This window comes from Pseudonaja textilis, unplaced genomic scaffold, assembly GCF_049901715.1.
Source record: "Pseudonaja textilis isolate UNSWEBS1 unplaced genomic scaffold, rPseTex1.2 PTEXSCF34, whole genome shotgun sequence".
NCBI lineage: Eukaryota > Metazoa > Chordata > Lepidosauria > Squamata > Elapidae > Pseudonaja > Pseudonaja textilis.
Window position 1 is genome coordinate 36,880 of NW_028262892.1, and position 140,223 is coordinate 177,102.

At 45.0% G+C, this 140,223-nt stretch overlaps 8 protein-coding genes across 11 annotated transcripts in view; 4 read left to right on the plus strand and 4 right to left on the minus strand.

The window, feature by feature from the left end:
- LOC148123630 (uncharacterized) overlaps positions 1-10,321 on the plus strand; it is a 36,922-nt gene extending 26,601 nt beyond the window's left edge. The window contains 5 exon segments of the mRNA XM_087919169.1: positions 2,216-2,330; positions 2,447-2,514; positions 4,420-4,549; positions 6,707-8,846; positions 8,848-10,321. Coding sequence (XP_087775295.1) covers positions 2,216-2,330; positions 2,447-2,514; positions 4,420-4,549; positions 6,707-8,846; positions 8,848-8,878 — 2,484 coding nt within the window. The 3' untranslated portion in view covers positions 8,879-10,321.
- Positions 10,322-11,922: 1,601 nt separating this feature from the next.
- On the plus strand, positions 11,923-50,255 carry LOC113450357 (uncharacterized). Its single transcript, XM_087919166.1, is given in 18 exon segments — positions 11,923-13,817; positions 17,685-17,820; positions 17,968-18,020; positions 18,675-18,801; positions 19,788-21,560; positions 21,563-21,906; positions 35,393-35,521; positions 36,182-36,321; positions 40,500-40,937; positions 41,272-41,881; positions 42,133-42,247; positions 42,361-42,482; positions 43,339-43,468; positions 47,621-48,478; positions 48,481-48,498; positions 48,501-48,644; positions 48,647-48,919; positions 48,922-50,255. Coding segments are annotated over 18 exon segments (7,488 nt in total). The 5' UTR covers positions 11,923-12,338; the 3' UTR covers positions 49,521-50,255.
- On the minus strand, positions 26,730-36,326 carry LOC113452277 (uncharacterized). Of its 2 annotated transcripts, XM_087919173.1 has the most exons (6): positions 36,224-36,326; positions 35,267-35,881; positions 34,900-35,014; positions 34,720-34,787; positions 30,865-30,994; positions 26,730-28,811 (listed from the first exon to the last, which is right to left on the minus strand). In XM_087919173.1, exons 2-6 carry the CDS (start codon positions 35,690-35,692, stop codon positions 27,076-27,078), a joined length of 2,475 nt encoding a protein of 824 aa, XP_087775299.1. In that variant the 5' UTR covers positions 35,693-35,881; positions 36,224-36,326; the 3' UTR covers positions 26,730-27,075. The 2 variants fall into 2 exon arrangements, with proteins under 2 accessions (XP_087775299.1, XP_087775300.1); XM_087919174.1 differs by lacking the exons at positions 34,720-34,787; positions 35,267-35,881; positions 36,224-36,326 and having other exon boundaries at positions 34,900-34,972.
- A 7,255-nt stretch (positions 50,256-57,510) lies between the features above and the next one.
- Positions 57,511-60,420, minus strand: LOC148123632 (DLA class II histocompatibility antigen, DR-1 beta chain-like). Its single transcript, XM_087919167.1, has 2 exons — positions 59,641-60,420; positions 57,511-57,715 (listed from the first exon to the last, which is right to left on the minus strand). Exons 1-2 carry the CDS (start codon positions 59,727-59,729, stop codon positions 57,511-57,513), a joined length of 294 nt encoding a protein of 97 aa, XP_087775293.1. The 5' UTR covers positions 59,730-60,420.
- A 462-nt stretch (positions 60,421-60,882) lies between these two features.
- Positions 60,883-87,197, minus strand: LOC113453610 (uncharacterized). Its single transcript, XM_087919168.1, has 10 exons — positions 86,161-87,197; positions 83,691-83,812; positions 81,835-82,046; positions 81,259-81,673; positions 80,310-80,924; positions 79,940-80,054; positions 79,756-79,823; positions 77,990-78,119; positions 76,414-77,483; positions 60,883-63,157 (listed from the first exon to the last, which is right to left on the minus strand). Exons 1-10 carry the CDS (start codon positions 87,122-87,124, stop codon positions 62,165-62,167), a joined length of 4,704 nt encoding a protein of 1,567 aa, XP_087775294.1. The 5' UTR covers positions 87,125-87,197; the 3' UTR covers positions 60,883-62,164.
- Positions 87,198-93,427: 6,230 nt separating this feature from the next.
- LOC148123633 (uncharacterized) lies at positions 93,428-103,648 on the plus strand. The gene is made up of 8 exons (XM_087919176.1): positions 93,428-93,503; positions 93,856-94,455; positions 94,714-94,828; positions 94,939-95,006; positions 95,939-96,068; positions 98,013-99,456; positions 101,280-101,471; positions 103,434-103,648. Exons 2-8 carry the CDS (start codon positions 94,042-94,044, stop codon positions 103,537-103,539), a joined length of 2,469 nt encoding a protein of 822 aa, XP_087775302.1. The 5' UTR covers positions 93,428-93,503; positions 93,856-94,041; the 3' UTR covers positions 103,540-103,648.
- A 3,000-nt stretch (positions 103,649-106,648) lies between these two features.
- LOC113450360 (uncharacterized) lies at positions 106,649-119,713 on the minus strand. 3 transcript variants are annotated; one of them, XM_087919171.1, is made up of 6 exons: positions 118,702-119,713; positions 118,329-118,443; positions 118,151-118,218; positions 115,870-115,999; positions 108,794-110,636; positions 108,504-108,709 (listed from the first exon to the last, which is right to left on the minus strand). In XM_087919171.1, the coding sequence occupies exons 1-6, from the start codon at positions 119,092-119,094 to the stop codon at positions 108,649-108,651; spliced, it is 2,610 nt and encodes an 869-aa protein (XP_087775297.1). In that variant the 5' UTR covers positions 119,095-119,713; the 3' UTR covers positions 108,504-108,648. The 3 variants fall into 3 exon arrangements, with proteins under 3 accessions (XP_087775296.1, XP_087775298.1, XP_087775297.1); XM_087919170.1 differs by having other exon boundaries at positions 106,649-110,636; positions 118,702-119,709; XM_087919172.1 differs by lacking the exon at positions 115,870-115,999 and having other exon boundaries at positions 106,649-110,636; positions 118,702-119,410.
- Positions 119,714-132,373: 12,660 nt separating this feature from the next.
- LOC113450386 (uncharacterized) overlaps positions 132,374-140,223 on the plus strand; it is an 8,492-nt gene continuing 642 nt past the window's right edge. The window contains exons 1-6 of the mRNA XM_087919175.1: positions 132,374-132,470; positions 132,812-133,383; positions 133,853-133,967; positions 134,067-134,134; positions 136,287-136,416; positions 137,873-140,223. The exon at positions 137,873-140,223 is cut by the window's right edge and continues 642 nt beyond it. Coding sequence (XP_087775301.1) covers positions 132,994-133,383; positions 133,853-133,967; positions 134,067-134,134; positions 136,287-136,416; positions 137,873-139,461 — 2,292 coding nt within the window. The 5' untranslated portion in view covers positions 132,374-132,470; positions 132,812-132,993 and the 3' untranslated portion in view covers positions 139,462-140,223. The remainder of the gene's footprint in view (positions 132,471-132,811; positions 133,384-133,852; positions 133,968-134,066; positions 134,135-136,286; positions 136,417-137,872) is intronic.

Consider the following 140,223-nt stretch of genomic DNA (forward strand, 5'->3'; position numbering starts at 1 on the left):
ACTAAAAAGAAGAAAACATCTTTTTTCTCCTCTTGTACCTCACTTTCTTTTCCTCTCTTTCTCCTTCCTTTAATTTCCTATTTTTCTTTGTGTTTTGTATAATAAATAAATAAGTATAGAAGATCTTCAGACTCTAGAAAAAGTGCAGAGAAGAGCAACCAAGATGGAGGCTAAAAGATATTTTAAAAAACGGTGTGTCTGGTCTGAGGAAAAGAAGGACGAGGGGAGACATGGTGGCATCTTCCAATATCTCAGGGGCTGCAAGAAAGAAAATTTCTCTCTCTTCTCTCCTCTAAATAAATATAGAAGGGGACCTAATGAAAGAGGCGGAGGTGGAGTTGCACTTTCTAGATAAGAAATAACCAAACTGCTCTAGAAAAGCCACAGAAGAAAGACGAAAACCTCCTTCGAGGAATTTGGGTTCATATAAAAGGGGGAAAGAAGCACAGACTCGAAGCCTTTGACAGGGAACCATGCCTTTCCCGCTACTCCCAAGCCCATCATCCCGGCACTCTCCCTTCCCCCTCCCGTCCGCTCCTCTTTCTACCACCCTGGCTCTTTCCCGAAATCCACCAGGTGGCGCCCTCCGCCAAGGGAAGGGAACTCCAGGCTACTGGAGGGCGAACGTCATGGCTGCCTTTGGAGAGGCAGCGGCGAAGGAAGTGATATCACTGAGCCTTGCCTCTCTAGGACTCCGTACTCGTTTTCTTCAACACCTGGGGCTCCGCAGGCGACGGTGAGGATGCGGGAGAGTCCGGGGGGGGACGGGGACATTCAGATGTGACCCGGGAGAGGGAGGGGGCTCTTCCCGCGTTCCATGCTCCCCAGCCGATCTCTGCATGCGAATGGGGGGGAGCCTGGCGGAGGCCCAGCAGGAGAGGAGAGAGGGTCATGGGGGGAGGAGGAGGAGGAGGAGTTAGGATTCGCATTAGGATCCCCAAGGGCCCGATCCTGTCTCCGGAAGGGGAGAGAAGCGGATGGGGGGCTCTACATCTGCCTCCTTCCTAGCCCTGCTGTGGGATGGGATGGGCCTTGTGCTGGGAGGAGCCACTTGGAGCTCGGGGCAGGTTGGGGGAAGTGGGTCCAGGGGCTGAATCCCCTTTTCTGATACTGGGCTTTGGTTTTTCTCTCCCTCCCAGATCCAGAACCTCGGAGCCCTCGGCAGCCTTTGCAAGCCAGGATTTCCTCTGTGAGGGAAAGAAGGAAGGAAGACAGAGGAAGAACTGGCAGGGATCCATCCTGCGGCCCCAGATATGGTCCTGTAAATGAAGAGGCCCTTGGAGACCCCCCCCCCAGAGTCCCTGGAGCCCTTTGGAGCTGCTCCGCCAGAGAGAGAAAGGATGGAGATACCCCCTTTGGCCAAAGAGGGGAGTGGAAAAGGCCCCATAGTTCTTCAGCCTGGGAACTGTGGGGAGAGCTGGACCAGAACCGGGCAGAAGGTTCTGCAGGAGGGAATCATCCTCCCTTCAGAAGTTCCGCCCTGGACCTCCATCCAATACCGGGAGTCTGAGGGTCCCCGAGAGCTTTGCAGCCAACTCCATGATTTGTGCAGGCGATGGCTGAGACCAGGAAAGCACAGCAAAGCCCAGATGCTGGATCTGGTGGTTCTGGAGCATCTCCTGTTCCTTCTGCCTCCAGAGATAGAGGACTGGGTGCGGGAGTGTGGAGCAGAGACCAGCTCCCAGGCGGTGGCCCTGGCGGAAGGCTTCCTGCTGAGCCAGGCCGAGGAGCAGAAGGAGCCTCTTCAGTGGCAGGTGAGAGATTTTAGGGAGCTTGGAAGGGAATAAATAGTGTTTGAATGCTTCACACCTCCTTCCCAAACTTCTCCCAGGCTTATAATATGTGTCAATTCACCTGTTCTTGTAGGAGCCTCTGTGGCGCAGTGGTTAGAGTGCAGTACTACAAGCTACCTCTGCAGCCAGCTGCCTACAGTTTGGCAGTTCAAATCCAGCTAGGCTCAAGGTTGACTCAACCTTCCATCCTTCTGAAATGGGTAAAATGAGAACCCAAATTGTTGGGGACAATATGCTGAGTCTGTAAGCCGCTTAGAGAAGACTGTAAAGCAGTATAAGTCTTATTGCTATTGTTCCATTGTTTTCTCATTCAGCCACACGGATGGATATTGGGGGCCTTGAGGTTGTGTTCTGAATACAAGAATCTGCTTTGTGTCATGTGATGTACATTATTTCTGCTTCTTTCTTCCTCCTATTTGAAGTGCTGCACTGTGGAGATCAGAAATCCTGAGGGAAAGAAGAATCCATCAAATCCCCCTCAGGAGCTATTTTTCGGGAGGATCCCTTGGGAAGATCCAAATCACGACACGTCAGGAGGTAATGGAAGATCCTCCAATTACCTATCTGTCTTCCCTTCCCTCTCTCTTCTCTCCTATAGAATGGCTCCTCCTATTTTGTAAATTATACATTTTGAAATTATTTATTCCTTACAGAGAAACAAAGAATGAAGCTTTCTGGTTCTTATGACGGTGATCAAACAGCGGTTGAACCTCCAAATCAAGTAAGAAAGGGAAAAGATATTTCTATTCTCCCCTCAGGAAGTGAAACTGGTGTGCAGAGGGCTCGATCCTTCTGTTTCCCCCCCTTCTTTGTCCTGGGTTATTTTCGTATTCTTCCACAACATGGAGACTACTATAGCAGGTTCAAGTTTCTGTCGGCCAGCCTACCTTCCTCTGGTTATCTTGTTCTGCTAGGTACTCCTCCAACTTGGAATTTACAAGAAGTAATATTTTGAAAAGTCTTTCAAGAAGTAGGAATAAACCTATCACAGTTGCAGGAACTGCTAAAGATCCCCCCCCCCTTTTTTTCTTTGACTCAGAATTTTGAAAGGCTAATAAAAATAAATACACTGCCACATTACCATTTTTTAAAAGCCTTATTTATAACCTGATAAAACTTCCCCAGATATTTCTTCAGTGAAAGCAATTTTCAGATTTGCCCATTTTCTCACCTAAAATTAGGACTTGTGTGACGCACAGCCATTTAACTTAATGTATATTTCTGATTTGGGAACAATGGAACAGAATAACAGAGTTGATAGGTATCTTGAGGTCTAGTCCAGGGGTCTCCAACCTTTTGGATTTCAAACACATAATTTTAAATCCCGTGGACCACTAATATGAATTTTGACTGACAGTGTCTTGCTGACATTGGTAGGAAAGTCAGTCCCATATTCCAGAGCTGCAATAGTCACAGGAGTGGCCCTTTGGTCATCCCGAAGCAACTGCTCCTTGACCCGGGTGCACCAGCCTGCCATGGACTGGAGGAGCTGCTCTGGGATGAACAAAGGGCCAGTCCTATGACTACTGCAGTTCTGGAACATGGGACCGTCTTTCCCACCAATGTCAGCAAGCCACCCTGGAGTGGATTTCCCTCCTTTTCCCCCACCCCGCATTGGTCTTACCTTCCAGTTCCGGCTTGCGTGGTCTACTCAAGGTTTGTGGTCAGTCGAAGGGTGGGGGCCAGCGGGTGCTTTGAAGGGTACATTGCGGACCACCAAAATTTTCTCACGGACCACCAGTGGTCCCCAGCCCACTGGTTGGCGACCACTGTCCTAGTCCAATTCCCTGTTCAGACAAGAAACCCTATAATGTTTCAGATAAATGACTGTCCAGTTTCTTCATAAAAACCTCCAGTATTGGAGCATCCACAATTTCTGGAGCCAAGTCATTCCCCTGATTAATTGTTCTCACTGTCAGGAAATTTCTCTTTAGTTGTAAGGTTGGTTCTCTCTGAATAGTTTCCATCCATTGCTTCTTGGAACACTGCTATCATGTCACGCCTTAGGCCTTCTTTTCATGAAACTAGACATACCCAGTTCCAGCAACTGTTCTTTATATGTTTTAGCCTCCAGACCACTAATAGGTTTTATTGCTCTTCTCTGTCCTCTTTCTAAAGAGTCTAAAGATCTTTTTTTACATCTGGCAAACAAAACTGGATGCAATATTCCAAGTGTGGTCTTACCAAGGCATTATAAAGTGGTACTAACACTTCATGTCATCTTGATTCTATCCCTCTTAAAGTAGCCTATGATTCTGTTGAGGGTTTTTTGGGGCAACTGAAGCATAGTGCTGACTCACATTTAACTGGTTGTCCACTAGGACTCCAAAATCCCTGTTGCACTTACTACTGTTGAGCCAGGTATCACCTATTCTATGCCAGTGCATTTGGTTTTTCTTTCCTAAATGTAGAACCTTACATTTCTCACTGTTGATTTTGTTTTGTTAGATGGGGCCCAATCTGTCAATCCTTCTGTATCTCTGAGCTTATCTTCTGGAATGTTGGTATTCCTGTCAATCTGGTCTGCAAATTTGAAGAGTTCCCCTTCTATCCTCTTGTCTAAATCAATGATGAAGATGAACAGATTTTGCGAATCCTCCTGTTCTGTTCTTTTTTCCATGTCCAGGAGGGTCTTGTGTCCTTCGAGGAGGTGGCTGTGTATTTCTCTGAAGAGGAATGGTCTCAGCTGGATCCTGACCAGAAAGCACTGCATTGGGAAGTCATGCTTGAAAACCATAGGAACGTGGTCTCTCTGGGTAAGAGTTTTCTGGTCCCCAATCAAGAAGAAAGATTATGGTTTTTTTTATTTAAAAACCACTGATCAGATATTGTCTCCTGGGAGGGAGAAGGAAAGGATCTGGCCTTGTCATGCTCCAATGTCTCTTTGCTTAGATGCTTTCTATGCCATTTCTTATTGTATTGTCCTATTTCTATTTGAACTTCTCTGTGGAGGCTGAAAAGAAAGAGGTGGGCTTTTATGTGTCTTCTGGAGGTCGTATGAGACGAGTATGTTGTCATTTGTCTTCTGAAATCTCCCCAAATTGTGTGAGAACAGAACTTTCACCCCTAGGCCATGGAAGAGCATTCTCCCAATCCACTGGAAGCCGGAAACAAGAAGTTCCAGGAGGCCACGCCCACCGTGGCCATGCCTACCCAGCAACCGGGCAACGAACCGGTTGCTGGGATTTTTGAATCCCACCCGATTGTAGAGTACAGGCAACCTCCAAGTTACAACAGTTCACTTAGCGACCATTCTAAGTTACGACCAGCCCTCCCCCAAGTACTGGAGACCCAGTCCTGAAATTATGAGTGTTGCAGCACCACGGCCATCGTTTACACTTATGAATGACAGCAGAGTTGCTGCAACGTTCACCCTACCTATTCTCCCACCCTATCCCGCCATGACTTACCATATTTTTCAGACTATAAGACACTTTTCCCCCCAAAAAATTGGGTGGAAATGTCTGTGCGTCTTATAGAGCGAATACGTGCCTCTTTTTGGGCTCTCAAACCCTCCATGTGCTCCGTTTTTGCCCCCAGCCATCCAGAAGCACTCTGCAGGCCAGAAATGGGTCCACACAAAGGGTTTGGGAGGCCAAAAATGGGCCCGTGTTTTGGCATGTAGAATGCACCTGGATGCCGGGGAGGGCAAAAATGGGACGCGCCAAGGCCCAAACCTATTTTTTTCTTGTTTTCCTTCTCTAAACCTAGGTGTGTCTTATAGTTTGAAAAATATGGTACCTTGCAACAATGTGGCAAGCCATCGACTTCAGTGCATTTGTAGAAAAAAGAGGCCTAAAGTAGTGAGAGACACATAAGATCAGTAGTGGGAAATTTAGCACTACTGATCTCACGTGATCTTGTACTATAGTGCTTTAGGCCTCTTGTTCTCTGCTAACCAAGGCCTGCATGAGATCCAGGGCAAAATGCTTTTCAAAGAGAGGGAAGGCCTCTTCATTTTAAAAGACTTTTGCTCTGGATCTCGTGCAGTCCTCAGTCCTTAAGAGAACAGAAGCCTAAAGTATTGCAGCGCTCCAATAAATCTTAAGTTTTCTCCAAATTCCTTTATAGATGTTTCCCTGATTATTATGATTCAAGACAAAAGAAGTGTTAGTACCACTTTATAAGGCCTTGATAAGACCACACTTGGAATATTGCATCCAGTTTTGGTTGCCAGATGTAAAAAAGATCTTGAGACTCTAGAAAGAGGGCAAAGAAGAGCAACAATGATGATTAGCAGACTGGAGACTAAAACAGAAAGATTACTGGAATTGAGTATGTCTAGTTTAATGAAAAGAAAGACTAGGGGAGACATGATAGCAATGTTCCGATATCTAGGGCTGCCACAAAGAAGAGGGAGTCAAGCTATTCTCCAAAGCACATGAAGATAGGACAAGAAGCAATGGGTGGAAACTAATCAAGGAGAGAAGCAACTTAGGACTAAGGAGAAATTTCCTGACAGTTAGAACAATCAATGGAACAACTTGCCTCCATAAGGTGAATGCTCCAACACTGGAAGATTTTAAGATGTTGGATAACGATTTGTCTGAAGTGGCGTAGGTTTCCTGCCTAAGGAGGGGTTTGGACTAGAAGACCTTCAACCTCCCTTCCAACTCTGTTATTCTATTCTATTCCTTAACTCAAAACTGATTCTGAGTGAGATTTGCATATATATATATATATATATATATATATAGAAAATTGTAAAGAAAGATATGTTTTCTAGATATTTTCAAAGCTTTCATGACTCATGAATATAGAAACGATCATGTTTACATCACACCACTGCAGACATGTAAACATATAACCTAATAGAATTTTGGAGAAATTCAGAAGGAAATTCACTTGACTTTCTACACTTTGATCTTTTTCTCTAACCTCACTGTCATTTTCATTTCCCTTTTGCTTTTAAGGTAATAATGGGCAGGAGAGTCAAGATTCCTCTGAACTGTCCCAAGTGATCAATGCTAAAGATGGAACAGAGAACTTTGGAATTCGAATGGAATTCGAAAGCCATGAGAGAAACCAGTCAAAGAATTGGAATCAGGAGAGCTCATCTTACACTGATGCTCCAATACAAGACTTTCTTGCCCAAGAAGAGAAAATAAGGAAAAAATATACTGGAAAAAGTGTGAAGCTATTCAAAGGTAAAGTACAAGTAAATGAACACTATTTAACCCAAAACAAAGGAGAAGATGCTATAAGAAGATACAACGGACAAAATTACAATGGGACATTCATTCTCTCTCTTGGGAATAACTTCCTTACAGCTCAGAAAGTGATTGACACAAAAGAGAAGCCTTATAAATGTTCAGAATGTGGAAAATGTTTTAGAACAAGCACGCAACTTACTATCCATAAAAGGATCCATTCAGGAGAGAAACCATATAAATGTATAGAGTGTGGAAAGATGTTTGCTCATAGCAGTAATCTTGTTTCCCATAAAAGGATCCACTCGGGAGCGAAACCATATAAATGCATAGAGTGTGGAAAGACCTTTGCTCATAGAAGTACACTTACTTCCCATGAAAGAATTCACACAGGGAAAAAACCATATAAATGCATGGAGTGTGGAAAGACCTTTGGTGAAAAACGTAATCTTATTTCCCATAAGATGATCCACAAAGGAGAGAAGTCGTATAGATGTATGGAGTGTGGAAAGACCTTCAGTGAAAAACGTAATCTTATTTCCCATAAGATCATCCACACAGAGGAGAAGCCATATAAATGCATGGAGTGTGGAAAGACCTTTGCTTATAGTAGAAGACTTACCATCCACAAAAAGCTCCACACAGGAGAGAAACCATTTAAATGCGTAGAGTGTGGAAAGACCTTTGCTCTGAGCAGTAGACTTATTATCCACAAAAAGATCCACACAGGAGAGAAACCATTTAAATGTATGGAATGTGGAAAGACCTTTGTTTTAAGAGGTAATCTTATTTCCCATCTGATGATCCACACAGGAGAGAAGCCGTATAAATGTATGGAGTGTGGAAAGACATTTACTCATGGCAGTGGACTTAAAAGACACAAAATGATCCACTCAGGAGAAAAACCATACAAATGCATGGATTGTGGAAAGACCTTTGCTCTGAGAAGTAGACTTACTATCCACAAAAAGATCCACACAGGAGAGAAACCATTTAAATGCATAGAGTGTGGAAAGACCTTTGCTCTGAGCAGTAGACTTACTATTCACAAAAAAATCCACACAGGAGAGAAACCATTTAAATGCATGGAATGTGGAAAGACCTTTGCTCTGAGCAGTAGACTTACTATCCACAAAAAGATCCACACAGGAGAGAAGCCGTATAAATGCATGGAGTGTGGAAAGACGTTTACTGACCGCAGTGGACTTACAAGCCACAAAAAGATCCACTCAGGAGAGAAACCATATAAATGCATGGAGTGTGGGAAGAACTTTGCTCGGAGCAGTGACCTTAGAAGCCACAAAATGCTCCACACAGGAGAGAAACCATTTAAATGCATGGAGTGTGGGAAGAACTTTGCCCGGAGCAGTGGTCTTAGAAGCCACAAAACACTCCACACTGGAGAGAAACCATTTAAATGCATGGAGTGTGGAAAGACTTTTGCTGAAAGAGGTAATCTTATTTCCCATAAGATGATCCATACAGGAGAGAAGCCGTATAAATGCATGGAGTGCGGAAAGACGTTTAGTCATGGCAGTGGACTTAGACGACACAAAATGATCCACTCAGGAGAGAAACCGTATAAATGTATGGAGTGTGGAAAGACTTTTGCTCGAAGATTTAGTCTTATTTCCCATAAAATGATCCACACAGGGGAGAAGCCGTATAAATGCATGGAGTGTGGAAAGATGTTTACTCATGGCAGTGGTCTTAGAAGACACAAAAAGATCCACTCAGGAGAGAAGCCATTTAAATGCATGGAATGTGGAAAGACCTTTGCTGAAAGAGGTAATCTTATTTCCCATAAAAGAACCCACACAGGGGAGAAGCCATATAAATGCATGGAGTGTGGAAAGACCTTTGCTCAAAAACGTAATCTTATTTCTCATAAGATGATCCACACGGAAGAAGCCATATAAATGCATGGAATGTTGAAAGAGTTTTGCTCTGAGTGGTCATTTTCTCATAAAAGGATCCATGCTTGGGAGAAACTATAGCAACAGCCAATTCCACTTAAACTTATATACCATTCCACAATGCTTTACCACACTTCCTGAGCATTATGGTTGCCGACAATCTGGGTCCTCATTTTAGCAACCTCAAAAGGTGAATCAACCATGAATCGGTCAGGATCGAACTCTCAGCTGTGGACAATTAGCCTGTAGTACTGCATTCTAACCGCCTACCTATCATGTCTCTATAATTTTGTACGTGTATGTATATTGTGTCTCTCTGATCCAAATAAGAGAAGGTTGAATCCAACAAAATGAAACTTAATGTGGAGAAAAGTAAATTTTACACCTGGGCAAGAAAAACATTACAGGAAACCTGGCTCAAAAACAGTAACTGTGAGAGGGACCTTGGTAGTCCGAATGGATGATCAGTTAAACATCAGTTACCTATATGTGTGGCAGCAGCCAAAATAATAAGCTAATATAATCCTTGATTATATAAACAGATGTATTGAATCAAAATCACGTGAAGTATTAGTACTGTTTTATAAAGCCTCAGTAAGGCCACACCTGGAATACTGCATCCAGATTTGATCATCACATTACAAAAGAGATGTTTAGATTTTGGAGAAAGTGCAAAGAAGAACAGCTAAGACGATTAACAGCCTGAAGACTATAACACATGAACATTTTCAGGATTTGGGTGTGGCTAGTCTGCAGAAAAGAAGGATTAAGAGTGACATGATAGCAGTATTCCAGTACTTGAGAGGCTGCCACAAAGAGGTGGGGGGCAATTTATTTTCCAAAACACCAGAGGGCAGGACAAGAAATAATGCATGTAAAATAATCAAGGAGAGAAGCAACCTCGAATTAATGAGAATCTTCCTTAAAGTGAAGACAATTAACCATTGGAACAGCTTTTCTTCAGACATTGCAGTTGCTTCATCAATGGACGTTTTAAAAAAGAGACTTTGATAAGTCACTTGTCTGAAAGTGATCCTATAGGAATATCAATAGATCCTGAAATAGTATAGGATCTCCTGCTTGAGCCCAATATGCGGGTAAGGGTGCCATCCCCCAAGAACTTGCATTGGGCTTAGGACTTCAGGCACCAGGGCTCCGTCAATTCCTAGATAGACAAAAGGAGAAAGCTATGTCTGGGGAGGGTGGGGGGTGTCTTTAAAAAGAAAAGAAAAATCTTGCAATTCAATAGTGGATCCAGAAGTGAATTAAAATCTCTCTCCAGCAACTCCCATCTCATCAAATTGGAAGCCCAAAATGTTATCAGTAGATTTTTGTCTAAAATTAGGTGAATTTTGTGTTGGGCCCTAAAAATGATTCATGCCATCTGCTAGTTTGTTTACCTACTAAAAAAATCTATATGAGTTAAAGATGTTTTTAATAAAATGCCAAATTGAAACTTCAATTTTTTACTGATTTAAAAATGCTCTATCAGTTTTGTTGCTGAAATATTTTTTCTCTTCCAGAATTTGCATTTCTTGTTCAAACAAATAGTCACGATTTTCACTTTGTAAAGCCACTGCCTTTTTTTAGCTATTCCACAAAGATCTTTAATGTTCCCAGATGCAAACGGGCTTATTATGAAAAAACAAGCCACACCTGAAATGTTCTTTGTCAGGGTGGCAACCAGATTAAATCCCTGCTTTAAGTTAGAAATAAAAAATTGAATGTTCTTCAGCATTATAGAATTAACAGTTATTAAAAACAATCCTTCAAGAGAAACATTGTTAGCAAAGTATTCTGAGCTGGAGCAGACCTTTTAAAGACCCTCTTTAAAATTAATGGGGGGGTCACCCAGACATCGCCCATTAATCTATCCTAGAATTGTGCCAGTTGGAGCATTTGCTGAAGTGAGGATCAAGAGGAATCCTCCAAGGCTCTGCTGTGATCTTGGGATCTGCCTGATCTCCTCAGTCCTAATTGCCACCCCCTAGTCTTTCCCCAAGGGCCCTGCTCTGAATCCCCGACCCCCTCATTCTGGGCTTGAAAGTGAGAGGGAGATAGGAAGTTTTAGAAGCTAATTCAAAGGGAAATCTCAGAGGAATCCACCAAATTGGAAGGAAAAAGGGGAACTCAGACACAAAATAGGAGATGTAGAAACCAGTCAGTCAAAAAGGGAATCAGATGCCTTTGCATGGATGCTCAAAGCATGAGAAAGAAACAAGGTAAAGGTGGAACCCAAAGGCTGGTGTGACATTATTGGGATCATTGAAATTTTGTGGAAGGAAACACTCAACTGGAAGGTGCAACTGAAGAGATTTAATGTGGAGGAATTGCATAGCAACTGTCCAAAGGAAGTGGGAGACACCTGACAGAAACTTGTAGTTTTATATAAATAAATGTATTATCTACATTCACAGCAGGGAAGACAGGAATATACTGAGGTAAATCAAAAATAGTGCAGAAGAAAAAGGTGGGGAAAAGGGAAACGCCCCTTTTTCCACTTGCAGCAACCAATCAGAGCACAGATCCCCTCTGGAGGGAGCCCCGCCCTCACTCAGCCACAACTGGATGTTTGGGACCTTTGTCCCCTTCTCCAGCTATTAAATTGGATGTTTTCACATTTATTCAAAAGAAAAAGGCCGAAAATGAGGCCATCCTTGTCAAATAACGAGATAAAAGCTAATTTGATTCCTGGCTTCGAGCTTAACTTGGCTGTTACCTATCTACCTCTTTGGCCTGCTTCAAGCTGATACCTCATTTTATCAACTTCAAAGTTACCTCATATGTTGCATATGTACAGTAATGCCATATCTGATCTCTATAAGGTTACCTGCTTTTTGTTTTTACCTCAGGTTACCTCAGCATAGAATAGGGAGACATTACCTCAGACGGTGATTTGAGAAGAGGAGGCAGAATAATACTGAATTCTATCCTGAGGTAAAATTGGCCCGAAAATTGACCTAGGCGCCCAGAAGCGCAAAAGAAGAAACAGGCGGGAAAGGGACGGATGGCCCGTGAGGAGAATCGCCCAAACAGAATCGGGATGAGGAACGAACCACCGGGGGGGAAAAGGCCTTTTATTTCAGATTTTAGTCGGTTTCTCAGGCTGGACAGATGAAAGCAGGCCGTGTGCGTCGCCAATTCGACTTTTTTGATCACCGAGTGGTGGTGTAGAAGGTCCCTGCGTAGCCTTCATTATGGGAAAGGCGGCGCCGGGAAGCAGCACCGCGGGAGGCCTTTTATTCGCGTGTCGGCGTGTTCAGAAGACTCGGGAGGCGGGGCGACGGGGGAATTCCGGGAGTTGAAGTCTCAGAAATTGCCTGTTGAAGGGGCGGGGCGGAAGCCAGAAGGCAGGGCGCGGGACCGGCGGAGGGGCGGGGCAACCGCTTCCGTCGCTAAGCAGGGTCGCCGTGCGCGCTCCTGCGGCCGGAGCGGTGTCGGCGTGAGGTGTGGGGGACCGCGCAGCAGCAGCGGCGGCGATGGCGGCTCCGGGGGTCGCGGCGGCGGAGGTTTCCCCGGAGCGGCTGGCCGAGGTGGAGGCTCTGCTGGCGGAGCGGGTGTCGGAGCCGGTGCGGGCGCGTTGGCGCTGGGAGGTCAACCTGGGACAGCCGAACCTGCAGCGGTTCCGGGCGCAGCTGAGCGAGGCCCGCCGAGGCAGGGACACCCTGCTGGCCCGGGACGCGGCGCTCTCGGAGGCGGAGCAGCAGCGGCTCCAGGGTTTCCTGAGGCTGGAGATGGCGCTGCTCCGCTGGTTCCAGGCGCGCAACGAGCGCGAGGCGGCGCGGCGGGCCCGACGGAGAAAGCCCGTCGGCGGTACGAGTGGAGTGGCCGCGTCTGCCGCGGGCGGCGAGAGGTCTGCTGCGGCACCGCCGGCCCTGGCCAAGGAGGAGGAGGCGGACAAAGAGCAGCCGGTGCCGGCCCAGCCAGCAGCCGCAGCCGCGCCCACCACTTCAGTGGAGAAGGTGACGGCTCTGCGGGAGGCGCTCCTGGGCGTGACGGTGGAGTTGGAGGCGGCCGAGGGCCGGGGGCGGCCGGTGCGCGCCGCGCGGAAGCTGGAAGGGGCCCTGGCGGCGTTCCTGGACGACCGGCTGTGGGAGAGCCTGCGGGAGTTGGGCCGGGCGGTGCGGAAGGAAGGACGCATCCGGGCCCGGCAACTGCTGGCCCTGCGGGAGGCCCTGGAGGAAGAAGGCTGGGCCGAGAATGCCGATGCGTTGCGGAGGGAGCTGGAGGGGCTGCGCACCGGCCTGCAGGAGGCGTCGCTGGAAGGGCTGCAGCCGATGCTGGAAAAGGCCGAGGCGCTGCTGCGGAAGACGGACTGCTGGGAGGTAGCCTGCCTGGAGAAGGGCTTGTGGGCAGGCCCTCTGGAGGAGGCTGAGATGGCCCGGAGAGAAGCCGAAGCCTTTCGCCGGACCCTCCAGCAGGTGCCCCTGGGGCAGGGGGAGGCAGCCCTGCGAAGAGCTGCCCGGGAGGCGCCTGTGAAGGAGGCGCATGTCCTGTGGGAGAAAGCGGCGGCCCTGGAGACGCAGGTGCTGGCCTTCTGGTCAGACACGCTGATGCAGGCGGAGGTGCTGCTGGCCCAGGTGGACTCCCTGAGGAGCGCCCTGCAGAACTCCTCCCTAAAGGAAGCCCTCTGGGAGAAGGTGGAGGAGCTGCAGGATGCCTTGCGGGAAACCACCAGGGAGAAGGTTGGCCTCTTGCCCTTGGACATTTGGGGCAAGAGCCCACGGGAGATGTGCAGCCGCCTGTATCAACTCTGCCAGGATTGGCTGCAGCCAGAGAAGAAGACCAAGGCACAGATGCTGGATCTGGTGATCCTGGAGCAGCTGCTGGCCGTGCTTCCTGCAGAGATGGCCAGCTGGGTGCGGGAGTGTGGAGCGGAGACCAGCGCCCAGGCAGTGGCCCTGGCTGAAGGCTTCCTGTTGAGCCAGGCAGAGAAGCAGCAGCCGGAAGAGCTGCAGGTGAGAGAACACCCTCTCTGAAGCTCTGCATTAATCGAGAGTATCTTTGAATTGAGCATTTTCTCCATTTTTCCCCAGAATATATATTTGGGCCACTTGCTCCATTGTTCCATCTTGTTATGATATGTACAGAATAACCCTTGATTAACAAGGATATGCACATGAAAACATTTATTAGAGTAGTTATGAATAATTATTCAGCCACACACAGGTACACTAAATTGAGTTAAAGTTTACTTTAAGAAATAGCACAGGCCAATAAACGTTTTACAGTCCAAAGAATATCCAATTACAAAGTCTTCTTACCTGTTGCCTTTGTCATTTCCAGTAAACAAAAATATCAAAGTATAAGCACAACAGACCATCTTAGATAGCAACAGAATGTCAGAGAGACAGAATGTCAGAGAGAGCAAGCCATGATCTCTAGCTCCCTCTTATGGCAATTTACAATACAATCAACCAATTGGAATCAATACAGTGATTTTGTCTTAAAGCTACAAACATACATTGTTGGTTTATATATTGCCAACCCAACTAATTCATGGATAGTTTCCTAACATTCCCCCCTTTGGATAGGTCAATATATAATACATTACATCTTTAAACCATAATTCTCACAACACTATGCTTAATTGCACCTTGAGCTTTTGGAAATGATCTGCAATATTATGTTCAGTCATGCAGTATTCTAACTGATTTAATTTATTTTGAACACACTGTCTGATGTTCAAATATCTCAAATCGGTATGTTTAGACCCTGTTTTAACAGCTAAATTAGTAGCCATATTGCAGATTGATTGTCTTCATAAATAATAAACGGATCACGTACAGTAACATTATCACTATACCTGATGTTGACTTACGAGTCATTATATCAGTAGCAAAACTTGCATCAGCATATGCAGTTAACACTAATTCATTACTTGGTTCTAAATATAATGAATAATTCATTGTGTGTTTTAAATATTTAATTATTCGCTTAGCTGTTTGCCAATGCCTTTCATTTGGTTCAGCTTTATACCTAACCAATTGGTTTACACTGTAAGATATATCTGGTCTAGACCAATTACCCAAATATGATAGACTATTGATTAAGGATTGATATATTTCCTTATTAAACATAGGACTTTTGATATCACTATGTGTAAATTCCTTACTCATTGCTGTCTTAGATTTACAATGCTCCATGTTATAGCATTTTAATAATTGGCTAATCTTGGCTTGCCAAATTTTAAAACCTTTATTTGTTTTCACTATATCAAGAACCAAATAATGCTTAATCTCCCCTAAATTTCTAATCCTGAACTTTTTCTGTAATCTATCAACAATATCATTTGCTTCTTGTTCAGTTTTAGTTATAATTGCTATGTCATCCGTAAATAACAGTAATAGAGAAGTTAAACGATATTTTTCTCTTCAGAACAAACAAGGATCGTCTATGCCAGCTTCAAAACCTATTGAAACTAATTCCTTTACAATACATTTATTCCATTCATAACCGGATTGCTTTCAACCATAAAGAGTTTTCTTTAATTTCCAATAATCAGTTTTTCCATCATCCTTTAAATCTAATGGCTTTTTCATATAGATGGTATGTTGTAAAGGTGCTTGTAGATATGCAGTTTCAATATCTACATGGTTTATTTTACATTTATTCTTAGCTGCCCAAACTAATGCTGCTCTCAATGTATTTGCTCTCAGACTAGGCACAAACACTTCAACATAGTCTTTATCTGACTGAGCAAATCCTTGAGCAACTAATCTTGCTTTATGGGTAATAGTCCCATCCACACCAGCCTTTATTTTATACACCCATTTGCAACCTATTGCACACTCACCTGGTGGTAACTTTACATCCTCTTACACCTCTAAATTCTTCAATGATTTTTAACTCCCTATTCATAGCTTCCTGCCAAGCTACCTGATCCTTTGTAGGATACAGTTTTATTTCATTGAAGTTAGAAGGTTCTGTATTAACCTGACATACAATGCTTGCTTGAAATCTGTCAGGTGGACATCTCTCCGTAGTTGACCTCCTAGGCAACTCAGTACATGTTGTTGGCATGCCCTCTTCCTGTACCTCCCCTATCAAATCCTCATCTTCTACAGTCATAGAGGGTTCTTCTATTTATAATTCCTCCATTGAGGATTCCTCCACTATCCTATCATCAATATTATCATTTATCTCCCTGAAAAGTTACAACAATTCCTGCTTTTACCATTGCTTACAGATAGCAAGTTAAATATCACTCTAGGTACATATAACATCGGTAAATGTTCATTAATACATGAGCAATATGTAGTACCTTCTCCAGATGCTCTCAATTTCCATCCATTAGTTAATGATACATGCTGTTTACTCTTTTTCATGTTCACAAACCTCTCTTTACTTTTAGTTACACACTGTGATGCTCCACTGCCAACTACCCATATATCATGGTTTACAGTTGTAGTTGTACTTGATATGGCTAAACTAACATCTTTATAAGCTCTCTGTATATTAATAGCATTATGTTTCTTATCCTTTTTACAGTATCTAGCTATATGACCTTTAGCCCCACAAGAAAAACCTTTCTAACAATATAGGCAATTGAAGACAGTTTTTCTTCCTGTGGTTGTCTTTCTCTCAGTTGATTTCTATCTTGCCTTCTTCTTGACTCTTCTAACAGTCTTCCAGTTATGCCAGTCAATGTAAGTTCATCACTGTTTAAAACTTCCAGTGAAGACACATAATCATCATAAGTTTCATCCAAAGAAGAAAGAATGATGTAAACTTGATGCAACTCTGAGAAAATCAGCTCTTTTTCTCGTAGCTCTTGTAAAGTCCTTTTCATAAACTCCAAATGAGCTAACATATTGCCACCTTTTATAAGACTGGCTCTAAACAGTTTATGTGTAAGGTGTATGTGTGCACCCACACTATCTTGAACATAAATCCTCTTCAAAATGTCCCAACACCTAGCAGCAGATTCTTCACCATGAATATGGACTAGCTGCTGATCACTCAGTGTCAGTCCAATTATACTAAGAGCCTTTTCATTATCCCGGTTAAAGTCAGCTATTTTCTTTTTATCTTCCATCATTCAGTGGGTCCCAAGCTGTTACATCCGGTGCACTATTAACTACAGTCCATAATCCGTCTTTAGGCAGAAGTAGGCTGCACTTCATAAACTAGGAAACATAGTTTGTTCCATCCAACTGGGTTATCTGGGATGTATTGGTTGACTGTTCTTGTGCCATTTGTACTTTAACAATAAAGTGCAATCAGCTGGCTGAATATGAAACTATATTCACACTGATTCTCAATATCTCTCTGGGCCCATAACCAATGTTATGATATGTACAGAATAACCCTTGAGTAACAAGGATATGCACATGGAAACGTTTATGAGAGTAATTATGAATAATTATTCAGCCACACACAGATACACTAAACTGAGTTAAAGTTAACTTGAAGAAATAGCACAGGCCAATAAACGGTCCAGGTCATACACGTTTTACAGTCCAAAGAATATCCAATAACAAAGTCTTCTTACCAGTTGCCTTTGTCATTTCCAGTAGACAAAAATATAAAAGTATAAGCACAACAGAGAACCTTAGATAGCAACAGAATGTTAGAGATACAGAATGTCAGAGAGAGCAAGTCATGATCTCTAGCTCCCTCTTATGGCAATTCGCAATACAATCAACCAATTGGAATCAATACAGTGATTTTGTCTTAAAGCTACAAACATACATTGTTGGTTTATATATTGCCAACCCAACTAATTCGTGGATAGATTCCTAACACATCTGCATCAAGGGGTTGCAGAGTCTGCAAAGTTGAGAAATTTTATCTGAACCTTCATTTCTCTTTTCCATCTCCAGGTACGTCAGATGCAGCAGCCCTTTCTGGAAGCCATCCTGAGGCATCCTAAAGGGAGCAAGGATCTGTCAGATGCCTCTCAAGAGCTGCCTTTCAGGGAGATCCCCCAAGAAGATCCAGGTTGGGACATCTCAGGAGGTAAAGGGAGTCTTTCAAAGGAACCTGACATTCTCAAGAAATATCTCAATGCTATGGTCTTTAGTTCTTCACGTAATATTTGAAATTCTGCTTTAGCTCAGTGAAAGTCCCATGCAGGAAATCAAATTATGCCGTTGCTGTTTCTAGGATCGTCACCTTTTCCTGGTGGAACTGAAAGAATGGCTGAACCTCCAGTTCAGGTAGGAGAGGAACATTTAGGGGATCACTTGGGGTCCCCTTTCCCCCTGGGACTCAACAGCATCACTGCTCTTTAAGCAGCCTGAAATGGAACGTGGCAGAATTAATTAGGAGATCCCTTTCAAGTCATGCTTACTCTTATCAACTGGCACAGGGATCCCAGAGTGGTATCCAACCCTGGGGGTGGTTGGTGGCTGAAGGATGTTCCCTCCCTCTTTTTAACTCTTTGATCTTGTCTTTTATGTATGGATTGCATAGTTTCTTATCTGTAAACTGCCCAGTCACTTTTATAGTAAATATTTATAATTTGGGTTAATAAATCATACCAGACAAACAATCAGAAAACAATACTGTAATTCAGGAGCTGTCAAGAGGAAACCATCCCCCTCCACCATCCAACACTGGCCAGGCAAGCTACTGTATAAAAACAGAGAGAAAACCTCACTCACTTGTGTTGATAATGTTGTCTAGCCAGGTAATGAAATGACCGCTAGCAAACAGCTCGGCTCAGCACTGAGCTACATATATATTTTTTTTCTTAGACTACTATCCATACCCAATCTTTGCTTAGGGAATTTGTTAAAGAAAGGGTATGAGATGCAAAACCTTCCTGGATTAATAATGGAGAAAAGTTTTTTTTCCCCTTCCTTTTCCAGGGTCTTGTATCCTTTGAGGAGGTGGCTGTGTGTTTCTCCAAGGAAGAGTGGACTCAGCTGAATCCCCACCAAAAAGCCCTCCATGGGGAAGTCATGAGGGAGAACCTGAGGAATGTGGCCTCCCTGGGTAAGGGCACAGGCAGGTAGAAAAGGCATTTTGTGGAACCAGCTGTCTGGCCTAAAGCCAACCACACCTTATATCTGAGAGAAGGAGAAGATCCACTCTACAAAAATTCTCCTCTGCTGGTTCCAAGACACCTTTCATTGAAGCACAGACTGGTTGAAGGACAGTGCTGGAGGCAGAGATGGGCCTATAAAGGGGAGGGGCTACAGCCTCCCTTTGTTGACTAATTAAAACTGATCCTTGTGATTGGACAGAGCAAACTGGATACAGCCTAGTGAAGTCAGGCGTAACTGAGGTTATGGGGCTGGACTATACAGACATAGTTTTTTAATAGATCAGAGAGATACTTTTTTCTTAGAGGGTTACTATCTTCTGCCGTGCAGAGCTCTACTTGCTTCTCAGGATCTTTTCTTGACTGATAAAAACATTACTTGGCCTTCTTGGTGTTTTATGGCTGAGCTGAGAGTTTTACCTTTCCCGGGAAAGTGTTTTTTTGTAATGAAAGTAAAACACCACATACTTTGACACCACATAGTGAGGAGTGCTTTGTTTGTCCTGGAAACATACAGGACTTCAGATTGTTTTCCATCTAAAACAAGAACTTGGGGGTAAGAAGAGAATGTGTGGGGAAAGATATCTAGTGCAGAATAAAGAGAAATTCATCGATAGCAAGAGGCAAATATACTAACCCAACGTGCAGAATTGTTTTAGTTTAAAGGCTTTTAAAACTGTTTCTACTACCCATGAATTATAAATTTCCATCCCATGCAAATTTATACCAATAAAATTGATAGGAACCTACAACAGGTCTCTAAATTTGATAACCTTTAATTCAGATTGTTTTATGTAGGTCAGAATAGCCTATAAAAATATTACCAAGATTTTTGGGATTTGCAGGATTGGAATTCTCAATCATGTTAACATGTTCTTGGTGATTTTTTCCCCCTTCTGTGAGTTTTAAACACATACTTTTTTCTTTCTCTCTGAAGATACTGTTGGGCAAGATAACATGTGCTGTAGGCAAATACTAAAAGCTCTCAGACGCAAAGAAGGAAGAAACCAAACAGAACTAAAAAGTCACGAGAAAAACCAGTCAAAGGACGGAAGCAGCAAGTTTTCTGCTCTTCAATATGATGAAATTCAAGACAGAGCAGCCCTGCACCTTTCCAAAGGAAAAAGGACAAGGTGTTTTGGGAAAAGTGCGAAAACATTCAGAGAAAAATCAGATTTAAATGAACATGATCGAACTCACACTAAAGAAGAAGCTCATCAGAACAGGGAAGATGAAAAAAGTTACAGCTGGACCTTCATTCTTTCGTTACGTGATAGAATCAACATGGGGGAGAAACCCTACAAATGCAGAGAGTGCGGGAAGAACTTCAGGAGCAGCAGCCAGGTTACTTCCCACAGGAGGATCCACACAGGGGAGAAACCCTATAAGTGCCTGGAGTGTGGGAAGAGTTTCAGCTGGAGCAATGACCTGACTTGCCATAAAAGGATCCACATGGGGGAAAAACTTTATAAGTGTTCTGAGTGTGGGAGGAACTTTAGGAGGAATATTCAGCTTGCTTACCATAAAAAACTCCATGCAGGAGAAAAACCATACAAATGTATGGAGTGTGGAAAGAACTTCCTCTGGAGCTATCAGCTTACTTACCACAAAATGATCCACACAGGAGAGAAACCCTTCAAATGCCCGGAGTGTGGGAAGAGCTTCAGGAGGAGCAGCGAACTGACTTCCCACAGGAGGATCCACACCGGGGAGAAGTCTTATAAATGCGTGGAGTGTGGGAGGGGTTTCAGGGGAAGCAGTGAACTGACCTCCCACAGGAGGGTCCACACAGGAGAAAAACCTTATAAATGCACAGAATGTGGGAGGACGTTCAGGATGAACAGCCAACTTGTTTATCATAAAAGACTCCACTCGGGGGAAAAACCATACAAATGTATGGAGTGTGGGAAGAACTTCTTCTGGAGCTATCAGCTCGCTTCCCATAAAACTATCCACACAGGAGAAAAACCTTATAAATGCATAGAATGTGGGAGGACCTTCAGGAGGAACATTCAGCTTGATTACCATAAAAGACTCCATGCGGGAGAAAAACCGTACAAATGCATGCAGTGTGGAAAGAACTTCCTCTGGAGTTATCAGCTTACTTACCACAAAATGATCCACACAGGAGAGAAACCCTATCAATGCCCGGAGTGTGGGAAGAGCTTCAGGAGGAGCAGCGAACTGACTTCCCACAGAAGGATCCACACTGGGGAGAAGCCTTATAAATGCGCGGAGTGTGGGAGGGGTTTCAGAGGAAGCAGTGAGCTGACCTCCCACAGGAGGGTCCACACAGGAGAAAAACCTTATAAATGCACAGAATGTGGGAGGACCTTCAGGAGGAACAGCCAACTTGCTTATCATAAAAGACTCCACTTGGGAGAGAAACCGTAGAAATGTATGGAGTGTGGAAAGAACTTCTGGAGCTATCAGCTCACTTCCCATAAAACAATCTACACAGGAGAGAAGCTGTGTAAATGCAAAGAGTGTGGGAAGAGCTTCAGAGGCAGCCGTGAGCTTTCTTCCCATAAACGGATCCACGCATTAGAAGAATTACACAAATGCTTGTAATGTGGAAAGGCCTTCAGGAGCAGCAGTGAGCTCACTTTCCATACGAAAATGCACCCGAGGGAAAAAACGTACATTTGTACGGAGTGCGGAAAAAGCTTCTGTTGGAGTTCTCAGCTTACTTCCCACAAAAGGATTCACTCTATCCATATAAATACATAGAGCGTGGGAAAAGTTTCGGGGAAAGTAGTGAACTTACTTCCTATAAAGCGATCCACTTAGGCGAGAGACCATATAAATGTATGAAATGTGGAAAGAGCTTCAGAAGGAACAGCCAGCTTACCTGCCATAAAAGAATCCACACAGGGGAAAAGCTGTTTAAGTGTGCAGAATGTGGGAAAAGCTTCCATCAAAGCAGCCACCTCATTCCCCATAAAACCATCCATACAGGAGAGAAACCCTATCAGTGCAAGGAATGTGGGAATACCTTCAAGCGGAGCAATGAACTCACTTCCCATAAAAGGATCCACATGGGGGAAGAAGCCATATGAATGAATGGACGTCTGGCAAGAGCAGCACCCTTGCTTCACATAGAATATTCAGACAGGAGAAAAACCCTTATGAATGTGTGGAGTGCAGGGAGAGCTTCAGTGAAGCAGGCAGCTTACTTCCCATGCAAATATCCATTCTAGTGGGACTCCCTAGACTAGACGTACCTGGTTCTTTTTATACATACATTGTCTTCTTGGTATGAACTAAAAAATTTTTTTAGCTGAGTCATGAATCCTGGCTGCCTTATTTTTTGCCAAAACCTGAAACCTATACCAAAAGTGAGAATGAATTTGCTGGGGGAAGATTTCTAACAATAGGGGTAGGCAGTTTATATAAGATGAATTGGCTTTCAATGGGCTTTTGCCATGTTAATGTGTCAACATTGTTGCACACCCCTCCAAAAAAATACAGTGATTTAGTTTATGCTTTCTGTTTATGATGTTCACAGTCTCAGATGTTTTGACACCAACATACAGAATGTAAGTAATCCTCAAATTATGACCACAGTCGGGATAAGAATAAGAAGAATAAGGCAGTTGTTAAATGTGCCCAATTTTACAACTTTTTTTGCCATGGCTGTTAAGCAAGTCACTGCAGTTATTAAGTGAAATGTGTTTTTTAAATCCAGCTTCCCCCATGACTTTGCTTGTTGGAAGCTGGCTAACTGATGACCCCAGGATAGTCTACCTCCATGATGGCGAACCTATGGCATACATGCCACAGGTGGCACTCAGAGCCATTTGTGCTGGCACGTGAGCTGCAGGCAAACTTACCTCATTGTGCATGCTTGTACCTCACAGCTGATTTTGGGCCAGTTTGAGGCCTTTTTTGGCCTCTCAGAGGTTTGAGGAAGGCTTTTGCAGGCTTTTCGGGACGAAAACTAAGCCCGTTTGTCACTTCCGGTTTTTGCAGAAATACTGGAAGTGACGAAACAGGCCTAGTTTTTGGCCTGAAAAGCCTGCAGAACCCTTCCTCAAACCTCTGGGAGGCCGAAAAAGGCCGCAAACTGGCTGAAAATCAGCTGTGAGGCGCAGTGCAGGCAAGGGGGAAGTGGGGAATGGGTGGGTAGGGATTGCGCGCACATACATAGGGGGCACATGCATAGGGAGGGTGCATTGCCTTCTTGGGTGCTGGCACGTGAGCGTGTAAGCGTGTGCACAATTTTTGGCACGGGAGCTCACGAAGGTTAGCCACCACTGGTCTAGCTGTCATGAATACTTGCTGGTTGTCAAGTGCCCAAAGCTTTATTATGTGATTAGGGAGATGCTGAATCTAAATATGAGGACCAGTGTTATAAATCATTTTTTTTCAGTGTCCTTATAACTTTAAACCACTGCTAAACAAATGTTTATACGTTGAGGACTATCTGTATGGGAAACAAGTAGAGTGAGCTTAATATTCTAACGCAGAAGGGCAAATACGTTTATCACTGTCATCACTAAAACTTGGGGGAATGACAACTACGATTGGCATGTAGCTTTGGAAGACAGCAACTTAGGAAATAATGTCACCAAAAGGGAATCTTACACTGTACATTGAAGGAATATGCCTGTGCACACTGTTCACTGATCGAAGCATGAATTCTGTTAAAGAGTGGGCAAAAGTAAAATCAAAGAAATGGAACTGATCGTAATTCTCAATAGACCATCTGGGAGGTGGAATATATGAGCAAGGACTTTTGGTGTCAGATGACCAAAGTTTATAAGAGGCACTTCATAATAATTGAGATGATTTCAACTACTCTTGACATCTGCTGGAATTCTAATTCTTTTTTTTTTTAAAGAATTTTTATTTTTAAAAAACATACACATACAAAACATAAAAACATAAAACCATCTTCCATTTTATATACGTACAGTGTGTCCGTTGGTTACGAATCTTTTGTGCTATCCTTTTGTAGTCATTACTCACAGTTTATTCAATCTTCACATTGTCAAACTAACATATACTTATATATTTATCAGTTATTAATCATCCATGACTAAACTTCCATCATTTTATATGAGATATTCCAAATTTTATCTTAAAATTTGTGTTATACTTTCAACCAATGGTTATATATGTCTATATTATGCTGGAATACTAATTCTGTTGAGCAGAGGTCTCCAAACTTGGCAACTTTAAGACTTGTAGACTTTAACTCTATGCTGGCTGGAGAATTCTCGGAGTTGAAGTCCACACATCTTAAAGTTGCCAAGTTCGGAGACCTCTGCTGTTGAAAGTCGGACGATTCCTCCTCTCTTGTTGAGGACTTCAGGGAATGGATAAGGGGATCTGCTCTCAATCCAATGTTTACCAATAGGGAGACAGCTAGAAGTGAAGACGGATGGATCCTGGAGAAAAGCGACCATATTACCCTTGAGTTCTTGATACCAAGGGAAGGAGGAATGGAACAGAACCAGAGTTCATGCTCAGCTTCAGAAGAGTGGTTCGGATCCAGGGAAGAACAGGAAAATCTGCAGAAGAATAGATTGAAGGCACAACAACAGAAGGATTATGTAGACCTTCAAAAATGCTCAGCTTTCTATAAATGCTGGAAGGAAAAAAGGGAAGAAAAATATCTGTTTAAACAGAAGGAGTGGGATGGTTTCGGTGCATAAAAGTGTGCTCTGGAGCAAGGAATCTGGAAAAAATCTTCTTTAAGGGAAGGATAGGGTATAGGGTGGAAGAACAGTTCTTAGTTAAGAGTATTCCCATTTTGAAACAGCAGCAACAATAACAACACACACAAAGCCAGAAGCTCTTTCCCTTCCTCATACAACGCACTGTCCCCAGATTTTAGCCAATATTATTGCATTTGCTATGCTAGGCAAGGCTACTGTTTGTTCTTTTTCAACTTTTTTTAAAAATGTTTATTGGTTTTTAAAATGAACATAAACAAACAAAACATAAAAACATCAAGCCATCTCCCACATATATATTCATACAGTGTGCCAGATGATTTACAAATTGTGCTTCCATTTTGTAGTCTTCAATTACAATTACATTGTGTATATTCTCGTATTTTCAATCAAGTATTAAATACATTAATATTATTATTAATCATTTGACTATACTTTTATTCATTCATGTTTTACGAAATAATCATATTTTACTTAATTTGTTTTATGACAGTTTATATTATCTCAAATCTATTCTACAATCATTTTGTAGATATACTAAGAAAAGAATACATCTTTAGATATTTATTTTCTAAGAATCTACATATTTCATTACTATACTATTGTCTAACCATTGATAGAATAGATCCCAAGTTTTATAAAATTGTTTATCATCTTGTTCTCTGATTTCAAATGTCTATCTACTCATTTCAGCACATTCCAATATTTTCTTAATGATTTCCTCCTGTGATGGTATTTTCTCATTTTTCCAGTTTTTAGCAAATACAATCCTAGCCGCTGTTAATACACTTACAATCAGGTATTTCAATTCTTTACTATATATTTCAGGTAAAATTCCCAACAAAAATATCTCTGGTTTGAAATCTATATGCTTTTTTGTCATTTTTTCCAACCACATGTGGATTTTAGTCCAGTATTTTTTAGCATCCGCATATGTCCACCACATAAGATAATATGAGCCAGGTGTCTGATGACATTTCCAACATTTTTCAGAATCGTGAGGAGAGCAAAGAAAGTGGAGGGTCCCTTCTGGGCCTGCCATGATCCCCCCTTTGAGCTGCAGCCCCCCCCCCAAAAAAACCTGAAGGGATTTCCCCCCTCCCACTTTCAGCTTCGTTCTCTGTCCCTGAACGCCCTCCTTCCTACTTTATCATAAATTATCAGAGGGGCGAACCTCTCTGAGAGCGAAAATTTGCTCAAGATGGTCACACTAGAGGAGTCGCCGCTTATGGCAGTGTCATTAATCACATCACCCAACCTTTCCCGGTTCCACGCATGTAAACATTGTGATATTTGAGCGAGCCTGTGATGGTTAGGAGACCAATGTCCATGCAGTCCCTGCGGCTCAAGGCCGAAGTCTGTAGCCCGGTGTTCTTTGTCCCCAGAACGCCCTTTCTCCAACTTCAGGTAAAGTCACACAGGATCTGCCCGGAGACTGATGATGCTACAGCAAGGAGAATTCCCATTGGTGCTTCAGCTCGTTCCGGCCCCTCCCAGCTCAAAAGTCCAAGAAAAATCCTTCCTCCCTCCTCGACAACACATTCTTCCTCTGACACACGCACTGACATGCACATACATGTGTTCATTTCATGGGTAGATCCTGCTGAAGAAAGAGCTGCTGCACTGGATGACAAGGGAGGGAGAAAGAGGGAGAGAGGGCAAGTCAGGGTTACCCATAGACACCCCGCAAATAGGAGAGAAGCCCCGGAAAACCTTCCGCTAAACCAGGGAGAGGTGCCGCTTTGCTTCTGGGGAGAAAAAGGCGATTCCCCACCTTGAAACCCGCTTTGAAGCTGCTCCTTCAGGACTCACGCCCCTCCAACCCCGCATTTCTTTCCTTCTGTGGGTCAGGAGGACCCCCCTTTTCCTCGCAAAGCAGTCCCGAACGGAGATCCCAGAGTAGTTTGGGCCATTTCTCTGCTTCCTGCTCCTTTCCTTGGAAAACTCTGACAGGGGTTCGACTAGATGACCTCCAAGATCCCTCCCAATTCTGTTAATCTGTTATTTGGCCACTATCTCAAGCCATCTAAGAATCCATATACTCTTTTTCAGATTGCTGGGGACAATAAGATGACTTTGTAAACTGGGAAAGCAATGTGGAGTGGTATATAAGTCTTAGTGGAATTGATATTGCTATATAGTTTCACCCGCGCATGGATCCTTTTATGAGAAGTAAGATGACCATTCGGAACAAAACCCTTTCCACATTCCATGCATTTATTGTATTTTATTTCAGTGTATTATTTTATTCATAAATATTTTGAATACAGTATACTGTCAGGGCATATCATTTACGAAAAAGCAAAAGAAAAAACAAATATCAACATATACTAATAATAAAGATAGTAACAAAATAATTGGAACTCATTTCATGTATTAGCTTATTTATACTTTTTATGTTAATTATATCAACATGTTTCTAATTGTCAACCCCCTTTGTATTTAATTCCTACATCACAATAATATTCCTTTACCTAATTTCTAATGGGAAATAACATTTCATCTATGAGCAAAGCTCTTTCCAAATCCCATACATTTATACATTTATATGGCTTCTTTGGTCTGGATCATCTTATGAGAAATAAGTTTATATCTATGAGCAAAGGACCTTCCATATTCTGTGCATTTAAATGGCTTCTCTCCTGTATGGAGCTTTTTGTGTATTTTTAGGTCACTGCTCTGAGTAAACATCTTTCCACACTCCTTGCATTTAGATGGTTTCTCTTCTAAGTGGGTCATTTGGTGTCTTCTTAGGTTACTGTTATTAGCAAAGGTCTTTCCACACTCTATGCATTTATATGGTTTCTCTCCTGAGTGGATCTTTTTGTGGCTTCTAAGTTTACTGCTCTGAGCAAAGGTCTTTCCACACTCCATGCATTTATACGGCTTCTCTCCTGTGTGTATCATCTTATGGGAAATAAGATTACTTCTTTGAGCAAAGGTCTTTCCACACTCCATGCATTTATACGGCTTCTCTCCTGTGTGTATCATCTTATGGGAAATAAGATTACTTCTTTGAGCAAAGGTCTTTCCACACTCCATGCATTTGAATGGTTTCTCTCCTGTGTGGTGAGTTTTGTGGCTTCTAAGGCCACTGCTCAGAGCAAAGGTCTTTCCACACTCCATGCATTTATATGGTTTCTCTTCTAAGTGGATCATTTGGTGTCTTCTTAGGTTACCGTTATTAGCAAAGGTCTTTCCGCACTCCATGCATTTGTAAGGTTTCTCTTCTGAGTGGATCATTTGGTGTCTTCTTAGGTTACTGCTATTAGCAAAGGTCTTTCCACACTCTATGCATTTATATGGTTTCTCTCCTGAGTGGATCTTTTTGTGGCTTCTAAGTTTACTGCTCAGAGCAAAGGTCTTTCCACACTCCATGCATTTATATGGCTTTTCCCCTGTATGGATCATCTTATGGGAAATAAGATTATTTCTTTGAGTAAAGGTCTTTCCACACTTCATGCATTTATATGGCTTCTCCCCTGTGTGTATCATCTTATGGGAAATAAGAGTACTTCTTTGAGTAAAGGTCTTTCCACACTCCATGCATTTATATGGTCTCTCTCCTGAGTGGATCCTTTTGTGTATTTTTAGGTAACTGCTGTGAGTAAACATCTTTCCACACTCCTTGCATTTATACGGCTTCTCCCCTGTGTGGATCATCTTATGGGAAAGAAGAGTACTTCTTCGAGCGAAGCTCTTTCCACACTCCATGCATTTATATGGCTTCTCCCCTGTGTGGATCATCTTATGGGAAAGAAGAGTACTTCTTCGAGCGAAGGTCTTTCCACACTCCATGCATTTAAATGGTTTCTCTCCTGTGTGGATCCTTTCATGGGAAGTAAGTTGCCTGCTTGTTCTAAAACATTTTCCGCATTCCAAACATTTATAAGGCTTCTCTTTTGCATCAACCACTTTTTGAGATGTAAGGAACTTATTCCCAAGAGAAAGAAAGAACATCCCATTAGAATTCTCTCCATTGTGTCTTGTTATAGCATCTTCTCCTTTGTTTTGGGTTAAATAGTTTTCATCTACTTGTACTTTACCTTTGAATAGCTTCACACTTTTTCCAGTATATTTTTTCCTTATTTTCTCTTCTTGGGCAAGAAAGTCTTGCATCGGAGTATCAGTGTAAGATGAGCTCTCCTGATTCCAATTCTTTGACTGGTTTCTCTCATGGCTTTCGAATTCCATTCGAATTCCAAACTTCTCCGTTCCATCTTTAGCATTGATCACCTGGGACAGTTCAGAGGAATCTTGATTCTCCTGCCCATTATTACCTTCAAAGCAAAAGGGAAATGAAAATGATAACAAGGTTAGAGAAAAAGACCGAAGTGTAGAAAGTCAAGTGAATTTCCTTCTGAATTTCTCCAAAATTCCATTAGGTTGTATGTTTGCATGCCTACAGTGGTGTGATAGACATGATGATTTCTATATTCATGAGTCATGAATGCTTTGAAAATATCTGGAAAACATCTCTTTCTTTACAATTGTCTATATATGCAAATCTCACTCAGAATCAGTTCTGAGTTAAGGAATAGAATAGCTTAATTCCCTCTTCTTTGTGGCAGCCCCTGAGATAATGGAAAAGTGTTATTCATGTCTCCCCTAGTCTTTCTTTTCATTAAATTGTACATAGCTAATTCGAGCAACTGTTCATTAAATGTTTTAGTCTCTAGTCCCCTAATCATCTTTGTTGCTCTTCTCTGCACTCTTTCTAGAGTCTCAACATCTTTTTTATAATCGTGGCGAACAAAACTGGATGCAGTATTCCAAGTGTGGCCTCACCAAGACATTATCAAGAGGTATTAACACTTCACGTGATGTTGATTCTATCCCTCTGTTTATGCAGCATAGAAATGTGTTGAATTTTTGGCAGCTGCTGCACACGGCTTGATCATATTTAAATGGTTGTCCACTCGGACTCCAAGATCCCTCATACAGTTATTACTATTCAGTAAGGTACCACATATACTGTACCTGTGCATTTATTTATTTTTTTGCCTATATGTAGAACCTTATTTTTTCACCATTGAATTTCATAATAATCAGGGGAAACATCCACGGGGGAATTTAGAGAAAACTTAAGGTTTATTGGGGCACTGCAGTATTTTAGGCCTGTGTTCTTTAAAGAACTGAGGACTACACAACATCCAGGTCTTTGAAAACAAAGAGGCCTTCCCGCTCTTTTGCCCTGGATCTGCTGCAGGCCTTGGTTAGCAATCAACAGAGGCCTAAAGCATTGTAGCGCGAGATCACGTGAGATCAATAGCGCTAGATTTCCCACTACTGATCTCTTGTATCTCTCACTACTCTTTTTTCTGAAAATGCACTGAAGTCGGCAAGGGAACTGATGGCTCGCCACATCGTCTCAAGGTAGAAAACAAGAAAATAAAAGTGTTTGGTCTCCACGTGTCTCATTTATGCCCTCCCCGGCATCCAGAAGCACTCTCCATGCCAAAAACGGGCCCATATTTGGCCTCCCAAACCTTCTGCATGTCCTATTCACAGCCTTCCTGATGTCGCAGAGGGCAAAAATGGGACCCTCAGAGGCCTCTGAAGACCAAAAGTAGGCCTGTTTTTGCCCTGCATAGTGCTTCTGGACACCAAGAAGGGCAGTAACGGAACGCGCTGAGGATTAGGGAGGCCAAAAACAGGTCCGTATTCGCTTTATAAGACGCACAGTTATTCCCACCCACTTTTTGGGAGGGAAAAAGTGCACCTTATAGTCTGAAAAATATGATAAGTCCCTGCAAGATGGGGTGGGGGAATAGGTAGGGTGAATATTGTAGCGCCTCTACTGTCATTCGTAAGTGTGAATGATGATCATGGTGCTGCAACACTCATAAATTTTGGGAGTGGGTCTCAATACGTGGGGGAGGACTGGTTGTAATTTGGAATGTTCGCTAAGTGAACGGTAGTAACTCGGGGATTACCTGTACCCTAGGATGCTCTGAGTCACACTGCATGAGGCCTTTGTTCTTGAATTGGATTGGGAGAATGCTCTTCCATGGGCTGAGCATGAAAGTTCTGTTCTCACACAATTTGGGGAGGTGCCAGAGGACAAATGACAACACAATCCTCTCACATGACCTCCAAAGAACACATAAAAGCAAACCTCATTCTTTTCAGTCTCCCATAGATAAGTTCAAATAGAAATGGAAAAATACAGATTAGAAATGGCACAGAAAGACATTGACTCTTTCCTTCCTTGGAGCATGACAAGGCCAGATCCTTTCCTTCTCCCTCTCAGAAGATGATATCTGATCAGTGGTTATTTAATAAAAATTAACTATAATCTCTCTTCTTAATTGGGGACTAGAAAACTCTTACCCAGAGAGACCACGTTCCTATGGTTTTCAAGCATGACTTCCGAATGCAGCGCTTTCTGGTCAGGATCCAGCCGAGACCATTCCTCCTCAGAGAAATACACAGCCACCTCCTCGAAGGATACCAAACCCTCCTGGACACGGAAAAAAGAACAGAAGAGGAGGATTTGCAAGATCTGTTCATCTTCATCATTGATTTAGACAAGAGGATAGAAGAGGAACTCATCAACTTCCGGTTTGGGCTTTTTCAGCAATGGACCAAAATCACGATCATGCGTAGTTTTGATCTTTGCTCGCTGCTGTAATGCCCCAAGCCGCCCGGATTTGGGGCTGAAACCACCCCGTAGAGGTGGTGAAGAAGGGGGAGCCGTCAGCCGGGTTGAGAAGAGCCGCATCTCTCCTCGGCTAGCCATTACTCCCTTTCCCAAAGGCGTTTGCAGCGGTGGTCAGAAATGGCCACCTCAAAGAAGAACCTGACTGGACAAGATTGTGCAGGAGGAAGTTTAAAGGAGAAAGCTTGACTGACCGGGTTGAATGGAGAACATCTATTTAAGGTACCTGGAACCTGAATTTTAAAGACTAGCTATTCCTAAAAAAGATTTTAAGCGGCAAAAGAGAAAGAGAAAGGAAATGGAATTGGCTTTTTTTTCCTTTCACATTGACAGGTTTAATTGACTTGGAACGTTAAGAAAAAGAGATTTGAATAAAAAATTGATAGTAATCCACTTTAATAGGCTATTTCTAGCTGAAAATAAAGTGTCAAAGGGATAAAGATTCTTGGATAATTTTAAGAAAAGAAAGACAGCAGCGGAGGGAAAAAAGGAAAAAAGAGGGTGGAATCTGGAAAATGGAGGCGGCCACCTGGAACTTAAAAAAAAAATCGATAGTGGAATTTTAACAAGGCTTGCAAAAGATTTTGGCTGAAACTTTGTTACAAGATAACAAAGCTCCTGGAAAGAGAAAGTGAGAAAAGAAGTAAGAAACTGTTTTGTATTATTGGATGATTCCCGGAACTTTGGATGGAGAATCCTAATGAAACTAAAAGCAATTGGGGGTTGTTTAAATTTTTTTTAAATGGCATCACTCCTTGAAGAGTTAAAAATTAGACTTAAAGAACAAAAAGAAGAAGCACAAGAGGAAAGAGGATCTTTTGGCTTCATATTTCAATTTTTAGAAATGGAGATCTTGAACTATGAAAAACAACAAGAAATGCTGGCAGAACAAGAAGGGTGGGACAACGAAGAAGCCATCTTTAATGACCAAGCAATTTTAAGTGGGGTAAAAAAAGGAAAGGGGGGAAAGGGAGTTAAAAACTTGAAGCACTGAAGCAACAACAACAAAAAAAACAGTAATCTGAAAAGTAATCATAATATCAGGAAGCAGAATGGAGGATCACAGAAGAGAGAATCAGATAGAAAAGGGAATAAAAAGGGGAGGGGGAAGAAGACAGGGAAGAGGGAAACGAAAAGAAGCTACAAAGGACAGAAACAAGATGTAGTGGTACAGGAAAAGCGTACAAGACTTAAAGGTATAAACCTATTTAAAAGACAGACAATGGTTAAAATTTAACAAGGAGAGGATTCTGCAAGGGTGCATGGGATAGAATTGTTATATTAGAAATAGAAAAGGGTTAGAAAATATGTTAGATTATTAAAATGATAGAAAAAAATTCTATTGATGTGTAGTGGAATATTTGTTTGTAAAGAGAATAAGGCTCTCAATGATTTAAAAAGAAAGTTTAAAAAAAACTGAAAAGAAACATGGAAGATCTTTATCAGTTGACAAGATGAACTTGAATAAGAACAATAACTTTATTGACTACTATTAATAACTATTGTTTGGTTTTTTATTTAAAGACAGTAATAAGTAAAATATGAAATATAGATGATTAAAATGAAAGGCAACTGATATTACTAGGTAATGTTTGTTAAAAGAAATAGAAGTGTAAAAGATTGTTATTAATTTTAATAGAAGAGCTGTACTTGAATATTTATTCCATTTACTATTGTTATACATATATACACAGATATATATACATATATACTTTTTTCTTTTAAGAATTTAGTGTGTATCTTTAAGGGAATGTACCAAGCAGAATTCAATTGAAAATAGGTATGTGTTATAAAATAGAGGTGAGAAAATGAATGTTATAAGTGTAAAGGTGTAACTTAAATGTTCAAACAAGATTTGAAAAAAGATACAAAGGTGTTACACTCCAGTCTAGTAATTACAGGGGAAAATTTGTTTTATGAGAAAAGATAATATGAAATTGTAAACAGGACAGACAAAAGTATAAAAACATTGATTAGATTTTTAAAATTAGAAAAAGATATGTAATTAAATTAAGAAAGGAATGAGATAATTTAAAATAAGGCTGTAGGAAGTAAAGAAAGGGAAAAGCTATTGAAAAAAATGCGAAAATAGTTATGATAGGGAATAGAATGTATAAGATAAATATGTATTGAGTTTATGTCTGTATGGAGAAGTGATAACCCGGGGTCACACTGTTTTCAAAAAAAGATATTTTATTTGTATTTGTATGTTTCGTGAAAACTTAAATAAAACTTTTATTATAAAAATAAAGAGGAATTCATCAAATTTGCAGACAAGACCAAATTGACAGGAAATACCAACACTCCAGAAGATAAGCTCGAGATATAGAAGGATCAACAGACTGGGCCCCATCTAACAAAACGAAATCAACAGTGAGAAATGTAAGGCTCTACACTTAGAAAAAAACAAAAACAAATGCACTGGCATAGAATACTGATACCTGGCTCAACAGTAGTAAGTGCAACAGGAATCTTGGAGTCCTAGTGGACAACGACTTACTCATAAGTCAGCACTAAGCTTCAGTTGCCCCCCAAAATCCCAACAGAATCATAGGCTGCATTAAGAGGGATAGAATCAGGATGACATGAAGTGTTAATACCACTTTATAAGGCCTTGGTAAGGCCACACTTGGAATATTGCTTCCAGTTTTGGTTGCCAGATGTAAAAAAAGATCTTGAGACTCTAGAAAGGGTGCAGAGAAGAGCAACAACAATTATTAGTGGACTGGAGGCTAAAACATATAAAGAACAGTTGCTGGAATTGAGGATGTCTAGTGACATGACAGCAGTGTTCCAAGAAGCAATGGATAGAAACTATTCAAGGAAAGAAACAACCTACAAGTAAAGAGAAATTTCCAGACAGTGAGAACAATTAATCAGTGGAATGACTTCCCTCCAGGAATTATGGATATTCCAACACTGGAGGTGTTTATGAAGAAACTGGACAGCCATTTATCTGAAATGTTATAGGGCTTCCTGTCTGAGCAGGGCGTTGGACTAGAAGACCACAAGATCCCTAACAACTCTGTTATTCTATTCTATTGTTCCCAAATTCCCAAAGCAGAGATATGCACTAAGTTAAATGGCTGTGCGTCACCCAAGTCCTAATTTTAGGTGAGCAAATGGGCAAATCTGAAAACTGCTTCCAGTGAAGAAATATTTGGGGAAGTTTTATCGAGTTCACTGATTCTGCAAAACCTTCAGTGCCTTTCAGCAAAGTAATCCCACTTCTGGATCAAATGATCTATCGCTCTGCCTATCATTGATTGATCTACTAGTCTGAGCCATTGGCTGAAAGGAAGAAAGCAAAGAGGAGAAAATTCTCTGGGAAAGTCATTTCTCAGCCTTTGCAAAGCAGGAAAGTTTGATTTCCTAACTGAGGTGCAAACCAGAGGACTGGAAATTATTTTGTAAGCCAAAGTACCATGATTACATGCTCAACACAGCCACTCTGGAGAGAGCCCTCTGCACACCTGCTTCACTTCCTGAAGGAAGAATAGAAATCTAATCTCTTTTCCCTTTCTTACTTGATTTGGAGCTTCAACTGCTGTTTGATCTCCGTCATAAAAACCGGAAAGCTTCATTCTTTGTTTCTCTGTAAGGAATAATTTCCAAATCCATAATTAATAAAATACGAGGAGGTATTCTACAAAAGAGAAGGGAGAGCGAAGGTAAGAGAGATGGGGAATTAGAGGATATTCCATTACCTCCTGAAGTGTCTTGACATGGATTTTCCCAAGGGATCCTCCTGAAAAATAGCTCCTGAGGGGGATTTGATGGGTTCTTCTTTCCCTCAGGATCTCTCATTTCCACAGTGCAGCACTTCAAATAGGAGGAAGGAAAGAAGAAGCGGAATTAAGGTCCGTCATACGACACAAAGTGGATTCTTACATTTGGAACACAACCTCAAAGCTCCCAATATCCATCCGTGTGGCTGAGTGAGAAAACAATGGAACAATGTCCTACAAGAACTGGTGAATTGCCATATATTATCAACGTGGGAGAAATTTGGGAAAGAGGTGTGAAGCATTCAAACACTATTTATTCTCTTCTGAGCTCCCTAAAGTCTCCCACCTGGCACCGGAGCTGCTCCTTCTGCTCCTCCGCCTGGCTCAGGAGGAAGCCTTCCGCCAGGGCCACCGCCTGGGAGCTGCTCTCTGCTCCACACTCCCGCACCCAGCCCTCCACCTCTGGGGGTAGGAGAGCCAGGAGCCGCTCCAGAACCACCAGGTCCAGCATCTGGGCTTTGCTGTGCTTTCCTGGTCTCAGCCATTGCCTGCACAAGTTATGGATTTGGCTGCAAAGTTCTCGGGGACCTTCAGCCTCCCGGTATTGGATGGAGGTCCACGGTGGAACTTCTGAAGGGAGGACGGTTTCCTCCTGCAGGACCTTCTGCTCGGTTCTGGTCGAGCTCTCCCCACAGCTCCCAGGCTGAAGAACCATGGGGCCTTTTCCGCTCCCCTCCTTGGCCAAAGGGGGTTTCTCCATCCTTCCTCTCATCAGCAGAGCAACTCCAAAGGGTTCCTGGGACTTGAGGTGGTGGTGGTGGTCTCCAGGGGCATCTTCCTTCACGGGACCATTTCTGGGGCAGCAAGACAGATCCCTGCCTGCCCTTCCGCTCCCTTCCTTCCTTCCCCCACAGAGGAAATCCTGGCTTGCAAAGGCTGCCAAGGGCTCCGAGGTCCGGATCTGGGAGGAGAGAAAAACCAAAGCCCAGGATCAGAAAAGGGGATTCAATCCCTGGACCCCTTCCCCCAACCTGCTCCGAGCTTCAAGCGGCTCCTCCCAGCACAAAGCCCATCCCATCCCACAGCAGGGCCGGGAAGGAGGCAGCTGTAGAGCCCCTCCCCCCCGCTTCTCCCCCCCTTAGAAGACAGGATCGGGTCCTCAGGGAGCTCGGTGCGAATCCTGCCTGCTCCTCGCCCAGCTTCTCCCCTCTCCTCTCCTGCTGAGCCTCCGCCAGCCCATCCTTCCCGTTTCTCCACATAGAGAGGGCGGCTGGGGATCACAGGACCCAGGAAGAGCACACACCCCCTTCACCCGGGGTACGTCTGGATGTCCCCCCGCAGGCTCTCCGCCCACTGTACCGCCCTAGGGGTTGAGGAGAGCGAGTGCGGCGTCCTAGAGAGGCAAGGCTCAGTGATGTCGCTTCCTTTGCAGCCGCCTCTGGGGAGGCAGCCGTGACGTTCGCCCTCCAGTGGTCCAATGGAGAAGCGCCTGGAGTTCCCTTCACTTGGCCGGAGTGCGCCCCCTAGTGAATTTAGGACAAAGGGCCAGGATGGTAGAAAGGGCGGGAAAGAGGAGCGCATGGGAGGGGGGAGAGGGAGGGGATGATGGGCTTGGGAGTAGGAGGAAAGGCCCCTTTGCATGGCTCCCTGTCAGTGCTTCTTACCCCCTTTTATATGAACCCAAATGCCTCGAAGGAGGATTTCGTCTTTCTTCTGTGCCATTTCTAGAGCGGTTTGATTATTTCTCCCCGATAAAGTGCAACTCCACCTCCGCTTCTTTCATTAGGTCCCCTTCTATATTTATTTAGAGGAGAGAAGAGAGAAGTCTTCTTTGTGGATATGTGAGATATTGGAAGATGCCACGATATCTCCCCTTATCTTTCTTTTCCTTTCAGCAACCGTTTTTTAAAAATGTCTTTTAGCCTCCATCTTTGTTCCTCTTCTCTGCACTTTTTCTAGAGTCTCGAGATCTTAATTTATTTGTTTATTATACAAAACACAAAGAAAAATAGAAATAGGAAATTAAGGGTGAGTGGAAAGAGTGGAAAAGAAAGTCTGAAGTACAAGAGAAAAAAAGGGGGGGAAAGACAGTGCAAGATTTTAAAAAAAAACCATTTCAGCCTGATAATTGAATCTAATGGACAAAAGCAAAGTCATTTTGGGTCTTTTTCTTCTGAACGCTTTAAATGTGAAAATATCCCATTTAATGGCTGGAGAAGGAAAGCGCACAAAAGCCCCAAACTCCCTGTTGTGGCCGAGTGAGGGGCGGGCTCCCGCCTGAGGGGATCTGTGGTCTGATTGGTTGCTGAGGGTGGAAAGGGGGCGTTTCCCTTTTTCCCGCCTTTTTCTTCTCTGGACTGTTTTGAGATTTGCCTCAGGCTGTCCCTGACGCACCTTTCAAGGATGAGAATAGCCTTTTTCTCCTCTGAAGGGAAGTGGAGGCTCTCCCTGGTTTAGCTGAGGGTTTTCCGGGGCTTCCCTTTGGATGAAGGGGTGTCTGAGGGTGAGCCCCAACTTCTCCTCATTGGCTGCGGGGCTGCCCCTCCCCCCTTATCATCTAGTGCGGCAGCTCTTCCTATTGCACAATCTTCACATTTAATGAACGTGTGTGTGTGTGTGTGTGTGTAAAAGGAGGAATGTGTGGAGGACTTTTGATCTGGGCGGGGCCAGAACGAACTGACGCACCAATGGGAATTCTCGCTGCTGCAGCGTCAACAGTCTCTGGGCAGAGTCCCTTGTGACTTCACCCGAAGGAGTGAAAGTCTGAGGGGCAACCCTTCAGTCTTTGGGGGCTGCAAGCAAAAGGGCGGGAGGTCAGGGCAGGCCCTGCGGGGACCCTCCCCTTTCTTTGCTCTCTTCACGATTCTCAAGTAGACTTTCCTCTGTGGGCAGGGAGGGGTGAGCTAGGATGTCAATTCAGGTCCCCAAACTCTTATGGTCAGAAAATGAATCTCTCCTTGGTCAGTTTCCTGGCCTTCTTTCTCCTCCTGCCTTCTGGAACTTTGGGAGAATAGGTTGTCAGGGAGGGAGGGAGAACCCCTCCCCCAGTTCAGATCAACAACCGCCCTTCTTGAACCAAAAACCGACCTAGTATTTGCGGTGGGTCAGAAAACCCCACAGCGCTGTGGGTGAAACCGGCCCTCCGGCAGCCCCTTTGCCAGGAAGGAAGCCAAAGGCAGAAGATTCGGGGGGGGCGGGGAGGACAGTGACCCCATGTGATTGGGGGGGACTCTCCCACCGTGTGTGTGAGTGTGTGTGTGTGTGTGAGAGAGAGAGAGAGAGAGAGAAAAGGCGTCTGAGGACTCCACAATCAACCCCCCAAGTCCTCGCGGGCTGTGGGGCTGCGCTTCCCCTTCTCTCATCCACCGCAGAGCCACTCCATGCCGGATTGAGGGGAGAGCAAAAGGAAGTCCACACTTCCCTCCAGGGCTGGCATGAACCTCCCGTTGAGCCGCAGTCCCCCAAGATTGAAAAGATCCCCCATTTCTCCGCTTCTCTCTCTGTGCTTGGAACGATCTTCTCTTGTAGATGAACTCAAGGGAGACTCTGCCCGGAGACCGATGACGCTGCAGAAGTGAGGATTCCCATTGGTCCTTCCGAAATCCGAGGAAAACGCCCACCACCACCCAGACACCCACCAGCACCACGATTCCGCCTCTGGGGCCGGGACCCTCCGCGTCTTCCTCCCCTCTCTTTGGGGGCACTTGTGGGGCGGCATCCATGGGCTCTGCTGGGCTGCTGGTGGGGGTCTAACCCAGATCCCCGGAAGCGAAGGAGACCCCCGGTAAGGAGAGGGCTATTCTGGGGGAGAAGGGTTGGGAGGGGACGTCAAGGCTCCTGGGGGAAAAGAGGGCTGAGAGACCCCCCCCCTGTAATGGGGAAAGGGGTCGAGGGCAAAAGGGGCGGGAGCCTCAAGACTCGATCTCCGCGTGGTCTCCGCTCCCTCCCCTCATTTCGCCGAGAAGACGGACAGCTGTCTTCCCTTCCTTGTGACCGTGGAGGGGAGCGGGCCTTGGGAAGGTTGCTGAACTGAGATGAGATGCAGTCGGACCCCCATCGTCCTCCCCTGCCGGTGACTGGGTGGGCGTGGGACCTCCCGGACCCCGCATTAGACCCGGATCCGGAGCCCCCGAAGTCGGTTGCCTGGAAAGAGGAAGGAGGCGGAAAGCAAAAGGAGTGAGGCATGTTCAAAGCTGAATCCAGAAACGCCCACCAAAAGTAGAAAATAGAATTTTTCCTGCTTCAGAAACTTCCGTTTCCCCCGCCCCCCAGGCAGTGAAAGTCAGACAGGATTTTAGCCTCGGTTCCTTGGGGGGGGGGACTCTGATTTTGGGGATGAGACCAAGCCCCCCTTCCCATAATCCCCCACTGCCCGATCAGGACCTAGGGGTGAGGGGGAGCCCGGGAGGGGGGAACTATTGAATGGGGGGGAGCTGAGTTTCCCTCAGTTGCCCCCCCCCCAGATCTATCCCTCTCGTGAATCGGCTGGAGACCCTGTGAGATGGTCTTTGGGGGCTGTTCTTTGGGGGAGAAGAGGCAGCCCCAAATCCTAGAAGTGCTGAAGATTAGAGGTAGGGGAAATTTTGGGGATAACCAGAGAAGGTGGAGGTTGACGGGAGGGAGGGGCTGGGAGGCCCCAAAAGGATCAGTTTGGATGTCCTTATTATTCCCCCTCCTCATATCGCCTCACCCAAGGAAGAGAGAGAGAGAGACGGAGGCATATCTGTTTTTATGTATATTACATTTTTTATGCTGCCCATCTTGTGTGAAACGGTTTGAATGGATTCCTGCTTGAGCAGGGGGTGGGACAAGATGACCTCCAAGGTCCCTTCCGTTGTTCTCTCCTATGATATCTCCCCTACAAGGAGACTCTGGGCAGTTTACAGGCTATGACTGAAAACCAAATATATTGAAATCTCTTAATATATTTAAGTGTATATTGTATATATAGTATCTCCAACCCCCTCCCTCCCTTCCTTCCTCCTGCCGGCCGGTTTCGGGGAAGGGGCCCCGATCGGTCCCCCCGGGGTCAAAAAGGGACAGGGGGCGAAACCTCCGAGGGGATCCGCCCTGGAGGGGCTTCCAGAAAGGCGGTCGGAGTCCCCGTTTCTCCGGGGCGGCCCAAGGGCTCCTCCTGCCTCGGGCGGCGGGCGCAGAGAAGCGGCGGCTCCGTCCTGCGAGTCTCCCTGAGGCGAAAGGCCCGGAATCTCCTCCTCCTCCTCCCTCGGCTTCCTCGCCCGCTTCCCCTCCTCCGCGACGGAGCTTCCCGGCCTCCCTCCCTCCTTCCCCCGCGGAGCCTTTCCGGGGGCTCCTCAGAAGAGGCCGGGGGTCCCTACCCTTCCGCTGGGAGGCCGAGCCCGAGAAGGGCGGCTCCGCGGAGGGAGGCGGAGGAGGAAGGAGGGACCGTCCTTTCCCGCCTCGGGGCCTCCCTGCCCGCCTCCCCCGCAGGCCGCCACCCCCGCCAGACCCGAGCTGGGCGTCCAAGCGAGGCTCCCGGTCCTCGTCTTCCCACGGCCCGGCCGTTTCTGAGGCGATTCGGCGCCTTTCGAGGCCTCCTCCGATCTCTGCGAACCCCTCAGGGTGGCGGTTCCTGAGGGAGGTATTCGCTCCCCCCACACCCGAGGCTTTTTCCCTCCGTCTCCACCGACGGTTCCTGGGCAGGAAGGAGAGGAAGGCGGAGAAATAACCGTCCTTGAGTCCATGGAGAGTGGCCTTTCCCGCTACTCCCAAGCGCATCTTCCCCACCCTCTCTCTTCCCCCCACTCCATGCGCTCCTCTTTCCCGCCCTTTCTAGCCTCCTGGCCCTTTGCCCCAAATCCACCAGGGGGCGCCCTCCCCCAAGGGAAGGGAATTCCAAAGAACGTCTCGGTGGCCTTCCCAGAGAAGGAGGCGGCAAAGGAAGTGATATCAATGAGCCTTGCCTCTCTAGGACGCTGCACTCGCTCTCCTCAACCACTGGGGTGGAGCAGGCGGAGAGGGTGTGGGAGAGTGGCGGGAGGCATCCAGACGTGTCCTGGGTGAGGCGGGGTTTGTGTGGAATATTCCCGGGTCCCATGCTCCCCAGTGGCCCTCCACATGCGAATTGGGGTAGGGGAGGGCTGGCCTGGCAGAGACCTAGCAGGAGAGAAGTCCGGCGAGGAGGAGGCAGATTTCGCACCGGGCTCCCCAGGGTCCAATCTTGTCTCCAGTGGGGGTGGCTTCTCCAGCGCCCTCCTTCCCGACCCTGTTCTGGGGGCCCTGGGCCCTGTGCTGGGAGGAGCCGCTTGGGGCTGCAAGCGGGTTGGGGGAAGGGGTTCCAGGGGCTGAATTCCCCTTTCTGATGCTGGGCATCATTTTTTCTCTCCTTCTCAGATTCGGAGCCCTCAGCAGCCTTTGCAAGCCAGGATTTCCTTTGTGGGGAAAGGAAGGAAGGAAGGAAAAGAGCGGAAGGACCATCGGGGATGCGTCCTGCGACCCCAGAAATGGTTCCATGAAGGAAGAGGCCCCTGGAGACCCCCAAGAGTCCCTGCAGCCCTTTGGAGCTGCTCTGCCAGAGAGAGGAAGGATGGAGACACCCCCTTTGGCCAAGGAGGGGAGCGGAAAAGCCCCTGCGGCTCTTCAGCCTGGGAGCTGTGGGGAGAGCTGGACCAGAACTGGGCAGAAGGTCCTGCAGGGTGGAACCATCCTCCCTTCAGAAGTTCTGCCCTGGACCTCGATCCGAGGCTGGAATGAGGCTGATGGTCCCCGAGGACTTTGCAGCCAACTCCATGACTTGTGCAGGCGATGGCTGAACCCAGGAAAACACAGCAAAGCTCAAATGCTTGACCTGGTGGTTCTGGAGCGTCTCCTGGCTCTCCTGCCCCCAGACATGGAGGGCTGGTTGCGGGAGTGTGGAGCAGAGAGCAGCTCCCAGGCGGTGGCCCTGGCGGAAGGCTTCCTCCTGAGCCAGGCAGAGGAGCAGAAGGAGCAGCTCCAGTGGCAGGTGGGAGACTTTAGGGAGCTCAGAAGGGAATAAATAGAGTGCTTGAATGCTTCACCCCTCCTTCCCAAACTTCTCCCACGTTCATAATACGTGGCAATTCTCCAGTTCTGGTAGGACATTGGTCCATTGTCTTCTCACTCAGCCACATGGATGGATATTGGTGGCTTTTGAAGTTGTGCTGCGAATATAAGAATCCGCTTTGTGTCATGTGATGTTCATTAATTCTGCTTCTTCCTTCCTCCTATTTGAAGTGCTGCACTGTGGAGATCAGAGATCCTGAGGGAAAGAAGAACCCATCAAATCCCCCTCAGGAGCTATTTTTCAGGAGGAACCCTTGGAAAGACAAAAGTCAGGACACCTCAGGAGGTAATGGAAGATCCTCCAATTCCCCATCTGCCTTACCTTCGCTCTCTCTTCCCTTCTATAGAACACCTCCTATTTTGTTAATTATACATTTTGAAATTATTTATTCCTTACAGAGAAACAAAGAATGAAGCTTTCTGGTTTTTATGACGGAGATCAAACAGCAGTTGAAGCTCCAAATCAAGTAAGAAAGGGAAAAGAGATTAGATTTGTATTCTCCCTTCAGGAAGTGAAGCAGGTGTGCAGAGGGCTCACTCCTTCTATTTCCCCCCCTCTTGTTGGGCCTGGATTATTTTTGTGTTCTTCCACAACATGGAGGGCAGAATAACAGGTTCAAATTGCTGTTGGCCAGCATAGCTTCTTCTGCTTATCTTGTTCTACTATGTACTCCTCCAATTTGTAGTTTACAAGAAGCAATTTTTTAGAAGCCCTTCAAGAAATAGGAATAAATGTATCACAGTGGTAGGAACTGCCTAGAGACCCCTTTTTGGTAATTGATTGACTCGTAATTGTGCAAGGCTAATGAAAACAATAAATACATTGCTACTCTAGCATTTTTAAAGAGCCTTATTTATAACTTGTAGTTCAAAAATAAAAAAATTGTATTAAAAAATAAAGCAGACTATTAAATCCAAAGGGAGTGGCCATGTTGAGTATGTAATCCCGTTACTTTGGGCTACAAACTAATTTCCAATCCTCTGATTTGTGTCTTGATTAGGAGATTCTGTTGGGGGTGGGGGGGCAACTGTAGCATAGTGCTGACTCACATTTAAGTGGTTGTCTCCTAGGACTCCAAGATCCCTGTTGCATTTACTGCTGTTGAGCCAGGTATCACTATGCCCGTCCATTTGGTTTTTTTTTTTCTAAATTTAGAATCTTACATTTCTCACTGTTGATTTCCTTTTGTTAGATGGGACCCAATCTGTCTATCCTTCTATATCTCTAGGTTATCTTCTGGAGCGTTAGTATTCCTGTCAATCTGGCCTTCTCTGCAAATTTGATGAGTTCCCCTTTTCTATCTTCTAGTCTAAATCAATGATGAAGATGAACAGATCTTGCGAATCCTCCCGTTCTGTTCTTTTTTCCATGTCCAGGAGGGTCTTGTGTCCTTCGAGGAGGTGGCTGTGTATTTCTCTGAGGAGGAATGGTCTCAGCTGGATCCTGACCAGAAAGCGCTGCATTCGGAAGTCATGCTTGAAAACCATAGGAACGTGGTCTCTCTGGGTAAGAGTTTTCTAGTCCCCAATCAGAGGGTTCAAGAAGAGAGATTATGGTTAGTTTTTTTTATTTAAAAAATGCTGTCAGATATTGTCTCCTGAGTGGGAGAAGGAAAGGATCTGCCCTTATGGTGATCCAAAGAAGGAAAGAGTCAATGTCTCTTTGCATAGATACTTTTTGTGCCATTTCTGATGTGTATTTTTCCATTTCTATTTGAACTTATCTATGGAGGATGAAACGAATGAGGTGTGCTTTTACGTGACTTCTGGAGGTTATGTGACTTGAATATGTTGTCATTTGTTCTCTGAAACCTCTAAATTGTGTGAGAACAGAACTTTCACACTCAGTCCATGGAAGAGCATTCTGTCAGCATTTCAGAAAAATTCAACTCCAATAAAAAAAACTCTGAGACAGACATGTTCTCGAAGTTCCTTTTATTAGAGTAGTATACTGGCAGATCTGCCAAATCCTGAATCTGAAAGTTCCGGGTTTCCTTCCAATAAGTAAAAAATTACAAATCCATCCCTTGCCCCCATCATTCCATCACATTCCCCAATCACCATCCGTCCCAACTTGAGATGTCCCCTCTACTCCTCCTCAACCAGGTGCAGGAAAAACATGACCTTCACTCTAATCAAGAATGCTATTATGTCTAACCCCATACAAATGAAATTCCCCCTTCCCATCTTCCCATGCTCAAGAATGTGGCAGCATGGAAGCTTCAAGTGCTAACATAGCTTCCAAAACTGATTCATTCTCCCAATCCAATTCAAGAACAAAGGCCTCAAGCAGTGTGATTCAGAGTATCCTAGGGTACAGGTAATTTCCGAGTTACAACAATTCGCTAGCAACCATTCCAAGTTACCACCAGCCGTCCTCCCCAAAGTACTTGAGACCAAGTCAGCACCAGGGCCATCATTCATACTTACAAATGACAGTAGAGGCTCTGCAACATTTGCCCTACCTATTTCCCCACCCAGCTGGGACTTAGCATATTTTTCAGAGTATAAAACGCAGTCCACCTCCCTCCACCTCAAAAGTGGAAATGTCTATGTGTCTTATAGAGCGAATACGGGCCTGTTTTTTGCTTCCCAAACCCTCCGTGCATCCCATTTTCACCCTACCTGGCATCCAGAAGCACTCTGCAGGCCAAAAATGGGTCTGCTTTTGGCCTCCGCAGGCTTTCGCGGCTCCCGTTTTTACCCTCCACAGCATTGGGGGAGCTGAAAATGGGACGCACGGGGTTTGGGAGGGCCAGAAACGGGCCTGTTTTTGGCATGCAGAGTGCTTCTGGATGCTGGGGAGGGAAAAAACAAGATGTGCAGAAGGTTTGTAAAGCCAAAAATGAGCCCGTTTTTGTCTTGCACAGTGCATCTGGATGCCGGGGAGGGTAAAAATGGGATGCATGGAGGCCAAAACTATTTTTTTTCCTTGTGTTCCTTCTCTAAACCTAGGTGCATCTAATGGTCCAGGATGTCTTAAAGTCGGAAAAATACGGTACCTTGTGACGATGTGAACCATTGGTTTCTTTGCCTACTTTGATGCATTTGCAGAAAAAAGAGGCCTAATGTAGTGAGAGATACGTGAGATCAATAGTGGGAAATCTACCATTGTTGATCTCATGTGATCTCATACTATAGTGCTTTAGGCCTCTATTCCCTGCTAACCAAGGCCTACACAAGATGCAGGGCAAAATGCTTTTCAAACAGGAAACCCCTCTTCATTTTCAAAGACTTTTGCCCTGGATCTCGTGCAGTCCTCAGTTCTTAAAAGAACACAGGCAGGGGTGGGATTCAACTGGTGTTATTACCGGTTCAGTGACTACATTTTGCACTCGCATGTGTGCACATGTAAAAAAAATCTTAAACTCTGCCGCCCAGACAACTGAAAAGCTGGTGCACAGCGTTTGAAAAGCCACTTTTTTCCTGCTTTTTCAACCTCAGCTGTGTCGCGCAAAGGTTGAAAAAGCAGGAAATAAACAACAGGTAAGACCCTGGGCAGGCAGGTAGGCCAAACAGCAGCAAACACAGAACCAGTTCGGTGTCTGCTGCTCTTCAGAGCTACTGGCTCTATAGAGCTGGGCAGAACCGGTAGCATCCCACCCCTGAACACAGGCCTAAAGAACTGTGGTGTGAGATCATGCGAGATTAGTGGCCTGAGATCTTGCACTACTGGTCTCGTGTGATCTCTTACTAAAGTATTTTAGGCCTCTGTTCTCTGTGAACTGTACCAGATCCGGCCAAAGGGCCCTTGCAAGCCGATGAGACTTTGGAGCAGTGAAGTAGCCATTCTTGAAGCATCCCAACCTTTCCAGTCTGAGCGTGAAGAGCGTTTACAGGGCAATGGGAGGCTTCAAGCAAGGGATTTATCTCCAAAATCTCATCGCTGTGATCGAGGAACAGACCAAGTGGGGATCCCGCCCAACAGACACATGCCGTGGAGCAGCTGCTCCAAGGTACACCGCAAAAGAAGGAGCTTGTTTCAAAATTGTTTCATTTCTCACAGGTCTCTGCTGAAATTAACCCACCCCAATAAATCTTTTCTCATAATTCCTCCTTGGATGTTTCCCCTGATTATTCCTTAATTTGAAACTGACTTTGAATGAGATTTGCATATGTATGTATGTATGTATGTATGTATGTATGTATGTATGTATGTATGTATATGTTATTCGGGTTTTCTCCTGTGTAAAATTGGAAGTATCTAGGCGACGTTTCAATGAAGTCTCATCATCTTCAGGCTTGTGTCTTCAGCTTTGTGCTTCTCAGAGTAATGTGAGCTTGCAGCTGCTTCTTCCTTTTAACTGCTAGTGGGGGTGTGATTTGATTGGGTGGGTCTTGGCTGTGTTCTGATTGGCTGGGGGTGTGTTCTCATTGGTTGGGGGTCTGGCTGTGTTCTGATTGGGTGGGGGGTTGGCTGTGTTCTGATTGGCTGGGGGTGTGTTCTGTTCAGGTGGGGGCTTGGTTGTGCTCAGGTTAGTCTTGGTTGCTGGGGGATTTGAGCTGGTGAGCTGTGATCCTGCTGTTTGGCTTCGCGTTCGTGGTCGTGCCGCATCTTCATGGTGGGCGTCAGTTCGCTTGATGTATGGGTCGGAGGGGTTTGAAGCAGATTGTGATGCAGCTGCAGTGCGGCTTCTGGTCCGTGGTCGTGTCTCATCATCTGTGTGGGTGTGAGTCTACTTTCTATGTGGAAGTGTGGTGGTAGCATCTTGTCTGGCCCTCCTGGGTGTGGGTCTGGGGTCATTCTTCATGTTAGGTACTCGTCTGTTCATGAGGGCAGGTTTCCAAATGGCTGGTAGGCGGGAAGTGTCATCTTGCTTATTCATGCTGTGTGGGCGTTTTTCTATCTCTGGCTTCTCTGATTATTCTGTTGTTGAAGTGTTCGGTTTTGGCGATAGTTCTGGTATTTTTAAAGTCAATCTCATGTCCTGTGGCTTTGAGGTGTTGGACCAGGGAAGAGGTCGGTTCTTTTTTGATTGAGATCTTGTGTTCTTCAATGCGTGCACTTATTCTTCTGTTAGTTTGTCCAATGTATGTGGTGGGGCAGGCGGTGCAAGGGATTTCATATACTCCTTGGTTTTCTAACTTGATTTTGTCTTTAGGGTTTCTTAGGATGGTGGATATTTTTCTGTTTGTGCAGAATGCTGTTTTAACGTTGTGTTTTTGGAGGATCTTGCTGATTTTGTCTGTAGTGCCTTTTATATATGGGGGGAGGGCTTTGCCGTTCTCTTGTTCTCTGTCTTGGATTTTGGTTGGGGTTTCTTTTTGGATTAGGTGGGTAATCTTTCTTTAGAATCCATTGACTGTTAGTACATTAGTGAGAGTGTATAGTTCGGTTTTTAGGTGTTGTTCATCGGCTAAGCATTTTGTTCTGGAGATGAGTGTCTCGGCTACGGAATTGATCTGTGCTGGGTGGTGGTGTGAGAGTGTGTATATATATATATTTGTGTGTGTGTGTAAAGAAAGAGTTGTTTTCTAGACATTTTCAAAGCTTTCATGACTCATGAATTTACAAATCATCATGTCTACATCACACCACTGCAGGCATGCAAACATACAACCTAATGGTGTTTTCGGAGAAATTCAAAGGAATGACTTTCTACACTTTGATCTTTTTCTCTAACCTTGTTATCATTTTCATTTCCCTTTTGCATTAAAGGTAATGATGCGCAGGAGAATCAAGATTCCTGTGAACTGTTCCAAGTAATCAATGCTAAAGATGTAACGGAGAAGTTTGGAATTCGAATGGAATTCGAAAGCCATAAGAGAAACCAGTCAAAGAATAGGAATCAGGAAAGCTCATCTTCCAGTGATACTCTGATGCAAAAATTTCTTGCCCAACAAGAGAAAATAAAGAAAAAATATACTGGGAAAAGTGTAAAGCTAATCAAAGCTAAAGTACAAGTAAATGAATACTATTTAACCCCCCAAAAAGGAGAAGGTGCTATAAGAAGACACAGTGGACAAAATAACAATGGGACATTCATTCTTTCTCTGGGAAATAAATTCCTTACATCTCAAAAAGTGATTTACACAAAAGAAAAGCCATATAAATGCATGGAGTGTGGAAAGATGTTTGCTCGTAGTGGTAATCTTATTTCCCATGGAAGGATCCACACAGGAGAAAAACCATATAAATGCATGGAATGTGGAAAGACCTTTGCTTCTAGCAGTACACTTACTTCCCATGAAAGGATCCACACAGGGGAGAAGCCATATAAATGCATAGTGTGTGGAAAGACCTTTGCTCAAAGAGCTACTCTTATTTCCCATAAAATTATCCACACAAAGGAGAAGCCGTATAAATGTATGGAATGTGGAAAGACCTTTGCTCGGCGCAGTGGCCTTAGAAGCCACAAAATGCTTCACACAGGGGAGAAGCCATTTAAATGCATGGAGTGTGGAAAGACGTTTACTCATGGCAGTGGACTTAGAAGCCACAAAAAGCTCCACACAGGAGAGAAACCATATAAATGTATAGAGTGTGGAAAGACCTTTGCTCGAAGAGCTACTCTTATTCCCATAAGATGATCCACACAGGGAAAAGCCATATAAATGCATGGTGTGTGGAAAGATGTTTACTCATGGCAGTGCACTTAGAACCCACAAAAACCTCCACACAGGAGAGAAAGCATATAAATGCATAGAGTGTGGAAAGACCTTTGCTCAAAAAGGTCATTTTATTTCCATAAGATGACCCACACAGGGGAGAAGCCGTTTAAATGCATTGAGTGTGGAAAGACATTTACTCGTGGTAGTGTACTTAGAAGCCACAAAAAGCTCCACACAGGAGAGAAACCATATAAATGCATGGATTGTGGAAAGACCTTTGCTCTGAGCAGTAGACTTACTATGCACAAAAAGATACACACTGGGGAAAAGCCATTTAAATGCATGGAGTGTGGAAAGACCTTTGCTCAAAGAAGTAATCTTATTTCTCATAAGATGATCCACACAGGGAGAAGCCGTATAAATGCATGGAGTGTGGAAAGACATTTACTCATGGCAATGGACTTATGAGCCACAAAAAGATCCACTCAGGAGAGAAACCATTCAAATGCATGGAATGTGGAAAGGCCTTTGCTCATAGCAGTACATTTACTTCCCATGAAAGGATCCACACAGGGGAGAAGCCGTATAAATGCATGGAGTGTGGAAAGACCTTTGCTCAAAGCAGTACACTTACTATCCACAAAAAGCTCCACACAGGAAAGAAACCATTTAAATGCATGGAATGTGGAAAGACTTTTGCTCTGAACAGTACACTTACTATTCATAAAAGGATCCACACAGGAGAGAAACCATTTAAATGCATGGTGTGTGGAAAGACCTTTGCTCAGAAAGGTCAGTTTATATCCCATGAAAGGATCCACACAGGAGAGAAGCCATATAAATGCATTGAGTGTGGAAAGATGTTTACTCAGAGCAGTGGACTTGGAAGACACAGAAAGCTCCACACAGGAGAGAAACCATTTAAATGCTTGGAGTGAGGAAAGACCTTTGCTCTGAGCAGTAGACAATTTCCACAGAAAGATTCACATGGGGAAAAAGCCATTTAAACGCATGGTGTGTGGAGAGACCTTTGCTCGAAGTGGTCATCTTATTTTCCATAGGATGATCCACAAGGGGAGAAGCCGTATAAATGCATGGAGTGTGGACAGATATTTACTCAGAGCAGTGGACTTAGAAGACACAAAAGTGCAAAGAAGAGCAGCTAAGATTATTAATGGCCTGAAGACTAAAACACATGAACAGTTTCAGGATTTGCATGTGGCTGTTCTACAGAAAAGAAGGATAGCACTATTTCAGTACTTGAGAGGCTGCCTAAAGAGCAGGGGGTCAATTTATTTTGGACTGTTTAAAGAAGAGACTGGATAGTCACTTGGCTGAAAGGGATCCTATAGGAATATCAAGAGATCCTGAAATGGTATAGGATCTCTTGCTTGAGCCAAAACTGCGGATAGGGTGCCATCCGCCGAGAATTTGTACCAGGTTTAAGACTTCAGGCACCAGGGCTCTGTCAGTTCCTGGATGGAGAGAAGGAGAAAGTTGTGTCTCTGGGTGGGTCTTTAAAAATAAAAAAATCTTCCGATTCACTAGTGGATCCAGAAGTGAATTAAAATCTCTCTCCAGCAAGTCCCATCTCATCAAATTGGAACCCCAAAATATCAGATTTTTGTCTAAAATTAAATTTTGGGTTGGGCCATCAAAATGATTCATGCCACCCGAAAGTCTGTTTGTTTCCCTACTAATAAGAGTTGTATATGTTTTCAATAAAATGCCAATTGAAACTTCAATTTCCACTTATTTAAAAATGCTCCATCCATTTTCCTGCTGAAATACCTGTATTTTTTTCCCATCCATAATCTTCATTTCTTGTTTCAAACAAATAGTCACGATTTTCACTTTGTAAAGCCACTGCCTTTTTTTAGCTATTCCACAAAGATCTTTAAATGTTCCCAGATGCAAATTGGCTTATTATGGAAAAACAACAACCCCTGAAATGTCCTTTGCCTGGGTGGCAACCAGATTTGATCGCTGCTTTAAATTACGAATAACTAATGTTTTTCAGGATTATAGAATTAAGGGCTATTAAAAACAATCCCTCAACAGAAAGAAACATTGTTAGCAAAGTATTCTGAGCTGGATCAGACCTTTTAAGGATCATCTTGGGGTGGGGGCTCACCCAGATAGCCCCATTAATCCAAGAGTTTTGCCAGTTAGAACATTTGCTGAAGAGATCAAGAGGAATCCTCCAATGCTCTGCTTTAATCTTGCGATCTGCCTGATCTTCTCAGTCCTCATTTCTACACCCTACCCTTTCCCCAAGAGCCCCCCTTTGAATCGCTGACCCACTCACCCCGGATATGAAAGTGAGGGAGAGGAAGTTTTGGAAGCTAATTCACAGCTGAAATCTCAGGGAATCCACCTGGGGATGGAGGTATATTTCCAGTTTTGCATATTAAGAATTCTGGCTACAGTTAGCTTGTGCAATAACGAAGTTCCAATTTTTATTTCAAGTTCCTTGTCCTAAACAGTAAGTCTCTGGTTTTCAATAGACACAGAGAGATAAATCATATTTACACACCATTAAAAAAAACCCAGGAAGTGAACAAAAAGACTCCCCTCTCCTCCAAAGGACAATAGATAAGGAGGGAACAGCAGCAGACAAACAAGCAGGCAGAAAACAATCCTCCCATGGAGGAACCATCCAGGAGGAAAGCATACAATCTCTGGCAGGGCATCTAAACAGGCAGCAAACCCCACCCTCCTTGGCACTGAACAGGTTACCTAGCTGGGTAATGCAACGTCTCGGAGCTAAGAACTAAAGTCAAGAGAGCTCCGAGGACACCACAGTTCAACCCAAGTTGCAGAGATTCTCTTCTATTGGAATGCATTCTCTTTGGACTGCCTGCCCCAGGACTACAGAGCCCATCTTCCTCAGCTGACCCCCTCACCACCGCCTCCATCTGGGACAAGAAAGTGCTTTGGGATTCATGACAAAAACCTGCTTCAAGTGGCTCCTCCTTCCTCCCTTTGAACCCCCAGAAAATCCCACCTGGAGGGGACTTTTGGGGGTGTCTCTGAGGGGCTGAAATGGGAGTCGGCAGGTGCACACACACACTATTCCTGGGTGGAAATGCCCCTCCCCCAATCACGTGGGGTCACTGCCCTCCCGCCCCTCTCCAAAGCTTCTGTCTTTGGCTCCCTTCCTGGCAAAGGGGCTGCTGGAGGGCCGGTTATACCCCCAACGCTGTGGGGTTTTCTGACCCACCGCAAATATAGGTCGGTTTTTGGTTCAAGAAGGGCTATTGATGATATCAATGGGGGGAGGGGAAATCTCTCCCTTCCTTCCTTCTTCCTTCCTTTCTCTATTCATCCATTCATTGCTTCATTCATTCATTCCTCTTTATTCCTCCCTGGGAGGAAAAGCTCTGCTAGCCTCGCTCTGAATGGAAGGAGTATAAACTATGGCATAAGAAGAAAAAGAAATAAAATAAAAGTGCCTCCCCTGCCACCGCTTGCACAGGTGAACAGCATCATGCCCCCTTCCTGCAGAGGCTCCAAGCAGCCCGTTTCTTCTTTAAAGGGGGTTGGGGAGGAAACTCCTTCCTCCAACTTTCCCTGGGATATTTTTCTTTCCCAGCTGAGGGAAGGCAAAGAATGCTGGGAAAATGTCCCACTGGGAGACCGGCCCCAGGAGGACTCCGAAAGCCTTGGGCTCTGCCTCCTAGGAAGGGCCTTGGAGGGCAGGCAGGTCTTTCATGGGGGGGCAGCTCCCATCTAGATCCATGCACAGAGTGCGGCGGAGGTGGGGGAGACTTGGACCCCAGAACTGCCAGAGACCCTCCTGAGGAGGCTCAGACTCTGGAAAAAAAGAGGTTTTCCCCAAAGGAATCTTGGAGGAAGAACCTTTCCTCTTTCAGCCGCAGCTCTTTGCCCCCCCGCCTCTGGGGATGCCCGGGGATCCTAACAGGCCGTGGGGCTGACGCTCCGATCACACCCCCGCCCCTGGAATAGCCCCTCCGTCCGCGGCTCCTGGGGGCATTCGTCTCTCCCTTCTCCTTACGCAGCCCACCCTCCAGTCCCTTTCCACGGACCCTCCCCCTGCGAGTTAGCTAGAAAGAGCCCGGCGGCCCTTTCAAAGAAAGACACCCCGGGGGTGCAGTTTGGGAAACTAAGCGGACGTCTAGTCCATCCCTCCATGCACACAAAGGAAAATGTAGCTGAGAATGGTGAAGAGAGGAAAGAAAGTGGAGGGTCCCCGCAGGGCCTGTCCTGGACCCCACTTGAGCTGCAGCCCCAGACTGAAGGGATCTTTCACTTTCACTTTCACTTTCGCTCTCTGCGTCGAACTCTCCCATCTCCTTCAAATGAAGTCACAACAAACTCTACCCGGAGATCGATGACGCTTCAGCAGGAGAATTCCCACTGGTGCTCAGTTCACTCTGCGCGCCCCCACCTTCAAAATTACTAGAAAAATGCTTCATGCCATTCTTCCTCTGACATACACACACAAAACGCACAAAAACGTTCATTTCATGGGCAGATTCTGCCGTGGGAAAGCTGCTGCACTGGATGACGGGGTGGAGGGAGAGGTAGCGAGGGGAAGTCGGGCGTCACCCACAGACACCCCCAAAAGGGAGGCAAGCCCCGGAAAAACCCTCCGCTAAACCGGGGAAAGGCTCCACTGGAGGAGAAACGACCCCAAATTTGGGCCGTTTCTCCTCCGCCTCCCGCTCCTTTCCTCGGAGAACTTTTGCAATGTATGATTTTATATACTATACTTAGATCGGACCGAAGGCGGCGTAGTTCTAGGTTTTCTAGGTCTAGAATTTCTGAGTCTGGTAGTATAGGGTATTCTGCAACGAGTAGAGGAGTGGAGAACTCTCCTTGTGAAATATTTCTGGACTTTCTCAACTGTGTTAATATCAGATACATAATGTGGGGTCCAGACTGATGAGCTGTATTTGAGTATTGGTCTAGCAAATGTTTTGTATGCATTAGTTAGTAGTATAATATTACCAGAGAAAAAGCTACGTAGGATTAGGTTAACAACTCTTAACGCCTTCTTGGCGATGTAGTTACAGTGGGCTCTAGCACTTAGGTCATTTGAGATGAGTACTCCAAGATCCTTGACAGAGTTTGCATCATCAACAAGGTCTTGACTATTCAGCCTGTATTTTATTTTCTGATTTTTTTTGCCAATATGTAAGACAGAGCATTTATTTGTTGAGATTTGAAGCTGCCATTTGTTTGACCATTCTGATACATAGTCAAGGTCTTTTGAAGGGTAGCAGTATTGTCTGTGGTGTTGAATAGCTTTACATCATCAGTGAAGAGAACGCAGTTGCTCTTAATATGATCACAGAGGTCATTTATGTAGAGTATGAAAAGAGTTAGTCCTAGAACACTGCTTTGGGGGAACACCACTATTGACAAGTATAGAATTTGATAGGATGCTCCCAATTTTGACCATTTGTTGTCTGTTTGACAGGAATGCTTCTATCCAGTTATGCAGGTATCCAGAGAAACCATAAGATTTTAGTTTAGGAGTAGTTTGTCGTATACCATTGAATCAAAGGCTTTATAGAAGTCTATGTAGATTGTGTCTATTGCTTTGCCCTGGTCAAGTTGTGTAGTCAATATGTTTTTGCAGTGAAAGAGTTGCAGATTACATGATAGTTTTTCCTAAAACCAAATTGTTTATTAGAGAGTAGGTTGTTTGTTTCTAAGTGGAGGATGATGGATTGGTTAATAATTGATTCCATGACTTTACAGGTGATGAAGCATAAAGAGATTGGTCTGTAATTTTCAACTAGGCTGGGGTCTCCTTTTTGAAAATGGGGATGACCATGGCTTGTGACCATAGTTTTGGCAAGGAGCTGGTCCTGAAAGATTTTTCAAAGATTATGCTTTGAGGTTCGACTATGGTTGTGGGTAACTTTTTAAGAAGTAGGCATATATTCTGTCCGGTCCAACAGATAGAGATGGTTTTAGATTGTGCAGTTCTTTTTCAGTAATGTCTTCTGTAAAATCAATATGTATTAGATCATTGTAGTTGTCTGTGGTTTGACTAGGAAATACTGGGCATGATCCATTGCTGTTTACAAATACTGAGCCAAAGAATGTGTTAAAGAGGTTGGCTTTAATAGTGTCGTTGTTGCAGTCTTTACCATTAGGTCCTTTCAGGGTGGGATGGTCCTTTTAGTTTGTTGTTTATAAAATTGTAGAAAGCATGAGTGGAATTGGTGCGTAGAGGCTTTTCTTCTTGTTTAATGTGATAATTGGTGCATTCAGTTTTTATCTGGTGGCATAAATTTTTGTATCGGCTTTTGAAGTTGGCAATGTGACCAGATTTGTTTTTCTGCCAAGCGATTTCTTTTTGGATTGAAGCTTCTTTATTGTTTTGGGTAATTTGTTTTTTTCTGGTTTTGTGAGTTGTTAATGGTACATATAGTTTGATGACTCTTTTGACTTCAAGCAAAAATATGTTGTAATGGTCTTCTACAGTATTGCATCCAGAGAATAGAAATTGCCAATCAAGGGATAAGAGATCGCTGTTTATAAGATCATAGTTGCCTTTTTGAAGTTATAATTGGGGATTCTGTCATTGTGATGATTTTTGTGTGGACGTATGTTGAGACAAAAGTCAATTATGTGGTCACTGTTGGAAAATGGTTCTTTAGTTTGTATTCAAACTATTGTAGAAGATGAGATCGAGGCAGTTGTTTAGTCTAGTATTGTTGGTTACTAGTTCTAGTCCCAGATTTGTTACTGCATTGTAGAAGGTTGCATGTGGGTTCAGTTGTACATTTGTTAAGGGTCGAGTTAATATGAAGTAGATTGAAGTCACCAAGAAAGATAAAGTGTGTGGGCAGGATGCTGCCTATGTTAGTAGTGTATTTAGCTTGTTTGCATGTTCGATGTCATAATCAGGGGCTCTAAATGTGATATTTAAGGACAGTTCACAGATGATGGTCTCAGGAATAGCAAGCTCCTGAGTAACTTGGATGTTTTTTAGATGTAGGGACTTTTTATAGAAGATAGCAACACCACCTCCTCTACAGATTTCATGATCTGATCAGTAAACATGATAGTCTCTTACTGGAGTCAGGGAGAGATGCATTGAGCCATGTTTCACAGACAAATAAGATGTCAAATTTAGCCGTATTTAGTAAGAGGAGAAATTCAGGTTTTTTATTTACAAGGCTTCTTGCATTGAGTAGCTTGCATTTAAGGCCAGTTGTGGTTGGAACAGAGGTAGTTAGGGGCATGCATGCCTAGTTTTGAGTGATGTTGGATTTGATGGGGTGAGGCTGGATGCGGAGTTGTGGACTGTGTGACTTTCTTTTGATGCAATCAGCTCTGTAGTCAATGTATAGGTCGTTTTCTCCATTGTCTAGACGGTTTTTGAGTTCTGCGCGGAGTTCATGGGAGCAGATTCTTTGCAGTATGGATAAGTCTGGTCTTGAGCAAAGTTTTTTGCAGTTGGGATTGGTTTTTGCAATGGCATTTATTGTATGAATGAATATGCGTTTGCTGGATTCATTTTTGCATACAACTCTACAAAATCTTGGGGCCACAGAGCCATCATTGTATTTGTACCCATGGCCATCTCCAGTGATTTCAATGATATCTTCAGAAGAGATGTTTGTTGTATTAGAGTTGCTTATGATATCACAAACTTTGGTGATGTCATCTGATTCATTGGTGTCTTCGAGACCAAATAAGATGGCATTTGGACGTTTCTGTTCACGTTCCATGGTGTCTCTGATGAGTAAGAGTATTTGTGGAATTATTTGGTGTGGTTTCTCAAATGGCCATAAGATGGAGCCAGAAACCTGGGTTGTTCTGTTCTGTTGTTGCTAGATGTTCTGATGTTCGCTGTTTTTGATTCCTGCATTTTTCCCTATTGACTGTTGCTGATCGTCAGTTCTTCTTGGATTGCTGTAAGTCTGTTTCTGAACTGTGTATGATACTGGACTTTGTTATTTGGATTATCCCTGGGACTGAAAACTGACTGCTATAACCATGTATGACTTGGACTGCTTGTTGGACTTTCCTTAACCATTTGCTGGAAGTAAAAACCAACATTTTATTATACAGTGTATCTGTGTGCTGGTTGTGTGTTATTCCTCACCACTCTCACTACGTCTCCTTGTGTGCACTCATTCTCCTAACAGGGAATGACCTCAACAAGTGTGAAAAAGGGTCATGAGTCATTGCTTTCACTGCCCTTGTAACTTCTAACGGTCACTAAGCGAAGTGTTGTAAGTGAAGGACTGCCTGTATTGAGCAGGAGGGAGAGAGAGAGTCCTGGCTAGATTCCCCTCCCCCACCAAAAGTCATACTTGGGTGGATTTCCTGGGGGAGGTCAAGGATCCCAGATTCTGGACAGGAGGAGAGTTTGGATCAGGGGAGAAGATTTTGTAGACCTGAGAGTGAGGAATAAATAAGGACTGTTTTGATTCACTTGCTGAATATAAAGACAGATAGAATAACTCTACAAATTCTTCCACACAAAGTTTCTTTTATTGGATTATATTAGGTATCCTCAAAGTAACTCACAGTTATGTCGAGATGCATCTAATGTCCAATTCTTTGCATAGTTGAAATCATAGTGTAAAATAATAATAATCTTTCTGCCCCATATTTCATCCCATAGTAGTAGAAGCAGGGGATAGAACTGCTACCATGAGGCTGTGTTCAGGCAAGAATGAAGAAACCTCGCCCAACCCACCAAGGGTCAATTCAGTGACCAATAAGGGTTACAGATGTGGCCACATGACATGAACTTCATTTCCCAGGATACCTTAACTACATTTACTTAGGTGAACAGCTGTCAATTCCTAACTTAACTATCCCAAATCCCATTAACTCTAAACTGTCTGGACAGCACAAGATTAAACCTTGACCTGGGAGAATCCCAAGGAATGCAAGGAAAGGGGGTCCTGGAGTCTCCCTCCCAGGAAGAGCCCCCCAGAACTCACCTCTCTGGCTAATAGTTTGCTTCTCCCTCTTGGGCGCTTCATAGTTGTACTTGTATCAGCAGAAGGAATCCACAGTGGCCTTCCAGTACAGCAGGATGAGCTTGTGGCTCTTGAAAGTGTCCGCTTCCACCTCTGCCAACTTCCCAATGTCACTGTTGAAGCGCAGAATCTCCTGCCGGTCATAGAAGTCCCTGTACAGGTATCGAACCCACTGCATCCCGTTGAGGAAGAGGCACTCGTCCTCCTGCAAGGGGAGGAAGAGGTGGAAAGGAAGGAAGGCTGTCAGAAAGGACAGACGTGCTGGGAGGGGGTCTGGAGGGGAGGGAAGAAGGAGGGTGGGGAGGAACTTCATCTATCCTCCCGGTGGGAAAAGGCCAGCAGAAGCTCACCTGGTGCGGAGATCCCATGAAGTCTCTACAGATAACACGTGAGATCTCAAGGGGAGGGATTGTGGGGGGAGGGCTAGAGGGAAGGTAATATCCATATCCCCCCACTCTCTCTTCCTTTGGGAGGGAATATGGGAGGGACTCAATCAGGACATCTAGAGTGACACTCCTGGGATTTCCCAGCCCTTGAACCCCACCTTAATTTGGTTCCCCCAACTTCCCCCTAATCTTCAGCCCAACTACCCGCCTTGGGGTGATTCTTGGGGATCACACCTGTTTCCAATCCCGTCCCCAAAAGACCTCTGCAGATCCCGCATCTCAAAGGGACCATTCCAGCCCGCTTGGAGAGCCAATTGAGGGGAGCATTTGGGAGCCCTCAATATCCTCTTCCCTCAGTTTCCCCTCCTCCTCCAGGTCCCAATAGAGCAATGGGGGATTATGGGGGTTCTTGGCCTCCCCAAATTCAGGGGCTCCCCAGAAGGGACCGAAGCTCCCCTTTCCCCATCCTTCAAAGCCTCGAATCTGAGATTCCGAAGAAAAAGTGAAGAAGCAAAAACACTTTGGCTCCAATGCCTCTTTTTCCTTCTGTGGCTTCAGGGTGGAAAATGCCTCAGTTTCTCTCTTGCACTTTCGCTTTTCCTTCCCTTCTTCTCTGGAGGAAAAGCTGACTCCGACTCTGACTCCGATTCTGACTCTGAGCCGACTCCGACCCAGACAACTGGGGGAGGGAGAGGCTGCAACTCCCCACCTCAGCTACAATTGTGAAGAGGTGTCCCTCTCCATCTTCCAGAGGGGATGTTTGGAGGAAGGGAGAGGAGACCACGCAGAGATCGAGGCTTTTGGAGGCTCTCGAGACCCAGCAGCTTCCTTCCTCCTTCCGGGGTCCTTTCCAGCCCCTTCCTCCCACCAACCTCCTCCGCCCCCAGCCCCTTCACTTCCAGGGATCGGGGCCAGTGCCCCACCAGCAGCATCAAGGGAAGCCCAACAAAAGCCATGGAGTGTCCAGAAAGAGCAGGAGGACCAATGGGAATCCTCCCTTGTTCCAGCGCCATAGGTCTCCGGGCAGAGTCTTCCTTGACTTCACCCGATGGAGGAGATAGTTTGGCGCAGAGAAGAAACTCGAGTCGGTTATTCAGGCCAAAGACGCCTTTTCACTCCTCAAAATAATATTCTGTCTTTTAAGTCATCTTTCCAAGCAAATTGCAGCAAAAAATTAAAAGGGATCCTGAAAGATGGAAAAAGATTCCCAGTTGGGATCAGTTAAAGTTTCCTGTCTGCTCCCAAAGACCGCCACAGAGCCCCCAAGGCCACCTCAAAGGGAGAGTCCCCTTCACAAAAGGGAGAGTTTGGGGAAGTGAATTTCCGAGGAGCAACTCAGACCCCCAAACCCCCTTCTCTCCACCCCTCCCAGATCCTGATTGAGGAATGGGGGTTGTGGGAGTGGGGGTCCTTGGTCCCTTCCCAAATTCAAGGGCTCCCCAAAGGGATCCGAGCTCCTTGTTGCTTGACCTTCAAAGCCTCAAATTTGAGATTCAGAAGAAAAAGTGAAGTTTCTGAAGCTGCCAAAATTATTCTTATATATTTCGGTGGCATTTGTGGATTCCGGTCTGAAAATGCCTCAGTTTCCCTCTTTTGCTTCCTCTTTTAAGGGAAGAAACTTTGAGGCTCCGAAGTGATTCGGGCCTTGAAGCCTCTCTTGCCCTCGGTCTCTTTCCCAAAGTCTCTCCTGGGGGTCCCAGCGCCTTCCTTCCCCGTCCACCCCCACCCCCTAGCATCCTTGGGTTCCTCCCAGCCCCTCCTTCCCAGGTGTCTCCTTCCCCCCTTCGCTTCCAGGGATCCCCGACAGCACCACCCCCATCAACAGCTGGAGGACCCCAGCAGAGCCCATGTGTGCTGCCCCACCAGCGTTCCGCCCCCCCAGGAATGGGGAGACCTGGATGTTTCCTGCCCCAGAAGCAGAATTGGTGGGTCTGGACTGGGTGGGAGATGAAGAGTTTGGAGGGCGAAGTTTCCTCCTCCCGACTTGTGGGTCGCTTTCCGGAAGTTTCGGTCCTAGCTGGGTAGCATCTTCAGTGGAGTGGAGGGGAAAGGGTTAAAAAAAAGCTTCCTTCGCTCAAAGTCAGCATGGAGTAGCCAGAAGAAGCAGAACCAATCAGAATCTCCCATTATGCAGCATCATCAGTCTCCAGGCAGGATCTCTCTTGCTTTCACCCATTGCAGGAGACAGTTCTAAGCTGAGACAGAATCCCAGTTTCAATGATGACAACAATGTCTCACCTTCCTTTGGGTTCCACCTTCACCTTGTTTCTTCCTCGTGCTTTGAGCATCTGTGCAAAGGCATCTGAGGTTTCTACATCTCCTGTTTTGTGACCGAGTTCCCCATTTTTCCTCCGATTTGGTGGATTCCCCTGAGATTTCCCTTTGAATTAGCTTCTAAAACTTCCTATCTCCCTCTCACTTTCAAGCCCAGAACGAGGGGGTCAGAGATTCAGAAGGGGGCTCTTGGGGAAAGACTAGGGGGTGGCAATGAGAACTGAGATCAGACAGATCCCAAGATTACAGCAGAGCCTTGGATGGGATCCCTCTTGACCCCCTCTTCAGCAAATGCTCCAACTGGAATAATTCTTAGATCGATTAATGGGGCGTGTCTGGGTGAGCCCCCCCAAAGAAGATCCTTAAAATATCCACTCCAGCTCTGAGTACTTTGCTAACAATGTTTCTGTTGAGGGATTGTTTTTAATAGCACTTAATTCTATAATGCTGAAGAACATTCTTTATTTGTAATTTAAATAAAGGGGGTCTAATCTGATTGCCACCCAGACAAAGAACAACATTTCAGGTGTGGATTGTTGTTGTTTTCATAAGCCCATTTGCACCTGGGAACATTAAAGATCTTTGTGGAATAGCTTTAAAAAGGCAGTGGCTTTACAAAGTGAAAACTGTGACTATTTGATTGAACAAGAAATACAAATTCTGGATGAGAAAACATATTTCAGCCAGAAAATGAATGGAGCATTTTTAAATAAGTGGAAATTGAAAAGTTTCAATTTGGCATTTTATTAAAAACATCTTCAACTTGTATAGATTACTAATTTAATAGGTAAACAAACAGACTATCAGATAGCATGAATCGTTTTTAAGGCCCAACCCAAAATTAACCTAATTTTAGACAAAAATCTACCAATAAGAGTGTGGATCCAATTTGATGAGATGGGAATTGCTGGAGAGATTTTCATTCACTTCTGGATCCACTAGTGAATCGCAAGGTATTTCTTTTCTTTTTAAAGACCCCCTCAGAGACACAACTTTTTCCTTCTGTCCATCCATGAATTGACGGAGCCCTGGTGCCTGAAGTCCTAAGCCTGGTACAAGTCCTGAGCGGCAGGCGCCCCTATCCGCACTTTGGGCTCAAGCAGGAGAACCTATACCATTTCAGGATCTATTGACATTCCTACAGGATCTCTTTCAGAAAAGTGACTATCCAGTCTCTTCTTTAAAAAGTCCAGTGATGAAGCAACCACAATGTCTGAAGGAAAGCTGTTCCTCTGGTTGTCTTCCCTGTAAGGAAGATTCTCGTTAATTTGAGATTGCTTCTCTCTTTGATAATTTTACACGCATCCTCTGGTGTTTTGAAAAATAAATTGACCCCTTGCTCTTTGTGGCAGCCTCTCAAGTACTGGAATACTGCTATCCTGTCACTCCTAATCCTTTTCTGTAGACAAGCCACCCCCAAAACCTGCAACCATTCTTCATATGTTTTAGTCTTCAGGCCTTTGATCATCTCAGTTGCTCTTCTTTGCACTTTCTCCAAAGTCTAAACATCTTTTTTGTAATGTGATGACCAAAACTGAATGCAGTAATCCAGGTGTGGTCTTACTAAGACTTTATAAAATGGTGTTAATACTTCATACGTGATTTTGATTCTATGCTACTGTTTATACAATCAAGGTTTATAATAGCTTTCTTGGCTGCTGCCGCACACACGTGACTCATGCTTAAGTGATCATCCATTTGGACTCCCAAGGTCCCTCTCACAATTACTGTTTTTAAGCCAGATTTCCTGTAATCTGTTTTTCCTCCCCAGGTGTAAAATCTTACTTTTCTCTATATTGTTTCATTTTGTTGGATTCAACCTTCTCTCATTTGGATCAGAAAGGCACAATATACATGCACATACAAATCTAAAGAGACATGGTGGGTCAGTCGTTAGAATGCAGTACTATAGATTAATTGCCCACAGCCAGGAGTTTGATCCTGGTTTATTCAGCCTTTCGTCTTTCTGAGGTCGATAGATTGCTAGGGATAATATGCTGATGTTGTAAACTACTCAGAGAGTGTGGTAAAGCATTGTGGAGTGGTATATAAGTAAGTGGAATTGCTATTGCTATATAGTTTCTCCTGTGTGTGGATCCTTTTATGCGACATAAGATGACCATTCTGAGCAAAATTCTTTCCACATTCCATGCATTTATAGGGCTTCTCTCCTGTGTGGATCTTTTTGTGTCTTCTAAGTCCATTGTCATGAGTAAAGGTCTTTCCACACTCTTTGCATTCATATGGCTTCTCCCCTGTGTGGATCCTTTCATGGGAAATAAGAGTAGCTCTTTGACCAAAGGACTTTCCACATTCCATGCATTTAAATGGTTTCTCTCCTGTGTGGATCATCTTATGGGAAATAAGATTACATCTATGAGCAAAGGTCTTTCCACATTCCATGCATTTAAATGGTTTCTCTCCTGTGTGGATGATCTTATGGGAATTAAGATTACCTTTTTCACCAAAGGTCTTTCCACACTCCATGCATATATATGGTGTCTCCCCTGTGTGGCCTCTTCTATGGGAAATAAAATTAGATCTATGAGCAAAGGTCTTTCCACATTCTGTGCATTTAAATGGCTTCTCTCCTGTGTGGAGCTTTCTGTGGCTTCTAAGTCCATTATCATGACTAAACGTCTTTCCACACTCCATGCATTTATATGGTTTCTCTCCTGTATGGATCATCTTATGGGAAATAAGAGTAGCTCTTTGAGAAAAGGTCTGTCCACATTCTATGCATTTAAATGGTTTCTCCCCTGTGTGGATCCTTTCATGGGAAGTAAGTGTTCCACTACTAGCAAAGGTCTTTCCACACTCTAGGCATTTATATGGTTTCTCCCCTGTGTGGATCCTTTTATGGATAGTAAGTGTACCGCTACGAGCAAAGGTCTTTCCACACTCTGTGCATTTATACGGCTTTTCCCCTGTGTGGATCCTTTTATGGATAGTAAGTTGACTGCTTATTCTAAAACATTTTCCACATTCCAAACATTTATAAGGCTTCTCAATTGTGTCAATCACTTTTTGAGATGTAAGGAAGTTATTCCCAAGAGAAAGAATTACTGTCCCATTGTAATTTTCTCCGTTGTGTCTTCTTATAGCATCATCGCCTTTGTTTTGGGTTAAGTAGTTTTCATTTACTTGGACTTCAGCTTTGATTAGCTTCACACTTTTTCCGGTATATTTTTTTCTTATTTTCTCTTGTTGGGCAAGAAAGTCTTGCATCGGAGCATCAGTGGAAAGTGAGCTTTCCTGATTCCAATTCTTTGACTGGTTTCTCTCATGGTTTTCGAATTCCATTCGAATTCCAAACTTCTCTGTTTCATCTTTAGCACTGGTCACTTGGAACAGTCCAGAGGAATCTTGATTCTCCTGCCCATTATTACCTTCAAACAAAAGGGAGTTGAAAATTATAACGAGGTTAGGGAAAAAGATCAAAGTGTAGAAAGTCAAGTGAATTTCCTTCTGAATTTCTCCGAAATCCCATTAGGTTGTATCTTTGCATGCCTATAGTGGTGTGATATAGACATGATGGTTTCTATATTCTTGAGTCATGAAAGCTTTGAAAATATCTAGAAAACATTGCTTTCTTTACAATTATCTCTATATATGCAAATCTCACTCAGAATCAGTTTTGAGCTAAGGAATAGAATAGCTTGACCCAGCACTCTCCATGCCAAAAATGGGCCCGTATTTGGCCTTCCAAGTCCACTGCTTGTCCCATTCTCAACCTCCCTAACACCAGGGAGGGCAAAAATGGGACCCGCAGGGGCCTCCTGAGACCTAAAGCAGACCTGATTTTGCCCTGCAGAGTACTACTGGATGCCAAGGAGGGCAATAAGGGGACACGCTGAGGGTTTGGGAGGAGAAAAACAGGCCCGTATTCACTCTATAAGACGCACAGACATTTCCACCCACTTTTTTTGAGGGGGAAAAGTACATCTTATAGTGTGAAAAATACAGTAAGTCCCTGGGAGATGTGGTGGAGGAACAGGTAGGGCAAATGTTGTGGCACCTCTACTGTCATTTGTAAGCGTGAACAACTTGCGCTGCAACACTCATAATTTCAGGACTGGGTCTCAAGTACTTGGGGGAGGGCTGGTCATAACTTGGAACGTTCGCTAAGGGAACTGTGGTAACATGAGGGTTACTTGTACCCTAGGATGCTCTGAGTCACACTGCATGTGGCCTTTGTTCTTGAACTGGATTGGGAGAGTGATCTTCCACGGACTGAGCATGAAAATTCTGTTCTCACACAATTTGGGGAGGTTTTAGAGGACAAATGATGACACAATCCTCTCACATGACCTCCAGAGGACACATAAAAGCACACCTCGTTCTTTTCAGCCTCCACAGATAAGTTCAAATAGAAATGGAAAAATACAGAGAAGAAATGGCACAGAAAGCATCTAAGCAAAGAGACATTGACTCTTTCTTCCTGAGAGCACGACAAGGCCAGATCCTTTCCTTCTCCCTCCCAGGAGACAATATTTTAAATAAAAAAACTAATTATAATCTCTCTTCTTGAACTGTCTGATTGAGGAGTAGAAACTCTTACCCAGAGAGACCACATTCCTATGGTTTTCAAGCATGACTTCTGAATGCAGTGCTTTCTGGTCAGGATCCAGCTGAGACCATTCCTCCTCAGAGAAATACACAGCTACCTCCTCGAAGAACACAAGATTCTCCTGGACATGGAAAAAAGAACAGGAGGATTCACAAGATCTGTTAATCTTTATCATTGATTTAAACAAGAGGATAGAAGGGGAACTCATTAAATTTGCAGACAAGACCAAGTTGACAGGAATACCAATACTCTAGAAGATAACCTCAAGATAGAGAAGGATCAACAGATTGGGCCCCATCTAACAAAATGAAATCAACAGTGACAAATGTAAGGTTCTACATTTAGGAAAGAAAAACCAAATGCACTGGCATAGAATAGGTGATACCTGGCTCAGCAGTTGTAAGTGCAACATGGATTTTGGAGTCCTAGTGGACAACCACTTAAACCTGAGTCAGCACAATGCTACAGTTGCCCCCCCAAAAAACAAAACAGAATCATAGGCTGCATTAAGAGGGATAGAATCAAGATGACATGAAGTGTTAATACCACTTTATAAGACCTTGATAAGACCACACTTGGAATATTGCATCCAGTTTGGTTGCCAATTGTAAAAAAGATCTTGAGACTCTAGAAAGAGTGCAGAGAAGAGCAACAAAAATTATTAGAGGACTGGAGGCTAAAACATATGAAGAATGGTGGCTGGAATTGGCTCTGTCTAGTTTCATGAAAAGAAGGACTAGGGGTGACATGATAGCAGTGTTCCAAGAAGCAATGGGTGGAAACTATTCAAGGAGAGAACCAACCTACAAGTCAAGAGAAATTTCCTGACAGTGGGAACAATTAATCAGTGGAATTACTTGCCTCCAGAAATTGTGGGTGCTCCAACACTGGAGGTGTTTATGAAGAAATTGGACAGTGATTTATCTGAAATGTTATAGAGCTTCCTGTATGAGCATGGGGTTGGACTAGAAGACCACAAGATCCCTAACAACTCTGTTCTATTCTATTGTTCCCAAATTCCCAAAGCAGAGATATGCACTAAGTTAAATGGCTGTAGGTCACACAGGTCCTAATTTTAGGTGAGCAAATGGGCAAATCTGAAAACTGCTTCCAGTGAAGAAATATTTGGGGAAGTTTTAATTAGTTCATTGATTCTGCAAAACCTTCAGTGCCTTTCAGCAAAGTAATCCCACTTCTGGATCAAATGATCTATTGCTCTGTCTATCATTGATTGATCTACTAGTCTGAGCCATTGACTGAAAGGAAGAAAGCAAAGAATAAATTCCTTGGGAAAGTCATTTCTCAGCCTTTGCAAAGCGAAAATGTTTGATCTCCTAATTGAGGCATAAATCAGAGGATTGGAAATTATTTTGTAGCCCAAAGTACCATGATTACATGCTCAACATGGCCACTCCCTTTGGATTTTAATAGTCTGCATTATTTTTTAATACAATTTGCTTAATTTTGAACTACAGGTTATGAATAAGGCTTTTTTAAAATGGTAATGTGGCAATGTGAGTATTTATTTATTGTTTATTAGCCTTGCACAATTACGAGTCAAAGAATTACAAAAAACGGGGTCTCTAGCTGTTCCTGCCACTGTGATACGTTTATTCCTATTTCTTGAAGGACTTTTTAAAAATTGTTTCTTGTAAACTACAAGTTGGAGGAGAATCTAGCAGAACAAGATAAGCAGAGGAAACTATGCTGGCCGACAGCAACTTGAACCTGCTTTTCTGGTCTCCATGTTGTGGAAGAACACAAAAATAATCCAGGCCAAACGAGGGGGGAAATAGAAGGAGAGAGCACTCTGCACACCCACTTCCCTTCCTGAAAGGATAATACAAATCTAATATCCTTTCCCTTTCTTACTTGTTTTGGAGGTTCAACCACTGTTTGATCTTCGTCATAAAAACCAGAAAGCTTCATTCTTTGTTTCGCTGTAAGGAATAAATAATTTCAAAATGTATAATTAACAAAATAGGAGGAGGTGTTCTATAGGAGAGAAGAGAGACAGAAGGTAAGACAGGAGGATCTTCCATTACCTACTGAGGTGTTCTGACTTTGGTCTTCCCAAGGGATCCTCTGGAAAAATAGTTTTTGAGAGGTATTTGATGGGTTCTTCTTTCCCTCAGGATCTCTGATCTCCACAGTACAGCACTTCAAATAGGAGGAAGGAAGGAAGAAGCAGAATTAATGTACGTCAAAAGACATAAAGTGGATTCTTATATTTGGAACACAATCTCAAAGCCCCCAATATCCATCCATGTGGCTGAGTGAGAAAACAGTGGAACAATGTCCTACCAGAACTGGAGAATTGCCTCATATTATGAACATGGAAGAAGTTTGGGAAGGAGGGGTGAAGCATTCAAACACTCTATTTATTCCCTTCCGAGCTCCCTAAGTCTCCCACCTGCCACTGGAGCTGCTCCTTCTGCTCCTCTGCCTGGCTCAGGAGGAAGCCTTCCGCCAGGGCCACCGCCTGGGAACTGGTCTCTGCTCCACATTCCCGCACCCAGCCCTCCATCTCTGGGGGCAGGAGAGCCAGGAGCCACTCCAGAACCACCAGGTCAAGCATTTGAGCTTTGCTGTGTTTTCCTGGGTTCAGCCATCGCCTGCACAAGTCATGGAGTTGGCTGCAAAGTCCTCGGGGACCATCAGCCTCATCCCAGCCTCGGATCGAGGTCCAGGGCAGAACTTCTGAAGGGAGGATGGTTCCACCCTGCAGGACCTTCTGCCCAGTTCTGGTCCAGCTCTCCCCACAGCTCCCAGGCTGAAGAGCCGCGGGGCCTTTTCCACTCCCCTCCTTGCCCAAAGGGGGCATCTCCATCGGTCCTCTCTCTGCCAGCTCTCTGCAGCTCCAAAGGGCTCCAAGGACTCTGGGGGTCTCCAGGGGCCTCTTCCTTCACAAGATCATTTCTGGAGAGCAAGTGCAACATCCTAGAGAGGCAAGGCTCCGTGATGTCACTTCCTCTGGGAAGGCAGCCGTGACGTTTACCCTCCAGTGGCCCAGTGGGGAAACACATGGAGTTCGCTTCCCTTGGCGGAGGGTGTCCTCTGGTGGATTTGGGGCAAAGAGCCAGGATGGTAGAAAGGGGGGCAAAGAGGAGTGCATGGGAGGGGGAAGGGAGAGCGCAGGGATGGTGCGTTTGGGAGTAGGGGGAAAGGCACCTCTCCATGGCTCCCCTTCAGACAAAGGCTTCCACATATGTGCTTCTTTCCCCCCTTTTATATGAACCCAAATGCCTCAAGGAGGTTTTTATCTTTCTTCTGTGGCATTTCTAGAGCAGTTTGGTTATTTCTTATCTATAAAGTGCAACTCAACCTCCGCCTCTTTCATTAGGTCCCTTCTATATTTATTTATTTAGAGGAGAGAAGAGAGGAGGAGAGAGAAATCTTTGTGGAAATCCCTGAGATATTGGAAGATGCCACCATGTCTCCCCTCGTCCTTCTTTTCCTCAGACCAGATGCACCCAGTTCCAGCAACCAATTTTTAAAATGTGTTTTAGCCTCCATCTTTGTTGTTCTTCTCTGCACTCTTTCTAGTCTCAATATCTTAATTTATTATACAAATCACAAAGAAAAATAGAAATAGGAAATTAAGGGAAGGAGAAATAGAGGGGAAAAGAAAGTCTGAGGTACAAAAAAAAAGAAGGGGGAAAAAGATGCCTTCTTTTTAGAACAGTGCAAGATTTAATTTTGGGTCTTTTTCTTTTGAACACTTTAAATGTGAAAACATCCAATTTAATGCTGGAGAAGGACAGCGCACAAAGGCCCGGAACACCCGTTGTGGTTGAGTGAGGGAGGGCTCCGCCTTAGGAGATCTGCGCTCTGATTGGTTGCTGAGGGTGGAAAGGGGGCGTTTCCCTATTTCCCGCCTTTTTTTTCTCTGGGCTGTTTGAGATTTACCTCAGGATGTTCCTGTCTTCTCTGAGGCGAATGCTAAATACATTTATATTGATATAAATCTGTAAGTTTGTGTCCGTGTCTCCCGCTTCCTTTGGGCAGCAGCTGCCCGATTGCCGCACATTCAGTCTCTTCCTGACGCGTCTTTCAAGGAGGAGAATCACCTTTTTCTCCCCCGAAAGCGAAGCGGAGCCTCTCCCTGGTTTAGCTGAGGGTTTTCCGGGGCTTTCTTCCCTTCGGATTGGGGAAGTGTCTGCCCCTCCCCCACTTATCATCCAGTGCAGCAGCTCTTCCTTACGGCACAACCTACACATTTAATGAACACGTGTGTGTGAGAGAGAGAGGAGAAATGCGTGTCGACTCGAAAAGGAGGAAATTTTTTCTCGGATTTTTGAGCTGGGAGGGTCCGGGACGAGCTGAAGCACCAATGGGAATTCTCCCGACTGCAGCGTCATCAGTCTCCGGGTAGGGTCCTTTGTGACTTCAGCTGAAGGAGGAGAGCGTTCGGGGCAGAGAAGGGAGCTGAAAGTGGGAGGGGGATGCTTTCAGTCTTGGGGGGCTGCACCTCAAGGGGGGTTCAGGCTCTGTGGGGACTCTCCTCTTTGCTTTCTTCACGCGTCTCAACTAGACTTTCCTCTTTGGGCAAGGAGGGGTGGACTAGATGTCCGTTTGGGTCCCTGAATGTGGGGAGAGACCAGGACTCCCCCACCACCTAATCCCCCACCGCTGATGAGGACCTGAGAGGGGGAGATCTAATCCTCTTTGGGGGACTGCATTTTTTGGGGGGGGGGGCAGGAGAGAAGCCTGAATTTACCCCCTTTCCTAGAAGGGCTGAAGATTAGAGGGAGGGAAAAAGTTGGGGGTAACCAGAGGAGATGGGGGTTGAAGGGAGTGAGGGGCTGGGAGACCCCAGAAGGATCCATCCAGATGTCCTCATTGTTCCCCCTCCCCATATCACCATATCCAAGAGAGAGAGACGAAGGCATAAGATATTTGTCTTTATGTATGTTACATTTTTTATGGTGCCCAACTTGTCTGAAACAGTCTGAAGGGATTCCTGCCTGGGTAGGCGATTGGACTAGATGACCTCCAGGGTTCCTTCCGTTGTTCTGTTCTATATCTCCCCTCCTAGGTGATTTAAGTGCGCGCGCGTGGGTGTGTATATACTGTATGTATGATTCTAGGTGGCTTACAGGTTAAAACTGGAAACAAAATATAATTTTATAGTGACTAGGACATGAGTGACTGTGACTAGGGACTGTTGGTCCAGGAAAGGGCGTAACTGGTGCACAACCCTCAGATGCGCAAAGTTCCTCCCGGCCACGACTGCCACCTGCTCTTCAAATAGGAGTCGTGAGTCCAGAAAAACCCCTAGATTACGCACAGGGTCTGTTAGGGGTAGTGCCACCCCATCCAAGACTAAAAGTGGCAATTCTACCTGAGCCAACGAACCCCAAACCCAGAGCCACTTGGCCTTGCAAGGGTTTAGTTTCACCCCGTTGGTCCCCATCCAGCCCCTAACAGCCTCCAGGCACTGCGAGAGGGAGGACACAGCATCACTTAACTCAGCAGCGGCCAAGACATACAGCTGAGTATCAGCAGCATATTGGTGATACCTCAGTCCATGGTGAAGGATGATCTCATCCAGTGGCTTCATATAAATGTTGAACACTACACTACTACTTTTGAGCCAGGTATCACCTATTCTATGCCAGTGCATTTGGTTTTCCTTTCCTAAATGTAGAACCTTACATTTCTCACTGTTGATTTCATTTTGTTAGATGAGGCCCAATCTGTCGATCCTTCTATATCTTGAGCTTATCTTCTGGAGTGTTGGTATTCCTATCAATTTGGTCTTGTTTGCAAATTTAATGAGTTCCACTTCTATCCTCTTGTCTAAATCAATGAGGAAGATGAACAGATCTTGGAAATCCTCCTGTACTTTTTTCTGCATTCAGGAGTGTCTTGCGTCCTTCGAGGAGGTGGCTGTGTATTTCTCTGAGGAGGAATGGTCTCAGCTGGATGCTGACCAGAAAACGCTGCACTTGAAAGTCATGCTTGAAAACTATAAGAACGTGGTCTCTCTGGGTAAGAGTTTTCTAGTCCCCAATCAGAGAGTTCAAGAAGACTGATTATAATTAGTTTTTTTTAATTAAAAACCTCTAATCAGATATTGTCTCCTGGGAGGGAGAAGGAAAGGATCTGGCCTTTTTGTGCTCCAAGGAAGGAAAGAGTCCATGTCTCTTTTTTTAGATGTTTTCTGTGCCATTTCTTCTCTGTCTTTTCCCATTTCTATTTGAACTTATCTATGGGAGGCTGAAAAGAATGAGGTTTTATGTGTCCTTTGGAGGTTGTGTGAGAGGATTGTGTTGTCATTTTTCCTCTGAAACTTCCTCAAATTGTGTAAGAACAGAACTTTTCATGCTCAGTCCGTGGAAGATCACTCTCCCAATCCAATTCAAGAACAAAGGCCACATGCAGTGTGACTCAGAGCATCCTGGGGTATAGGTAATCCCCAAGTTACGACAGTTCACTAGCAACCATTCCAAGGTATGACCAGCCCTCCCCAAAGTATTGAGACCCAGTCCCGAAATTATGAGTGTTGCAGCACCATGGTCGTCATTCACACTTACGAATGATCTTAGAGGTACTACAATATCTAACACTTCTAAAGTTAACACAAACAACAGAGGTGACAGTGGGGAACCTTGTCTTGTCCCTTTCCTTATGTCAGTAAAATCTGTCAATTCCCCATCTATAATTACCTTTGCTGTTTATGATATATAGCTTCTAGGGCTTGAATAAATTTCTTACCAAAGCCCATTTGCTCCAGCTGTAATAACATGAATCGCCAGTTCACATTATCAAAGGCTTTCTGTGCATCTAAAAATATCAAAGCCATTTGTTTTTCAGGATGTGCCTCATAGTATTCCAAAGTGTCCAGAATTATTCTCATGTTATTTTTAATTTGTCTCTTTGGCAAAAAAAACCATTTTGATCGGGGTGAATAAAGTTATTCAAACATCTTTAAAGTCTTTCTGCCAATATTGAAGCAAAGATTTTATAGGTCTATAGTTCTTAATTTGCTGTCGGTCAGCGTCTTACTTTGGGACAAGTGTAATATATGCTTCTGACCATGATTTGGGTATCCTCTTCTTCAACATGACTTCATTCATAACTTCTGACAACGGAAGATTCAACTTTTCCTGTAATGTCTTGTGAAATTCTGGAGCGGACCTTTTAAGGACACCCACCCACCCCATTCCATGTAAGAATTTTGCCAGTTAGAGCATTTGGTGAAGAAGGATATCAAGAGGGATCCTGTCCAATGCTCTGCGGTGATCCTGGGACCTGCCTGATCTTCTCAGCCTCCATCTGCCCCCATCTTCCCTTTCCCCAAGATCCCCCTCCCCATTCCTTCCACCCTCCCTGCCACCCGTATCCTGGGCAGAAGCTGCCATCTAGGAGCCCTGATCCCTCCCAACCTCCTTCCCCAGAAATCGCCAGTTCCTTCAGCTGGAAGGTCAGCCAGCTGCAGTCAGAACCTAGTCTGATGGGCGGGGGTGTCAAAAAAACCCAAATCCCCGCCTCAGCAAGGATCTTGTCATGGTCCTGGCAATGCTTGGTATGTCCTGGAATCAAAGAGTGGGCAAGGCTCTGGACCTGGTCAGTCCCATGTAGCACCTGACGTAACCAACTTGGTCTCCTGGGTTCTGGACCCTCCTGTGTCTCTCATGCACCTCCTTCTCCTCCTTCCCTCCAGCCAAGCCCACCAAGCCCACATGACAACTATAAAACGGCTATATAAACTGTTTATGAGTTGACGGTCACAATATTTGGCGAGGGGGGAAGCGGGAAAGGAGCCCAGAGGTTCTGCCTGGGTCAGGCAAGCAATGGATGCCCCAAAGAGGCTGCCTGGATCTGGGCCTGACCTTGTGCGACTGTGTCTAGATACACAACTGGGAGGGCAGATGCGGACTCGGCCGCCTCCTTCAGCTGAGGGGGGACCCGGCTCTGGCCTGCTGAGGCGGGTGCTGGGCCAGCGGGGAGTTTGAGCCTTCCAGCCACCCCCCCCATCCCTGGAAAGGATCCAGGCCACCTCTGGACCCCCAAAACTTTTCAAATAGAATCCAGAATTCAGGATCTGTTTCACCCGCCTTTGCTTGACTCACTGGAACCCGAATCTCTCCCAAAGACTAGAAAAAAATATTTTCTATGGATGTAGTGAAACATAAGGCACAGAATGTCCAGTTTTTCAGACTTGAATGGTTAATGCTATAGCCCTATACTTGATTACTATAGTCTATATAGTAGTCTATATAGTATAGTCTATATAGTAGGATTACTATAGTCCAAGAATTACTATTAAAATTCCATTATCTTATAAATTATAAATTTATTCTGTGGTTTAATCTTTTATCTGTCCATCCATCCATCCAGCAATCCACCCACCTTAAAATGATGTTGAAATAATTTACAAGGAAGAAAATCTGCTCAGATCTTCTGATACATCTTCCCATGGATAAGAATATTTTTTCTTCTTTCGGCAAAATATGTCCTTCAACCCCGCTCCAGAAGAAGGACGTTCATCTCAGAGGGTGGATTCTTAGGACGGAATCCCAGGTCTGATTTCTCTCCCTGTAAATAAAATCCCCTCCCTCCCACGATCCTTGCAGTCAAAATTCCCTGGCAACAGCAAACGGCAGGAATTAAGAATCTGTCTCCTTCATAATATAAAATGTTTGTAAGAGTTATTGAGCTTCAATCCTTTTACGAGACTGAGTTTCAGCCAGGGTTTTTTTTTTTATCTGCTGGAACGACAGGGAATTTGTTTGTTTATTGGAATGTTCAATGTTTATTTCAAATCAAGGCAAAGCTGAGTTTATTTGGAAACAATATTTTGTTTAAAAGACGCTTTGTACGAATACACATACGAAAGTTGGAGGGAGTTGTGGACAAAAACGCCCTCAAAATGTACAGGTGAGGAACAACGATGGCAAGGGTCCTTTGTCCTTTGGCTGAGAATTGGGGAGGGGACCGAGGAAGAGTCGCTGCTTGGACGGGGAAACCTCCCTGAATTCTGGGCTTGGGCCGGAAGAGGAGCGGGGATCGGGGGTCTGGGCTGGGCTCTGGGTGGTGGGAAACTCCGTTTGGCAACCCTTCCTGGAGGGGAAGAGCAATCGGAGTCCCCTTCCTGCCCTGGGGATCTTCTCCCTCGCTCACTTGGGATCCCAGAAGCAGATCCCGGAGTGGGGCAGCGTCTCCAGGGATCGCCCCTCACCTGACAGAAGCCCGGAGAAGGTCTATCACCCTGGAAGGGAAAATGGGATCGGTGCGAAACCTCTGAGGGGGATCCGACCTGGAAGGGATCAGGAGGGATTTCCAGAAGAGGCTGGACGGTCGTTTGTCCGGGGTGGGACAAGGGCTCTTGCCTCAGCCAGGGGGTCGGACTAGATTAGAAAGAGGGCAGAGAAGAGCAATAATGATGATTAGAGAGTTGGAGCCTAAGATGTATGAAGAACGGTTGTGGGAATTGGGTATGGTTTGCCTCGTGGAGAGAAGGACTGGGGGATGGCATGAGAGCAGTCTTCTAACATCTGGGGGGCTGCCCCAAAGAAGAGGGGTCCACCTGTTCTCCAAAGCACCAGAAGGCAGGACGAGAAACGATGGATGGGAACTAAACAAGGAGAGAAGCAACCTGGAACTAAGGAGAAATAAATCTCTTGACAGTGAGAGCAATGAACCAGTGGAAGAGAAGTTGCCACCAGACGTTGTGGCTGCTCCATCGCTGGAGGCTTCCAAAACGAGACAGGAGAAACATTTGGCGGGAATGGGATAGGGTCTCCTGCCTGAGCAGGGGGTTGGACTAGAAGACCTCCGAGGTCCCTTCTAATTCTGTAATTCTGGGCTCTTCTTTTCTGTCTCAGCTTCGAACTGTCTCCTCCAGTGGGTGAAAGCAAGAGAGACCTTGCCCGGAGACTGATGATGATGCGTCACGGGGAATTCTGATTGGTTCTGCTTCTTCCGGCTACTCTCCTCCCTGACTTTGAGCAAAGGAAGCTCTTTTTTAACCCTTTCCCCTCCACTCCGCTTGAAGATGCTACCCAGGTGGGACGGAAACCTTCGGGGGGAAAACGACCCACAAGTCGGGAGGAGGAACATTCTCTCTCCAAACTCTTAATCTCCCACTCAATCCAGACCCACCAATTTCGCTTCTGGGGCAGGAAACATCCAGGGCTCCCCATTCCTGGGTGGGGAGCGCTTTTGGAGCAGCACCATGGGCCCACCCCACAAATCCCCCTTTCACGGACCCTTCCCCTCCCCCAAGTTAGCTAAAAAGAGCCCGGAGGCCCCTTTCCGAGAGGGAACAGGCTGGGGGGGAGGGAATTTGGGAACCTAAGCGGACATCTAGTTCATCTTTCCATGCACACAGATGAAAGTGTCACTGAAAATCATGAAGAGACCAAAGAAAGTGTGGGGGGGGGGCTGCCATGAACCCCCTCCTTGAGTTGCAGCCCCCCCAAGACTGAAGGGGTCCCCCCTCCCACTTTCAGCTTCATTCTCTGTCCCCGAACACCCTCCTCCCACTTCAGGTGAAGTCATAAAGGATCTGCCTGGTGACCGATGACACTTCAACTTGGGAGAATTTCCATTGGTGCCTCAGCTCATTCTGGCCCCTCCCAGCTCAAAAGTCCAAGAAAAACCCTTCCTCCCCCTTTACACACATTCCTCCTCAGGCTCCAGACAAACAAGTGTTCATTTCATGGGTAGATCCTGCTGTAGGAAGAGCCTCTGTACTGGATGACAATGTGAGGAGAGGTAATGAGAAGAAGTCGGGGGTCACCCACAGACACCCCCCCAAACGCTTTGGGGGGGGTTCCTTGAAACACCCGTCTCCCTTACTCAACCCCCCTTCTGTGGGTCAGGAGGACGCCTTTTCCTCCCAAAGCGGCCCCCGATGAAAATCCCAGAGTAAAGTTTGGGCCGTTTATCCTCTGCTTCCCGCTCCTTTCCTCTGAGAACTTCAGCAGGGGTTGGACTAGATGACCTTCACGGTCCTCCCAACTCTGTTCATCGGTTATCTATTATCTGGCCACTATTTCCAGCCGTCGAAGAATGTATATACTGTACTTTTTTTCAGATTGCTGGGGACTATAAGCTGATTTTGCAATCTGCTCAGAGAACGTGGTAAAGCATTGTGGTATATAAGGATTGCTATTGCTATAAACTTTCTCGCGAGCGTGGATCCTTTTAGGAGAACGTGACCGTTCTGAGGAAAACTCTTTCCACATTCCATACATTTTATTTTATTTTATTTGAGTATATCTTTTTATTCATAAACATTTTGAATACGGTGTATTGTCAGGGCATGTCATTTACAAAAAAGAAAAAGAAAAAACAAATATCAACATATATACTAGTAATAATAATAGTGTAACAAAATAATTTTAACTCATTTCTTGTATTAGCTTATTTATACTTCCGTTAATTATATCAACATGTTTCTAACTGTCAACCCTCTTTGTATTTAATTCCTACATCACAATAATATTCCTTCACCTAATTTCTAATGGGAAATAACATTTCATCTATGAGCAAAATCTTTCCAAATCTCATACATTTATATGGCTTCTTTGGTCTGGATCATCTTTTGGGAAATAAGTTTATATCTATGAGCAAAGAACTTTCCACATTCCGTGCATTTAAATGGCTTCTTTCATGAGTGGATCCTTTCATGGGAAATAAGTCCACTGCTCTGAGCAAAGGTTTTTCCACACTCCACATATTCAAATGGCTTCTCTCCTGTATGGAGCTTTTTGTGGCTTCTAAGGCTACTGCTCTGAGCAAAGGTTTTTCCACACTCCATGCATTCATATGGTTTCTCCCCTGTGTGGATCATCTTATGGGAAGTAAGAGTACTTCTTCGAGCAAAGGTCTTCCCACACTCCATGCATTTAAATGGTTTCTCTCCTGAGTGGATCATCTTATGGGAAATAAGATTACCTCTTTGAGCAAAGGACTTTCCACACTCCATGCATTTAAATGGTTTCTCTCCTGAGTGGATCTTTTCGTGACTTGTAAGGCAACCACCAAATGTAAATGTCTTTCCACACTCCATGCACTTAAACGGCTTCTCTCCTGTGTGGATCTTTATGTGCCTTTTAAGGTCACTGTCCTGAACAAAGGACTTTCCACACTCCCCACATTTAAATGGCTTCTCTCCTGTGTGGATCTTTTTGTGCCTTTTAAGACCACTGTCCTGAGCAAAGGTCTTTCCACACTCAATGCATTTATATGGTTTCTCTCCTGTGTGTATCATATTATGGAAAATAAGATGGCTACTTTGAGCAAAGGTCTTTCCACATTTCATGCATTTATATAGTTTCTCTCTTGAGTGGATCCTGATATGGAAAGTAATTTCCCTGCTTGTTCTAAAACATTTTCCACATTCCGAACATTTATAAGGCTTCTCTTTTGTGTCAATCACTTTCTGAGATGTAAGGAAGTTATTCCCAAGAGAAGGAATGAAAGTCCCATTGTAATTTTGTCCACTGTGTCTTCTTATAGTATCTTCTCCTTTGTTTTGGGTTAAATAGGGTTCATTTACTTGTACTTTAGCTTTGATTAGCTTCACACTTTTTCCAATATATTTTTTCCTTATTTTCTCTTGTTGGGCAAGAAAGTCTTGCATCGGAGCATCAGTGGAAGGTGAGCTTTCCTGGTTCCAATTCTTTGACTGGTTTCTCTTGTGGTTTTCGAATTCCATTCGAATTCCAAACTTCTCCGTTCCATCTTTTGCATTGATCACTTGGAACAGTTCACAAGAATCTTGATTCTCCTGCCCATTATTACCTTCAAAGCAAAAGGGAAATTAAAATGATAATGTTAGAGAAAAAGATCAAACTGTAAAAAGTCACGTGACTTTCCTTCTGAATTTCTCTGAAATTCCATTAGGTTGTATGTTTGCATGTCTACAGGGGTGTTATATAGACATGATGATTTCTATATTCATGAGTCAAGAAAGCTTTGAAAATATCTAGAAAATATCTTTTTCTTTACAATTATCTCCAAATATGCAAATCTCACTCAGAGTCAGTTTTCAGTTAAGAAATAGAATAGAAGGGACCTTGGAGGTCTTCAACCCCCTGCTTAGACAGGAAACCTACACCACTTCAGACAAACGGTTATCCAACATCTTCTTAAAAATTTTCAGTGGGAGCATTCACAACTTCTGGAGGCAAGTTGTTCCACTGATTAATTGTACTAACTGCCAGGAAATTTCTCCTTAGTTCTAACTTGCTTCTCTCCTTGATGAGTTTACATGATTACTTCCTGATTGGGGACTAGAAAACTCTTACCCAAAGAGACCACATTCCTATGGTTTTCAAGCATGACTTCCGAATGCAGCGCTTTCTGGTCAGGATCCAGCTGAGACCATTCCTCCTCAGAGAAATACACAGCCACCTCCTTGAAGGACACAAGATTCTCCTGAACACGGGAAAAAGAACACAACAGCAGGATTTGGAAGATCTGTTCATCTTCATCATTGATTTAGACAAGAGAAGGGGAACTCATCAAATTTGCAGAGAAGACCAAATTGATAGGAATACCAACACTCCAGAAGATAAGCTCGAGATATAGAAGGATCGACAGATTGGGCCCCATCTAACAAAAGAAAAACCAAATGCACTGAGATCTTAGAGTCCTAGTGGACAACGACTTTAATGAGAGTCAGCACTATGCTTCAGTTGCCCAGAAAAAAAACCCAACAGAAACATAGGCTGCCTTAAGAGGGATAGAATCAAAATAACATGAAGTGTTACTACCACTTTATAATGTTTTGGTAAGACCACACTTGGAATATTGCATTCAATTTTGGTTGCCAGATGTAAAAAAAACATCTTGAGACTCTAGAAAGAGTGCAGAGAAGAGCAACAACAATTATTATAAACTAGACGCTAAAACATATAAAGAGTGATTGCTAGAATTAGGCATGTCTAGTTTCATGAAAAGGAGGACTCGGGAGACACGATAGCAGAGTTCCATGAAGCAATGGATGGAAACTATTCAAGGAGAGAACCAACCTACAAGTCAAGAGAAATTTCCTGACAGTGAGAACAATTAATCAGTGGAATGACTTCCCTCCAGAAACTCTGGGTGCTCCAACACTGGAGGTGTTTATGAAAAAATTGGACAGCCATTTATGGGAAATGTTATAGGGCTTCCTGTCTGAGAAGGGGGTTGGACTAGAAGACCTCCAAGATCCCTACCAACTCTGTTATTCCATTCCATTGTTCCCAAAGCTAAGATATGCACTAAGTTAAATGGCTGTGCATCATACAAGTTCTAAATTTAGGTGAGAAAATGGGCAAATCTGAAAACTGATTTCACTAGAGACATATTTGGGGAAGTTTTGTCAAGTTCATTGATTCTGCAAAACCTTCAGTGCCTTTCAGCAAAGTAATCCAACTTCTGAATCAACTGATCCATCGCTCTGTTTATCATTGATTGATCTACTAGCCTGAGCCATTGACTGAAAAGAAGAAAGCAAAGAAGAATAAATTCCCCGGGAAAGTCATTTCTCAGCCTTTGCAAAGGGGGAATGTTTGATCTCCTAATGGAGATGTAAATCAGAGGATTGGAAGTTATTTTGTAGCCCAAAGTAACATGATTACATGCTCAACACAGCCACTCCTTTTGGATTTTAATAATCTGGTTTATTTTTTAATACAATTTGCAATTTTTGAACTACAGGTTGTAATGAGGGTTTTTAAAAGTGGAAATGTGGCAATGTATTTATTTTTCATTAGCCTTGCACAATCCCGAGTCAAAGAATTACGCCCCCCTAAAAAGGAAGGGGGGTCTCTAGCAGTTCCTGCCACTGTGAAAAAGAAATTGCTTCTTGTAAACTACAAGTTGGAGGAGAACCTAGCAGAACAAGATAAGCAGAGGAAGCTATGCTGGCCAACAGTAACTTGAACCTGCTATCCTGCTCTCCATGTTGTAGAAGAACACAAAAATAATCCAGGCCAAACGAGGGGGGAAACAGAAGGAGAGAGCACTATGCATACCCGCCTCACTTGCTGAAGGGAGAATAGAAATCTAATATCATTCCCTTTCTTACTTGATTTGGAGGTTCAACCGCTGTTTCATTTCCCTCATAAAAACCAGAAAGCTTCATTCTTTGTTTCTCTGTAAGGAATAAATAATTTCAAAATGTATAATTAACAAAATAGGAGGAAGTGTTCTATCGGAGAGAAGAGAGAGGGAAGGTAAGACAGATGGGGAATCGGAGGATCTTCCATTACCTCCTGAGGTGTCCTGACTTGGATCTTCCCAAGGGATCCTCCTGAAAATTGGCTCCTGAGGGGGATTTGATGGGTTCTTCTTTCCCTCAGGATCTCTGATCTCCACAGTGCAGCACTTCAAATAGGAGGAAGAAAGGAAGAAGCAGAATTAATGTACATCACCAGAAATAAAGTGGATTCTAATACTTGGAACACCTCAGAGCCCCCAATATCCATCCATGTGGCTGTGTGAGAAAACAATGGAACAATGTCCCACCAGAACTGGAGAATTGCCATGAATTATGAACGTGGGAGAAGTTTGGGAAGGAGGGGTGAAGCATTCAAGCACTCCCTCTCTTTATTCCCTTCCAAGCTCCCTAAAGTCTCCCACCTGCCGCTGGAGTTGCTCCTTCTGCTCCTCTGCCTGGCTCAGGAGGAAGCCTTCCGCCAGGGCCACCACCTGGGAGCTGCTCTCTGCTCCACACTCCCGCACCCAGCCCTCCATCTCTGGAGGCAGGAGAGCCAGGAGCCGCTCCAGAACCACCAGGTCCAGCATCTGGGCTTTGCTGTGCTTTTCTGGGCTCAGCCATCGCCTGCACAAATCATGGAGTCGGCTGCAAAGTCCTCGGGGACCCTCAGCCTCCTGGTATTGGATGGAGGTCCAGGGCGGAACTTCTGAAGGGAGGAGGGTTCCCTCCTGCAGGACCTTCTGCCCGGTTCTGGTCCAGCTTTCCCCACATCTCCCAGACTGAAGAGCCACAGGGCCTTTTCCGCTCCCTTCCTTGGCCAAAGGGGGTATCTCCATCCTTCCTCTCTCCGGCAGAGCAGCTCCATAGGGCTTCAGGGACTCTGGGGGGTCTCCAGGGGCCTCTTCCTTTATGGGACCATTTCTGGGGCTGCAGGATGGATCCTTGCCGGTCCTTCCGCTCTCTTCCTTCTTTCCCTGCTTCCCCTGCAGGGCAGATCCTGGCTTGCAATGGCAGCCAATGGTACACAGGTTCTGGATCTGGGAGGGAAAGAAAAACCAACACCCAGGATCAGAAAGGGGGATTCAGCCCCTGGACCTCCTTCCTCAACCTGCCCCCAGCCCCAAGCGGCTCCTCCCAAAGCAGGGCCCAGGGTCCCCCAAGCAGGGCCGGGAAGGAGGGAGTTGTAGAGGCCTCCCCCCCAGCTTCTGTCTCCCTCCTTAGACAGGATCGGGCCCTCGTGGAACCCAGTGCGAATCCTGCCTCCTCCTCCTCCTCACCCTCCTGCTGGACCTCCGCCAGTTCTGCCCTCCCCTCACTTGGCATGGAGAGGGCAGCTGTGGTGCATGGGATCCAGAAGAGCCCCTCCTTCACCTGGGTTACGTCTGAATGTCTCCCTGTAAGACTCTCCTGCTGCCTCTCCGCCTCCTGTGGCACCCCAGGGGTTGAGGAGAGCGAGTGCGGCATGCTAGAGAGGCAAGGCTCAGCGATGTGACTTCCTTCGCCGCCCCCTCTGGGAAGGCAGCCGTGATGTTCGCCCTCCAGTGGCCTAATGGGGGTAGCGCCTGGAGTTCTCTTGGCAGAGGGCACCTCCTGGTGGACTTGGAGGGTAGAAAGGGCAGGAAAGAAGAGCGTATGGGAGAGGGAAGGGAGAGGGCGGGATGATGGGCTTGGGAGTAGTGAGAAAGGCTCCTCTCCATGGCTCCCTGGCAAGGATTTTTGAGGCGGCTCTTTCTCCACCTTCCTCTCCAGGAACCTTCTCGGGGGTGGGGGGTGGATCCGAACTCTCCTCCCTCAGGAACCACAGCCCTGAGGGCTGCACAGAGATCGGAGGAGCCACCCCCCAGGCTCCCTGGGGGAAGGAGGGAGGGATGCCGGGAGGCTCCTGCATGGAGGAGGGGAAGGGGGCGAGGAATCTGAGGGAGGAGGAGGAGATTCTGGGCCTTTCACCTCAGAGTGACTCGCAGAGCTGCGACTCCCAGAACGGAGCCGCCGCTTCTCTGCGCCTGCCGCCCGAGGCAGGAGGAGTCCTTGGGCCGCCCCGGAGTAACGGGGAGTCCGACCACCTCCCTGAAAGCCCTTCCAGGCTGGATCCCCTTGGAAGTTTCACCCCGGTCCTCTTTTCCCTTCCAGGGGGACCGACCGGGTCCCTTTCCACGAAACTGGCAGGACGGAGGGAGGGTGGAGAGACTTAAATATATTCGATTTCAATATATTTCATTTTCGATCATAACCTGTAAGCCGCCCAGTGTCTACTTGTAGGGGAGATATCATAGAACAAAACAACGGAAGGGACCTTGGAGGTCATGTAGTCCAACCCCCACCTTGGGCAGGAATCCCTTCAGACCATTTCAGACAAGAAAATGTAATATACATAAAGACAAATATCTAATACCTCCGTCTCTCTCTCTCTTCCCTTTGGGGGAGATATGGGAAGGGTGAACAATGAGACATCCAGATGGATTCTTCTGGGGTCTCCCAGCCCCTCCCTCCCCTCAACCCCACTTCCTCTGGTTACCCCCAACTTTTCCCCTCCCCCTAATCATCAGCCCTTCTTTGATCTGTGCTAGATTCAGACCTCTCTCCCCCCCACAAAAAATCAGTCCCCCAAAGACCACCTGAAAAGGAGGGTCTCCACTCCCTTCACAAGAGGGATAGATCTGGGAGGCAAATTGAGGAGAGCAACTCTGAACTACCCCCACCTATTCATCAGTTCCCCCCCTGTGGCTCCCCTCCAAGTCCTGATCAGGCAATGGGGGATTATGGGGAAGGGGAGTTTTGGTCTCCTCCCCAAATTCACCCCCCCCCGAAGGGATCGAGGCTCAAATCCTGCCTGACCTTCACAGCCTCAAAGGAAAAAACTAGAAGTTTTTGAAGCTGTAAAAGTTCCTTTTTCTTATGTTTTTGGTGGCATTTGTGGCTTCAGGTCTGAAAATCACTGTTTTTCGCTTTCCGCCTAGTTCCTCTTTGCAGGCAATGGGCTTTGGGGGCTCTGGATCATGGTCTAAATTGGAGCCCAGAAGGTTCCACTCCCACCCAGTCACCAGTGGGGGGGTGATGGGGGTCCGACTGCGTCTCATCTCAGTTCGGCCACCTTCCCACGACCTCCCCTCCCCTCCAGAGTCACCAGGAAGGGAAGACAGCGATCCCTCTTTGTCCCCCTGGGCGAAGTGAGGCAAGGGAGGGAGCGGAGACCACGTGGAGATCAAGGCTTCTCAGGCTCCCGCCTCTCTTGCTTCTACCTCTTTCCCTATTATGGGGGTCTCAGCCCCTTTGTTCCCCCTTGTCCTCCAGGAGACTTGATGGGCCCTCCCAGCTCCTCTCCTGCACCCTGCCCAGCCCCCTCCTTACCAGGGGTCTCCTTCCCCCCTTCACTTCCGGGGATCCACCCCAGCATCAGGGGGACCCCCGGAAGAGCCCATGGATGCCCCCCATAAGCGCCCCCAAAGAGAGAGGAGGAAGAGGTGGAATCGGGGGTGGTGGTGGTCTTGGAGGGGGGGGGGGCGTTTTCCTCAGATTTCAGAATTGGGAGTTGCCAGAAGGAGCAGAAGGACCAATGGGATTCCTCCCTTCTGCAGCGTCATCGGTCTCTGGGCAGAGTCTCCCTGGACTTCACCCGCAAGAGGAGACAGTTCAGCGCAGAAAGAGAAGCTGAGAAAGTGGGAGGGGGGATCGTTTCCGTCTTGGGGGGCTGCGGCTCAAGTGGGGAGGTTCATGCCAGCCCTGGAAGGGAGTGTGGGATTCCTTTGCCCCCCACCCACCCACAGACACACCCACACATCCAGTGGGAGTGCCCCTCCCCCAACCTTTGGCTCCCTTCCTGGCAAAGGGGCTGCCGGAGGGTCGGTTTCACCCCCAGGGGTGTAGGGTTTTCTGACCCACCGCAAATGGAAGGTCGGTTTTTGGTTCAAGAAAGGCAGTTGTTGATCTGAATGGGAGGGGGAAGAGGGGGGGAAGAGTGTGGAGGGGACCTCCCTGTCAAGCTACTCTCCCAAAGCTCCAGAAGGCATCAGGAGAAAGAAGGCAAGGAAACTGACCAAGGAGTTTCACTTCCTGACGGGAGACCTGGTGACCTGAACGGACATCTAGTCCACCCCTCCATGCCCACAGAGGAAAGTCTAGATGAGAATCCTGAAGAGAGCAGAGAAAGTGGAGGGTCCCTTCTGGGCCTGCTTGAACCCCCTTGAGCGCCCCCAAGACTGAAGGAATCCCTCTCCCACTTTCAGCTTCATTCTCTGCCTCCAAACGCTCTCCTCCAAGTGAAGTCACAAAGGACTCTGCCCGGAGACTGATGACGCTGCAGCAGGGATAAATCCTATTGGTGCTTCAGCTCGCTCTGGCCCCTCCCAGCTCAAAAGTCAGAGAAAAACGTATCTTCCTCCTGACACACGCGCGCGCGCACGCACACAAACGTGTTCATTAAATGTGAAGGTCTTGCCGTGGGAACAGCTGCCGCACTGGAGCCAGTGAGAAGTTGGGGACCACACACAGACACCCCCCAATCTGAAAGGTTGCCCCGGAAAACCCTCTGCTAACCAGGAAAAGGCGCCGCTTCGCTTCAGGGGAGAAAAAGGCAATTCGCCTCCTTGAAAGACGCCTCAGGCATATCCTGAGGTAAATCTCAAACAGCCCAGAGGAAAAAAAAAGTGGGGAAAAAGGGAAACGCCCCCTTTCACCCGCAGCAACCAATCAGAGATGGGAATCCACCCTCCCTCAGCCACAACGGGTTGTTTGGGATTGGTGCGCTTTCCTTCTCCAGCCATAAAATGGGATATTTTCACATTTAAAGTGTTCAAAAAGACCCAAAATGACTTTGCTTTTGTCCATTAGATTCAATTATCAGGCTGAAATGGTTTTTTTTTTTAAATCTTGCACTCTGCTAAAAAGAAATCAGCATCTTTCCTCCCCCCGCTTTTTTTTTCTTGTACCTCAGTCTTTCTTTTCCCCTCTTTCTCCTTCCCTTAATTTCCTATTTCTATTTTTCTTTGTGTTTTGTATAATAAATAAATAAGATCTTAAGGCTGTAGTAAAAGAGCAGAGAAGAGCAACAAAGATGGAGGCTAAAAGATTTGCTGATGACACAACAGTGATTGGTCTCATTCGAGAACAACCGACGAATCCACATACAGACAGGAGATTATACAACTTGCCTCTTGGTGTAACTGAACAATCTGGAACTGAACACACTCAAAACCATAGAAATGGTGGTAGACTTCAGAAGAAACCTTCCCATACTACCACCTCTTACAATACTAAACAACACAGTATCAACAGTAGAGACCTTCAAATTTCTAGGTTCTATTATATCACATGACCTAAAATGAACACCTAACATCAAAAAAGTCATCAAAAAAGCACAACAAAGAATGTTTTTCTGCGCCAACTCAGAAAGCTCAAACTGCCCAAGGAGCTGCTGATCCAGTTCTACAGAGGAATGATTGAGTCTATAACTGTCTGGTTTGGTTCTGCAACCCATCAGGATAGACACACACTTCAGATGATAATTAGGACTGCAGAAAAAACAATTGCTACCAACCTGCCTTCAATTGACGACCTGTATACTGCAGGAGTCCAAAAGAGGGCTGTGAAAATATTTACAGACCCTTCACATCCCGGACATAAACTCTTTCAACTCCTTCCCTCAAAACAATGTTACAAATCACTGCACACCAGAACTAGACAGAAGAACAGTTTTTTCCCAAAAGCCATCACTCTGTTAAATAATTCCCTCAACACTGTCCAAATATTTATAAAATCTATACTACTATTACTGTTAATCTTTTCACTCCTGATCGCCCATCCCCTCCCACTTGTGATTGTAGGACTGTAACTTTGTCGCTTGTATACTTACGATTTATATTGACTGTTTCCTAGTATGATTTGATTGCTTATTCTCCCCTATTACTATCATTAAGTGTCGTACCTTATGATTCTTGACGAATGTATCTTTTCCTTTATCTATACTGAGAGTATTTACACCAAGTCAAATTCTTTGTGTGTCCAATCACACTTGTCCAATAAAGTATTCTATTCTATTCTATTCAAAAAAAAAAAAACCGGTTGCTGGAACTGGGTGTGTCTGGTCTGAGGAAAAGAAGGACGAGGGGAGACATGGTGGCATCTTCCAACATCTCAGGGATTTCCACAAAGGTTTCTCTTCTCTCCTCCAGGCGCTTCCCCATTGGGCCACTGGGGGGCGAAAGTCACGGTTCCCTTCCCAAAGGAGGCGGGAAAGGAAGTGACATTACTAAGCCGTGTCTCTCTAGGACGCCGCACTCGCTCTCCTCAACCCCTGAGGCGCCGCAAGAGGCGGAGAGGATGCGGGACAGTCGGGAGGGGTGTGGAATATCCAGACATGTCCCGGGTGAGGGGCGGGGGGGGCTCTTCTCGGGTCCCATGCTCCCCAGCCGCTCTCTATGCGAACGGGGGAGAGGGGAGGGTGAGCCCGGCGAAAGCCCAGCAGGAGAGAAGTTGGGCGAGGAGGAGGAGGAGGTAGCATTCGCACCGGGCTCCCCGAGTGCCCGATCCTGTCTCCGTAGCGGGAAAGAAGCAAGGCCGGGGCGGCCTCTCCAGCTGTCTCTAGCGCCTCCCGCAGGGCCAGCAGCTGCCGAGCCCGGGCGCGCCCTTCCTTCCGCACCGCCCGGCCCAACTCCCACAGCCGGTCGTCCAGGAACGCCGCCAGGGCCCCTTCCAGCTTCCGCACGGCGCGCACCGGCCGCCTCTGGCCCTCGGCCGCCTCCAGCTCCGCCGTCACGCCCAGGAGCGCCTCCCGCAGAGCCGTCACCTTCTCCGCCGAAGTGGTGGGCGCGGCTGCTGGCTCGGCCGGCACCGGCGGCTCTTTGCCCTCGCTCCGCGCCGCCTCCTCCGCCTCGGCCGGCGCCACAGACCCCTCGCCGCCCGCGGCCGCTCCACCCGTACCGCCGCCGGGCTTTCTCCGCCGGGCCTGCCAGGGCGCCTCGCGCTCGCCGCGCGCCTGGAACCAGCGGAGCAGCGCCATCTCCAGCCTCAGGAAGCCCTGGAGCCGCTGCTGCTCCGCCTCAGAGAGCGCCGCGTCCCGGGCCAGCAGGGCGTCCCTGCCTCGGCGGGCCTCGCTCAGCTGCGCCCGGAACCGCTGTAAGTTCGGTGGGCCCAGGTGGACCTCCCAGCGCCAACGCGCTCGCACCGGCTCTGACACCCGCTCGGCCAGCAGAGTCGCCACCTCGGCCAGCCGCTCCGGGGAAACCTCCGCCGGAACCGCCATCGCCGGTGATGCCGCGCGGCCCCAAAACCGCTCCGGCCGCGCGAGCGCGCACGGCGACCCTGCTTGGCGATGGGGCGGGGCGGGAACAACGCTGAGCCCCGCCAATTCCGCGTGGTGACTTTTGGTTTCCGCCCCCACAACAGCCGCTTTCCGAGACTTCAACTCCCAGAATTCCCCTGTCAGCCTCCCCGAGGGCCTCTCGCCCCGCCTCTCGAATTTTCTGAACGCGGCGACACTCGAATAAAAGGTCTCCCGTAGCGCTGCTTCTCGGCACCGCCGTTCCCGTAATGAAGGCTATGCCGGAATCTTCTACACCTCTGGGTGGTCAAAAAAGTCAAAATGACGACCCAAACGGTCTGCTGTCATCTGCCCAGCCTGAGAAACCGACTAAAATCTGAAATAAAAGGACCCCGTTGGTTCGTCCCTCATCCTGACTCGGTACGGGCGATTCTCCTCATGGGGCATCCGTCCCTTTCCCGCCCACTTTTCCTTCTTCCGCGCTTCTGGGCGCCTAGGTCAATTTTCGGGCCAATTTTACCTCAGGAAAGAATTCAGTATTATTCTGCCTCCCCTTCTCAAATCATCTTTCCCCACTCTATTCTGAGGTAACCTGAGGTAAAAACAAAAAGCAGGTAACTTTATAAAGGTCAGATATGGCATTACAGTACATACACAGCATATGAGGAAACTTTAAAGTTGGTAAAATGTGATATTAACAGCTTGAAGCAGGCCAAAAAGGTAGAAGGTGGGGAACAGCCAAGTTAAGCTCCCAGCCAGGAATCAAATTAGCTTTTATCTCGTTATTTGACAAGGATTCCCACTAATAATAATAATCCTTATCTGATAATTCCTACCCTTTCACCTCACCTCACCTCACCTCACCCCACACCCTCTAACCATAGCCAGGCTGGCACTGGTATATATAAGCGGAAGGTAGGTCCTTGTGCTACACTGATTGGCAGTTCCCTAACCCAATCGCTACCTGAGGATGGCAGCATCTCTGTCAAACTCAATTTATGTGATTGACGTGTGTGTGTGTGTGTGTGTGTGTGTGTGTGTGTGTGTGTGTGGATAACAACCAAGAGGGTGTAGATGTCTGATTGGGTGGGTGTGGCCAGCTTCACCTCATCTCCAAACTCCTGGCCTATTTCCTTGGGGTGACTCTGGGTGTGGTGCTGAGTCTCCAAGATGAGAAGCTTGACAGAACGCCAACCCTTGCATGGAGAACGTCTTGTCAGGATCCACCTAGTGTGCTGTCTCAAGGAATATCTGCCTAGGTCACATTGTGGGAGAGACACCAGCCTGTTTTGCTCACAAACAGAAGGTGGCAACCTGCTCTGGGGAAGCAAAATATTTTCTCTGCATTTGCACTTCCCCGGGGAGTTTGTGTGACCCTTGCAGAATGAGACGGTTATCGGAAAGGTTGAACCTCCCAGTTTTGCAATTTCCTTTCCCTTCAACTGGAGGCTTCATTGATCTGCTTAGCAACGGAAATTCTGGACCCAATCATGGCCATTAAGTCGAGGTCCACCTGTACTGTGCTAATGGAGGTCATATCTCTGTGCAGGATAGTAGCACAGTACACGTGGACCTTGACTTACGGCCATGATTGGGTACAGAATTTCCATTGCTAAGCAAAACAGTCATTAAGTGAGTTGCACAACCTCTTGTCAGCATGTCTTTCAGAAGATTTTGTGTCTTCCTTTGGCTGTTTCACAATTTTTTAAAAAGTGTATTTTTCATCTTTCTAGCATTTATAATTGCATTGATACCAATTGTAAGTGTTGTATACCACCCTGAGTGATACAGATATGGAGTGCGAAAGAATTTAAACATAGGAAAGTTCTTGATCTCTGCATCATGAATCTTCTTACGTCTCCATCTGGGTTGCCAGCAGAACCATGCTCAGCACTGCTGTCAGCCAAATGTGCCAGGACCATAAGTACAGAATTAAGGCACAACCTGATCAATCAATCAATCAGAATGGAGTTGGAAGGGACATTAGAAGTCTTCTTGCCCAACCCCTGCTCTATCTGGCAAGAGATTTTTAAAAAGGAGAAGTCGTATCAAAGACTAATGGAGCAATACTATCTGGTCACTCAATCTGAGAAATTATGACAGACTGATCTTCATGTGGGAATTCTCGGCAGGGAAGCAGGACCAGGACTCCGTCAGATGCAACCTCAACACTCCAGGATATGAAGGGTCCTCGTTCCTTCTCGTGAGCGGCCAGATGCCTCTTAGGCTGCTGCTCGTTATGGAACCTCTTTGTCCACTGTGAGGATGGAGGCAATGTTGGTGCTCCATGGAGCTTTTGGTGTCTCACCAGGTTCCTCTTCTGGCTGAAGGTCTTGTCACACTTGGTGCAAGAGAAGGGCTTCTCTGCCGTATGCCTCCTGGTGCCGTAGGAGGTGCTGCTTGTCATAAAAGCAGTTCCTGCACTTGGGGAAGCTGTGGGGCTTCTCCCCTGTGTGGATCCTCCAGTGGAATATGAAGTTGGAGCTGTGGTTGAAGCTCTTCCCGCATCGGGGCAGCGGAAGAGCCTCTCGCTCGTGTGGATTCCCTCGTGGGAGGTCAGCTGCGAGTGTCAGATGAAAGTCTTGCCACAGGTTGGGGCTTGTCCTTGGAGTGGATGAGCTGGTGGGGGTTGAAGCCCGACTTGTCGCAGAAGCTCTTACTGCAGACCGGGCACCGGAAGGGCTTCTCACCCATGTGCTTCCTCCAGTGGCAGGTCAGGTAGGTGCTTCAGTTGAAATGCTTCCCACACTCGGGGTAGTGGAAGGGCTTCTCCCCCATGTGCCCAGGCCCGCGTGACCATCCAGGGAACTGTAAGGGTCTCACTCAATTCACTTCAGTTCGGCCCACGCCATCCCACGTGTGTGTGTACACAGACTTTGTTCTCTGTCACCTTGTGCAGGGCAACCAAAGGAGTCTGTGGGAGAAGTTAGTAAAAAGTTAGTTCAGACCTTTCAACCTCACAAGATTTTTTTTTTGTGAACAATTGGAAGGTCTGAACTGTATTTTTTATCGTAGTCCCACAGACGACTTTAGTTGCCTTGCATGCTGCAATGGAGAACGGAGCTGGAAAGCAGGTTAGTGAAGGGATGTGGCTGTCCTGGGTAGGGGAGGTGTGGGGGGGGTTGAGGGTTTGGCATGGGTGACCTGGCTTAAGGGCCCTCAGGTAAGCCAGTGGGTGGTGGGTGGGGCAGCTCCGCACCCCCCGCCTTGCTTCATCCTCCCCACACACCCTGGCCTCTCTTCGATCTTCTCTGTTCTTCGGCACTTCTTCTCCTTGCTTGCCGCTGTAACTGGGCAGGAGGCTGAGCAACACACTGGTACAGTGGACATGAAGCAAGGTAGTGAGCTGCAGAGCTGCCCCCCCACACCCTGCACTGGTTTACCTGAGCACCCCACCAGCCAGGTACTAAAGCGCAACTGCTGCCACAGTGAGGCAGAAAGAGAAAGAGAGGGAGGGAGGGGGGAGGAAGAGAGAGAGAGAGGAAGGGAGGGAGGAAGGGACAGAGAGGGAGGGAGAGAGATGGAGGGAGGGAGGCTCTCCAAACTCTGGTGCGTGTGTGTGTCTGTGTATGAGAGAGGCAGCCAAGCAGGAGCCACCAAGATTCCCCCTCCCTCCCAACCAACCAGCCCCGCGTTCTTCTTGTCCTCATTGTCTCCGCTCAAGCAGCTTTGGGGGCCACAGGACAGGGTTTCATTTGGGATGCTACGGGATATGGGCAGCCTCCGTGTGCCCCTTTTTTGGCTGCCAGGATGGGGCTGCAGAAAGGCCCCCTTGGAGACAGTTTGGGAACCGAAACGGACATCTAGTCCACCGCTCCATGCCCACAGAGGAAAGTCTAGCTGAGAATCATGAAGAGAGCAAAGAAAATGGAGGGTCCCCGCACGGCCTGCCCTGACCCCCCTGGAGCTGCAGATCCCTAAGACTGAAGGAATCCCCCCTCCCACTTTTACTTTTGCTCTCTGCCCCCAACGCCCTCCTCCTCCTTCAGGGAGTAACCCCAAGAGAGCTGGTCAGAGGGGAAAGAAGGGCTGGAGTGGATCGGAGGATGGAGAGAAGGGTCTTTCTCTGAAGGGAACCCCGGAAAGCCGCGATTTCAGCTCTGACTGCCTCCTCAGAGGATGAAACTCCCCCAAAAGGAGCCTCCGGATCACCAAACACGGCAAAAATGGCCTGAAAATCCTTGGCTCACCCAGCTGCTTTCCTGGCTGCCCCAGGAGAGTATTTGGAGGACTGCCCCAGAAGAGAGAGAGGGGGCCAAGCTCCCCTCCAAAGCCCCAGAAGATGAGAAGCAATGGGGGAAACTCTCCAGGGAGAGAAGAAGCGACAGAGAATTGGAGAGAAACTTCCTGACAGGGAAGACAATCAGACAGTGGGACTCCTTGCCACCAGAAGTTGTGGGTGCTCCATCACTGGAGGTCCTGAAGACAAGACCAGGCAGCTCCTTGTCTGGAATGCTGGAGGTTCTCCTGCCTGAGCAGGGAGCTGAACTAGAAGACTTCCCAGGACCCTTCCAGCTCTGTAGGCTGTTCTTGGTTCTGCCCATCAATCAACCTCTTTTCTTAAGCAGCCTCCATTTTCTTCCTTTCTTGGACCTGGACCTGATTTTTCTTCCAACTCTTTCATGGGGTAAAATAGAAACCCACAACTGGCAGGTGCAACTGAAGAGATTGAATGTGGGGGAATCGCACAGCTGCTGCCCAAAAGAAATGAGAGACACAGACACAAACTTGTAGTTTTATATCAATATAAATGTACCTAACATTCCCAGCAGAGAAGAAGTCAAGAACATCCTGAGGTAAATCTCAAGCAGCCCAGAGAAGAAAAAGGTGGGGAAAAAGGAAACGCCCCCTTTCCACCTGCAGCAATCAATCAGAGTGCAGATCCCCTCATGCGGGAACCCGCCCTCGCTCGGCCACAATGGGGTGTTTGGGACTTTTGTGCACTTTCCTTCTCCAGCCATTAAATGGGATAATTTCACATTTAAAGGGTTCAAAAGAAAAAGACCTAAAATGACTTTGCTTTTGTCCATTAGATAAAATTGTCAGGCTGGAATTTTTTTTAAAAAAGATGTCTGACTGCATCGCCAGCATTTATTACATTTATAGGGTTTTTACAAGAAGACAAAGGCAACATAGACACAGCATCTGGATTGGAGAATGGATACCACATGGGTGAAACCTCCCAACCACATTGGCACAACCTCCCAACCAATCCTTAAGACTAGTGATGATGTTAGTAAATGAGATCACTTTTATGTCTGGAAAGTCCGGGACTTTCAGCTTCACCAAGATAGGGAATGAGATCATGCAAGTAACCAAGAGGCCTTATGTAGGTTTTTAGACATTGCAGCTTGCTGCTAGCATCTAGCACCTTCTATAGGATCTCAATAGCTGCTACAATTTTTCTTTGTGTTTTGTATAATAAATAAATAAATAAGATCTTCAGACTCTAGAAAGAATGCAAAGAAGAAGCTAAAAGATATTTAAAAAATGGTTGCTGGAACTGGGTGTGTCTGGTCTGAGGAAAAGAAGGACGAGGAGAGACATGGTGGCATCTTTCAATATCTCAGGGATTTCCACAAAAAATTTTCTTTTCTTTTCTCTTCTCTTCTCTAAATAAATATAGAAGCGGACCTAATGAAAGAGGTGGAGGTGGAGTTGCACTTTATAGAGAAGGAATAACCAAACAGCTCTAGAAAGGCCAGAGAAGAAAGATGAAAACCTCCTTCAAGGCATTATTTTATTTTATTTTATTTGGTTTGTCAATTGCTTACAAGATAATAGGTATCAGCAAAAACATAGTTATGAATACATGGACACATATAGAAAAAATAAAATAAACAATAGGACGGGGACGGTAGGCACGTTGGTGCGCTTATGCTCACCTCCTACAGACCTCTTAGGAAAGGGGTGAGGTCAATAGTAGAAAGTCTAAGGTTAAAGTTTTTGGGGTTTGGGTAAGAAACCACGGAGTCAGGTAGTTTTGAGTTCACATAAAAGGGGGAAAAGAAGCACAGATGTAGAAGCCTCTGTCTGACAGGGAGCCAAGGAGAGGGGCCTTTCCCGCTACTCCCAAGCCCATCATCCCCGCCCTCTCCCTTCCCCTTCCCACGTTCCCTCTTTCCCTCCCTTTCTACCATCCTGGCCCTTTGCCCCGAATCCACCAGGGGGCGACCTCCGCCATGGGAAAGTAACTCCAGGCCACTGGAGGGCGAACGTCATGGCTGTCTTCCCAGAGGAGTGACATCACGGAGCCTTGCCTCTCTAGGACGCCGCACTCGCTCTCCTCGACCGCTGGGATGCCGCAGGAGGCGGAGAGGCTGTGGGAGAATCTGGCGGGGGGACATCCAGACGTTCCAAGGTGAGGGGGGTGCTCTTCCCGGGTCCCATGCTTCCCAGCCGCCCTCTCCATGCCAAGTAGAAGGAGGGGAGGATGGGCCTGGCAGAGGTCCAGCAGGAGAGGAGAGAAGCCGGCCGAGGAGGAAGAGGCAGGATTCGCATAGGGCTCCCCGAGGGCCTGATCCTGTCTCCGGAGAGAGAAGCGGGATGGGGTGGGGGGCTCACCTGCTGACTCCTTCCCGGCCATGCTCGGGAGCCCCTGGGCCCTGGGGTGGGAGGATCCGCTTGGGGCTCTGGGCAGGTTGTGGGAAGGGGGTCCAGGGGCTGAATCCCCCTTTCTGATCCTGGGTGTCGTTTTTTTCTCTTCCTCCCAGATCCGGAACATTAGAGCTCTCGACAGCCTTTGCAAGCCAGGATTTTCTCTCTGGGAGAAGGAAGGAAGGAAGAGAGCAGACGGACCAGTAGGGATCCATCCTGTGGACCCAGAAATTGTCCCGTGAAGGAAGAGGCTCCTGGAGACCCTGGAGCCCTTTGGAGTTGCTCTGCCAGAGAGACGAAGGATGGAGAGACTCCCTTTGGCTAAGGAGGGGAGCAGAAAAGGCCCTGCGGCTCTTCAGCCTGGGAGCTGTGGGGAGAGTTGGACCAGAACCAGGCAGAAGATCCTGCAGGAGGGAACCAGCCTCCCCTCTGAAGTTCCACCCTGGAGCTCCGTCCAATACTGGGAGACTGAGGGTCCCCGAGGACTTTGCAGCCGACTCTATGACTTGTGCAGGCGATGGCTGAGGCCAGGAAAGCACAGCAAAGCCCAGATGCTGGACCTGGTGGTTCTGGAGCGGCTCCTGGCTCTCCTACCCCCAGAGATGGAGTGCTGGGTGCGGGAGTGTGGAGCAGAGAGCAGCTCCCAGGCAGTGGCCCTGGCAGAAGGCTTCCTCCTGAGCCAGGCGGAGGAGCAGAAGGAGCAGCTCCAGTGGCAGGTGGGAGACTTTAGGGAGCTCGGAAGGGAATAAAGAGAGAAAGTGTTTGAATGCTTCATCCGTCCTTCCCAAACTTCTCCCATTTTCATAACGTGTAGCAATTCTCCAGTTCTTCTAGGACATTGTTCTATTGTTTTCTCATTCAGCCACACGGATCGATATTGAGGGCTTTGAGGTTTTGTTACGAATATAAGAATCCACTTTATTTCTTGTGATGTTCATTAATTCTGCTTTTTTCTTTCTTCCTCCTATTTGAAGTGCTGCACTGTGGAGATCAGAGATCCTGAGGAAAAGAAGAACCCATCAAATCCCCCTCAGGAGCTATTTTTCAGGAGGATCCCTTGGGAAGATCCAAGTCAGGACACCTCAGGAGGTAATGGAAGATCCTCCGATTCCCCATCTGTCTTCCCTCCCCTTCTCTCCTATAGAATACCTCCTCCTATTTTATTAATTATGCATTTTGAAATTATTTATTCCTTACAGAGAAGCAAAGAATGAAGCTTTCTTGTTCTTATGATGGCGATCAAACAGTGGTTGAACCTCCAAATCAAGTAAGAAAGGGAAAACATATTACATTTGTAATCTCCTTTCAGGAAGTTGAGCAAGTGTGCAGAGCGCTCTGTCCTTCTATTTCCCCCTTGTTTGTCCTGGATTATTTTTGTGTTCTTCTACAACATGGAGAGCAGAAAGCCCTATAACATTTTCCATAAATGGCTGTCCAGTTTCTTCATCAACACCTCCAGTGTTGGAGCAACCACAATTTCTGGAGGGAAGTCATTCCACTGATTAATTGTTCTCACTGTCAGGAAATTTCTGTTTACTTGTAGGTTGGTTCTCTCCTTGAATAGTTTCCATCCGTTGCTTCTTGGAACACTGCTATCATGTCACCCCTAGTCCTCCTTTTCATGAAACTAGACAGAGCCAATTCCAGCCACCGTTCTTTATATGTTTTAGCCTCCAGTTTATAATAATTGTTGTTGCTCTTCCCTGCACCAGAGTCTCAAGATCGTTTTTACATCTGGCAACCAAAACTGGATGCAATATTCCAAGTGTGGTCTTACCAAGGCATTATAAAGTATCTTCTTGATTCTATCCTTCTTAATGCAGCCTATGATTCTGTTGGAGGGTTTTTTTTGGTACCTGTAGGATAGACTCAGGTTTAAGTGGTTGTCCACTAGGACTCCAAGATCCCTGTTGCACTTACTGCAGTTGAGTCAGGTATCACCTTTTCTATGCCTGTGGATTTGGTTTTTCTTTCCTAAATGTAGAACCTTACATTTCTCACTGTTGATTTCCTTTTGTTAGATGGGACCCAATCTGTCGATCCTTCTATATCTCGAGCTTATCTTCTGGAGTGTTGGTATTTCCTGTCAATTTGGTCTTGTCTGCAAATTTGACGAGTTCCCTTTCTATCCTCTTGTCTAAATCAATGATGAAGATGAACAGATCTTGCGAATCCTCCTGTTCTTTTTTCCATGTCCAGGAGGGTCTGGTGTCCTTCGAGGAGGTGGCTGTGTATTTCTCTGAGGACGAATGGTCTCAGCTGGATCCTGACCAGAAAGCGCTGCATTCGGAAGTCATGCTTGAAAACCATAGGAACGTGGTCTCTCTGGGTAAGAGTTTTCTAGTCTCCAATCAAGAAGAGAGATTATAGTTAGTTTTTTTTATTTAAAAAACACTAATTGGATATTGTCTCCTGGGAAGTAGAAGGAAAGGATCTGGCCTTGTCTTGCTCCAAGGAAGGAAAGAGTCAATTTCTTTCTGTGCCATTTCTAATCTGTATTTTTCCATTTCTATTTGAACTTATCTGTGGGAGGCTGAAAAGAACAAGGTGTGCTTTTATGTGTCCTTTGGAGGTCGTGTGAGAGGATTGTGTTGTCATTTGTCCTCTGGAACCTCCCCAAATTGTGTGAGAACAATTTTCACGCTCAGCCCATGGAAGAGCATTCTCCCAATTCAATTCAAGAACAAAGGCCTCATGCAGTGTGACTCAGAGCATCCTAGGGTACAGGTAATCCCCGAGTTACGACCGTTCACTTCGCAAATGTTCCAAGTTACGACCAGTCCTCCGCAAGTATTGAGACCCACTCCCAAAATTTATGAGTGTTGCAGCACCACGATCATCATTCACACTTACGAATGACAGTAGAGGCGCTACAACATTCGCCCTACCTATTCCCCCACCCCATCTCGCAGGGACTTACTGTATTTTTCAGAATATAAGGTGCACTTTTCCCCTCCCAAAAAGTGGGTGGAAATGTCTGTGTGTCTTATAGAGCAAATACAGGCCTGTTTTTGGCCTCCCATACCCTCAGCGCATTCCCTTATTGCCCTCCTTGGTGTCCAGAAGGGCAAAAACAGGCATGGAGAGTGCTTCTGGATTCCAGGGCAGGCATAAATGAGATGCACGGAGTCTAAAAACTTTTATTTTCTTGTTTTATTTCTCTAAAGCTAGGTGCGTCTTACAGTCTGAGAAATACGGTACCTTGACGATGTGGCGAGCCATCGGTTCCCTTGCCTACTTCAGTGCATTTGCAGAAAAAAATAGTGAGAGATACACGAGATCAGTAGTGGGATATCTAGCGCTATTGATCTCACGTGATCTTGCGCTACAATGCTTTAGGCCTCTGTTGACTGCTAACCAAGGCCTGCAGCAGATCCAGGGCAAAAGAGCAGGAAGTCGTGTAGTCCTCAGTTCTTTAAAGAACACAGGGTCTAAAATACTGCAGTGCCCCAATAAATCTTAAGTTTTCTCTTAATTCCTCCGTGGATGTTTCCGCTGATTATTATGAAATTCAATGGTGAAAAAATAAGGTTCTACATTTAGGCAAAAAAAACCAAAACAAAACACAGGTACAGTATATGTGGTACTTTGCTGAATAGTAATAGCTGTTAGAGGGATCTTGGAGTCCGAGTGGACAACCATTTAAATATGAGCTAGCCGTGTACAGCAGCTGCCAAAAATTCAACACATTTCTATGCTGCATAAACAGAGGGATAGAATCAAGATCACGTGAAGTGTTAATACCTCTTGATAATGCCTTGGTGAGGCCACACTTGGAATACTGCATCCAGTTTTGGTCGCCACAATAGTAAAAAAAGATGTTGAGACTCTAGAAACAGTGCAGAGAAGAGCAACAAAGATGATTAGGGGACTAGAGACTAAAACATTTAATGAACAGTTGCTGGAATTAGCTATGTATAATTTAATGAAAAGAAGGACTAGGGGAGACATGATAGCACTTTACCATTATCTCAGGGGCTGCCACAAAAAAGAGGGAATCAAGCTATTCTATTCCTTAACTCAGAACTGATTCTGAGTGAGATTTGCATATATAAAGATAATTGTAAAGGAAGAGACATTTTCCAGATATTTTCAAAGCTTTCATGACTCATGAATATAGAAATCTCGTGTCTATCACACCACTGTAGGCATGCAAACGAACATACAACCAATGGAATTTTTGAGAAATTCAGAAGGAAATTCACTTGACTTTCTACACTTTGATCTTTTTCTCTAACCTTGTTATCATTTTCATTTCCCTTTTGCTTTGAAGGTAATAATGGGCAGGAGAATCAAGATTCCTGTGAACTGTTCCAAGTGATTAATGCTAAAGATGGAATTCGAATGGAATTCGAAAGCCATGAGAGAAACCAGTCAAAGAATTGGAATCAGGAAAGCTCATCTTCCACTGATGCTCCGATGCAAGACTTTCTTGCCCAAGAAGAGAAAATAAGGAAAAACTATTCTGGAAAAACTGTGCAGATATTCAAAGATAAAGTGCAAGTAAATGAGAACTATTTAATTGAAAACAACAAAGAAGATGCTATAAGAAGATACAACGGACAAAATTACAATGGGACATTCATTCTTTCACTTGGGAGTAACTTCCTTATATCTCAAAAAGTGATTGACACAAAAGAGGAGCCGTATAAATGTTTGGAATGTGGAAAATGTTTTAGAACAAACACGCAACTTACTTTCCATAATAGGATCCAGTCGGGAGAAAAACCATATAAATGCATGGAATGTGGAAAGACCTTTGCTGATAGCAGTAATCTTATTTCCCATGAAAGAATTCACACAGGGGAGAAACCATATAAATGCACAGAGTGTGGAATGAGCTTTGCTCAAAGTGGTCATCTTATTTCCCATAAATTCATCCACACAGGGGAGAAGCCATATAAATGCACAGAGTGTGGAAAGACCTTTACTCGAAGAAGTAGTCTTATTTCCCATAAGATGATACACACTGGGGAGAAACCATATAAATGCATGGAGTGTGGAAAGACCTTTGCTCTGAGCAGTAGACTTAGAAGCCACAAAAAGATCCACTCAGGAGAGAAACCATATAAATGCATGGAGTGTGGAAAGACCTTTGCTAATAACAGTGACCTAAGAAGACACCAAATGATCCACTCAGGAGAGAAACCATATAAATGCATGGAGTGTGGAAAGACCTTTGCTAATAACAGTGACCTAAAAAGACACCAAATGATCCACTCAGGAGAGAAACCATATAAATGCATGGAATGTGGAAAGACCTTTGCTGATAGCAGTAATCTTATTTCCCATGAAAGAATTCACACAGGAGAAAAACCATTTAAATGCATGGAGTGTGGGAAAACCTTTACTCGAAGAAGTAATCTTATTTCCCATAAGATGATACACACAGGGGAGAAGCCGTATAAATGCATGGAGTGTGGAAAGACGTTTACTTATAGCAGTGGACTTAGAAGCCACAAAACGATCCACTCAGGAGAGAAACCATATAAATGCATGGAGTGTGAAAAGACCTTTGCTTGGCGCAGTGACCTTAGAAGACACAAAACGCTCCACACAGGAGAGAAACCATATAAATGCATGGAGTGTGGAAAGACCTTTGCTCAAAGTGGTCATCTTATTTCCCATAAGTTCATCCACACAGGGGAGAAGCCGTATAAATGCATGGAGTGTGGAAAGACCTTTGCTCAGAGCAGTGGCCTTAGAAGCCACAAAACGCACCACACATGAGAGAAACCATTTAAATGCAGGGAATGTGGAAAGACCTTTACTTGAAGAAGTAATCTTATTTCCCATAAGATGATACACACTGGGGAGACGCCGTATAAATGCACGGAGTGTGGAAAGATCTTTGCTCTGAGCAGTAAACTTAGAAGCCACAAAAAGATCACTCAGGAGAGAAACCCCATATAGGTGAAACTCAAAAAATTAGAATATCATGCAAAAGTTCATTTATTTCAGTAATGCAACTTAAAAGGTGAACCTAATATATGAGATAGACTCATTACATGCAAAGCAAGATAGTTCAAGCCGTGATTTGTCATAATTGAGATGATTATGGCTTACAGCTCATAAAAACCCCAAATCCACAATCTCAGAAAATTAAGAGTATTACATGCAATCATTAAAACAAGCATTGTACATAGAACAATATCAGACATCTGAAAAGTAGAAGCATGCATATGTACTCAGTATTTGGTTTGGGCCCCTTTTGCAGCAATTACTGCCTCAATGGGGCATCGCATGGAAGCTATCAGCCTGTGACACTACTGGGGTGTTATGGAAGACCAGGATGCTTCAATAGTGGCCTTCAGGTCTTCTGCATTGTTCTGTCTCATGTCTTATCTTTCTCTTGGCAATGCCCCATAGATTCTCTATGGGGTTCAGGTCAGGTGAGTTTGCTGGCCAATCAAATACAGTAATACTCCGGTCATTGAACCAGGCTTTGGTGCTTTTGGTAGTGTGGGCAGGTGCCAAGTACTGCTGGAAAATGAAGTCAGCATCCCCTTAAAGCTCGTTTGCGGAAGGAAGCATGAAGTGCTCCAAAATCTAGTAGACAGCTGCGTTGACCCTGGACTTAATGAAGCACAGTGGACCAACACCAGCAGATGACATGGCTCCCCAAATCAACACAGACTGGAAATTTCACACTGGACTTCAAGCATCTTGCAGTGTGTGCCTCTGCAGACTCCGGGACTTTGGTTTCCAAATAAGATGCAAAAGTTGCTCTCATCAGAAAAGAGGACTTTGGACCACTGAGCAACAGACCAGTTCTGTTTTTCTTTAGCCCAGGTAAGACGCTTCTGATGTTTGTTGTTCAGGAGCAGCTTGACAAGAGGAATACGACATTTGAAGCCCATGTCCAGGATCCATCTGTGTGTGGTGGCTCTTGATGCACTGACTCCAGCCTCAGTCCACTCCTTGTGAAAGTCCCCAACACTTTTGAATGGCCTTTTCCTGACAATCCTCTCCAGGCTGCGGTCATCCCTGCTGCTTGTGCATCTTTTTCTTCCACACTTTTCCCTTCCACATAACTTTCTATTAATGTGCTTTAATTAATGTACAGCACTTTGGGACACATCCAACTTCTTTTGCAATTACCTTTTGAGGCTTTCCCTCCTTATGGAAGGTGTCCATGATGGTTTTCTGCACAACTGTCAGGTGAGCAGTCTTTCCCATGATTGTGATTCCTACTGAACCAGACTGAGAAACCATTTTAAAGGCCCTTTGCAGGTGTTATGGCTTAATTAGCTGAATAGATTAGCCTAGAATATTGAACCTTTTCACAATATTCTAATTTTCTGAGATTGTGGATTTGGGGTTTTCGTGAGCTGTAAGCCATAATCATCACAATTATGACAAATCATGGCTTGAACTATTTTGCTTTGCATGTAATGAGTCTATCTCATTCACCTTTTAAGTTGCATTACTGAAATAAATGAACTTTTCCAGGATATTGTAATTTTTCAAGTTTCACCTGTAAATGCATGGAGTGTGGAAAGACCTTTGCTGATAGCAGTAATCTTATTTCCTACGAAAGAATTCACACAGGAGAGAAACCATTTAAATGCATGGAGTGTGGAAAAACCTTTACTCGAAGAAGTAATCTTATTTCCCATAAGATGATACACACAGGGGAGAAGCCGTATAAATGCATGGAGTGTGGAAAGACGTTTACTCAGAGCAATACCCTTAAAAGCCACAAAAAGCTCCATACAGGTGAGAAGCCCTTTAAATGCACAGAATGTGGAAGGTCCTTTGCTCATAGATATAAACTTATTTCTCATAAGATGATCCAGACCAAAGAAGCCATATAAATGTATGGGATTTGGAAAGAGCTTTGCTCATAGATGAAATGTTATTTCCCATTAGAAATTAGGTAAAGGAATATTATTGTGATGTAGGAATTAAATACAAAGGGGGTTGACAATTAGAAACATGTTGATATAATTAACATAAAAAGTATAAATAAGCTAATACATGAAATGAGTTACAATTATTTTGTTACTATCTTTATTACTAGTATATATGTTGATATTTGTTTTTTCTTTTGCTTTTTCGTAAATGATATGCCCTGACAATATACTGTATTCAAAATATTTATGAATAAAATACACTGCTCAAAAAAATAAAGGGAACACAAAAATAAGACATCCTAGATCTGAATGAATGAAAAATTCTTATTAAATACTTTGTTCATTACATAGGTGAATGCGCTGACAACAAAATCACACAAAAATTATCAATGTAAATCAAATTTTGTAACCCATGGAGGTCTGGATTTGGAGTTACATTCAAAATTCAAGTGGAAAAAATCACTACAGGGTGATCCAACTTTGATGTAATGTCCTTAAAAGAAGTCAAAATGAGGCTCAGTAGTGTGTGTGGCCTCCACGTGCCTGTATGACCTCCCTACAACGCCTGGACATGCTCCTGAAGAGATGGTGGACAGTCTCCTGTGGGATTTCCTCCCACTAAAGCATCCCCCAACTCCTGGACAGTCTGTGGTGCAATGTGGTGTTGGTGGATGGAGCGAGACATGATGTCCCAGATGTGCTCAATTGGATTCAAGTCTGGGGAACAGGCGGGCCAGTCCATAGCATCAATGCCTTCATCTTGCAGGAACTGCTACCACACTCCAGCCACTTGAGGTCTAGCATTGTCTTGCATTAGGAGGAACCCTGGGCCAACGGCATCAGCATATGGTCTCACAAGGGGTCTGAGGATCTCCTCTCGGTACCTAATGGCAGTCAGGCTACCTCTGGAGAGCACATGGAGCATTGTGCGGCTCCCTAAGGAAATGCCACCCCACACCATTACTGACCCACTACCAAACTGGTCATGCTGGAGGATGTTGCAGGCAGTAGAACATTCTCCACGGTGTCTCCAGACCCTGTCACATCTGTCACATGTGCTCAGTGTGAACCTGCTTTCATCTGTGAAGAGCACAGGGCACCAGTGGCGAATTTGCCAATCTTCTCTGGCAAATGCCAAACGTCCTGCATGGTGTTGGGCTGTAAGCACAACGCCCACCTGTGGACGTCGGGCCCTCATACCACCCTCATGGAGTCTGTTTCTGACCATTTGAGCAGCCACATGCACATTTATGGCCTGCTGGAGGTCATTTTGTAGGGCTCTGGCAGTGCTCCTCCTGCCCCTCCTTGCACAAAGGTGGAGGTAGTGGTCCTGATGCTGGGTTGTTGCCCTCCTCCGACCTCCTCCATGTCTCCTTGATGTACTGGCCTGGTAGCGCTTCCATGCTCTGGACACTATGCTGACAGACACAGCAAACCTTCTTGCCACAGCTTGCATTGATGTGTCATCCTGGATGAGCTGCATTACCTGAGCCATTTGTGTGGGTTCTAGACTCCGCCTCATGCTACCACTAGAGTGAAAGCACCGCCAGCATTCAGAAGTGAACCAAACCATCAGCCAGAAAGCATAGGAACTGAGAAGTGGTCTGTGGTCACCACCTGCAGAACCGCTCCTTTACTGGGGATGTCTTGCTAACTGCCTATGCTTTCCACCTGTTGTCTATTCCATTTGCACAACAACATGTGAAAATGATTGTCAATCAGTGTTGCTACCTAAGTGGACAGTTTGATTTCATAGAAGTTGGAGTTACATTGTGTTGTTTAAGTGTTCCCTTTATTTTTTTTTGAGCAGTGTACATACTAAAATAAAATCCGTAAAATAAATGCATGGAATGTGGAAAGAGTTTTGCTCAGAATGATCATCTTACTTTTCATAAAAGGATCCACGCTTGGGTGAAACTATATAGCAATAGCAATTCCACTTAGACTTACATACCACTCCACATTGCTTTACGAGTCTCTGAGCAGTTTACAAAGTCATCTTATTGTCCCCAGCAATCTGAAAAAAGTATATGGAGTCTTAGGCGGCTTGAGATGGTGGCCAGATAACATTGTTGGGAGCGACCCTGGAGGTCATCTAGTCCAGCCCATCAGAGTTCTCTGAGGAAGGGAGCAGGAAGCGGGGGAGAAATGGCCCAAACTACTCTGGGATCTCTGTTCGGGACTGCTTTGCGAGGAAAAGGGGGATCCTCCTGACCCACAGAAGGAAAGAAATGCGGGGTTGGAGGGTCGTGAGTCCTGAAGGAGCCGCTTCGTCCAGACTTTCCGAGCAAGAGAGATGCGGGTTTCAAGGAGGGAATTGCCTTTTTCTCCCCAGAAGCGAAGCAGCACCTCTCCCTGGTTTAGCGGAAGGTTTTCCGGGGCTTCTCTCCTGTTTGGGGGTGTCTATGGGTAACCCTGACTTGCCCTCTCTACCTCTCTCTCCCTCCCTTGTTATCCAGTGCAGCAGCGTTTTCTTCAGCAGGATCTACCCATGAAATGAACATGTGTATGTGCATGTCTGTGCATGTGTCAGAGGAAGAATGTGTTGTCGAGGAGGGAGGGAGGATTTTTCTTGGACTTTTGAGCTGGGAGGGGCCGGAACGAGTTGAAGCACCAATGGGAATTCTCCTTGCTGGGGACAAAGAACACTGGGCTACAGACTTCAGCCTTGAGCCACAGGGACTGCATGGACATTGGTCTCCTAACTATCGCAGGCTCGCTCAAATGTCACGATGTTTACATGCGTGGAACCGGGAAAGGTTGGGTGACGTGATTAATGACACTGCCATAAGCGGCGACTCCTCTAGTGTGACCATCTTGAGCGAATTTTTGCTCTCAGAGAGGTTTGCCCCTCTGATAATTTATGATAAAGTAGGGAGGAGGGCGTTCAGGGACAGTGAACGAAGCTGAAAGTGGGAGGGGGGAAATCCCTTCAGTTCTTTTGGGGGGGCTGCAGCTCAAAGGGGGGATCATGGCAGGCCCAGAAGGGACCCTCCACTTTTTTTGCTCTCCTCACGATTCTAAGCTACACTTTCCTCTGTGTGCACGGAGGGGTGGACTAGATGTCCATTTAGATTGTCAAACTGCCGCAGGGGGGGGGGCTGGTCCTTCTCAGAAAGGAGCCTCCAGGCTCTTTCTAGCTAACTCGGGGGAGGGGAAGGGTCCTTGAAAAGGGGGAGTGGGGGGATGGGCTGACTAAGGAGGAGAAGGGAGAGGGGAGGCAGGGGCTCCTCCAGGAGGAGGGACTTGTGCAGGGATGGCAAACTTTGTAAGTGCCCCCCCAAACCCCCTTATTTCTCACAAAGGCCCAACGGGGCCATTTAACCTGAAGAAGGAGGTTTTGGGAGGAATTCCAGTCCTTCTTTCCCTACTTGGCTTCTCCCTGGTGGCTCCGGATTCCTTTCACAGCACAACTCAGGAACGATGGGAGGGTAGAGGAGGAGCCTCTGAAGGGCCCTCCCATCCTCCCTCCCTCCCTCCTTCCTCTGATTTCACTTTCCTTCCTTTAATCCTGTATATTATGGTTCTTTCCCGGGCTGTCATTCTCCTCTCTCTCCCTCCCTCTCCCTCCCCCTCGGTCCTTGGAAAAAGTGAGACATCTGTTCCCCCATCCCCGCCTTTAATCATCAGGACTTTGCCTCCCAGCCGGAATCAGGGTGGGGTCTGGATGGGGGTGGGAGGAGTTTTCCTCGGATTTCGGAATTGGGAGAGCCCAGAAAAGCAGAAGGACCAATGGGAATCCTCCCTTCTGTAGCGCCATCAGTGTCCTGGCAGAATTTCCTTGGACCGTAGTTCAGCGCAGAGAGAGAGGAGCAGAGAAAGTGGGAGGTGAGATCTTTTCAGTCACATGGGGGCCGCAGGTCAAGGGGGGGGTTCAGGTCAGCCCTGGAGGGGAGTGTGGGATTCCTTTTGCCCTTCCCCTCCACTCCGACGTGGAGTGGGGTGGCGGTGGTTGAGAGAAGGGGAGGCAGAGCCCCCACAGCCAGCAAGGACTCGGGAGTTGATTGGGGAGTCCTCAGGAGCCTTCACACACACACACACACACAGTTGATAGGAGTGCCCCTCCCCCAATCACATGGGGGCCACTGCCCTCCACGCCCCCACAAAGACTTTGGCTCCCTTCCTGGCAAAGGGGCTGCCGGACAGCCGGTTTCAACCCCAGCGCTGTGGGGTTTTCTAACCCACCGCCAGAAGGTTGGCTTTTGGTTCAAGAAGGGCGGTTGTTGATATGAATGGGGGAATAATGGTGGGGGAAGCGGGAATCTCTGACAGAAAATCGTGAAGAGAACAGAGAAAGTGGAGGATCCCTTCTGGGGCTGTCATGAACAGCCTTGAGCTGAAGCCCGCCAAAACTGAAGGGATCCTCCCTCCTCTTTCAGGTGAAGTCACGAAGGACTCTACCCGGAGACCGGTGACGCTCACGCAGGGAGAATTCCCAATGGTTCTGGCCCTCCCATATCAAAAGTTCGAGAAAAAGGCTCCCCCCCTCCACCCATTCAATTCACAGAGGAAGATCTCTACCATGGGAAGACTTTCTGCGCTGGAGGAGGAAGGACCCGGATCTTCCCAGCCTCCCCTCCCCACTTTCCCAGGGGAATCCTCCGCGTGTCTCTTTGCTCGCAACATCTGGACAAAGTGGCTCCTCCCCGCCCCTCGGCCCCAAATGGGAAGGAATCCTCCCCCACCCCCACTTTTCCTAGTTTCTTCTCCTCTTTCAGCTCCTTTCTTCGGAATAACTTCTATGTTTGCTATCATTTCAAAGGTTTCCTTTCAGCAGAAAAATATGTAAAGTGACATTTTGGAAGAAATTTTGCCAGTATAAAAAGTGCCGATATACTGAGCGGAGCTTTTCTCCAGGAATTGGCCTATTTCGGCTATGGAACAGGTAGCGTCCCTAAAACAATAGGCTATTTATTTTTAATTAAGATTGTCATGATATAAAAACAGAAAATTATAGTAGGCAAATGGGAAAGGAGAAAAAAAAAAGGAAGGGGAATTGTCAGATAAAGGAGGTGGCGGAAAGGGAAATAAAAGCCTTTTTCAGACAGTAAACTACAAAGTGAAATTACAGCTTCAAATTTTATTTCCCTTACATTTTTCATAAATTCAGCACATTTCTATAACAGAAACCTAACTTAATCAACAAATCCCACTTCACATTTCATTTTTTCTGCCTTGAGCACAAAATCCAATCACATTGGGCCAATAAAGAATTCTATTCTATTCTATTCTAAATTCTATTCTGTCTCTTTTTTAAAACGTCCAATGATGAAGCAACCGCAATGTCTGAAGGAAAGCTGTTCTAATGGTTAATTGTCTTAATTTTAAGGAAGATTCTCGTTAATTCGAGGTTGCTTCTCGATGATTTTACATGCATTGTTTCTTGTCCTGCCCTCTGGTGCTTTGGAAAATAAATTGCCCCCCTCCCCCCCCCTTTGTGGCAGCCTCTCAAGTACTGGAATACTGCTGTCCTGTCAATCCTAATCCTTTTCTGTAGGATCAGCCAAACCCAAGTCTTGCAACTGTTCTTCATGTTTCGATCTTCAGGCCTTTAATCATCTTAGCTGCTCTTCTTTCCACTTTCTCCAAAGTCTAAACGACTTTTTTGTAATGTGATGACCAAAACTGGATGCAGAATTCCAGGTGTGGTCTTACTAAGGCTTTATAAAACGGTACTAATACTTCACGTGATTTTGATTCTATGCCTGTTTGTGCAATCAAGGATTATATTAGCTTTTTTGGCTGCTGCCTCGCACACGGGACTCATGTTTAGTCAGTCATCCATTCGGATGGTCCCTCTCAGAGTTTTTGAGCCAGGTGTCAACTCGCAAAGCATCCCTGGCCTGCTTTCAAGTTGCAGATAAGGGGGATGGAAAACGAACACTGCAGCTGCCGCAAGGCAGCATGTCAGTCAAAACAAAAGCACATTCCAGACATATCTGTCAAGGCCGTCCCTGCAGTTACCCATAGTGGCCAGAGTGGAGTAATCGCTACAACCCACAAAATTTCTTCATTGGAGAATCTGGCTGATGACACACTTTTGAGGGGGAGGAGGGAACCAGAGCTGGAACATAAATTACTTGGGATCAGATTTGGCTTCACTTGGAACAGTGGATTTCTTTTGAAACTTGGCTTGAGGCTCATAATTTAATTAGGGCATCAGTTGGAACCTTGACAGCAGTTTTTATGTAATGTTTTTCCTGCCCAGGTGTAAAATCTTACTTTTCTCCACATTAAGTTTCATTTTGTTGGATTCAACCTTGTCTCACTTGGATCAGAAAGGCACAATATGCATACAAATCTATAGAGACATGGTGGGTGTCAGGATTCCAGCGATTGCTGAAATTAAATCATGAACCTTGAGCCAAACTTTGAAAAACTTCAAAGAATTCATTAGGAGCAACATATGGGCATGACCTGTATGTAGCTGTCACCCTTGACCCTGGTTTTCCCCCCACCCCTCAGGATGTATCATAATTCATATTCTCCAGCAAAACACATCCATAGCCAAGAGTCCTCAATCATGTTCTCCAATTAGAGATTTGCGTGGCAGAAACTCGTGGCTTCTTTGCAAGATATGAATGGAATGCACTTTCCATTGCAAAATGCTGCACAGCTCCTTCAAACCCCCCCCCCTTCTGTTGGCAACTATAAAACAGGCATAGAAATGTTTTGAGTTGAAAGTAGGTCAGCAGTTAGAATGCAATATTACAGGCTAATTTCCCACAGAGTTCGATCCTCACTGTCTCGTGGTTAATTCAGTCGTTCATCCTTTTGAGGTTGCTAAAAAGAGGACTCAGATTGCTGGGGACCATATGCTGACTTTGTAAACTGCTCAGAGAATGTGGTAAAACATTGTGCAGTGGTATATAAGTCTAAGTAGAATTGCTATTGCTGTATTGCTCCTGAGCATAGATCTTTTATGAGAAGTAAGATGACCTTTCTGAGCAAAACTCTTTCCACATCCCATGCATTGGTTTCTCCCCTGCGTGGCTTCTTTTATGGGAAATAAGATTACATTTACGAGCAAAGGTCTTTCCACATTGTGTGCATTTAAATGGCCACTCCTGAGTGGATCTTTTCATGTCTTCTAAGTCCACTACTATGAGCAAAGGTCTTTCCACACTCCATGCATTTATACGGCTTCTCCCCTGTGTGGATCATCTCATGGGAAATAAGATGACCTCTCCGAGCAAAGGTCTTTCCACACTCCATGCATTTATATGGTTTCTCTCCTGAGTGGATCCTATTATGGGCAGTAAGTCCATTGCCATGAGTAAATGTCTTTCCACATTCTATGCATTTATACGGCTTCTCCCCTGTGTGGATCCTTTCATGAGAAGTAAGTGTACAACTATGAGCAAAACTCTTTCCACATTCCATGCATTTATATGGTTTCTCCCCCGTGTGGCTTCTTTTATGGGAAATAAGATTACATTTACTAGCAAAGGTCTTTCCACATTGTGTGCACTTAAATGGCTTCTCTCCTGAGTGGATCTTTTCATGTCTTCTAAGTCCACTACTATAAGCAAAGGTCTTTCCACATTCCATGCATTTATATGGCTTCTCCCCTGTGTGGATCCTATTATGGGCAGTAAGTGTACCACTATGAGCAAAACTCTTTCCACATTCCATGCATTTATATGGCTTCTCCCCTTTGTGGCTTCTTTTATGGGAAATAAGATTACATCTATGAGCAAAGGTCTTTCCACATTCTGTGCATTTAAATGGCTTCTCTCCTGAGTGGATCTTTTTGTGTCTTCTAAGTCCACAGCTCTCAGTAAAGGTCTTTCCACACTCCATGCATTTATACGGTTTCTCCCCTGTGTGGATCCTCTTATGGGAAATAAGATAACCTCTTCGAGGAAAGGACTTTCCACACTCCATGCATTTATATGGCTTCTTCCCTTTGTGGTTTCTTTTATGGGAAATAAGATGACATCTATGAGCAAAGGTCTTGCCACATTCCATGCATTTAAATGACTTCTTTCCTGAGTGGATCTTTTTATGGTTTCTAAGACCACTGCATTGAGTAAATGTCTTTCCACACTCCATACATTTATATGGTTTCTCCCCAGTGTGGATCCTCTTATGGGAAATAAGATTACATCTATGAGCAAAGGTCTTTCCACATTCCATGCATTTAAATGGCCTCTCTACTGAGTGGATATTTTTGTGGATTCTAAGTCCACTGCCACAAGTAAACATCTTTCCACATTTCATACATTTATATGGCTTTTCCCCTGTGTGGATCCTTTCATGGGAAGTAAGTGTACTGCTATGAGCAAAGGTCTTTCCACATTCCATACATTTATATGGTTTCTCTCCTGAGTGGATCATTTTGTGGCTCTTAAGTCCATTGTCATGAGCAAACATCTTCCCACATTCCATGCATTTATATGGTTTCTCCCCTGTGTGGATCCTATTATGGACAGTAAGTGTATTGCTATGAGCAAAGGTCTTTCCACACTCCATGCATTTAAATGGTTTCTCTCCTGAGTGGATCTTCTTGTGGCTTATAAGTCCATTGCCATGAGTAAACCTCTTTCCACACTCTATGCATTTGTACGGCTTCTCCCCTGTGTGGATCCTTTCATGGGAAGTAAGTTGCCTGCTTATTCTAAAACATTTTCCACATTCCAAACATTTATACGGCTTCCCTTTTACATCAATCACTTTTTGAGATGTAAGGAACTTATTCCCAAGAGAAGGAAAGAATGTCCCATTGTAATTTTGTCCATTGTATCTTCTTATAGCATCTTCTTCTTTGTTTTGGGTTAAATAGAGTTTATTTACTTGTACTTTAGCTTTGATTAGCTTCACACTTTTTCCGGTATATTTTTTCCTTATTTTCTCTTGTTGGGCAAGAAAGTCTTGCATCGGAACATCAGTGGAAGATGAGCTTCCCAGATTCCAATTCTTTGATTGGTTTCTCTTGCGGTTTTCGAATTCCATTTGAATTCCAAACTTCTCCATTCCATCTTTAGCGTTGATCACTTGGAATAGTTCACAGGAATCTTGATTATCCTGCCCATTATTACCTTCAAAGCAAAAGGGAAATGAAAATGATGACAAGGTTAGAGAAAAAGATCAAAGTATAGAAAGTCAAGTGAATTTCCTTCTGAATTTCTCCAAATTTCCATAGGTTGTGTGTTTGCATGCCTACAGTGGTGTGATATAGACATGATGGTTTCTATATTCATGAATCACGAAAGCTTTGGAAATATCTGGAAAACATCTCTTTCTTTACAATTATCTATATATATGCAAATGTGACTCAGGGTCAGTTCTGAGTTAAGGAATAATCAAGGGAAACATCCAAGGAGGAATTAGGAGAAAACTTAAGATTTATTGGGGTGGGTTAATTTCAGCAGAAGCCTGTGAAAACTGAAACGATTTTGAAACAAGTTCTTTCTTCCCCATTGTACATTGGAGCAGCTGCTCCACTGCGTCGGTCTGGCAGGTGGGACCCCCACTTGGCCTCTTCCTCAATCCCAGCGATGAGATTTTGGAGATAAATCCCTTGCTTGAAGCCTCCCATTGCCTTGTAAACGTTGTTCGTGCTGAGACTGGAAAGATTGGGATGCTTCAGGAATGGCTATTTCGCTGCCCCAAAGTCCAATCGGCTTGCAAGGGCACTTTGGCCAGATCTGGCAAAGGTGTCGGTTTGCAGAAAATGGAGGCCTAAAGTACTTTAGTGCGAGATCACACGATCAGTAGTGCAAGATCTCAGGCTACTAATCTCATGTGATCTAGCACTAAAGTACTTTAGGCCTGTATTCTTTAAGAACTGAGAGGAGTAGTATTATATATTAAAGAAGAAATAAGGTTGAAATTGATTTATGATAAGACGGGGAGAATATTAATTGTAGAGGTGGTTATAGAGAATAAATATATTTTATTAGTTGGGATATATGCCCCCAATAAAAATCAGAATGAATTTTATAAAACCCTATATGAGAAAGTAATAGAATTAGGCAATCCTAGGATCTGTATAATTGGCGATTACAATGCAATCACTAATAATAAACAGGATTTTGCCAGTGACCAAAAATATATAAAAAAATGGAATATATTGCCCAAAAGCTTTTTTGATATGGCCAAAGAATTAGACTTAATAGATGCATGGAGGAAGTTGAACCCAGGGGTGACTCAATTCACTTCCAATCCACACAAATCTTGGTCAAGACTGGATATGGCATGGGTGAACAGTGATTTATTCAAGAAAATACAAAACATAGAGATACTAATTAATATCTGGGCAGATTACAACCCTTTGCAGATAATTTGGAAGGACCAAACTCATAAGAAAAGTAGGTAGACACTTAATCCACAACTATTGAAAGAAAAAGGGTATAATCAAAAATTAGGGAAGAATTAGAGGTATTTTTAAAATATAATAAAAAACAGGATACCTCGTTGCAAAATCTCTGGGACACAATGAAGGCATATTTAAGGGGAATATCAATATCTTACACAGCCAATAGAAATAAGGAAAGGTGGAAGAACCAAAATACATTAACAAAAAGAATAAAAGATTTAGAAGATAAATTAATGAAAGCTCCAGGGGACGAACAAATTACAAATGATCTGGCACTACTTAAACTCGAAATGAATATTTTAGACCAGGAAGATCTAACCAAGACTTATATAATACATTAAAAAAAAAATCATTTCGAATACGCAAATAAACCCGATAGATGGTTAGAGTATAAGTAGAAAAAAGAAAACCAAAAAGGACAGTATACTAATTGGAAGACAATAATAGAACTGTAGAGATGGATTTAGAAAAAAAGAAAATAATTGTAAGAGATTACTTTGAGAATTTATATAATCAAGACATAGTCGATTTGAACAAAATAGAAAAATATTTGAAAGAGAGAACACTACATCCGCTACCGGAAGTCAAGTGGCCCTTGCCTTCCTGGATGCGCAAAAGGCCTTTGATAACCTTAATTGGGATTTTATGACACATCAGATCAATCTAATGGAATTTGGTCATAATTTTGCAAAAATGCTAAATTCAATCTACTCTAAACAGAAGGCAAGTAAATGGAGAATTTACTAATCCATTTGAGATAAGAAAAAAAGTCAGGCAAGGATGCCCACTGTCTCCTCTGCTTTTTATAGTAATATTAGAAACATTATTGGATAGAATTAGACTGAATAAAGAAATTAAAGGAACAAAGATTAAAAGACAAGAATATAAATTACAAGCATTCGTGGACGATATGGTATTTATTATAGAAGATCCAATAGATTCAGGACCAACATTATTAAGGGAAACTGACAAACGTGGTGAATTAGCAGGGTTGAAAATTAAGAAAGAAAAGACTAAAATGTTAGTCAAAAATTTAACAAATAATAGACAAAAAGACTTAGAGAAAACAATGGGACTACAAATTGTAAATAAGATTAACTATTTAGGCATATGGTTAAGATCTACAACTTTAATTCTGAAGGAATATAACTATAAATTTTTTTTACAACAAATTGGAAGAGATCTGGAAAATTGGAGTAAATTGCAAATCTCGCTATTAGGTAGAATAGCTACGATCAAGATGAATGTTCTACCGAAACTGTTATATTTATTTCAAATGATCCCAATATTATTAGATTTTTTTTTTAAGAATTTGACAAAATTACTATGAAATTCATTTGGGCAGGTAAGAAATTAAGAATTAAAAGAATTCACTTACAAGATAATAAAAGCAGAGGCAGGTTTGGACTTCCTGCCTGGGAGATCTACTATAGAGCGACGTTGTTAGTATGGATAAAAGTGGCATGCCTTTTTATAGAACCCTAATAGTAAAGGTCACTCATATTTCTATAGACATACCCTGCATAAATCTTTGATTAAAATATGGACAGTTATTAGGGGAAACCATTACACTAAAATCCCGATGTGGCTATCAACAATGGAGGCAATGTTTCATCCCAACATAATGGATATTAGCAAAAAACTTAAGTACCCCCAAATTTTAGTTAAGGAAGGGAAATCAATTCAATAATTAGAAACCCAAAAAATAAGTATACATTGTTAGTCCTATTTCCAAATAACAATGAGATGCGATTGGGATTTAAAAGAATTTGGACTAGAAACAAAAAATACTCAACTCGATAAAATACTCTTGGGTCTAGGAAAAAAATGATATCTAAATTATACAATTATCTAATAACATATGAATTAGCGGAGGAAATTGTGAAAGGTCCAATGATAGCATGGGCAAAAAACTTTGGCTATAATATAGAGCATCTGGCACTCTCTAGACTGGCAAAAATGTATCCAACCGCAAACCTGACCTGTTGGAAATGTAAGGGAAATCATGGTACTTTCTTCTATCTCTGGTGGACATCCCAAAAGTTAAAAAATTCTGGATTAGGATTAAAATATGGATAGAGGAAACCATCCAAGGTGGATTGGAATGGAAACCTGAATTGTACCTCCTGGGTATAATTAAAAGGAACTATTCCCTCAAAATAATGTACTTGATTATTCATACATTAACAGTGGCATGAATCTCACCAGCACAATACTGGAAAACGCCCAATTTACCACCTATAGGTTTTATTATTCAGAAAATATATGAATGCGCCAAAATGGAGAGGCTTACATTAAAAGGAAAGGATGATTCCGAATACTTTTTGATTTGGGATAAATGGTATGATTGGATAGACCGTAAAAAAAATAATGCATAAAATAAGGGGACATATGGAAACCTATGAAACATATTACTATATATCTGCTAAAGGTTAGAAATTTATAAATAGTTTTATTCCTTTTTCTCTTTAAGTTATAGAAAAGACTTATCTATAAAATAGTTACAACCCAACAATAATAATAAACTAACATGTATCATACAGGATAGATAATAAGCAGTTTATATGAAACAGAAAGTAACTGCCATTTAATACTCTTTACGAGATATTTAAAACACTATCAAAATGTATTAGACAAAAAAGATGATTAGTTTTACTACAGAATCTTTATTTGTATGACTTTCTACCTTTCACTTTTGTATATTTGTATATTTTAAACTTTTGTATTCAATAAAGTATTTTTTTTTAATTAATTAATTATTTTAAAAAAAGAACTAAGGACTGCACGAGATCCAGGGCAAAAGTCTTTGAAAATGAAGAGGACTTCCCTCTCTTTGCAAAGACTTTTGCCCTGGATCTTGTGCAGGCCTTGGTTAGCAGAGAACAGAGGCCTAAAGCACTGTAGTGCGAGATCACGTGAGATCAATAGTGCTAGGTTTCCCACTACTGATCTCACGTGTCTCTCACTAATTTAGGCTTCTTTTTTCTGCAAATGCAACAAAGTAGGGAAAGGATCCCATGGTTCGCCAATTCATAGCAAGGTACTGTATTTTTCAGACTATAAGAAACATCTAGGTTTAGAGAAAGAAAACAAGAAAAAAAAAGTTTTTGGCCTCTGTGCGTCCTGTGTTTGCCCACCCTGCAGGCCAAAAACAGGCTCGTTTTTGTGCATCTGAGCGTCCCGTTTTCAGTCTTTCCAATGCCGGGGAAGACACAAATGGAACCCGCAGAGGACTCCGGAGGGCAAAATGGGGGCCATTTTTGGCCTGCGGAGTGCTTCTGGATACAAGGGAAGGCAAAAACAGGAAACACGGAGGGTTTGGAAAGCCAAAAACAGGGCCATATTCATTCTATAAGACACACAGACATTTCCACCCACTTTTATTCTGGGGTGGAGGGGAGTGCATCTTACAGTCTGAAAAATATGGTAAGTTCCAGCGAGGTGGGGTGAGGGAATAGGTAGGGTGAATGTTGCAATGCCTCTGTTGTCATTCGTAAGTGTGAACGATGGTCGTGTTGCTGCAACACTCATAATTACGGGACTGGGTCTCTACTTGGGGGAGGGCTGGTGGTAATTTGGAATAGTCGCTAAGTGAACTATCATAACTGTACCCTAGGATGCTCAGCGTCACACTGCCTGAGGCCTTCATTCTTGAATTGGATTGGGAGAATGGTCTTCCATGGGCTGAGCATGAAAGTTCTGCTCACACACAATTTTAGAGGACAAATGACAACACACTCCTCGCAAATGGAAATGGAAAAATACAGATAAGAAATGGAACAGAAAACATCTAAGCAAAGAGATATTGACTCTTTCCTTCCTTGGAGCACAAGAAGGCCAGATCCTTTCCTTCTACCTCCCAGGAGATGATATCTGATCAGTGGTTTTTAAATAAAAAACTAACTAGAATCTGTCTTCTTGAATTCTCTGACTAGGGATCAGAAAACTCTTACCCAGAGAGACCACGCTCCTATGGTTTTCAAGCATGACATCCGAATGCAGCGCTTTCTGGTCAGCATCCAGCCGAGACCATTCCTCCTCAGAGAAATACACAGCCACCTCTTTGAAGGACACAAGACCCTCCTGGACATGGAAAAAAAGAATAGAACAGGAGGATTCGCAAGATCTGTTCATCTCCATCATTCATTTAGACAAGAGGATAGAAGGGGAACACATCAAATTTGGAGACAAGACCAAATTGACAGGAATACCAACACTCCAGAAGATAAGCTCAGAGATACAGAAGGATCGACAAATTGGGCCCCATCTAACAAAACGAAATCAACAGTGAGAAATGCAAGGTTCTACATTTGCAAAAGGAAAACCAAATGCAATGGCATAGAATAGGTGATACCTGGCTTAACAGTAGTAAGTGCAACAGGGATCTTGGAGTCCTAGTGGACAACCACTTAAACATGAGTCAGCACTATACCACAGTTGCCTCCCCAAAACACCCAACAGAATCATAGGCTCCATTAAGAGGAATGGAATCAAGATGACATGAAGTGTTAGTACCACTTTATAATGCCTTGGTAAGGCCACACTTGGAATATTATATCCAATTTTCATTGCCAGATGTAAAAAAGATCTTGAGACTCTAGAAAGAGTGCAGAGAAGAGCAACAAAAATTATTAGTGGACTGGAGGCTAAAACATATAAAGTACGGTGGCTGGAATTGAGGATGTCTAGTGACATGACAGCAGTGTTCCAAGAAGCAATGGATGGAAACTATTCAAGGAAAGAAACATCCTACAAGTAAAGAGAAAGTTCCTGACAGTGAAAACAATTAATCAGTGGAATGACTTCCCTCCAGAAATTGTGGGTGCTCCAACACTGGAGGTGTTTATGAAGAAATTGGACAGCCGTTTATCTGATATGTTATAGAGCTTCCTCTATGAGCAGGGGGGTGGACTAGAAGACCTCCAAGTATGTTATTCTGTTCCATTGATCCCAAATTCCCAAAGCAGAGATATGCACTAAGTTAAATGGCTGTGCGTCACACAAGAACTAATTTTAGGTGAGAAAACAGGCAAATCTGAAAATTGCTATCACTGGAGAAATATTTGGGGAAGTTTTATCAAATTGATTGATTCTACAAAACCTTCAGTGTCTTTCAATAATTACGATACCATCAACCATGAGATTCTCCTTGGGCGGCTTCAGGGGAGGGAATCGGAGGCTTTGTGTTATCCTGGTTCACTTTGTTCCTCTGTGGCCACTCTCGGTCAGTGTTGATAGGAGGGAGAGAACCAGCCCTCACCCACTGCTTTACGGAGTTCCGCAGGGCTCGGTACTCTCTCCGCTCCTTTTCAACATTTATATGAAGCCGCTGGATGAGATCACCACTCACCACGGACTGAGGTATCACCAATATGCTGATGATACCCAGCTGTATGTCTCGGCCCGTGATGAGTTAAGTGTTGCTGTGTCCTCCCTCTCGCAGTGTCTGGAGGCTATTAGGGGCTGGATGGGGTGCAACGGGTTGAAACTAAACCCTTGCAAGACTGAGTCGCTCTGGGTTTGGGGTTTGTTGGCTCAGGTAGAATTGCCACCTTTAGTCTTGGATGGGGTAGCACTACCCCAAACAGACCCTGTGTGTAATCTAGGGGTTTTCCTGGACCCACGACTCCTTGCTTGAAGAGCAGTGGCAGTCGTGGCCAGGAGGGCCTTCGTGCATCTGCGGGTTGTGCTCCAGTTACACGTTTCCTGGACCAACATTCCCTACTCACAGTCACTCGTACCCTAGTCATTTCCCATCTTGACTACTGCAATGCCCTCTACATCTGGGGTCCCCAGTTGGTGCAAAATGCAATAGCCCACATGGTTTTGTGCAGACCCCGGTTTTTAAGGGTTTTTAAAAATGGTAATGTGGCAATGTGAGTATTTATATTTCATTAGCCTTGCACAATTGCGAGTCAAAGAATTACCAAAAATTTGGGTCTCTAGAAGTTCCTGCCACCGTTATACTTTTATTCCTATTTCTTGAAGGACTTTTTAAAAATTGCTTCTTGTAAACTCCAAGATGGAGGAGAACCTAGCAGAACAAGATAACCAGAGGAAGCTATGCTGGCCGACAGCAACTTGAACCTGCTATTCCGGTCTCCATGTTGTGGAAGAACACAAAAATAATCCAGGACAAACAAGGGAGATGGTAATAGAAGGAGAAAGCCCTCTGCACACCCATTTCACTTCCTGAAGGGAGAATAAAAATCTAATATCTTTTCCCTTCCTTACTTGATTTGGAGGTTCAATCGCTGTTTCATCTCCATCATAAAAACCAGAAAGCTTCATTCTTTGCTCCTCTGTAAGGAATAAATAATTTCAAAATGCATAATTAACAAAATAGGACGAGGCATTCTATAGTAGAGGAGGGAGGGGAAGACAGATGGGTAACTGGAGGATCTTCCATTACCTCCTGAGGTGTCCTGACTTGGATCTTCCCAAGGGATCCTCCTGAAAAATAGCTCCTGAGGGGGATTTGATGGGTTCTTCTTTCCCTCAGGATCTCTGATCTCCACAGTGCAGCACTTCAAATAAGAGGAAGAAAGAAAAAAGCAGAATTAATGTACATCACAAGAACTAAAGTGGATTCTAATACTTGGAACACAACCTCAAAGCCCCCAATATCCATCTGTGTGGCTGAGTGAGAAAACAATGGAACGATGTCCCACCAGAACTGGAGAATTGCCATGAATTATGAACGTGGGAGAAGTTTGGGAAGGAGGGGTGAAGCATTCAAACACTTTCTCTATTTATTCCTTTCCCAGATCCCTAAAGTCTCTTGCCTGCCGCTGGAGCTGCTCCTTCTGCTCCTCCGCCTGGCTCAGGAGGAAGCCTTCCGCCAGGGCCACCGCCTGGGAGCTGCTCTCTGCTCCACACGCCCGCACCCAGCCCTCCATCTCTGGGGGCAGAAGAGCCAAGAGCCGCTCCAGAACCACCAGGTCCAGCATCTGGGCTTTGCTGTGCTTTCCTGGCCTCAGCCATCGCCTGCACAAGTCATGGAGTCGGCTGCAAAGTCCTCGGGGACCTTCAGCCTCCCAGCATTGGATGGAGCTCCAGGGCGGAACTTCAGAAGGGAGGATGGTTCCCTCCTGCAGGACCTTCTGCCCGGTTCTGGTCCAGCTCTCCCCACAGCTCCCAGGCTGAAGAGCTGCGGGGCCTTTTCCGCTCCCCTCCATCCTTCCTCTCTGTGGCAGAGCAGCTCCAAAGGTCTCCAGGGACTCTGGGGCGTCTCCAGGGGCCTCTTCCTTTATGGGACCATTTTTTGGGTTGCAGGACGGATCCCTTCTGGTCCTTCCGCTCTCTTCCTTCCTTCCCCCACAGAGGAAATCCTGGCCTGCAAAGGCTGCTGAGGGCTCCGACGTTCCGGATCTGGGAGGGAGAGAAAAACCGACGCCCAGGATCAGAAAGGGGGATTCAGCCCCTGGACCCCCTTCCCCCAACCTGCAGGGAGCCCCAAGAGGCTCCTCCCAGCGCTGGGCCCAGGACCCCCCCGAGCAGGGCCGGGAAGGAGACAGCTGCAGAGGCCGCCCCTTCCGTTTCTCTCCCCCTTCGGAGACAGGATGGCCCCCTCGGGGAGCCCGATGCGAATCCTGCCTCCTCCTTCTCCTCCCACGGCTTCTCTCCTCTCCTGCTGGGCCTCCGCCAGCCCCCGTGCCTCCCTTCGCATGCAGAGGGCGGCTGGGGAGTATGGGACCCGGGAAGAGCCCCCCGCACCCAACCGGGGCACGTCTGGATGTCCCCCCGCCACTGTCCCGCAGCCTCTTTTTTTCCTTCGGCGCTCCAGGGGTTGAGAAGAGCGAGTGCGGTGTCCTAGAGAGGAAACGCTCAGTGATGTCACTTCCTTCGCCGCCGCCTCCTCTAGGAAGGGCCGCCGTGACGTTCGCCCTCCAGCGGCCCAATGGGGAAGCGCCTGGGAGTTCCCTTCCCTTGGCGGAGGGCGCCCCCTGGTGGATTGGGGGCAAAGGGCCAGGAGGTTAGAAAGGGCGGGAAAGAGGAGCGCATGGGAGGGGGCGGGGATGATGGGCTTGGGAGTAGCAGGAAAGGCTCCTCTCCGTGGCTCTCTGTCAAGGACTTCGGAGGCGGCTCTTTCTCCGCCTTCCTCTCCTTCCTACCCAGGAACCGTCGGTGGAGACGGAGGGAAAAAGCCTCTTGAGGGGATCCGAACTCGCCTCCCTCAGGAACCGCCGCCTTGAGGGCTGCGCGGAGATCGGAGGAGGCATCGAAAGGCGCCGAATCCCCTCAGAAACGGCCGGGCGGTGGGAAGACGAGGACCGGGAGCCTCGCTTGGACGCCCAGCTCGGGTCTGGCGGGGGTGGCGGGAGGGAAGCGGGTAGGGAGGCCCCGAGGGGGGAAAGGACGGATCCTCCTCCGCCTCCCTCCGCGCAGCCGCCCTTCTCGGGCTCGGCCTCCCAGCGGAAGGGCAGGGACCCCCGGCCTCTCCTGAGGAGCCCCCCCGGAAAGGCTCTGCCGGGGAAGGAGGGAGGCCAATCATAACCTGTAAGCCGCCCAGAGTCCCCTTGTAGGGGAGACATCATAGAACAGAAGAACGGAAGGGACCATGGAGGTCATCTAGTCCAACCCCCTCCTCAGGCAGGAATCCCTTCAGACCGTTTCAGACAAGATGGGCATCATAAAAAATGTAGCATAAAGACAAATATCTTATGCCTCCCTCTCTCTCTCTTTTCCTTTGGGGGGGCGATATGGGGAGGGGGAACAATGGGGACATCCAAACGGATCCTTCTGGGGTCTTCCAGCCCCTCAACTCCCACTTCCTCTGGTTACCCCCAACTTTTCCCCTCCCCCTAATCTTCAGCCCTTCTAGGATTTGGGGCTCCCTCTTCTCCCCTCCAAAAGCCCCCCAAAGACCACCTCAAAGGGAGGGTCTCCAGCCCCTTTACAGTCGTAGATCTGGGGGGGGGCAATTGAGGGGGACAATTCAGAACTTCCCCCCATTCATCAGTCCACCCAACCCCATGGCTCCCCCTCCCCGGTCCTGATCGGGCAATGGGGGATTATGGGGACAGGGAGTCTTGGTCTCCTCCCCAAATTCAGCCCTTCCCCAGAAGGGAGCAAGGCTGAAATCCTGCCTGACTTTCACAGCCTCAGGGGGGGAAAATGGAAGTTTCTGAAGCTGTAAAAATTCTATTTTTCTTCCACTTTTGGTGGCGTTTGTGGATTCAAGCTCTGGAAATGCCTCCGTTTCCCTCTTTCGCTTCCCGCCTCCTTCCTCTTTCCAGGCAACCGACTTTGGGGGCTCCAGATCCAGATCTAAATCGGGGCCTGGAAGATCCCACTCCCACCCAGTAACGGCGTCTTGTCTCAGTTCGGCCACCTTCCACTGTCACTAGGAAGGGAGACGGCGATCTCTCTTCATCCCCTTGGGTGAAGTGGGGGGAGGAAGGGAGTGGAGACCACACAGAGATCAAGGCTGCTCAGGGTCCGGCAACTCTTGCCTGTGACCCCTTTTCCCATTACGGGGGTCTCTTACCCTTTTCTTCCCCTCCCAGCCCCTCTCCTTCTTCCCCGCCCAGCTCCCTCGGGTTTCTCCTTTCCCCACCTTCGCTTCCGGGGATCCGGGCCAGCGTCCCCACCAGCAGCACCAGGGGGAGCCCAGCAGAGCCCAAAAATGCCACCCCACAAGCGCCCCCCAAAGAAAGTGGTGAAAGACATGGAGGCTCCCAACCCCAGAGGCGGAATGGGTGTGTGTGTGTCTGGATTGGGGGAGTGGGTGATTTCCTCTAACTTCGGGATTGGGAGGGTCCATGAAAGTGGAAGGACCAATGGGAATTCTTCTCATATGTCATCGGTATCCGGGCAGATTCTCCCTTGACTTCCTCAGATGGAGAAGGTCGTTCGTTGCAGAGGGCGAAGCGAAAGGGGGAGGGGGGAATCTTTTTAGTCTTGGGGGGCCGCAGGTCAAGGGGGATTCAGGCCAGCCCTGGAGGGGAGTATGGACTTCCTTTTGCCCTCCCCCCCCCTCAATCCGGCGTGCGGTAGGGCTGCAGTGGATGGGAGAAGGGGAGGCGCAGCCCCACAGCCAGCAAAGACTTGGGGGTCTCTTAGCTGGTTTGATTGGGGAGTCATTGGGCGCCTACACACACACACACACACACACACACACACACACACACACACACGGGGTCACTGCCCTCCTACCCCTAACCCCCCCCCCGAATCTTCTGCCTTTGGCTCCCTTCCTGGCAAAGGGGCTGCCGGAGGGCCGGTTCTACCCCCAGCGCTGTGGGGTTTTCTGACCCACCGCAAATACTGGTAGCAGTTCGGTTTTTGGTTCAAGGATCGCTGTTGTGGATCTCAATAAGATGTCTGTCTGTCTGTCAACTTATTCTCCAAAGCCCCGGAAGGCAGGAGGACAAAGGACGCAAGGAAACTGACCAAGGAGAGATTCCCTTCCTGGCCTTGAGGGCCATCAACCAGTGGAACAGGAGTTGCCTTCAGAAGTTGTGGGAGCTTTTAAGAAGAGCCTGGAGTGCCCTCTGTCAGAAAGGGTGCAAAATCTCCTGCTTTGGGGATGGGTGGGGTTGGACTAAATGACCTCCAGTGTCCCTTCCAGCTCTGTTAATCTGTTAAAGAGATGGTCTGAAATGGAATAAGGGTTTCCTGCCTGACTAGGGGGTTGGAGTAGAAGACCTCAAAGGTCCCTTCCAACTCTGTTATTCTGTTGCATGCTGTTCTGTTCTTCCGTTCCTCCCTCCCTTCTACTTTGTTGAACTCACTGGGAGAAAAAACGGGGGCAGTTTGGGAACATAAGCGGACATCTAGTTCATCCCTGGCATGTACATAGGGGAAAGTCTAGTTGAGTATCGTGAGGAGAGCAAAGAAAGTGGAGGGTCCCCGCAGGGCCTGCCATGATCCCCCCCTTGAGCTGCAGCACCCAGACTGAAGGGATCCCCCCCGCCGCCCACTTTCACTTTCGTTCTATGCCTCGAACTACCTTCTTCAGGTGAAGTCACAAAGGACTCTGCCCGGAGACTGATGACGCGGAAGCAGGGAGAATTCCCATTGGTGCTCCAGCTCAAAAGTCCGAGGAAACCACACACACACACACACACACGTGTTCATTTCATGGGTAGATTCTGCCGTGGGAAGAGCTGCTGCACTACATGGCAAGGGTGGGGGTAGAGAGGTAGCGAGGGGAAGTCGGGGGTCACCCACAAACACCCCCAAACGAGAGGGAAGCCCCGGAAAACCCTCCGCTAAACCAGAGAGAGGCGCTGCTTTGCTTCGGGGGAGAAAAAGGCGATTCCCCTCCGTGAGACCCGCGTCTCCCTTACTCGGAACGTCTGGATGAAGCGGCTCCTTCCGGTCTCCCGCCCCTCCAACGCCGCTTTCCTTCCTTCTGTGGATCAGGAGGACCCGCTCCCTCCTTTTCCTCGTAAAGGAGATCCCGGAGTGAAGTTTGGGCCGTTTCTCCTCCGCTTCCCCGCTCCTTTCCTCGGAGAACTTTCCACAGGGGTTGGACTAGATGATCTCCAGGGTTTCTCCCAACGCTGTTCATCTGCTATCTGGCCACCATCTCAAGCGGTATAAGAATCTATATAGTTTTTTTTTTCTGCAGAAAAACAAAATATATACACAAAGTAAAACACGTTGGAAGGAATTTCGTCCGCATCAAAGGGCCGTGGAATCCCAGAGAATCTCCACCTCTTTCGGCCGTGGAGCAGGAAGCGCCCCTGAACCAAAAGGCTCCTTTTTATTCCCTTTTCACCCCTGAGACTCTCGGAGGAAGGAAACGCAGGTCCCCCCCAAAAAAGCCCCCCCTTTCTCCCCCCCCCAAAAAGGAACCGGGGAGCCCAGAAAAGAAACGCAGGAGCCGCTGGAGGTGAAAAGGGGGGGAAACCACCATCTCAGGGGTGTCCCCCCCCCCCCCGGTGGCTGCCGGACAAGAGCCGCAAAGCAAAGCGGCTCCTGGCTGGGCTTGGAGGGCAGGAGAAACTTCGGCTCTCGCCTGGGAAGCCCGGATGGCCGCGGCGGTTGCCAGAGGTGGCGGAGGAGACTCGGGATGCGGCCTCCCCCAAGAGAGCCAGCCGGAGGGAAAGAGATCGGGGAGACGGAGAGAAGAAGGGCCTTTCTCTGAGGGGAACCCCAGGAAGCAGCGGCTTCAGCCCTGACCGCCTCCTCAGAGGACGACACGCCCCCCAAAGGAGCCCCCGGATCACCAGAAAACGGCAGGAAAATCCTTGACTCGCCCGGCTCCTTTCACGGCTGCCCCAGGAGAGGATTTGGGGGGCTGCCCCAGAGGAGAGAAGGGGGGATGCAAGCTCGGATTTGGGGGGCTGCTCCAGAGGAGGGGTGCAAGCTCTTCTCCGAAGCCCCGGAAGACGAGAAGCAATTTGGTGGGGGTGGGGAGGAAGGGCGGAGCTGATGTCGCGACGGTAGGGCTTGCAATCTCGGACCTCTGAGATTGCAGCCGGTATCTTCGCCCCTGGTCGGTCCAAACGGACCTAAACCGTCCCGTAGAGACGGTGACAGCGAAGGGGCGCATCCTGTGGATCCCAGGGATATCGCAAAGTCCCTGGTCGATTCAGGAGAAGCCCTTTTTGCCAGCGGCTGAGAGGCAGCCATCCAAGCTGCTGAAGTTGGGACAGCTCCGGAAAGGAAGAGACTGAAAGAGAAAGTGGGTCGGCTTGGTGAGAACTTTTTTTTTTTTTTACTATTATTCTGAGATTTAAAAGGACACCCTAAGAAAAAGAAAAAAAAAATCTGCAAAAGTTTTGACAGAACTGAATAAGCGGCGGTTTTTAAGTGGAAACGTCAAAGTGAGGCAACTTGGCTTTTTACTTTTTTACTTTCTTTATTACTGGACTTCTATTGCGATTTAGCATTTGTCTAACTGGACTGGTTTTTCTTTTAGATACATCTATTTTTTCTTCTCCTTTTTGATTTTGCAACTTTTTAGATTAGAGGCTCCCTTTAGTTATTTTTCTTTCTTTCTTTTTTTACATATATACTCTCTCCTTTTTTTTAAACTTCTTTTGGGAAAGGAGGGGGAAAGTGAGAACGAAGAAACTTTGTAATACTGCCAACTAGAGGCTTGAAAATATTTTAGTTGAAGTTGAGAGAACTGTGAAAGACTCCCCTTTCAAGGACATGGCAACTTGATAAGATAGAGGGAAGAACACGGTGTGTTATTACAGGTGTTCTTCTGGATTTCTATCAACAGTTGAAGTCTGGCTTTGAAGCTTGTGGAGAAGAGAGTTATAATAAGAGCCTTGGATAATTAAATAAAGTGCAGTGTGTTCTTTTTATTTTTTTTTAGTTGTGTTACCTCTCCTTACCAGCTCTATACTCCTTTCTTTTTTAAAAAAAAAACCCTTTTATTTTTGTAATATTCTTGCTTTTGCTTTTTATTTTAAAAGGAAAGCCTCAAATTTTTCCTTTTTTTTTTTGTCATTGGGATATTTGCTTTTTCCATCCATATTTTTGGTTTATTTTTATGGGTTTTTATTTTTTTTTATTTTTGAGATTTCTTAATTGGATTAAGGTGTGAAGAACCTGAAGAAATTTTTCTCACATCCTTTTTTTAAATTATTATTGGGCTTTTTTCTTCTTATTATTTTTATCCTCTATCTTGGATTACAATTGATTATTTCATAATTGGATTAGGGTTCAGGAGAACCTGAAGAATTTCTCCCCCCCCTTTTTTTTCTTTTACTACCATTGGACCTTTTACTCTCTACCACTTTTATTTCCCATCTTGGATTATAATTGGCTACTTCACTAATCGGATTAATTTGAAGATTTTGAATCTTTCAAAATGAGTAGGAAACTCGCACCTTCTGGTGCCTCAACTTCTACTTCTGCCTCCCCACCATCTGAAGGACAACATTTAATTCAGACAATGTTAAAGCAAGATAAAGAACAAGAAAAAGTGACTCTACAGATGATTATGCAAGGAATCCAAGACCTTAAAACAAAATTAGACAGCATTGAAAAGATAATAGAGAACACTGAACAAAGAACAGAGAACACTGAACAAAGAACATGGAAGACCGATGAAAAAATTGAAAATATTCAACAAATGATGGTGAAGTATGATGAGAGATTACAAAAAATTGAAGAAGATAAACAAAGAGACAAGAAGATTGGAAACATTGACAGTAGATTAACAGTGGTTGAACAAGATAAAAGTGGGATGCTGAGATGGGAGATGGACAGATCAGAATTCTATCTCAGATTTCAAAACATAGAGGAAGAAAAAGGACAAAATCTAGCTGAGATAATGATAGAAATACTGGCTGAAGCTTTGGAAATAACAGAGGAGAAGATGATGGATGGAGTAGATGAGGTATACCGAGTTTTTACAAGATATGCGATGAGAAACAACCTACCAAGAGAAGTTCACATCAGATTTACAAAAAAAGCCATTAAAACACAAATATTACAAGTGGCAAGAGAGAAAACGTTGAAATACAAAGGCAAGGAGATTGTGGTTTTAAAACAAATACCTAGAAGAGTGAGAGAGATGAGAAGAGAATACCGATTCCTGACTAAAATGTTATTGAAAAAAGAGGTGAATTATAGATGGCTGATTCCAGAAGGACTAATGTTTACATGGCAAGAACAGAGACATAGAATTGATTCAATTGAGAAAGCAGAATTATTCTATGCAGAATTTTTTGGAAGGAGAGAGGAAGAGGCAGAAAAAGAGATCTCACTAATTGAATTCTAAGAGGACCAAATGGGGACTGAAAAAGAAGAAGGCGCAGTAGGTGGACAGGTGGAGATTAAAGAAAAACGTGAACCAAGATCTACGAGAGTTGCCAAACCTAATTACAAAATATAATCATGGAAGAGAAAAAACTGATTACAATGAATATAAATGGACTTAACTCAGCTGTTAAAAGAAGGAAATTTTTTCATAAATTAGAGAAATTAAAATTTGATATAATTTGTTTACAAGAAGTACACATTAAAAAATAATATGAACAATTGTTGGTACAGCCAAAATTAGGGAAAATATTCACTTCTTTGACTCAATGTAAGAAAAGAGGAGTGGTTTTATACATTAAAGAGACTATCCCAGCAAAATTGATTCATACTGATGAAAATGGAAGAGTATTAATGGTGGAAATAATGGACAATAATATGAAGACACTCCTGATTGCAATTTATGCTCCAAATGATAAACAAGAAGAATTCTACAAAAAACTACACATGAAAATAATTGGACTGGACTATATTAATATAGTCATGATGGGAAATTTCAATGGAATTGTAGACAATAAATTGGACTATACAGCAACAACAACAAAGCAAAACAGAAAGACTCTCCCTAAATCCTTTTTTAAAATGATAGATGAAATAAATTTAAAAGATATATGGAGAGAAAGAAATGCTAAAACTAAACAATATACTTTTTATTCAAATAGACACTTATCATGGTCCAGAATAGATATGATTTGGATCTCAACAGAACTAATATCTAACATTCAAGAAACAAACATTGAAAGAAGTACTTGGGCAGACCACATTCCAATGACAATTAAATGGAAAGGATAAAAAAGAAGATCAAGATGGATGTTAAATAATACTATTTTAAGGGAAAAAGACTTTACACAATGGATGGAGAAAGAATTGGCCTTTTTTTTTAGAGAAAATAAAAAAGAAGATACTTCAATCCAGAATGACTGGGACACAATGAAGGCATATGTTAGAGGCTTGATAATAGACTATATAAGGAAAAAGAACATTACGAAAAGGCAAGCCACTAAAGTTTTAGAAGATGAGCATAAAAGACTTGAAAAAGAACTACAGAAAACGCCACAGAAAAAAGACATTAAACTAAAATTGGACATAATTAAACATAAAATGGGTCAAATAGAGAAAGAAGAATTGGCACAGAAGATTAGAAGTGCTAAACAGAACTATTTTGAAGATGCAAATAAACCAAGTAGATGGTTAGCATACAAATTGAGAAAGGAGAAAGAATCAAGGAAAATATTGCAATTAGTAGATGATCAAGGCCAAGTTTGCTATGGCAATAAAGAGAAAAAGGAAATTATTCGAGACTTCTATGGGCAACTATATAAGCAAGAGAATATTGATGAGGAAAGAGTCAAACAGTGCCTACAGAATGCTAATCTACCTAAGATACCTAAAGAGACTGAAAAAATGCTAGAAAGTAATATAACAATGATGGAATTAACTGAAGCACTTAAGAAGCAAAATAATGGAAAAGCATTAGGTCCAGATGGGCTCCTGGCAGAATTTTATAAAACACTACAAGAATCATTGAGCCTTCCATTGCTAGAAGTCATGAACGAAGTTATGTTAAAGAAGATGATACCTAAAACATGGTCAGAAGCCTATATTACACTTATTCCAAAAGAAGAGGCTGATCTATTGCAAATTAAGAATTATAGACCTATTTCTTTACCAAATGCAGACTATAGAATTTTTGCTTCAATTTTGGCAGAAAGACTTAAAAAATACTTAAATAACTTTATTCATCCAGATCAAAATGGATTTCTGCCAAAGAGACAAATCAAAGACAATATGAGAGTAATTTTGGACACTTTGGAATATTACGAGGCCCATCCCGAAAAGCAAATGGCTTTGATATTCTTAGATGCGCAAAAGGCATTTGATAATGTGAATTGGAGATTTATGTTATTATTATTGGAACAGATGGGTTTCGCCAGAAAATGTATTCAAGCAATAGAAGCCATATACTATAAGCAAATGGCAAAGGTAATGATAGAGGGAGAATTCAAAGATTCTATCAATATAAGAAAAAGTACAAGACAAGGATCACCTTTGCTATTTGTGTTAACTTTGGAAGTGTTGAATAGAAATATTAGAAATGATAAAAGTATAAAAGGAATGAAAATTAAAAAGGAAGAATTTAAATTGCAAGCCTTTGCGGATGATTTGGCCTTTATTTTGGAAGACCCTTTAGGAACAGCTCCAAAATTATTGAAAAAGATAGCGACATATGGTGAGGTGGCTGGTTTGAAAATAAATAAAGATAAAACAAAGATTTTGACAAAGAATATGCTACTAAGACAAAGAGAAGAACTGGCAGACCTATTGAAAATTCAAGTCACGAATAAGGTTAAGTATTTGGGGATACATTTGACATTAAAAGAGAACATTACATTAAACTTAAACAACAGATAGCGTTAGATTTGATGAAATGGGAAAATCTACAATTGTCATTAATAGGGAGAATCTCAACAATCAAGATGAATATCCTACCCAGAATCTTATACTTGTTTCAAACAATACCAATTAGGCTTGGAAAAGACTATTTTGAAGGCTTAAATAAAATTGTCTTGAAATATATATGGCAAGGTAAGAAAGCGAGAATAAAGTTAAAACTTTTACAAGATGCTAGAATTAGAGGAGGATTTGGTTTGCCTAATTGGGAGTTGTACTATCAAGCTGCAAAATTGATTTGGGCTAAGGAATGGATAACATTAAGAAAGACTAGATTGTTGACACTAGAAGGACATGATTTGTTGTTGGGCTGGCATGCTTTTTTATGGTATAAGGGAACTAAAACACAGGGCTATTTTAGAAGACATCATATACGGGAGTCCTTGTGGTTAGATTGGGAGAAGATTAAAAGACAATGTTATTTGAAAATTCAGTTTGGTTATCGACTATTGAAGCATTTTCCTATCCTATAATATACAAGAAGGAACAAACAGTTAGATATGGGGAAATATTGGATGAAAAGGGTGAACTTAAATCGATGCAAAATTTAGAGGAACAAGGTATAAAGATGAATTGGTTTTCATATGTGCAAATACATTCAAGGTATGATGAAGATTTTAAAACAGAAGGATTCTATGATAAATTGACTGATTTAGATAAGATTTTGACAGGTACTGATGAAAAGGTGATTAAAAAATTATATGGTTACTTATTGGAAATGAAACTAGAGGAAGAACAAGTTAAAGAAACTATGATTGCTTGGGGGAAGAATTTTGGATATGGGATTGATTTAGAGAAATGGCAAAAACTGTGATCTCAAAATTATAAAATGACAATGTCAACAGCACATAAAAAAATTTGTATAAGATGTTTTTCAGGTGGCATTTCCCCCAACAAGAATAGCAAGAATGTTCAAGAATAAATCCGAAAAATGTTGGAAATGTCATCAGATACCTGGCTCATATTACCGTATGTGGTGGATTTGTGAGGATGCTAGAAAATACTGGACCAAAATCCGCATGTGGTTGGAAAAAATGACAAAGAAACATATAGACTTGAAACCAGAGATATTTTTATTGGGAATTTTACCTGATACATACAGTAAAGATTTAAAATATTTGATTGTAAATGTATTAACAGCAGCTAGGATTGTATTTGCTAAAAATTGGAAAAATGAGAAAATACCATCACAGGAGGAAATCAAGAAAATATTGGAATGTGCTGAAATGAGTAGATTGACATTTGAAATTAGAGAACAAGAAGATAAACAATTTTATAAAATTTGGGATCTTTTCTATCAATGGTTAGATAATAAAATACAATAATACTTAGAATTTTAGAAAATAATGAACATATAAAGATGTATTTTTTTCTTTGTTATCATATCTATAAAATGTTTTTAGGATAGATTTGGGGGGATTATATGAATTGTTATAAAATAAACTAAGTAAATTATAGTTATCTCACAAAGTATGAATGAACAAAATTATAGTCAAATGATTAATGGTGATACTAGGGTATTCAATTTTTGATTGATAATATGAGTTAGTATGCAATGTAACAGTAATTGAGACCATGAAATGGATGCACAAAAAATTTGTAAACCAACCAACACGCTGTTTGTACATTTATAAAAGAAAGCTGGATGTTTTTATGTTTGTTTTTGTTTGTCTTTAAAAACCAATAAAATTGTTTTCAAAAAAAAAAAAGAAGCAATGGGGGGAGAGAGACTCTCCAGGGAGAGAAGAAGCAATGGAGAACTGGAGAGAAACTTCTGACAGGGAGGACAATCAGCCAGTGGGACTCCTGGCCACCAGAAATTGTGGGCGCTCCGTCACTGGAGGCCCTGAAGGAGACCGGGCAGGGCAGCCCCTTGTCTGGAATGCTGGAGTTCTCCTGCCTGAGCAGGGGGCTGGACTAGAAGACCTCCCGGGTCCCGTCCAGCTCTGTTCTAGTCTAACTGCAGGCTGTTCTCGCTTCTCCCCCTCAGTAAACCTCCTTTCTTAAGCAGCCTCCATTTTCTTCCCTTCTTGGAACTGGACCTGATTTTCCTTCCGACACTTTCATGGGGTAAAATAGGAACGCACGACTGGCAGGTGCAACCGAGGAGATTTAATGCGGGGGAATCGCGCAGCTGCTGCCCAAAGGAAGCGGGAGACACGGAGACAAACTTGTACTTTTATATCAATATAAATGTATTTAACAGTCGCAGCAGAGAAGACGGTCGGAAACAACCTGAGGTAAATCTCAAGCAGTCCAGAAAAGAAAAAGGCGGGGAAAAAGGGAAACGCCCCCTTTCCACCCGCAGCAACCAATCACAGCGCAGATCCCCTCAGACGGGAGCCCGCCCTTACTCGACCACAACGGGATGTTTGGGACCTTTGTGCGCTTTCCTTCTCCAGCCATTAAATGGGATATTTTCACATTTAAAGGGTTCAAAAGAAAAAGGCCCCAAATGATTTTGCTTTTGTCCATTAGATTGAATTGTCAGGCTGGAATGGTTTATTTTTTAAAAAATCTAGCACTCTGCTAAAAAGAAATCAGCATTCCCGCACCCCCCCCCTTTTTTCTTGTACCTCAGACTTTTTTTCCCCTCTTTCTCCTTCCCTTAATTTCCTATTTCTATTTTTCTTTGTGTTTTGTATAATAAATAAGATCTTGAGATTAGAAAGACTGCAGAGAAGAGCAACCAAGATGGAGGCTAAAAGATATTTTTTTTAAAGGTAGCTGGAACTGGGTGTGTCTGATCTGAGGAAAAGAAGGACGAGGGTAGACATGGTGGCATCTTCCAATATCTCAGGGATTTCCACAAAGAAGATCTCTCTCCTCTTCTCTCTTCTAAATAAATATAGAAGCGGACCTAATGAAAGAGGCAGAGGTGGAGTTGCACTTTATAGATAAGATATAACCAAACCGCTCTGGAAACTCCACCGAAGAAAAACAAAAACCTCCTTCGAGGCATTTGGGTTCATATAAAAGGGGGGAAAGAAGCACAGACGTGGAAGCCTTTGTATGACAGGGAGCCATGGAGAGGGGCCTTTCCTCCTACTCCCAAGCCCATCATCCCCGCCCTCTCCTTTCCCCCTCCCATGCCCTCCTCTTTCTCGCCCTTTCTACCCTCCTCCTGGCCCTTTGCCCCGAATCCACCAGTGGGCGCCCTCCGCCAAGGGAAGGGAACTCCAGGTGCTTCCCTATTGGACCACTGGAGGGCGAACGTCACGGCTCTCTTTCCAGAGAAGGTGGCAGAGGTAGTGAGCCTTGCCTCTCTAGGACTCCGTACTCGCTTTCCTCAACACCTGGGCCCCGCAGGAGGCGGTGAGGCTGCTGGAAAGTCTGGCGGCGGCGGTGGGGGGGACATCCAGACGTGCCACGGGTGAGGGAGGCGGCTCTTCCCCCGTCCCATGCTCTCCAGCCGCCCTCTGCATGCAGGGGGGGGGGATGGGGAGCCTGGCGGAGGGCCAGCAGGAGAGGAGAGAAACTGAACGAGGAGAAGCAGGATTCGCATCGGGCTCCCCGAGGGCCCCATCCTGTCTCCGCAGGGGGAGGAAAGCGGGGGGAGGGGCGGCCTCTCCAGATGCCTCCATCCCGGTTTTCCTTGGGGGGGGGGGGGCTGGGCCTGCACTGGCAGGAGCCACTTCTCCCAACTTGTCCACACCCTGAAGCTGCTGAATCCCCCTTTCTGATCCTGGGCGTCGGTTTTTCTCTTCCTCCCAGATCCGGAATCGCGGAGCCCTCAGCAGCCTTTGCAAGCCAGGATTTCCTCTGCGGGGGAAGGAAGGAAGGACCAGCAGGGATCCGTCCTGCGGCCCCAGAAATGGTCCCCTGAAGGAAGAGGCCCCTGGAAACCCCCAGAGTCCCTGCAGCCCTTTGGAGCTTCTGTGCCAGAGAGAGGAAGGATGGAGAGCGGAAAAGGCCCTGTGGCTCTTCAGCCTGGGAGCTGTGGGGAGAGCTGGACCAGAACCGGGCAGAAGATCCTGCAGGAGGGAACCCTCCTCCCTTCAGAAGTTCCACCCTGGAGCTCCATCCAATACCGGGAGGCTGAAGGTCCCAGAGGACTTTGCAGCCGACTCCATGACTTGTGCAGGCGATGGCTGAGACCAGGAAAGCACACCAAAGCTCAGATGCTGGACCTGGTGGTTCTGGAGCAGTTCCTGGCTCTTCTGCCCCCAGAGATGGAGGGCTGGGTGCGGGAGTGTGGAGCAGAGAGCAGCTCCCAGGCGGTGGCCCTGGCGGAAGGCTTCCTGCTGAGCCAGACGGAGGAGCAGAAGGAGCAGCTCCAGTGGCAGGTGGGAGACTTTAGGGAGCTCGGAAGGGAATAAAGAGAGTGCTTGAATGCTTCACCCCTCCTTCCCAAACTTCTCCCACGTTCATAATATGTGGCAATTCACCAGTTCTTGTAGGAGCCTCTGTGGCACAGTGGTTAGAGTGCAGCACTGCAAGCTACCTCTGCAGCCAGCTGCCTACAGTTTGGCAGTTCAAATCCCACCAGGCTCAAGGTTGATGACTCATCCGTCCAAGGTGGGTACAATGAGGACCCAAATATTTGGGGGCAATATACTTACTCTGTAAACCGCTTAGAGAGAGCTGTAAAGGACTATAAAGCAGTATATAAGTCTTAAGTGCTATTGCTATTGTTCTATTGTTCCATTCATCCACACGGATGGATATTGGGGGCTTTGAGGTTGTGAATACAAGAATCCACTTTGTGTCCTGTGACGTACATTAATTCTGCTTCTTCCTTCCTCCTATTTGAAGTGCTGCACTGTGGAGATCAGAGATGCTGAGGGAAAGAAGAACCCATCAAATCCCCCTCAGGAGCTATTTTTCAGGAGGATCCCTTGCGAAGATCCAAGTCAGGACACCGCAGGAGGTAATGGAAGATCCTCCGATTCCACATCTTCACTCCTCCTATAGAATATCTCCTCCTATTTTTTTAATTATGCATTTGGAAATTATTTATTCCTTACAGAGAAACAAAGAATGAAGCTTTGTGGTTTTTATGATGGAGATCAAACAGCGGTTGAACCTCCAAATCAAGTAAGAAAGGGAAAAGGTTATTAGATTTCTACTCTTCCTTCAGGAAATGAACCGGGTGTGCAGAGTGTTCTCTCCTTCTGTTTTCCCTCCTTGTTTGGCCTGGATTATTTTTGTGTTCTTCCACAACATGGAGAGCAGAATAGCAGGTTCAAGTTGCTGTCAGCCAGCATAGTTTCCCCTGGTTATCTTCTTCTGCTAGGTTCTCCTCCAACTTGGAGTTTACAAGAAGTAATATTTTAAAAAGTCCTTCAAGAAGTAGGAATAAACCTATCACGATAGCAGGAACTGCTAAAGACCCCCCCCCCCTTTAGGCTAATGAAAAATAAATACATTGCCATATTACTATTTTTAAAATTAAACTATTAAACTATTAAAATCCAAAGGGAGTGGCCGTGTTGAGCCTATAATCATGGTACTTTGTCCTACAAAATAATTTCCAGTCCTCTGATTTAAGCCTCATTTAAGAGAGCAAACATTCCCGTTTTTGCAACGGCTGAGAAATGACTTTCCCAAGGAATTTTCTCTTCTTTCTTTTCTTCCTTCCAGCTAGTTGCTCAGACTACTAGATCAATCAGTGATAGAGCGATAGATCCGTTGATCCAGAAGTGGGATTACTTTGCTGAAAGACACTGAAGGTTTTGCAGAATCAATGAACTTAATAATATTTGTTCCCCAAATATTCCTTCTGTGAAAGCAATTTTCAAATTTGCCCATTTTCTCACCTAAAATTAGGACTTGTGTGACCCACAGCCATTTAACTTAATGCATATCTCTGATTTGGGAACAATGGAACAGAATAACAGAGTTGATAGGTATCTTGAGGTCTAGTCCAGGGGTTGCCAACCTTTTGGACTTCAGGGACCACCAAACTCATAATTTTAACTCCCGCGGACCACTAATATGATTTTTGACTGACAGTGTCTTGCTGACATTGGTGGGAAGGTCAGTCCCATATTCCAGAGCTGCAGGAGTCACAGGCCTGGCCCTTTGGTCATCCCGGAACAGCTCCTCCAGTCCATAGCAGGCCGGTGCACTTGGGTGGAGGAGGAGCTGCTCCGTGACGACCAAAGGGCCAGTCCTGTGACTATTGCAGCTCTGGAATATGCGACCAACTTTCCCACCAACATCAGCAAGCCACCCTAGGGCAGATTTCCGTCCCTCCCACAATTGGTCTTACTTTCCAGTTCCAGCTTGTGTGGTCTACTTAAGGTTTGTGATCGGCTGAAGGGTGGGAGTCAGCAGGCGGTTTTGGGGAGACATTTCTCTGCGGACCACCAAAATTTTCTCACGGACCACCAGTAGTCCCCAGCACATTGGTTGGCGACCACTGTTCTAGTGCAACTCCCTGTTCAGACAGGAAATCCTATAACATTTCAGATAAATAACTGTCCAGTTTCTTCATATACACCTCCATTATTGGAGCATCCACAATTTCTGGAGGAAAGTCATTCCACTGATTAATTGCTTGTAGGTTGGTTCTTGCCTTGAATAGTTTCCATTGATTGCTTCTTGGAACACTGCTATTAAGCCACACTCTAGTCCTTTTCATGAAACTAGACATCCCCAATTCCAGCAACCGTTCTTTATATGTTTTAGCCTCCAGTCCACTAATAATAGTTGTTGCTCTTCTCTACACTCTTACTAGAGTCTCAAGATCTTTTTTACATCTGGCAACCAAAACTGGATACAATATTCCAAGTGTGGTCTTACAAAGGCATTATAAAGTGATACTAACACTTCATGTCATCTTGATTCTATTCCTCTTAATGCAGCCTATGATTCTGTTGGGGTTTTTTTGTGTGCAACTGTAGCATAGTGCTGACTCATGTTTATGTGGTTGTCCACTAGCACTCCAAGATCCCTGTTGCACTTACTACTGTTGAGCTACATATCATCTATTCTATGCCAGTGCATTTGGTTTTTCTTTCCTAAGTATAAAATCTTACATTTCTCACTGTTGATTTCCTTTTGTTAGGTGGGGCCCAATCTGTCGATCTTTCTGTATCTCTGAGTTTATCTTCTGGAGTGTTGGTATTCCTGTCAATCTGGTCTTGTCTGCAAATTTAATGAGCTCCCCTTCTATCCTCTTGTCTAAATCAATGATGAACAGATCTTGCAAATCCTCCCGTTCTGCTCTTTGTTCCATGTTCAGGAGAGTGTTGTGTCCTTCGAGGAGGTGGCTGTGTATTTCTCTGAGGAGGAATGGTCTCAGCTGGATCCTGACCAGAAAGCGCTGCATTCGGAAGTCATGCTTGAAAACCGTAGGAACGTGGTCTCTCTGGGTAAGAGTTTTCTAGATATCGTCTCCTGGGAGGGAGAAGGAAAGGATCTGGCCTTGTGGTTCTCCAAGGAAGGAAAGAGTCCATATCTCTTTGCTTAGATGCTTTCTGTGCCATCTCTTACCCGTATGTTTCCATTTCTATTTGAAAATATCTGTGGAAGCTGAAAAGAATGAGATGTGCTTTTATGTGTCCTCTGGAGCAGGGGTCGCCAACCTTTTCAGGACCACCAAACTCATAATTTTAAATCCTGCAGACCAGTGACCCTGGGAAAATCCCCCAAAAGTCTGTAAGAAAATTCCACAACCCGTTTTCCTACTGATAGATCATTCTTTATTTGGGATCACAGGTCTCCAGCTCCGTTCTCGGGGAGAGAGGGAGAGAGAGAGAGAGAGAGAGAGAGAGAGAGAGACCCTTTTGGCTTCATGCAAGGAAAGCAGCAGAAGTCTTTCTTTCTCTCCCCCAAACTCTGCCAGAAATGAGTCTGCCAGCGCAGCCTCTTGGAGCAGGATGCCTTGCAGGGTCCCAAAGACTCATTTCTGGTGGAGTTTGGGGGAGAGAAAGAAAGACTTTGGCTGCTTTCCTTGCGTGCAGCCAAAAGCAGCAGAAGAAAGAAGCACAAAGAAGCAGCCCGATGGCCAGGCAAGGCACGTGGGGTGCGTTGGGCAAGTTCCCCCCCTCCCCTCACTACCTTGTGTTGTTCACAATGCAAGCAATGCAAGCCTTGTGTTCCCGCGGGCCATGTGGGTGGCACAGCCTTGTGTTCCTGCGCAGCCTGGATTAATTGCTTTGGGGGTGACATATCTCTGCGGACCACCAAAATTTTCTCGTGGACCACCAATGGTCCCCAGCCCAGTGGTTAGCAACCACTGCTCCAAGCACCTGAGGGCAGGGCAAGAAGCAATGGGTAGAAACTAATCAAAGAGAGAAGTAACTTAGAAGTAAGGAGAAATTTCCTTACTTTACAATTTACAATTAATCAGTGGAACAACTTGCCTCCAGAAGTTGTGAATTCTACAGCACTGGAAGTTTTTAAGAAGATGTTGGATAACCATTTGTCTGAAGTGGTGTAGGGTTTCTTGCTTAAGCAGGGGATTAGACTAGAAGATCTCCAAGGTACCTTCCACCTCTCTTATTCTATTCTATTCCTTAATTCAAAGCTGATTCTAAGTGAGATTTGGATAGATAGATAGATAGATAGATAGATAGATAGATAGATAGATAGATAGATAGATAGATAGATAGATAGATATAGATAATTGTAAAGAAAGAGATGTTTCTCTTTGAAAGAAACTTTGAGAGAAAGTTTCTTTGAAAGAATTCTTTGAGAGAAACTTTCAAAGCTTTCATGACTCGTGAATATAGAAACCATCATGTCTATATCACACCACCGTAAGCATGCAGTTTCATCTTTTCCTCTTAACCTTGTTATCATTTTCATTTCCCTTTTGCTTTGAAGGTAATAATGGGCAGGAGAATCAAGATTCCTGTGAACTGTTCCAAGTGATCAATGCTAAAGATGGAATGGAGAAGTTTGGAATTCAAATGAAATTCGAAAGCCATGAGAGAAACCAGTCAAAGAATTGGAATCAGGAAAGCTCATCTTCCACTGATGCTCTGATGCAACACTTTCTTGCCCAAGAAGAGAATATAAGGCAAAAATATACTGGAAAAAGTGTGAAGCTAATCAAACCAAAAGTACAAGTAAATGAACACTATTTAACCCAAAACAAAGGAGAAGATACTATAAGAAAACACAATGGACAAAATTACAATGGGACATTTATTCTTTCTCTTGGAAATAACTTCCTTACAGCTCAAAAAGAGATTGACACAAAAGAGAAGCCTTATAAATGTTTGCAGTGTGAAAAATATTTTAGAACAAGCAGGCAACTTACTATCCATACAAGGATCCACACAGGGGATAAACCATATAAATGCATAGTGTGTGAAAAGACTTTTGCTCAAAGAGGTAATCTTATTTCCCATAAGATGATCCACACAGGGGATAAACCATATAAATGCACAGAGTGTGAAAAGACCTTTGCTCAAAGAGGTAATCTTATTTCCCATAAGATGATCCACATTGGGGAGAAACCGTATAAATGCTTTGAGTGTGGAAAGACCTTTGCTCATAGCAGTACACTTACTTCCCATGAAAGGATCCACACAGGGGAAAAGCTGTACAAATGCTTGGTGTGTGGAAAGACGTTTGCTCATAACAGTGAAATAAAAATACACAAAAGGATCCACACCGGGGAGAAGCCTTTTAACTGCATGGAATGTGGAAAGACCTTTGCTCAAAAATGTAATCTTATTTCCCATAAGATAATCCACACAGGAGAGAAGCCGTATAAATGCATGGAGTGTGGAAAGACCTTTGCTTATAGTAGTGGCCTTAGTGGCCACAAAAAGATCCACTCAGGAGAGAAACCATATAAATGCATGGAGTGTGGAAAGACCTTTGTTCAAAAATGTAATCTTATTTCCCATAAAATCATCCACACAGGGGAGAAGTTGTATAAATGCATGGAGTGTGGGAAGACCTTTGCTCACAGTAGTGGCCTTATTGGCCACAAAAAGATCCACTCAGGAGAGAAACCATATAAATGCATGGAGTGTGGAAAGACCTTTGTTCAAAAATGTAATCTTATTTCCCATGAGACGATCCACACAGGGGAGAAGCCGTATAAATGCATGGAGTGTGGAAAGACCTTTGCTCAAAAAGGATATCTTATTTCTCATGAAAGAAGCCACACAGGGGAGAAACCATATAAATGCATGGAGTGCGGAAGGTCGTTTGGTCAAAGAGGTCACCTTATTTCTCATAAGATGATCCACACAGGGGAGAAGCCCTATAAATGCATAGTGTGTGGAAAGACCTTTGCTCAAAAAAGTTATCTTATTTCTCATAAAAGAAGCCACACAGGGGAGAAGCCGTATAAATGTATGGAGTGTAGAAAGACGTTTACTCGAAGCAGTGATCTTAGAAGACACAAAAAGATCCACTCAGGAGAGAAACCATATAAATGCATGGAATGTGGATAGACCTTTGTTCAAAAATGTAATCTTATTTCCCATAAAATCATCCACACAGGGGAGAAGTTGTATAAATGCATAGAGTGTGGAAAGACCTTTGTTCACAGTAGTGGCCTTAGCGGCCACAAAAAGATCCACTCAGGAGAGAAACCATATAAATGCTTGAAGTGTGGAAAGACCTTCATTCAAAAATGTAATCTTATTTCCCATGAGACGATCCGCACAGGGGAGAAGCCGTATAAATGCATGGAGTGTGGGAAGACCTTTGCTCAAAAAGGATATCTTATTTCTCATAAAAGAAGCCACACGGGAGAAACCATATAAATGCATGGAGTGCGGAAGGTCGTTTGGTCAAAGCGGTCATCTTATTTCTCATAAGATGATCCACACAGGGGAGAAGCCCTATAAATGCATAGTGTGTGGAAAGACCTTTGCTCAAAAAAGTTATCTTATTTCTCATAAAAGAAGCCACACGGGAGAAGCCGTATAAATGTATGGAGTGTAGAAAGATGTTTACTCGAAGCAGTGATCTTAGAAGCCACAAAAAGATCCACTCAATAGCAAAGCCATTTAAATGCATGGTATGTGGAGATAGTTTTATTCACAATGGTCATCTTCTCATAAAAGGTTCCACGCTTCGGAGAAACCATATAGCAATAGCAATTCCACTTAGACTTATATACCACTCCACAATGCTTTACCACACTCTGAGCAATTTAAAAAGTCAGCATATGGTCCCCGGCAATCTGGGTCCTAATTTTAGGGACAGCA

Excerpts from the sequence above, each read along its gene's own strand:
- LOC113450360 (XM_087919170.1), bottom strand. The coding sequence starts at position 119,094 with ATGGAGGGGAGCGGAAAAGGCCCCGCAGCTCTTCAGCCTGGGAGCTGT. Across the intron at positions 118,444-118,701 it reads AGGAGCAGCTCCAGCGGCAG|TGCTGCACTGTGGAGATCAG; the intron begins GCAAGAGACTTT and ends TCTTATTTGAAG. Across the intron at positions 118,219-118,328 it reads AAGTCAGGACACCTCAGGAG|AGGAGCAAAGAATGAAGCTT; the intron begins GTAATGGAAGAT and ends TATTCCTTACAG.
- LOC113452277 (XM_087919173.1), bottom strand. The coding sequence starts at position 35,692 with ATGAGAGGAAGGATGGAGAAACCCCCTTTGGCCAAGGAGGGGAGCGGA. Across the intron at positions 34,788-34,899 it reads ATGTCAAGACACTTCAGGAG|AGAAACAAAGAATGAAGCTT; the intron begins GTAATGGAATAT and ends TATTCCTTACAG. Across the intron at positions 28,812-30,864 it reads TAGGAACGTGGTCTCTCTGG|GTAATAATGGGCAGGAGAAT; the intron begins GTAAGAGTTTTC and ends TTTGCTTTGAAG.
- LOC113453610 (XM_087919168.1), bottom strand. The coding sequence starts at position 87,124 with ATGGCGGTTCCGGCGGAGGTTTCCCCGGAGCGGCTGGCCGAGGTGGCG. Across the intron at positions 79,824-79,939 it reads AAGTCAGGACACCTCAGGAG|AGAAACAAAGAATGAAGCTT; the intron begins GTAATGGAAGAT and ends TATTCCTTACAG. Across the intron at positions 78,120-79,755 it reads CGGTTGAACCTCCAAATCAA|GAGAATCTTGTGTCCTTCAA; the intron begins GTAAGAAAGGGA and ends TCCCGTGTTCAG.
- LOC148123633 (XM_087919176.1), top strand. The coding sequence starts at position 94,042 with ATGGAGAGACTCCCTTTGGCTAAGGAGGGGAGCAGAAAAGGCCCTGCG. Across the intron at positions 94,456-94,713 it reads AGGAGCAGCTCCAGTGGCAG|TGCTGCACTGTGGAGATCAG; the intron begins GTGGGAGACTTT and ends TCCTATTTGAAG. Across the intron at positions 101,472-103,433 it reads CATACAGGTGAGAAGCCCTT|TAAATGCATGGAATGTGGAA; the intron begins TAAATGCACAGA and ends AAATCCGTAAAA.
- LOC148123632 (XM_087919167.1), bottom strand. The coding sequence starts at position 59,729 with ATGGGCTCTGCTGGGGTCCTCCAGCTGTTGATGGGGGTGGTGCTGTCG. Across the intron at positions 57,716-59,640 it reads GGGAAGGAGACACCTGGGAA|CTTCCTCCCCTTGCAGGAGG; the intron begins GGAGGGGCTGGG and ends TCCTTTCCACCT.